This window comes from Neolamprologus brichardi, chromosome 16, assembly GCF_056152115.1.
Source record: "Neolamprologus brichardi isolate AB-2024 chromosome 16, ASM5615211v1, whole genome shotgun sequence".
Classification (NCBI taxonomy): Eukaryota; Metazoa; Chordata; class Actinopteri; order Cichliformes; family Cichlidae; genus Neolamprologus; species Neolamprologus brichardi.
In genome coordinates this window covers 25,699,617-25,822,406 of record NC_142119.1, presented here as the reverse complement: position 1 = coordinate 25,822,406, position 122,790 = coordinate 25,699,617, and the positions used below count along the sequence as shown (strand labels likewise).

At 38.1% G+C, this 122,790-nt stretch overlaps 6 protein-coding genes across 6 annotated transcripts; 2 read left to right on the top strand and 4 right to left on the bottom strand.

Annotated features, from left to right (window-relative positions):
• The first annotated feature begins 11,907 nt into the window (after nt 1-11,907).
• On the top strand, nt 11,908-16,766 carry tbr1b (T-box brain transcription factor 1b). The gene is made up of 6 exons (XM_087830160.1): nt 11,908-12,641; nt 12,937-13,091; nt 13,308-13,429; nt 13,724-13,882; nt 14,295-14,356; nt 15,219-16,766. The coding sequence occupies exons 1-6, from the start codon at nt 11,950-11,952 to the stop codon at nt 16,060-16,062; spliced, it is 2,034 nt and encodes a 677-aa protein (XP_087686286.1). The 5' UTR covers nt 11,908-11,949; the 3' UTR covers nt 16,063-16,766.
• A 3,032-nt stretch (nt 16,767-19,798) lies between these two features.
• Nucleotides 19,799-47,657, top strand: slc4a10b (solute carrier family 4 member 10b). Its single transcript, XM_087830072.1, has 26 exons — nt 19,799-19,846; nt 20,896-20,937; nt 25,055-25,136; nt 31,288-31,443; nt 31,556-31,694; nt 32,127-32,287; nt 32,435-32,620; nt 34,981-35,069; nt 36,496-36,653; nt 36,757-36,844; nt 37,388-37,534; nt 38,401-38,504; nt 39,215-39,389; nt 39,552-39,685; nt 39,863-40,108; nt 40,245-40,350; nt 40,692-40,853; nt 41,148-41,261; nt 42,659-42,820; nt 42,929-43,180; nt 43,389-43,457; nt 44,304-44,477; nt 45,133-45,252; nt 45,355-45,422; nt 45,512-45,612; nt 46,922-47,657. Exons 1-25 carry the CDS (start codon nt 19,799-19,801, stop codon nt 45,585-45,587), a joined length of 3,258 nt encoding a protein of 1,085 aa, XP_087686198.1. The 3' UTR covers nt 45,588-45,612; nt 46,922-47,657.
• Nucleotides 47,658-50,040: 2,383 nt separating this feature from the next.
• gcgb (glucagon b) lies at nt 50,041-51,563 on the bottom strand. The gene is made up of 4 exons (XM_006788531.3): nt 51,485-51,563; nt 51,272-51,377; nt 50,581-50,736; nt 50,041-50,323 (listed from the first exon to the last, which is right to left on the bottom strand). Exons 1-4 carry the CDS (start codon nt 51,561-51,563, stop codon nt 50,212-50,214), a joined length of 453 nt encoding a protein of 150 aa, XP_006788594.2. The 3' UTR covers nt 50,041-50,211.
• Nucleotides 51,564-52,128: 565 nt separating this feature from the next.
• Nucleotides 52,129-60,866, bottom strand: fap (fibroblast activation protein, alpha). The gene is made up of 26 exons (XM_006788530.3): nt 60,602-60,866; nt 60,316-60,400; nt 59,993-60,082; nt 59,787-59,881; nt 59,586-59,660; nt 59,376-59,428; nt 59,174-59,246; nt 58,893-59,016; nt 58,665-58,819; nt 58,423-58,520; nt 58,188-58,317; nt 58,064-58,102; nt 57,879-57,977; nt 57,708-57,778; nt 57,557-57,610; nt 57,340-57,464; nt 57,133-57,177; nt 56,217-56,315; nt 55,835-55,904; nt 55,558-55,752; nt 55,328-55,382; nt 55,137-55,236; nt 53,142-53,200; nt 52,986-53,058; nt 52,735-52,808; nt 52,129-52,537 (listed from the first exon to the last, which is right to left on the bottom strand). Exons 1-26 carry the CDS (start codon nt 60,602-60,604, stop codon nt 52,436-52,438), a joined length of 2,241 nt encoding a protein of 746 aa, XP_006788593.2. The 5' UTR covers nt 60,605-60,866; the 3' UTR covers nt 52,129-52,435.
• Nucleotides 60,867-61,424: 558 nt separating this feature from the next.
• On the bottom strand, nt 61,425-74,670 carry ifih1 (interferon induced with helicase C domain 1). Its single transcript, XM_006788529.3, has 17 exons — nt 74,100-74,670; nt 73,612-73,768; nt 71,344-71,475; nt 71,050-71,100; nt 69,810-69,860; nt 67,966-68,186; nt 67,224-67,434; nt 66,176-66,393; nt 65,643-65,744; nt 65,397-65,520; nt 65,083-65,298; nt 63,415-63,671; nt 63,181-63,330; nt 62,902-63,063; nt 62,627-62,820; nt 62,429-62,522; nt 61,425-62,027 (listed from the first exon to the last, which is right to left on the bottom strand). Exons 1-17 carry the CDS (start codon nt 74,532-74,534, stop codon nt 61,824-61,826), a joined length of 2,979 nt encoding a protein of 992 aa, XP_006788592.2. The 5' UTR covers nt 74,535-74,670; the 3' UTR covers nt 61,425-61,823.
• Nucleotides 74,671-76,677: 2,007 nt separating this feature from the next.
• On the bottom strand, nt 76,678-118,469 carry kcnh7b (potassium channel, voltage gated eag related subfamily H, member 7b). Its single transcript, XM_035906829.2, has 15 exons — nt 118,112-118,469; nt 117,545-117,775; nt 107,399-107,554; nt 101,179-101,619; nt 99,953-100,164; nt 96,318-96,743; nt 91,373-91,772; nt 90,920-91,120; nt 89,155-89,409; nt 86,917-87,131; nt 86,687-86,774; nt 86,365-86,526; nt 83,871-84,027; nt 80,539-80,719; nt 76,678-80,251 (listed from the first exon to the last, which is right to left on the bottom strand). The coding sequence occupies exons 1-15, from the start codon at nt 118,185-118,187 to the stop codon at nt 79,964-79,966; spliced, it is 3,489 nt and encodes a 1,162-aa protein (XP_035762722.2). The 5' UTR covers nt 118,188-118,469; the 3' UTR covers nt 76,678-79,963.
• Between the last annotated feature and the right edge of the window lie 4,321 nt (nt 118,470-122,790).

Sequence of the window (122,790 nt, the reverse complement as noted above, 5' to 3'; positions counted from 1 at the left end):
ATTTGTTATTGTCTTTTTTAAGCTATCTTACATCTATCCAAGTTGAAATAATTATACAATGAGTGTTTCACATGCATTTAAGAGTAATAGTAGTAGTAATAGTAATAGTAATAGTAATAGTAGGGAATATACTAGGCAGTTTAATGGCTATATTCATGCCAATGCCATTAAAAGTCTGAGTTATAGTTTGAGTGTTATGAAACTGTTATGAAATTAATGCACCACCTCTCTTGAGATGGATATAAGTTTAAAAATTCAAAAATCACTGTGTGAATATTTATTATATAACTAACTAACTAGATAACTGATTCTTCTGTGACCAATATTTAAAGAAGACCAGTCAGGTGCAAATGAGTGCAAAGGGAGATTTTCATTTGTGTTTTTTCAGTCATGTAGTAAAACTACTTTAATAAAAAAATAAATCAAAAATTGTAAAAATGTATTTTAATCAGCCTTTAAAAAGAAGAAGAAGTAAATATCTATGACATTTCCTTTTCTTCTAGTTTTGTTGTTACACTATATGTATATATACTATATGTAATATTTGACTCTAATATTACAAATCATGCATTCACACTTTAGCTCCTTATAGACATAACATTTGTTTATGTTTGGTTTCTGACATTAATTGATACAAAGCAATTAGTGTTGCAATACATTCAAACAACAATAATGATTAAAATATCTCAACTCTACAAAAGAAACATACCCTTTTCTTTATTAGTCATTAATTGGATTATAACAGCAATAGACAATAGAGCAAAGAGTCACCATTGCCCTAAATCATTATTTTCAACAATTACGCTTTTAAATATTTAAACAATGTTTATTAAATTGTGCAATTGCTAAGGAAATATAACACAAATGGAATAAATAGATTGTTAAAGGGTTTAATCAAATGGAAACAAAACAGAGAGATAGCAAGTGGATTAAGGTCACATGGCTAGAGTGCCCTCTTCACATCAATGTCATTTAGATAATTAACAACTTAGGAGAGAAGCATATTCAACTGTCTGTGCACTGGTCACCGTTGGCATGAGAGACTGCCAACTCTCATGGCGTTGTGAGCTGAGAGTATCACCTCACAGTTGTCTTGCCATGCGTTGGGCTCCTTGTGCTCCCTGTGCAGAAGTGGTGGAGCTGACTTTGTGTTCGATTAAATGTGTTGAAGCCATCGCTGCCTGTGCAAAGTCTCAGAACGGCCCCTCTCCATTGTGTTTGTTTCAGTGCTGGTCTGAGAGCCCTGATTTCTGGAGCAGAGATTTGGCAGTCACAGCAAGTGATGACAGAGGCAGTGGTGAGATCGCACCCGGAACCCCAAAGGAGGCTCACATTTCAGGCGGATGAGAGGTCCATTCAATACACAGAACACAAAAGCACTGATCAGTGGAGTTTGATGATGCTATTGTTCTGAAAACCTCACTGTTCAGCCACTACAGTAAAGACAACTTTTAATTTTTTTTTTATTTGGGGAGGGATGAAGTGTTGGATATTTGCAAACTTCTGAACTTTTTGAAGACATTTAGCTGCCAACTTGAAAAAAATTTTTTACAACTGAAAGTCTGGCTCTCAAGATGTCATCCTCCTGTTATTTTATTGTCCCCGTTAAATCAGTGTAGGTTGTTTTTCTTCTTGACACATGGGGGTGGGATTGAGCATGGGGATGTTTGCGGAATGGTAACTTGCAATTCAAGGGTTAAGGCAGCATGAAAGAATCCATTCTCGGTTTAATGACCTAGCCTTGCTGGGCGAGGACGACAGGGAACATGCTCTTGACTTGTACTGAATTTGCCAATTAACACCTCCAATAACAGGCTGCCTCTGAACATCACTAGTGTAGAGAAAGGAGGAGCAACTCTCATGCTTTGTTTTTCAGCCTCTGATCTCGTAATGATAAGGTCTGTGATTTCTTCATATGCAGAAAATTATTTTGCCTTATACACCATTTGGTTAAACCCATCATAGCAGAATTCTCTATTGTTCCAATAGCTCTGAGAGAAACCCTTAGTTCAAGAGCTGTGTTTTCACTAACTATCAGGCTGGCAAAGTTGGAAATATTTTATTTTTTCTCATGCTACTTGAATCCTTACGTAGTTATTGGGCATTCTATTTTTCGCACACAGCCATATGGCCATGTAGAGCTTCAGTTAGACACATGGCTGGTATCTAAGATACATCGTGCTTGATTAGCTTTTTCCCTTCTTATTGTTGAACATGAAAATACGAGACAACAGTGCTGTCCTTGATAGATGTATCAGGAAAAGATCTTTCCCTTCAAATAAGGTCCCCATTCTAGTCACCCCTCTGGTTTCACACATGCTTATCAGACTCCCAAACAACACCTAGTACAGGTGTGAATATCAAAATCCCCAGTGAAAATCACAGTAGATTCTCTCATGTGGTCTTCGGAGTCCTATTACATACAGCAGTGGCTATGCATCGGGGCCGGGATGCTGCTGGCTAACAGCAACTGCAAAAACACCTTTGGCTAAGTGTAAGGTGGACCTCCTTACACCAAATGTGCTTAATGACTAAAAGAAAAAAAAAAAATCCCACCACACTTATCTAATTGAAAAAAGGTGCCTAAGTGTACAGTAGCTGGTTGTTGCCCGGTACAATCACACCATAACACAGTTGTTTCGCAATTCATTAGCAGGTACTTTCACAATATACAATAATTGAAAGATGGCTGCATAATTGATAGCAGTTCACACCATAGGGAAAGTGAAGTGATCCATCTAATGATAGTAATAAAGTGTAGAAAGATGGGATGAAGATAATACCGCTTGAGGTGTGAGCTATGTACATTTGTGACGAGAAAGGCCTCGCACTGAGACTTTGTCAACATAACAGACACCAACACCGTGAAGATGTTAGTCATATTCATGCCATTAGCGCCGAAGAGATTCACAATGTACCTCCTTGAGGTTAGCAGATCATAGCTCTTATTTTCATTCTGACCACCTTTGTGTCGTGTGTAGAAGAATATGAACCTTGTAAGAGATGCTACTTACAAATCAATTCATTTATTCAGTGTTAAGAAACCATCTGGCTTGATCAGAACTGAAAGTCATCCTGGCAGGCCACTTTACTGACTGACACCTCATAGAATTAGTGGGAGGACGGCTTAATTTACCGTCTTCGCTCAGCTCAGACAACACGGTTTATCATCTTGCTGCATTCTAAGCTCAGATATGAACTGAAAAGTCCTCCGCAAGCTCCAGTTACCTTGAGTCTTTGTTACAGCAATGAACAGATTCAGCATATCTTGTTGTTTATTAGTCTTAGATAGTGAGATATAACACTTTTTGTGTTCTCTTTGTGGAAGCTGTGAAAATGGCACGCCATATGTAATACACTTGCTTGCTGTTGGTCTTGCCAATTCCCCCAAGATTGGTAATTCCTGTGCCAATGTTCGCACTCTCTCTTTGTCCTTGTGATTTGATTGAGCTTGTTGGATTGGATTGGTTTCTTTTGATGCTGTGTCTGGTGTTTAGTTGTTGATTTGATGTCACTTGCAGTCCGTTTAAAATAACCATTTGAACCAGAACATACGTGTTCGGTTGTACCTCCGAGCTACTGATAAAACGGAAATAATAATACTAAAAACATTTTTTTTTCCTGAATTGCACATAGTAAATAGGCGTCCAAAGCAAATAGGAAACAGATAAACCAAAATATAATCCTGTGATGTTTTTTTTTCCCTCTTCTAATTCTGCACAAAACAAATTGGCTGCATATTTTGTTCACACCTTGTGTAACTGGGGGATAGCAAGCGCAATCCTCCCTCGTCATACCTGTGACAACAACCTGCAAAGTGCTCCCAGTGCCCTAATCTGCAAGGTAGAGACCTGCTGCTGCTGCATGTAGATGTTGTTTTCTTTTTCCGTAGATTCTTGTCCCTGTGGTTTTTACATTTACACACCCACGAGAATCACACAAGGTAAAAGAGAATATGCGAGTGTCTCACAAGCTAACATTTTTTTTCCCTCAAAAACATGTTCACGTTCAGTAGAAAGCAATAAAGGCATACTGATGGTGTTTGATTTGGAAATGGCAGTCAGACCGTGATTTTAGCATCAACAGATGGCCAGTAGATTGGTTTAAATGAGTAACACCACTGCCTGCTTTAGAGTTGGCTCAAGTAGTAGAGTAGTGTACTACTGTCTTATCATATCTCCTTGTGTGAATGATGATGTCACCATGATAGATGCTACTCAAGTGGGATCAGACCTGCTCAGTGATGCCTGTAGAGACCAGCTCAGGGAGATCCCTGTCTGGCTGCATTATTCAACAATACTCCGTACCTCTCCCAGGGAAAAAAAAAAGCACTGCTGAATATTTGAAAAATGGATTTGATTTTTTATTTAAGTGTATAGATGTGGAAGGGAGAAGGGGGAAAAATAGAAATAGTGCCAGTCGGTGCAGCCTGGAAGGCCACCAAGGCAAATTGCCGAGTTTTTCTTACTGATCTACGGGACTTCTTGGCTGTATCACTTGGGGACGTTTTGGAAAAGTGCGCTACTTTGAGGGCCTTTTGACTGCAACTACGAGTTGACAGATCATTGATCATTTTAGTTTCACAAATATGTCTACTAGTTAGTTGAGAATTTCATATATCTGTTTTGTGGCTGTGCTCGTCGCACCTTGCAAAGCAGTTTTGAAGTCCTAAAATTCGAAAGCGAAAAAAGGCTCCTGGTCTCCCCTGGAATTCTGGGCTGTTTTGATAAATTGAATGAATCAATATTTCAGTTGTAACATAAGAAAGGAAATCTGCTCATTGATAACGTACCAGACATTGTGCCAGACAGTGATAGCCTATTTTCAAAACGGCAGCGTAAAGGAAAAAAAAAAAAAAAAAAAAACCCAACCAAAAAAAACCAACATGGCTGCAGAACCACTGCTCAGATCCTGACGAGCCAAGCTGAGTATTGATCCATCTGGCTCTGAAGACACTGTCATGTCACCTTTGCATTTAAGTGTTATCTTGTCAGCTTCAAATGATCTAGCTGTCAGATCTGGCGAAAGCTGGCCTGCGTGATGTTGCTTTGTCTCTAATGTCCAGCTGTTGCTGTGCCGGTCTGTGCCAGGAAAGAATATTTGAATCTTGTGTTTATTCTGTTTTTAAATGTTGATTTGCCTAATCTGCTCATATGCAACGACTTAGTCACGTCCTTATAATTTCCCAGGTTGTGTGTCTGTGCACCTGTGTCACCGTGCAACGTGCGTTTGTGTAATGCCATCAAATTCCACATAATGTGTGACAGTTGATTCTTACAGCCACCGTTTCATTCAGTTTCCATTTCCTTTCCTAGCGTCACCCATTCTCTCAGATAATTAAACAGACAACTTACAATGAATGTTATAAGAAGCTCCCTAGCAGCAAAAACTAAGTGTAAATTGCTTCAAAATTGATTCCCCTTTCCCCAGCAGATGTAACTAATAGTTAAAGGGTGGGAGCCTAGCTTCTTGGTGAAAGGGCACAAACCCTTTCAACCAAGGTGTGGTAACAGGGTGAAAATTTGAAAGTAAATTCCCTCACTGATAACGTATCCTACATCCCACTAATGATAACACACCCACTGTATTGTGCTCACAGCACTAATTTCCTTGTTTTCACTCACATACGCTGCAAATGTTTTTCCTCTGTTCTATGATTTATCTTTTCCTCCCCCCTCCTCATATATGAATCGGTGTTCAGTGTCCAATTTCTAATTTAGTCCCTGTGTAGTGGCTTAGTTTGCCGGTCATTTAAGGAGTGGATCAGTTCCTAAAAAGCTTTTGGAGATGCTGCAGGCCAGTGAGTGTGTTGGGCTGCTATAAAGGCAACAGTAGGACATCGGCCAGTAGTTCACACTTGTTGGAGCACACTGGTGAGGCTGTGAAGATGGATTTGGTCTTGATTATAAGGTACTGTTTGTATTTCTCATCTTTTAATCAGTGTGAAATATTCACGCTACATCCTTTTCTCTTCTCTACATACCATTGTTGCACCATGCAGTGATCTGCGGAGATGCAGGTGTATGGTGTAAACAACAAAAGGGAAAATCTAATTGATCACTACAGTTCTTTCTTTCTGAACATCGGCAAAGTTTGACAAGAAAGCCAACTGGTTTCCATGTGTTTGTTTGTGACAGCCTAGATGTGAGTGGTGGAGACATAAATCATGTCGGATTTATTTTTCCTCTCAACTTGGAACATAGTTCTCTTCCCCGTAGAATTCAGAACTGATCATTAACCTTTCCTTTAGTTCCTTCCCTTGCCTGGTCACATTTCCTCTTTATTTGGTTCCTGGCCCCATATGCCACTTTCCTATTTCCTGCCTGCAGACAGCAGGGAGTAGCTCTATTATCACCTTCCTAGAGCTGTCTTTGAATGTGAGAGGCAATTCCATTTCACTCAGCCATGGGGAGGAGGAGGAGGATGAGGAGGAGGAGGAGGAGGAGGAAGAAAAAAAAAAAAACACGCCATAGAGCACAGAGAAATTGGTTTAGGTTACTTCTCGTAGCTGAATGTAAGACTATTTTGCTTTTTCTTGTTGGATTTCTTAAATTTAGAGACCCTACCATGAAGAACCCACGGTGAATGTGCAGGGTTTTTGTTGTATAGTTTTAAATCAGAGCAAAGGTTAAGTGCCGGCTATCATGTCAGGTTATTGTGTGAACAATTTATCGTCAACTCCATTGAGAAGTCATCTTTTGAAATATTAACAATCCCGAAGCATTTATATTCCACTACTGTGAAGCTGTGCTAAAGATATCGAAGATGTCTCTAATGCTTTCACTCTCAAGTGTGTTCGCTACATTTTGCAGCATTTTACTCGAAGCCTGTGTTATTTTTGGGCTTCCCTAAGTCTTATTCCAGCTTTTATCTGTGCCTAGTTCTTTGGAATGGTAGGGCTCTTGACAATATTGCTCCTGGATAAATTAAACATGAGTTACGTAGAGTGATAATCTGTGGGCCTCTCTTTTCACACTGCATTCCCAATGAGCTGTGTGTTGGCCTGGTGTTGTTGCCTGTGATTTTAATGAAGATTATTCTTGTAACACGACAGTCGCCTGTTTGCTCCTAGTCCTCCCCAAATATTTTCTCTTCAAACCGAGAATTTTGCTTTCTTTCAAGTGATCTGTGCAACATTTGCGCTTTATTTTAAAAGTATTTATGTTGCGGGTCAAAATCACCAGTTTGTCACCGATGTAATTAAAATATTTAGGCACCAAATCACATACCTGGCTGTTGTTTTTGGATTAAACATTCCTCATCATGTCAGCGCACTTATCGATTAAACAATACACTGGCAGACACAGCTGTGACTGGGTAATTAGTAGGTATTTTCTTCCTGTCTAAGCAGAACTGTACTGTAAAAAGCCAAAGCTTAAGCTGGATTGAAGCCCTCTGTTTTCTTTTGTTCAAATGTAGGTTTATAGTGCTCGAAAAAACCTCAGAGTGTTCTCTGAGGAGCAAGTGCACACTTCATGGCATGGCCACTCTTAAGATGGAACTGCTGTTTTATAAATAATTTCAAAGTTACAAACATCAGCCTCACAATCACAGCGATTCAATGATATTCATTTGGCATAAGTCAGTTTCATTTCTCTGTGCTCTTCATCAGAAATGGCTTAAAAAGTAGAGTTAGTGTGAATTTTTTATGCCATGGGCTTAGTGGGGACAGTGGCCATGTTCTTCACTTGCAGACGTCTGACAGTGCATGGCAGCAGAAATAACAAAATGGTCACAAACCCCAACTGCACTCCCTGGGTCACACAGGCTCTTTAAAATTTAAAGAGACTAGCAGGAAACCAAACAGTTGATAACAGGTCAGTAGCAGGTGATAAAAGAAGTTTTGGTAGGGACATTGGCCCTTCCGCTAACTTTGTGTTTCCCGACATTAGACCCATGCAATTTGCTAAGCCAAATAATACACATCCGAGAGCATAAAGGAGCTGTAGGCATTACTCTCAGGGATTGCAGTACCCTGAGGAGTGCAGTGTTTCACAAGTGCTACTTTGCTGCAGAATTGGTATTAGACGAAATTCACACATTTATAATTAAGCATATTATTATGACATACTTTCTCCTGTATAGGTTTTGTAAAGGGGAAGCTCAGTTTATGAATCAGATTGTTATTTCAGTGGTGTGCCACACTGTCATTGTCCTGTGACACACACACGGAAAAGAAAGTAATAGATAAACAAATAAATAAATAAATAAATAAATAAATAAAAACTCATGCCAAAGACTGAAATATAGAAGTTAGGAAAAATTCACAAAAAATGTGTGCCTTTAAGAGATGAGTAAATGGTAAGTAACTGTGTGAGATGACATATTAATTGTCTGCCACATGGGACAGTTCATATTCTTATGACCTTGCAAAATATACATGTTAAATAATAAATCTGGATTAGTTGTTTGCAATAAAAAAATAAAATAAAACTGCAAATTAATAACTATAAATAAATACACTGTATTAAATAGTATTAAATTTAAGAAACTAGATAACATAGATTGAAGCTGAAGGAATAAACGGTGTAACCCAATAACAAAATGGGCATTTAAAATGGGAAATGCTGCTGCAGGATTTTAATAAGTTAGAACGATAGAAGGATATGTGCATTTGGTTTAAGGTGAAAAATCCCTATAGTGCAGTTCTGGTATGGTATTATTACTCCACACTGAACATCCTGATCACCTGTCCTGAGGTTAATTTGCTGTGAGCTTTGCGGTAAAGAATCGCGTTTGAGTCTGGTCTGACTGGGCGACCCTTAAAGGACATCAATAATGAGCAGGTGTAGGAGTGCACTTCTGCGTAGACGCGTGTCTCTGTGTGTCCAGGGAGGACGACTAATAAGGGTTTAAAAGCCACAACTGTCCACTCCGCCCCTTAGCAGGCCCCCCAGCTGTCTTTTCTGCCAGAAAGCACCCTGATTCCCTCTGACAGAGCAGATCACTGATGGCAAGAAACCACAGGGGGCAATAGTTATGTTAGCATAGCACAAAGCACCGCCACACTTGATCGGGTTAGTGGCGCTGGTTAATTACAGAGTTAAGGTAAATGCACGTTTCCTGGTTAAACAAACAAAGATAAACCCGCCAAAAAACCACAGTAAAAATAATAAACGAAGTCTTTGACTTTGATTTATTGATGGAAACTGCAACGTGACGTCTAGCAAACAACATATAAATAACTTAAAGTCCATCTTAAATGCATTCCCATGAAATTTTTAGTGCTGCTGTAATATAAGCCACTACCTGTCATGAATCCCAAATAACCTTGGCTCTATCCTCTTAGTTCATCCCAGTGTGCCTCATTCCTTATTACTGGCCTGACAAGGAAATGTTTACCCATCCGACAAGAGACAAGCCATTTCATAGTCAGAAAAAGCAATTTCACCTGACTGGAGTAGCACACTATGTCCCCATATCCTTGCTGGCTATAATTTTGTTGTCATTTTGTGTGCTGTGGTCATATCATTGAAGTGACAGTGCTGGGCATTAGGTAAAGTCCCTAAGCTGGTGCTCACTTTCAGGCTTTTTCTCTCCTTGTCATTCACATTGATTGGATTAGACCCAGGTGGCAAGCAGATTCTTTTGGCACAACAATAAAAAAAATGGTGATGTAGTGGCTGAAAAACACACAGATATTGTTTTTTTTATTTTGCTGAAATTAATATTGTTATGTGGAAAACATATGCTCTTTAGAATTAAATGGATATATATACTTCTTCTTCTTCTTCTTCTTCTTCTTCTTTTTTTTTTTTTTTAAATTTTTCAGAGTATTGAAGGCAGTTTGTGTTTGAGGGGTTTTTTTTGTCTTTGATTTATTTTATATGGGTGATATAATACAGATACAGCCGTTATAATATTATTTGAAAATTGAAAAGGCATAACTGCTGTTCACACTAGATTATGCTCAGCTGGTCAATGGAGGGTGTGTACAAGGCAGGGAGCCGAGATCCTAACCTGCTCTACATCTCCCTGAGGGACAATGCTGGCTATGGGCATGACAAATCAGCCCCCTCCTCTTTGGTTATGTCCACTAGCTAGCTGAGCCAATAAATAGATGACTTAATCTGATAAACAGGCAGTGCATTACCTAGGGAAACACAGAGTTGCTGCATGGGTGATTCAACAATTGGCTTGTTGAGGGGGGTGGGGGGGAAGAAAGGAAGCCCACTTTGCTTATTAAAGATCAGCGATGGAAGTGAACCATAATCCTGTAATGAGTAGAGCAGAGAGTGGCCTCTTTTCCTTGGGCACAGACAAGTCCGTGCTTGCATGTTTCACAGGAATAGATTGTTGGAACCAGTAACCTTTCTGTAATGACCCCTCTTGTTAGCTTCAGAAATTCATAGCTCTTCATTAGAGATACAAACTGGTGGCTGTGTTCACCAATGCAATGGGCCTTTATTGGTCATCTCTTTAGCTTCCACACAACACTGCAGTGTAACTAAACCAGAAGTTACTCAGTGAAGTAGAAATGATCAACTGAGGCAGTTAGTGATATTGTAATGGGTTCCTTGATAGTTAGTGGTGTTTCTTATTATCTATGAGAATCACCTGGTAATAATAATGCGATTAAACGGAAGTGTAAAAGTTGCCAGTGTTGAATCGATGCCTTTCGGGCAGAGGATAACCTTCACAATGACACACCGTGGCTCTGGTGAACAGTGAAGTGGAAAGTTTGAAATTCAGGACAATTTACAAAGGCCTCGCAATCATAGAGAGGACTGCGAGGAAATGTATATCAAACCACACCCTTTGAACAGCGGTAGTGTTAACTTGGTAATAACCTTGTTAGTAAGTTAAGCTGGGAGCCATGCTGCAGCTGCTCTCTTTGCACTGGGGACTGAGCCACTGTAACTTGCGGCTATCCTAACACTTAGTTCCATCTTCTCAATCAGGACTGATTTATTTTACTGCGCCGGGGGGCTTGGTGTATTTTCGAAGTGGTCTGATTAACAAGCATTTCTATTTTAGAGTTTATTTATTCTCTATCTGCTGTCGATATTCTCAAACTTACTGTCAGTTTTCTCAGAGACCTGCACCCTCCTGAGATCAAATTTATTCTGTCTTTAAATATATTTTCCGAGTAATTAGATTTTACAACTCGGACTTAATGTTTCTCCCATCTTCTTCGTACGCTTGCTTTCTCAAACGGACAAACATTAAATTAACGAAACTGCATAATGCTAATTTCTACTCAAAACTCCGAGTCCTACTTTGTGTCTCTCTGGCAGTGAGCTGTGTTTGGCACAGCAGCCCCTGTTACCAGTGCACGGGTTCATAACTTTAGTGCATAAAATATTTACCAGGACTGGGACTCATAAACACATCTTCAGTGGGACGCCATGATTTCACGCTATATCACAAACATTTTAAGGCATCAGATGCACCGCCTGTCATGGACTGTCATTTTTGGCGTGTTAATAATATATCTTGGTTTCTTCGGCAGACATACTTTGGCACTCATGGCACATAAATAGGTAAATAACGTGGATAAAGGTAAATAACGCCGCTGTCGTCACAGCTGACAGCAAAAACAATCTTCATAACTATGATATATATTTTTTCTATTTTTTGGTTTATTTTTTGTTTATTTCATATACTGCAAATAAAAAGAGTCTGTCTCCATATGTTTTATTCAAATATAGGCCCATGTCACACTATAAACAAATCACTTTGCTCATAGCGCTCTTCTTATCGTGCTAATTAAGAGCTGTCTAATTAAATTACAGCCCCGAGCTAACCAATCGCAGTACTTGTTTCATTAGCAAAGCAGCGAGAGTGATGGAAAGAAAATCCTTCCTGATTGCAGGATGGTGTCAATTGGCTAATTTGCTGCCTTCCGTACCTCAAGTCATCGTAAGGCGTTTCGTAGTGTTAGATTAGGAAAGGCGTGTGCAAAAGCTTGTGATATAGGTTGAGCTAATAGTAGCTTCCTATTGAGCTATGCAGGTCGAGAATTGCATCTCGCCGGCGAGTGATCTCTCCAAGAAATTTATGAATGTGGGCAGTGGCTTTTCGAGCTCCAATGGATCAGAGCTTTCGTTGCAGGACCATCCTATTATATCTGCAAGTGACAACCTGGAGAGAAGTTCACCTCTGAAAAAAAACTCCAGGGAGATGACGAATCAGTCAGAGGCAGACAATTTTCCCGACTCCAAGGACGCATCAGGGGACGTCCAGAGGGGCAAACTCTCTCCTGATCTTCAAGGAGTCTCTGACATCCGTCATAATTTCGATGGATCTGCAGGAGAAAGGTGCATCTTTTCTCCATCTACCCAGCCGCAGTCAGTCTCAGCAGCTCCCAGTGCCATGTTCCCTTACCCGAGCCAGCATGGACCAGCGCACCCGGCGTTTTCTATTGGAAGTCCCAGCCGATACATGGCACATCATCCGGTCATAACCAATGGAGCTTACAACAGCCTTTTAACCAACACTTCTCCTCAAGGCTACCCGACAGCGGGTTACCCTTATGCGCAACAGTATGGACACACATACCAAGGAGGTGCTTTTTACCAGTTCTCCTCAGCGCAAGCAGGACTGGTTCCGGGGAAAGCGCAGGTGTATCTGTGCAACAGGGCCCTGTGGCTGAAGTTTCACAGACACCAAACAGAGATGATCATCACAAAGCAAGGACGGTAAGTACGCGCACTCGCTTATTTTTTAGAGGCATGCAACAATATTCGATAATTGTTTGCGTTACTGGAACAGTTTTAGATCGAAGTTTAAATGGGCACGTATTAAGATCATTTAAGATTATTTCCCTGAAAAAACTAAAAAATAATAAAAGGGATAATGAACTTTGTATAACACCAAGGCAAGCTCATTAATAACAAACAAAGAAATAAAACAAAAACTAAATAAAGACGCAAAATGAAAAATTAGAAAAAAATAGAGACATTTTCTAAGCCTGTGTTTCTTTTTTCCCCACAGACGAATGTTTCCATTTTTAAGCTTCAACATTTCTGGCCTTGACCCAACTGCCCACTACAATATATTTGTGGATGTAATACTCGCCGATCCAAATCACTGGCGATTTCAAGGAGGAAAGTGGGTGCCTTGCGGAAAAGCAGACACGAATGTCATAGGTATCACATCTGCGCTTTGTAACGATTACATTTACTCGACAGTTTGATTTTGAGAACATGGTAAAAAAAAAAAAAAAGTGTTTTGTTTTGTTTTTATACCTATAACTAAAATATGTGGTAAAATTTGTGAATGAAAATTTGTGAGGAATTTGTTTCTGAATAGTGATATATATTTTTACTTCTTTTCTTTGCCTATTTTTTTCTTCTTTTTAATAGGCAATAGAGTTTACATGCACCCGGATTCGCCAAATACCGGTGCGCACTGGATGCGTCAAGAAATATCATTTGGAAAGCTAAAGCTCACAAACAACAAAGGTGCCTCCAACAACACGGGGCAGGTAACAATGTGATAAGAAATGTCTGAATGATATAAATATATATTTATATGTAATACGAGCTGGAAACTGAAATGTTTATTTTTTCTTTTTTATTCATCTCCTGATTATTATTTTTAGATGTGTCGTATTGCTTTCTCTGTGTCATTTAATTCGAAACAATAGTCGTGTGTGTCATTATAATGAACACGAAATATGAATACACAACGGTGCTAAATTAGTTTATTTTTCTTCTCAAATCATCTTTCCAAACTTTGAAATTCAAAGTCTGACAAACGTCTTTAATTGGATCTCCAGATGGTGGTTCTCCAGTCTCTCCACAAGTACCAGCCCAGGCTCCATGTGGTGGAAGTAAACGAGGATGGGACAGAAGACACCAACCAGCCAGGAAGAGTCCAGACTTTCACCTTCTCAGAAACGCAATTCATCGCTGTCACAGCTTACCAGAATACCGATGTAAGACCACTTAATATCTGACACAACACTGGAAATGTCACCAGACACCAATCGCACAGCAGCATTTATACTTTGAACATTAGCCCGTTGAAAGACGATTCAAAATGTCGGGAATTCTACAATATATATATATATATATATATATATATATATATATATATATATATATACTTAAAAAAACTCTCTAAACAAAGTAGAACAATAAAGTTTTAATACGAATACAATTTCTTTTAACCTAAATCTTAAAGCAAGACGCACACTGGGATTAATCATTTCCTGTTGACAAACACATTTTTGCTTAAAAACAAAGAACAAAATTAAACGAATTGTTAATATTATTTGCATTTATGCTGCACTGCGCTAAACGTCAGGAACACACCTTATGGATTCTTCTATGCATTTCCCCCCACAGATTACGCAACTGAAAATTGACCACAATCCGTTCGCTAAAGGATTTCGGGACAACTATGACACGTAAGATCGTCTCTCTTTCTCCTTCTTTCAAAAATATCTTCTTTGTATTTGGTTGTAATTTATGCGTGAGTGTCTGTGTGTGTGTGTGTGTGTGTGTGTGTGTGTGTGTATCTTTTTATGCTTCTGTAGTTTTAATTAGAAACTATAATAGCCACTTAGCTTGGGTTTTTTCTTTGCAAAAATGTAATTTATGTATTGATAATTCTGTTGAAAATTTGTTGTATTGCTTTTGAAGTTGGAAGGAGTTCGCATGATAAATAAAATATGTACTTTTACAGAGAAAATTAATTGAACATTGGATTAATAATAACATCTCTGACTGCAAATGAAGCAATGCGTTTTTTTTTTATCATAACACACACATATGCACTTGTTTGCGTGTAATAAATGTGCGCAATTGCGTCCAGAGCTCGTAACTGTACCGATTCATTGTATGTATGACAAGGTTCCTCCTTTATTTGATTCGAGCTTGTTTTTCATTGTAAATGAAATGCGTACTAATGAGTGACGAGAAAATGAAAATGAAAATCATACTCGAAACAACGGAAATAACTACACGATAACTGAGAAAGCAAGTCTGATCTATTTGACGACGTTTTCTTCGTACTGTGTAAGGCAGCCGGCGTATTTCGAGCTTGGATTTAGACTGGGATGGTTTTGCAGATGTTTTCGAACCCTACAGTTATCTCACCTTCAGAAAGAATAGTAATGGAAAAAAAACTTTCCTCATGTCTACTAAACTACTACATTACTGAAACAGAGAGGCCCCGTTGACCTTAATTTGTTTAATGTTCTGAGAACAGACTACAACACACTGTTTAGTTTCTGAATTGCTTCTCTGTTTTTCTCTCCATCTTTTCAGTGTCTACACAGGCTGCGACATTGACCGCCTAACTCCATCACCGGGTGACTCTCCGCGTTCACAGATCGTGCCGGGTGCGAGATATGCCATGCCTAGCTCTTTCCTGCAGGACCAATTTGTCAGCACTTATGCCAAATCTCGCTTTCACCCTGGCGTGGGGACTGGGCCTGGCACGGAGCGCAGCGTCCCACTCGGCAACAGCTTGCTATCCCCGCAGCAAACCGAGGAGCCCACTGTTGCCACCCCCCCGCAGCGATGGTTTGTCACCCCTGCCAACAACCGACTGGACTTTGCTGCCTCGGCATACGACGCTGCTGATTTTGCCGGTAACGCGGCCACCTTACTGTCCTACGCAGCGGCCGGAGTGAAGGCTCTTCCCCTGCCGACTGCAGGCTGCTCCAATCGGCCTCTTGGCTATTACGCAGACCCGTCTGGCTGGGGAGGACGCACGCCGCCGCAGTATTGTGGTGTAAATAGTAAATCCAGCTCGGTCTTTTCCTGCTGGCCTACTAACACCATCGGTGGCAGAACAGGCACTAGCTACCTGTCCGAGGAGGGAGACTCCATCACCACAGAGAGATCACCCATCGGCGGCTCGGAGGAGACCAAACCTAAAGACATGACGTCTGAGTCGAGCTGGATTGAGACGCCGTCCTCCATCAAATCCATCGATTCGAGCGATTCTGGTATCTTTGAACAGGCCAAGCGGAGAAGGATCTCACCTTCTGCAACACCGGTTTCAGAGACAGTGTCCCCGTTAAAGTCTGAGCTGCTGACACCGAGAGAGTGTGAGAAAAACTGCACAAAGGACATTGGTTATTACAGTTTTTATCCTCACAGTTAAAACGAAGCACAGCCTATCTATCTATCTATCTATCTATCTATCTATCTATCTATCTATCTATCTATCTATCTATCTATCTATCTATCTATCTATCTATCTATCTATCTATCTATCTATCTACAGGTTAATCAATAAAAAGTATAAAAGGACTGACATTCACAGTTAATGGCCAAAGTGTAAATTCTTCAACTACAGTTTTGCCATAATTCTGGCGCCTTGTTTCCACACTGTTAAGTCAGAAACCACTGTAATTATGAATATAATGTACATAATACTGAACATTTTGGTGATAGTGACTGAATGTACACAGAACAGATAAATGATTCAAAAGTAGTTGTTTAAAAAAAAAGAGAAAAGCGGAGCCTCTTCTGTTAAGTAGCCTACACTGTTAGAATTAAAGATATTGAGCATCTGTACATAAATAATGTTCTTGTGTAGCATATACTGGCACAATAATCCTTGTCAGTGACAAAACATATGTATTTTGTACTTTATCAAAGCAGTAGGCTACCAGAGGTTTAAATGACGTTACTGCTACATTCATAATACATGTGGTGAAAGAAATTATAAATGTTGATAATGTAGACTTAGGGTCTTTTATTTACGTATGTTTTATTTGTACTTAATTTAGCCGGTCATTTTTTTTTCATAGCCTCCATGCTATGCTGTTGTGAAATTCTTCGTATCTGCTGTAATGTGACTGAAACGTAATAAATGATGATATCATCAAGACATGTTTTATTTTATCACATCCAGTTCAAACAGAATGCGTTTGAAATATACGAAAGGGTTTATTATAATCTGCTATTTTCCACAAAGGCGTCATGTAGATCATCTTTCCAGAATTTCAAAGCGCAGTGCACCGTGAAGTATCTCGTCGCTGAGAGGGCTTCAAACAGTCAACGCAATTCTCGAATATTTAAATCTCACTGTGATCAGCCAGAACACCTACCAATTACATCAGGCTTTAGGTAGGCAGTCCTTTCCCTCATCGGCATTCCCTCCCCACGACGGAAGCCACAGGAAGCCTCCAAATATATTTATTTTCATCGTGTCCTCTTCTGGATCCATTGATCGGCTCGGGATATGATGAGACACGGCACAAACTTTACAGCCAAGTAACATGATAAAAAAAAAAGAATAATAAATTAAAATTAAATACAACGGAACAAAATGTGAGTCTTTGATTGGCGCTATAGACTTCATCGATATTCATTTGTTTCGTTGGCCTATTCATTTTCTGATTCAACAGTAAGAGTTGTTCCTACAACATTTGGTTGGATTCGTTTTGCAGCATGTTTGCCAAAGATTGTAGAGTGAAAACTTTTGTTGTTTTTTGGTCATAGTTTCAAACACTGAAAAACTGTGAGGTTGACAAATTCTCTGTTTGGCACCCAACGGAAATGACACGTTAAAAGAGTCTTGACTATATGTGAAAGTGTGCAGAGGAGCAGAAGACACCAAGAGAAAACAGAAGACAGGCAAACAGGCTTAATAATGAGGTAACATTTTTCTATTTATTGTTTTTTCCCCCCTCTAGCACAGTAGCACATCTTTCGTTAAATTCCCGTGTAAATGACCCACCCTCTATTCATGCTCTGCTTAATCATGGGATTTTATTGGAATTATTAAACATTGATATCCAGTTTATCAAATTTATATAAGAACAGATACTAATTAAAACGGATGCTGAACCAACTCAGTGTGCACTTAATTGGAATTTGTCTTGTGAAGGAGATGCTCACAGCTGTCAATATGAGATGTGGCATTTAGCTCCTCATACTGTCAGCTATAGGCCTTCCCTGGGATAAACAGCAGATGGCGATAACTGAATACAGGTTTTATAAGCAAACAACTCCTCCAATATGTGGTCCAGAGCTTTTAGGTCACAACAGAGGCAACAAAACCTGTAAGAAAACTCTCTCTTTTTTTCCTCTTCATTTTTTTCATTAAAAAAAAAAAGATTGATTCGTTATTTATGAGTTAAGTAAGGGCATCCTGTGAGTTTCCCCCTGGATTCAACTACACGTGGATGGTGATCTACACCAGATGGTGGTGCTTTACTGTTTTTTGTAGCTGTTAAAAGAACCCATGCTGTTCAAAAGACTCAAATGTTTTCTGCAAGCTCTGACAAACTTGACAAACAGTCTTGTAAACACTGGCCCCGAACACAAGCTGAAGAAAGTACAACAAAAATCACATGCAAACTGTATCTGTTGGCACTGGAGAAAACGCGCTCTCTGCGAAGGCCTGTTCATCTTCACATGTAGTCTACTTTAATACAAAGCAGCAGTTTTGTTTCTTTTAAATCATTTACTCTGTTGGAGGATGACCCACGGCTGAGATGACCCCGTCCTCTAAGAAGGGGTGGGGCATGATGGGTACTTTTATGCCAAAAAGCGATTTTCAGTATTTGCCAAAAAGTGATTGCTTGGGTTTAAACTGCTGTAAATGACTTATTGGCTTAAATATGTGAAATATATGTGAAATGTATCCCTCATGAATGATATCAAGCCAGCTTGAGCCACAAACAATATTTTTGTCGCAGTAGAAAGTGCAAATAGTCTTTTTTTTGGGCAAAGTGACTTTTACATATCCTTTATTTATCCAATTAAAAAGTGTCATGGACATTACAAATGTCTTTTTTCTAATTATTTTTTTACAGTAATTTGGCCAAGAAGGTAGCAGATATTGAAACAAATATGACATATTAAAAAAGAAGATTTTTCAAGTGACCAAAAAGGACTGGATTGGTTCTAACAGTAACACAACAGCACAAGTAATTTCTTTATTTTACATCTAACTCCTCTGTATGTGTTCACTAAAGTCTATTCGCCAATATAAGTAAAAACGAATATGAAAAAGCGGAGAAACATCGGAAATCCTTTTTTGGCACAACACCGGGCACAAAACCACAAGCCCCAATGGAAACGATCGTGTATCGTGTTTTTGTTGCTCTTCCACTTGTCCTAGCAGCATATGGACAAACATATTAAATTACAAAATAACATAACATCTTGTATTTATCAAGGTAGGACTTTAACCCGAGTGCCACCAATTTTAACAGACCTAAACAGACTCACAGCTTTTCCTTTTTCTTACGCACATTTCAGGATCCCCCAGAAGACACGTCTGCTTGTACAACGATCTCTCCGGCGAGAAGAAAAAGTAACTCACAAAATGTTAAATATAAATTATCATCAACGTTATTTTAAATATTTAAATTAACTTGCGACTAGTTTCAGTGTGTAGGCCTAAATCAGTTTCATGCCTGTTTTTTGGTCTTAAGTGAGATATTGTGTAGCGCATGGAGGAGGGGGCCAGACAGAGCTCAGAGTTCTGCTGTAGCCTAAAAATGAAGCTATTCGTATTTATCCATAAAGTACTGGAAGCCACACTGAAACAGGAATACGTAGCCTGATAATTGGGGACATAAACTGGAAACAAACTGGAGGGAAACAGTTTGATATCTGCTGATAATTGGTGTCTTTCCTCTGTGCCTGAAAAAAAAAGACAAAACATATTAAGAGTGACGCGTCCGCGTCAGCTGGCAGAGATGCGCGTGGTTTTTATGAACAGGCAGCGCGTCAGAGAAGCGCTAATCATCAGCGAGCTGCAGAGCGGCGATGATATAAACATGTGATAGTAGCTCAGTTACCGCTACACCTGACAGGATTACACGCACCGGAGGTCTCTGCTCCGTCTCTCTGATACGCTGCTCTGCTGAGAGAGGAACATGGATACTGCGGATCAGGGTGCTCAGATAGAGCCGCTGCTGCCATCGGTAAACAGAAACTGATGTCTTGGGACAAATATTTACTAATGTACATTAATATTTCAGGACTAGTGTCAAGTTTAGTGTGTGTACTGCGTGGAGTACTGGTAAAAAAAGACGTTGCTAAAAGAGGCAGAAAAAAAAAAGAAATCGGGAAGCAGATTCAAAACGTTTGGCTCTCAGATGGTTAAATAATTAAGTTAACTGTGGAGTTTTGAGCAGCTGTGGTTCACCTGCAGGGATCTACTGAAAGCACGCTGCCACTCCAATCAAGAGGAATGGCAGTATGTCAGCTCGTAATATTTTATTGAATCCATCCTTTTAGTGAGCCAAAATGTAACTTCATCTCCAGAGGCATGATGGTAAAATTTCTGAATTGAAACAGACATTGGGAGGCTTTCATTGCTACTCCTTTAAATTTCAGTATGATACTGTGTTAATTCAGTGATGCTGTAACATGCTATAACATTTTGCAAATGTAAGGTAAATCCCTGCTGTGACAGCTGTGTTGCTATTAATACATCATCATTCTGACAGAAGTGACTTTTTATCATCATATCATGTAAATATATTGTAACTTCCATCTTGTTAATGTAAAACCAGGCATAGCTACAATTTGCACTAATAAAAGCAGGTAGTCTTCACACATTCAAATTCTGCTTGAGCATGTCATTTGGAGAAGTCATCTCATAGAGGATGTTCACAGAGGGAGGAGGACCCGTGTTCATTGGTCTCTTCTGATCGTTTTAGTGAAGATTTGTTGTCATTATCTGCTGGCTGTTATTATGAAAACAGATTTTTCCATTTCTCTGAATGCTGGGAGTTGCGACCCTCTAATACGACTTTTAGAGCCAAATATAGATTTGGCTTTGAAACATAAGGTCACAACCTCACCTAAAAGTCACTCAGCAGTTAAGAATTGAACAGAACTTTCAGGTCATGCTCAGTGAGTTTTAAGAATTTAAGGACTGAGTTGAGCTTTTGGAAATGTTCAACTTTAAAAATTTGATTTGGTGTTTTATTAAATAAACTTTATTTGCAACTTTATGTCTTTTCAGGCTAGTTCTCCCATTGGATCCTCAGTTGGGCGAAGAAGTCTGGTGAGTTGTTCCTTGGGTTTTGCACCTTAGATGGATGCCGTTAGGGTGAACTTGCCAATAAAAGTTACATTAAAGCATTTGATTATCACTATATAAAATGTAAATGTAACAAGTGAAAGAAGATAGCAGGTTCATTCTTGGATCAGCAGAACACTCCAAGAGGATTGAGTGTAACACAATGACCTTGTGGTTTTACTTTATATACATACAAAGCAGAGAGGAGACACTATATAAACCTGCTGTGCAGCACCGATGATGTCACAGCGATAATCTCATGATGACAGAGTGGTGGCACTGTCGATAGATGCTCGATCACAAATTACAGTTGTTTGACACAGCAGAAGGGCATCAGCATTTATCAGACATGGTGTGAAGCTGGGCAGCAGGAGCTCAGCTTCTACACTGTCTTTCATTCAGTCACTACTGATTAAATAGCAGAGGACACTAAGGGAGAGCTCATGCAGTCTGAAAACAAACAGGCACCTTGGTTTTTCAACAATCAGGTAGGCTACAGCTCATGGTGCCAGGCATTTATGTTGATGATGTGAACTGTTTTATTGATGTGAAGTTTCTCTCTGCTGAAAACCCAAGTTTGCTGCATGTTTAACAGGGGAAAAAGTGTTTGGTTAGCGAAGAGATTTTTCAGTGTGTCCAGAATCAGTGGAAAAGCCCGATCAAAAACTGGCAAGTGCAAGATTTTTTGCAGCTGGGGGATGGATGCAGACCTAAAGTCTGCCAAAATAAGGGGTCAGAGCTGCAAAACACCTTACTTAGCAGCTTTGGTTAAAAAGTGATTTGGCGCTAATGTGTCCTCTTACAGGATGTTGAAGTTCGAAGCAGAAACATTTAAGGATTACAGTACATTTTGTGCCACATGAAAGCCTGTGCGGTTAATGATATCGCTGCCACTGATGGATTCAAAATTGCCACAGCCATCTGTAGGGATCAGATCCAAGTATGTGCCACATCCTGTGATATCACTTCAGCTGTGTGGTGTGCCAGCAGCCTTTAACATGATTTTACTGGGTGGATGCTGATCATTAGTCTTGAAAGTAGCTGTCTTTGTGCGTGCATTGGGTGTGGTTTCTTGAAAGTAATCAGACTACTATACAACATTGTAACTATTTTTGTTTTTTTTAATATTTGCATCTGTTCTTAAGAGCTAAATGCTTCAGGTGTAAAATGTGCTTATAGGAACCAGTCTGTTTATAACTGAAATTGAAGTGATAACAATAGTAATAATATGAATAATAATCTTTAGTTATATAGGACTTTTTAACCTTATTTTACAAGGTGCTTCACATAAGAAACAAAGCAAGCTCAAATAGCCACCTTTAAAACTTCAGATTGTCACATTGACACAGTATTTAGTGATCAGATCTTTTTCTCATGTGAGCCCAGCTTCCTTAAAAGGTGACAACAGTATATCAGTGATTTTTGTGTTTATAGTTTAACACCCTTTTTAGTCAGTAAACCCATTCAAACCACACAAAATAGAGGTTATAGACACATCATAGTGCTCTGCTTCAGTGTATACAATATTCCTACAATGAATAACATATATTGCCATTTATCATTAACATGATGCACATTAATACCATCTCACAGACTAATGTGGCTGGTGTTTTAGTAATAAATGCTGGCTTTTAATCTGAGCAGGATGTTGATCCGTAGCTGTGCATTTGTAGACAGATTAACAGCATCAGCCTCGTGGCTTGGCATGCCCATGTGGCACTGCAGCTGTAAACAGCAGTGCCCTTCATTATCGTAATGCTCCGACGGTCTACTGGAGGTTAAGATGGCTCATGGAAAAAGCTGGTATTAAGCTTTTAAGACAAAAATATTGACTGTGTAAATATTGGTGTTTTTTTTAAATCAAGAGATTCAAAGCATGTAAAGGTTCAATCTTTTGGTCAATACTGTGACAGGACTAAGAAACACCAACGTAGCAAAGTGCTTACTTCTGATAAGTCAGCATATTTAAATATCAGCTTCATTTAGAGATTTCCCAGACCCATGAAAGGCAGTGAAATTGTGGCATTCCTCATTATTTTATGTATAAATGTATTCTTTTTTTAGTGCTTCAATAAAAAAGAATTGCTTTAAAGAAACCTGTCTATTTAAAATTTAGTTTAATGTGTCTAAACCCACTGAATGAATAACCTGCAAAAAAAACCTTTGTGCTAAACTTTGGCCTTTATGCTTATAAACACAATAATTATTGAGTTTTTAGGGTGTTGTAGACTTCTGTTACCTGTTACACGGCTCTATTGATTCTGGTATTTTTGTTAAGATACCTTCTTGTTGTAGTTTCTGGATGAATGAGTTTGAGAAATGTAACAATCTTTTAATTGCAAATTCCTTTTTTTAAGATTCATTATAATACTTCACAGATTTGTGCATGTATTTAGTTTATTTGGCACATTGACACATGTCAGGAAATATGTGTACTGCCAACTTCCTGTACAAATCTGCATGAAGCACAGGGACCGAAATACCGTTTTATCTCTCCACCCACCATGAAGCTGGAGTGAGCGGGCTTTGTGTTTTGTTGTAGTCTGTGACCTCAGCCTACTCTACAGCAAACTTGCCCTTTCTGTCCTGTGCCTTGTTTATGTTGTACCATGGTTATGCATCCATCAGATGAGCACACAGAGTTCAGCTGTAAGTGTTCATGCTGTTGGTGTTCATCTGTGTAATCCTTCAGAGCTTTGAATTTTTTTATAAATCCAAATTCAAATAATATTTTTTAAAGAAAAGGTAAAAGCACTGGGTTTCTATCTGTTCTCAAATGACAAATAATGATTTCTGAAGGTTTTCTGAATCCCTTTTACCACCTCCTCACTTCCATTATCTTTCACAAGTATTACATAAGATTTCACACCACAGACTGCCGGTTTTCCCTGAGATCTGAATCTAATCATCTAAATCCATGTCCAGTATGAATGGTTTTAAACCTGCAGGTTTATAAGACAGGAGGATGTAGGAAATGCTCAGTCTTGAAAGGGTCTTAATATGCTTCTTTGTGTTTTCTTTCATAATTTTAATATTTAAATTGTTGCTAAGGTTTTTGCTCATATTAAAAGTTTGAAATAATAATGGATATTCAAATAATCACAGTGAGGTAAATTGTAGGGTTTCAGACTCCTCTAAATGCTCAGTTGCAGCATTTTCTGTCTACATTTAACTCTGTATGATGTCAGGAAGAGGCGATATTCCTAAAACAGTCATCTGAAGCACTCAGCTATGGCAGAAACATCCCCACCCATCTGCTGTTCAAGACTTAAATTTTCAAGTGGCAGCCAATTAAAAGAAAAGCCGGATTGAAGGGAAAGGTGAGGGAGAGTGTAGCTTGATTCAGAGGAGGAGGAACTGAGGGTCAACAGGGAACTATGTAAAGCTACTTTAGTAAGGTATAAGACTAAAAGTGTAATTGAGCATAATTTAATTTTTGAGCAGTCCTTAAGTTACCTAACCTCTTCATTTGTAATTGTTATTGCAGGACTCGGGGTTTGAACTTGTATCTAGTCATAAAACTGTTCTTGCTGCAATAAAAAAACAAACAAATATAATATCTTAACAAAGAGAGGGTAATTTATTTGGAATGTGCGACGTATTCTTATAAGACATTGAACAACGGATAAACTATGAACTGTAATGTGCTTAGTTAACATAAACAACCAGTTAGGAGGAATGCTTACTTGATCAAATTAAATCAAACAGTGATTCTCCCTTTGAACTCAGTTCCAAGTCACCACAAAGGAGACATCTTGAACAGAAGTAAAACTTTCTTTGTGGGTGGGTAAATTATTGTTCGCATTGTGAAAAGCTTTCTGTTTGGACTAAGATCATACTCTTTCCTTTCCAAGATAAAAAGTGCAATTAGTTTCCATGGCAGCTGCACCGTTCAGTTGGATAATGTGTTTGTTCATAATGTTCTGCAAGGGAGCACCAGGTCAACAAACATTTTATTTCATGCTATGTTGAGTCGGGATACGCCGGTATATTGCAGGATGATGTTTCTTCCAGTTGTTGGTGTAATACTGTATGAGCGTGCTTTAGAATGATGTTCATAATGCTGAATTTGTATTTGTGCATGCATTTGCGTGTCTAACAGAGAAATGACGATGAAGCGGTGGTGGACAGAGGAGGAACGCGGTCCGAGCAGAGAACCAACTTTGAGCAAGAAGATCTTGAAGGTACGTGGATGTACACAATGTGCTGGGAAATACTAAAAGTGTCAAAGAGTGAAAAGGCTTCTGCAGCTGAGACCGCCTACTCTGTCCTCCCAACTGCTGCTTTCCTCTTGACAGCTTTTTTACAGTTAAAAGATAAGAGCAGAGTGGGAGGCAGAAACTGTGGGTGAGCTGAGTTTGCATCAGAAATTTCACAATTGCCCAAAAACGCGGACAGTCGAAACAAAGACAAAAACTGTGAGATCTCTGGGCCACTAAAGGCCAGGAGCAAGCACCGTCTACATCTGCAGAAACAGATGATCAAAATGTTACAGATTCTCTTTTCTGTGAAAGTGAATTACAATTAGCAGGTTGGAGCTTAAAAATCTATTTTGTTTAGCACATTATCACCGTTATTTTTGACATATATATATTGGTAAACAGGGGTATTCTCTTTTATTTGTGTGTTTTATGTTAAAGCAGCACATACATACTTAATGTAGAAGTATTTTTTCAATATAGAAATAATAGTAAAAATAATTACTCTATTTCTTTAAATATACATTTCTATAAAACCAAAGTGGAATATAAAATCAAAAATAAACTGAACTGAAAAACAGTTTGATGTTACTGTAAAGTGCTTCAGAACAACAATATTCATAACAGAATAGCTTAATTAATTACTTGTGTTCTTCATATATGTAGCATCTAGGAATAGCTTCAACAGTCATTCCAGAGCACACTGTATATACATGCAACCCTGTGTTGTTCTGCAGTGAACTGAGTGGGCTGACTCGAGTACAAACACAGACTCTCTCTATCTCTTTCTCTCCTCTACTGTCTCGCTCTCCATGATTGCTGTTTTATACTTCCACGAGGAGATACAACATTTACTGAATTTACACTTATTTTCAGTGCTTATGCCTGACAATTTTCAGAAACATTTAAAAAAGGAACCTAAGTAAAATTGGTACCTAACTCTGGGGGTGAACCAATGTTGTGTCTACACATAATAGACAACTTAGTAAAGAACCAGTTTAAAATAGTATCTTTAGGCATTTTGCTACTACAGCCTGTCACAAAAACAAATCAGTTGTTTAAATTTCTTTAGTTGAATCTATAAAAAGTGCCAAAGATAACAAAGTTTAACATATAAAATAGTGTTTTTGTGCACCAAGAAGATGATTCCCCAAACGCTATAAAAGCTATAAAACATAAAAAACTTGGCATATCTTGGGATAGTGTGCAGTGTTTCTTTAAAAAATCTGAATAAACTGGAGAAATGGAAGACAACAGGGGGAGGCCTAAAAATGATCTAGAGCCGTATCTGGGAATCATGACCAAAAAATGCAGCAAAGACCGACAACAGACCTCAGAGACTGATCTGGCCTTTCTGTTGGTCCATTTAATGTTCAGAAGTGGTCTCACTGGAAGGGTATAGCTGTCACAAATCCATTCTTAAGGAAAAGAAACAGGCAGAAAAGACCAAGGAATGTTAAATTACACAAGAATTGGTCTTAAAATCAGTGTAACAGGTCTTGTGAATCTGAATTTTTGGTTCAAATCATCATTAGTATGTGCAGGGGAGGTCATAATAGGCATCTGTAAAACATGTTGAAGGCACTCTCAAAGTTTAGAGCTACATTTTCAGCCAGTTGAGTTGGGGATCTTGTTAAAAATACTGAAATTATAAATGCGGAAAAGTGCTGTCAAAGTCTGCATACTTTGATCCACTATGCAGCAACATCAGGAAAGCATCTGATTAACAGCATGAAAATGACCTCAAACGCACTGCCAGTACAGTAAAAGCATACCTGGACAGAAAAACACTGTGGAACACCATCAGCCATGGATTGGCCTCCCCACAGCCTGAACCTCAATATTGCTGAAGCAGTGTAGGATCATCTTGACAGAGAACAGAGCCAATGGCAATCAACATTGAAAGAAAAGCTTTGAAATGTCTGTTGAAATACTTCACACTTAAACACCTACATCTATGGAATAATCTACAACTACACTACACATCTGCACTGCTCAGACACATTTAAATCTTTTTAATTAATTAAATAATTAATTTTTTTTTTAGCATTTGTGACTTTATTGGATAGTGTAGCAGTGAAAATAGACAGAACACTGGGGAAAGACACACTACGAAGGGCCACAAGTCAGACATGACTCCCTGTGGCTGCACTCGGGACATATACAGTGGGATGCAAAAGTTTGGGCAACCTTGTTAATAGTCATTATTTTCCTGTATAAATCGTTGGTTGTTACAATAAAAAAAAAAAAGTCAGTTAAATATATCATATAGGAGACACACACAGTGATATTTGAGAAGTGAAATGAAGTTTATTGGATTTACAGAAAGTGTGCAATAATTATTTAAACAAAATCAGGCAGGTGCATAAATTTAGGCACTGTTGTCATTTTATTGATTCCAAAACCTTTAGAACTAATTATTGGAACTGAACTTGGCTTGGTAAGCTCAGTGACCCCTGACCTACATACACAGGTGAATCCAATAATGAGAAAGAGTATTTAAGGGGGTCAATTGTAAGTTTCCCTGCTCTTTTAATTTTCTCTGAAGAGTAGCAACATGGGGGTCTCAAAACAACTCTCAAATGACCTGAAGACAAAGATTGTTCACCATCATGGTTTAGGGGAAGGACACAGAAAGCTGTCTCAGAGATTTAAGCTCTGAGATCTGTTTCCACAGTTAGGAACATATTGAGAAAATGGAAGACCACAGGCTCAGTTCAAGTTAAGGCTCGAAGTGGCAGACCAAGAAAAATCTCTGATAGACCGAAGCGACGAATGGTGAGAACAGTCAGAGTCAACCCACAGACTAGCACCAAAGACCTAAAACATCATCTTGCAGCAGATGGAGTCACTGTGCATCGTTCAATCATTCGGCGCACTTTACACAAGGAGATGCTGTCTGCAGAGGAAGCCTTTTCTCCGCCCACAGCACAAACAGAGCCGCTTGAGGTATGCTAAAGCACATTTGGACAAGCCAGCTTTATTCTGGAATAAGGTGCTGTGGACTGATGAAACTAAAATTGAGTTATTTGGGCATAACAAGGGGTGTTATGCATGGAGGAAAAAGACCACAGCATTCCAAGAAAAACACCTGCTACCTACAGTAAAATATGGTGGTGGTTCCATCATGCTGTGGGGCTGTGTGGCCAGTGCAGGGACTGGGAATCTTGTCAAAGTTGAGGGACACATGGATTCCACTCAGTGTCAGCAGATTCTGGAGACCAATGTCCAGGAATCAGTGACAAAGCTGAAGCTGCGCTGGGGCTGGATCTTTCAACAAGACAACGACCCAAAACACTGCTCAAAATCCACTAAGGCATTCATGCAGAGGAACAAGTACAACGTTCTGGAACGGCCATCTCAGTCCCCAGACCTGAATATTACTGAAGATCTGTGGTGTGAGTTAAAGAGAGCTGTCCATGCTTGGAAGCCATCCAACCTAAATGAACTAGAGATGTTTTGTAAATAAGAATGGTCCAAAATACCTTCAACCACAATCCAGACTCTCATTGGAACCTACAGGAAGCGTTTAGAGGCTGTAATTTCTGCAAAAGGCGGATCTACCAAATATTTCTTCTTTTGTGGTGCCCAAATTTATGCACCTGCCTGATTTTGTTTAAACAATTATTGCACACTTTCTGTAAATCCAATAAACTTAGTTTCACTTCTCAAATATCACTGTGTGTCTCCTATATGATATATTTAACTGACATTTTTTAATGTAACAACCAATTTATACAGGAAAATAATGACTATTAACAAGGTTGCCCAAACTTTTGCATCCCACTGTAGCATGCAACCTGCTCACCCACTGAACTAAACTGGCACCCACATGTAAATCTTATTATTATTTTAATTTATTATCTTTTGCATATATTGGAATTCCCCAACTATTCACCAAAAGTGCTATATAAATACATTTGACCTACAGGTAGCCTGATGAACTATTTCTGAAGACTATTTAAATAAAATACAACAAAGGTGGCTGTAAAATGACTGAACTTCAAGCTTGTTAGAAACAAAATTCTGTTTTTGTTTTATATACTGTCCATTTATGGTTACATGGTACAATTTTCACAGCAAACTATAAAGAAAAGAGGTGTAGCTGTAAGCAGGACTGTACATATACTGTACAGTACAAACATTGGATTACTTTGAAATGTACTGTTGTAATTTTATCGCAAAATAAATGATGCAATATATTGCACCGTATGCTAAAATGGACCAGGTCACAATATTTATAGTCATCTGTATTTATCAGTGGAATTAATATGCATTTTACGTACCAGAGTCTTACAAATCCACCAACCAAAAAAGCTTTTTCATTAATTTATTACAGTTTTATTGTTTGTTTTTTAAAATGGTCATCATTATTATTATTATTATTATTATTATTATTATCATTATTATTATTATTATTATTATTATTATTATTATTATTATTATTATTTTAATGTAACCCTTGTTTCTTCTTCCTTTGTTTAACTAAGAAAATTGGCAACCTGGCAAATTGTTTCCATAATGAACATGTAGCTGAATAATCTTTGACAGTGTAGTTATAATTTTGATGCACATTTTCCCCCCTCAAATCTAAGAAGGGCTTATTATTACTTATATAATCCTGTCTAGTTTGAAATCTGATTATATAACCTGCTACCACTCAGGCTTGGTTAGCATTTAAAAGATAAAAAAGAAAGCAGACATGACTCAACAGTGAGGTATCACAAATTCACAGAGGGTCCAGTATCACCAGGTACTACCTCATGCTCCCTGTGTTCCCTGATAATTAACTGTAAATAACAAATATATAAACAAAATAATAATAACGACAGCCTAACATTTCTTTCAGTTTCAGTTATATAATTAATGCCATTTAAATAATTTTTAGTACTTTACTTTTTTTTTCTTTTTAATATTCTGGTAGTCAACCGGCTGTGTGCAGGCAGGAGAAGGACCCAAAAGCAAACTCTTGGAAACGGGGCTTAAACTCAAAATACAGCTTTATTTGCTGAGTGGGAAAAAGGCGATACACAACAATACAAAACTAAACCGGGAAATACTAATTCACACAGGAAACACAGCGAGAGTCACACAGCTATGAGGGGGGACACTGCACAGCACTGAGGGAGACTCTGACATAAATACACAGAAAGATAAAGAGGGACGTGGGAGCACACGGGGAACACAGCTGACACGAATAATCATAACGAGACAGGGGAAGCTATACTGAACAGAATGAACATGAAAACATGGGACCTTCACGATAAAACACGAAAGATGATGTGGGAGTGGAGGAGAGGCAGACGAGAGGGAGCGAGGGAACACGAGGGAGAGCACAGACGTGACGGGCTCACTCCAGAGGCGTAACATTTCACGCTGGTGACAAATCGTCAACATATTACGTTTTCGGCTACCCACCACGTTCCTAAATGACGACCTCGGAAAAATGAGGAAATATGAGAACCGTATGGACTCAATCTACACATGTTCGCTCTTTTTCTTCAAATCGCTTAGAAACACGTTATTTAACATCATTAAAGTCCTGGTTAACCTCAGGAAAAGGGTTATGGTTAGGGCTAGGGATAAGGTTAGGTTTAGGGCTGGAATACAGGGCTGGAACATCTATTACCGCGGAAGCGTCATTGCACTGGATTTCGGCCATAACCCGCCGCGTACCATAAGAACGCCGAAGGTCTCCTTTCACGTTCCTCAGGAACGCCGCGGGACGTGACAAAACGTCGGCATGTTACGCCTTGGGAGTGAGAACGGGCTGCGGAAACATGATGGAATAAAACACAATGAGGGGAAACAAAACACAAGGACTCACACAACTCAAAACATCAGACTGTAAACATGCTTTAAATTTAGACTATTTAGGATGGAAGCCACGAGTCGCCATTGGCCTTTTTGGTGCTTCATTTTTCATTTTTCAGGCTTGGAAGTTGCCCCTTGCTGACCCCGAGTTAATGCTCAGTGTGGTCTGGCTGCAGTAGCCATTACGTGATTACATCTTATCTGTCTGAGCCATGCGTTTGTATAAAATAAAAATACGCAGGATGAATGGATTAACACACAGAAGCAGCATTTAACCCAGGCAGAGTGAGTGTATTTTATCTTTAATCATGTTTGTCCCCAGGTCACAGGACTCTCTACATTGGGGTCCACGTCCCTTTGGGCAGTACCAGACACCGCAGCCATCGCCGGCACCGCCACCATGGAAACAAGTACAGCAGGAGGCGAAACAAGGAGCGAGTCCGCACCTTGGTGGAGGGTAGAGAGTCTCCGATTTATGGTACAGACATTATTGTTTTAAAGCAGCTAGTTATTACTTTGTAATAACCATAGGATCGTGGGCACAGTCAATCTCAGTTTGTACCAATTATTTGAATCCACTGCGTTTCTAGATACTCCGTCCCAGAGAGTGCAGTTCTTGCTGGGTGCAGAAGATGATGATGAGGAGCACATTCCTCATGATCTCTTCACGGAGATGGATGAGATCTGTGTGAGGGAAGGAGAGGATTCGGAGTGGAGGGAAAGTGCCAGGTACTGTCAACATGGACACATTATCTACAAGGTCCTTGCTGAAAGCTCTGATTAAAAATATCCACTTACACTGATGTTTTTGTGTTCACTAAATTAAGTAACTGCAATTCATAGCTGCAATTGTGGCGCATTTTTAAATTCATTTATGTCTGCAATGGTTGTTGATGTTAAGATGTCTTTTCCTGTATGTATCAAAGATTATGGATCTCTGTTGACATGGTAAATCTGACATGTTATTTAAAGAGATATACACTGAAGAAAAGCAGTAAAGAAGGAGACTAAAAAAGTACATTTTAGAGAGAAATATATGACTTATACGTGAGCAGAGAGGGACCTAGAATGAATAAGTGTTGTTACTGCAGCTAGAACAGATGGCCTGCCAGTTTGTGGTCTGTTGGCCTCTCCTGACAGGAACTCAAATTCCTGTTGCAGGTGGCTGAAGTTTGAGGAGGATGTTGAGGATGGAGGGGAACGATGGAGCAAGCCCTACGTAGCAACGCTGTCTCTTCACAGTTTGTTTGAGCTGCGCTGCTGCATTATCAACAGCACCGTGCTGCTCGATATGAGGGCAAGTACCATTGAAGAGATTGCAGGTAATAACTTGAATTCTGTTTTCAAGAAATTTTTCTTTTTTGGGAAATTTGTAACTATTTTCAATGTATAAATATGGGTTTTTAATCATTTGCTCAAGATTTAAGTGCAAGAAGCTGAATGCAGCAGCTTGTGTTTGTCTATCTTAGACATGGTCTTAGACCACCAGGAGTTGTACTCACCACTGGGAGATGAGCTCAGAAAGAAAGTGCGTGAAACACTACTGAAGCAGCACCATCACCAGAACCAGAAGAAGCTGGCTAATCGCCTGCCACTTGTACGCTCCATCGCTGACATTGGCCGGAAAACATCTGAGCTTCATCTGGATAAAAACGGTGAGAAAACCTGAGAGACTGTCTCCTATAAAATAACAGTCTAAAAAGAAAGAATCACTCTTTAGTTAAAGTGGTCACAACATGTTGCCTTATACCAACTGTTGGAAGTGTTCTAGTGTGTATAATTTGTGAATGCGCAATATGTGTATATGTCTTTAATACATATGGTCTTAACTTGTGCATATTTCCATCTTTTGCTCATTCCTCATTCTGTCCACAATCTGCCCACCCACCTGCCACAGCCCCACTCAAGTGAACAGGTGCTGGTTTATACACTATGCCCTTGCCCCTTTACTAGCTTTTACTCAAAAAACACATTGCAGAGAGGCTTCTTGTGATTTATGTTGGCAACTCTCGTGACTGGCAACTCAAAATAGATAATTTTGGTAGACAGAAACAGTTAAGTTAAAGAGAAGATTGAAAAGAAAATGTTTAATAGGCTGTATAAAAAAAATGTTAATATTGGTCTTCATGGTGCAAAAACTATTTGATTGAATTTTGGGCTGAATTTAGTAACTGGAAGCTCTATTTTCCACTATCTTTTCCAGCTACATTTTATAAGCTTAAGGTTTGCCAGAATCCCATATCACTAAATTAGTTACAGAACAAACCAAACTGTTTGTTCAAAGATTTTCTCATTTGAGGGTGTTCTTAGTGTTGTTTTATTTTAACAGGCTGTTTTAAAGCAACAATCTGAGATAAGCTCCACGTCAGGTATTGTGAGTGTATTAGACACTATAATTAGTGTTAATTTTTGACCCTGCTGTTTAATGAATACAGAAATTAGGCCAAACCTGTCAGGCAGCTTGGCAGTGATCACGTTGATGAGCATGGATTTTATTAGACAGCAACACTGCTGAAATTCATTTTTTAAATCAATAATTGCTCCAGAAAGTTGTACTTATCTCTGTGTGATCATCCTCGTTTGCCTTTATTTAATGAAATTAATCAGCTACTAAGTGCAGGTGACCACGGAGCGTAATGAAACCAGTTACAAAGCAACTCATTAATAGATATCCAACTGAACAATAAAACAGCAGTAATTCAGTTTTTAACAATTTATTGAATAATTAATATTTGCATTCAAATACTTCATCATTTAGTTTTGTTCAGTTTTTATGTTTTCAGTTAAAGTATAAACTCAGATGGTGGCCATCATTAGCTGTTCAGTTTTTTGTTAACATGTGGCAGCAACAGACATGATTGATATGTTGAAGTTCAAAACAAGCATCAGAATGAGAGAGAAAGACAATTTAAGTGACTTTGAATGTGACAATAATAAGATTGATACCAGATGGGCTGGTCTGAGTGTTTCTGAAGCTGCTGATGTACTGGGATTTTCCCACACAAATATCTAACGCGTTTACAGAGTGTGAAAGAGAGAAAATATCCATATCTTGTCTTCTTGTTGAGCTGCTCTGAGTTGCTCTGAAGGCAACAGTAAGTCAAATGATCACTTGTTACAACCAGGGTATGCAGAAGAGCATGTCTGAATACAAAAAATATGTCAGCCCTTGAAGCAGATAAACTGCAGCAGCAGAAAACCACATCGAGTGCCACTCCTGTTAACTAAAAACAGGAAAGCAGGGCCAGAATTTACACATACTCACCAAAATTAGACAATAGAAGACTGGAAAATGGTCTGCTATGAGGAGTTTGACCTCTGCTGCGACATACAGATGGCAGAGGGAGAATTTGACATTAACAATATGGAAGCATAGCTCCATCCTGCTTTTTATCACTGGTTCAAAAATCGCTGCTGGTGGTGGTGTAATGGTGTGGAGGATATTTTCTGGTTTTGACTTTATGCCCCCTGGTATCTGGTCATTGTTAAATGCCACAGACTACCTGAGTATTGTTACTGACTGTGTCCATTGTCTTTATGACATGGTGACGGTTGGTCACTATGTCACCAAGGAAAAAAAACTTAAGTTGGGTTCTTGAAGATGACACAGAGTTTATTGTACTCAAATGACCTCCACAGTCACTAATCACAATCCGACAGAGAACCTTTTTAAATGTGGTGGAACAGGAGAATCTCATCATGGATGGACAACAGTAACTGTGTGACAATATCATATCAAAATCAACCAAAATCTTGGCATAATATTACCAGCAATTTGTTGAAACTATGCCACAAATTGATACTGTACTGTAGTATTTAAGGCAAAATGGGATCCTGTCTAGTACTAGCAAGGTGTACCTAATGAAGAGGATGCAAATTGTTAGTTTCTGTTTTTACCCCCCCCCCCCCCCCCCCCCAAAAAAAAGACAAAAAAATGACAAAAAAATGACAGTTATAGATAAAATTATTTTATGTGTATTTTGAGCTAATTAAATATCTGGTCTGGACTGTTCAGGTCAGCTGGCCGCCTCCCAGTCTCAGTTAGCAGTTCAAGATGGAAAAGGGGATATCAGTAGAGATACCAGCTCTGTGGACTTCAGCAAGGTATGGTACACAACTTATACAGGTGCAGGCATAGTGTGTGTAGTATATGGACAAAAGCCTAAAAGGTATGTGTGTATATATATATATATATATATATATATATATATATATATATTGCTCTATGTATGCTATATACAATAAATTTATATAAAAAAATGCTAATTCTTCAAAATATTATACATTTTCATATGTAGACTACTCAACATATAAAGAAAAAAAGTGCATTAGTGTGCCAGTAATGTAATAAATGTATTTAATGCTTGAAATAGTAATTGCAAATAACAATGACAATAAAAATAACAATAAAAAGATACTTCTTGGAAATCCAGTGTGAATATAAGCATATACATAACACTATCAGATATGAGAAAAAGAGTGTGTCATACCAGACTCTGAGCAGACTATTACTTTATTGTGTGTCATTGTTGGCATAATGGAAAGGTCATCTAGTAAGGGATTAGGATTATAACCCTGTTAAGTATATAAAAAAGACTGTTACCACAGATAATAACCACAACCACACACAGCAATAACAGAAATAAAATCCTCACTGAAACCGTTTGCATAATGTTTATGAGTTTAGCCTGTTGTCTAGGTCAGTGAATTAACTGCTTCATGTGCTTTGCCTGGAGCACTGGGACAGTTATAAAATGTGCTGTGCTTTTATAATGGTTGAGATAAACAAACAAAAATCATTCACAGTAGAATTTTTCTTATAAAATAATACACATATGTTTTCCAACTGCAGGTTATAATTTACTTTAAATACAAAGAATAATTATTTTTCTAGTATAAAACTTCTAAAAATTCTCAATATTGCACTATTTTTGAAAGTCAACACATATAGAAATGGGAATTTGTTTGGTATCTGAATGGTTGCAGCACATGCATTACTGTGTATGTTGTGAATATTATTTGCGTTTGGCACTAGCAACTGCCCAGTAATACAGAAAAACAAAACAAAAAAACTAACTAACTAAAAATACAAACTACCAACAACAAAGGATAAAGCGACTGAAAGAGGACTATTTTTATCATCAGGAGCAGGTTTTATATGCTATTAGGCATCTTATTTGCTTGGAAATGAAAAATAACCTAGCCTTATGAGTTATTATGCAACAAATCAAAGTAATATTTGTTTTTTAACACTGTTTTGTAATGTTTCATTCACTCACCTGCAACTAATTTGACTGTTATGTCCTCTGACACATAAATCCTGGGCAATTTCAATGCATTTAATCTGATTGTCATTTAATATCTTACATTTGGGGCTTATTGTGAAGGTAAGGTGTAAAAGATAATTACTTAAATGCAAAAAATGCTATGTGGTGCCACTATTTAAACCATTCTTATTGTGAGACCTGTTTGGATGTTATGCTAACCATGAAGGATATTATGAAGCACTGTTCTTTGTGGCCTTTTTCAGATAGACATTCATTTCATGAAGAAGATCCCACCGGGAGCGGAGGCCTGTAATGTGTTAGTTGGCGAGCTGGAATTCCTGAACAAGCCAGTGGTGGCGTTTGTCCGCCTTTCGCCGGCGGTTCTGCTCAACGGACTGGCTGAAGTCCCGATTGCCACAAGGTCACTACAGTATGATGTGCCTACACTAGGTCGAGATCACAGAAAGAAGTCAGCCACATTTGATTTGACAAATCAAATTAAAATGATGTGATTTTGCCTCTAGGTTTCTATTCATTCTCCTGGGTCCCCTGGGTAGAGGGTCTCAGTATCATGAGATTGGGAGATCTATTGCAACACTGATGACAGATGAGGTAAGAATTCGCTAAGGGAGAAATATTACCAAGTTATCATTCTGAAGGGTTTATTTATTCATTACTATTTTGAAGAAGTGGGTAGATTGGTGTAAATGTCAGTCAGATGTCATACTCAGACTTTCTGCAGGCACTTTGCATAAATTCACAGCCCAGCAGAACTTACCAACTTTCAAAAGTGATGGAACATTTCTCAGCGTGAAGTACAGCTCAGAGCTTTAATGACATGCTCTTGGTGATTACTCAGCCCCTGTGCTCTCCTTTTCTGTCTGGATCTTATGCTGTCATCCACCATAACTGTGGAAAAGAGAAAGTCTGAACTTAATTACAAACACACTGTTTGGAATAAGCGTAAACGAGTCAGTTAAATTTAGTTTGTGCAGCACCTGTCAGGTAATCCAAAGGTGAAGCTGCTGTAAACCGTCCCTAAGTGTAAATCCTCTTTTAACAGATATAAAAAGTGATGGCTGTTGTTCAGAGAGTGTTGCATATACACTGCACCACACTGATATAGTGCATATAAACATATGTCTCTGCTTGCAGGTTTTCCATGATGTTGCCTATAAAGCTAAAGATCGAAATGATATAATAGCTGGTATCGATGAATTCCTTGATCAAGTGACAGTCCTGCCTCCTGGGGAATGGGACCCGTCTATACGGATAGAGCCACCAAAAAATGTACCTTCTCAGGTCAGTATGAATTTTATCAATCAGTTGATGATTTTTTAAATTTAGTCAAATTCAGGAACTCTTTAATATTTGATAAAACTGCGCCTCTGTAGTGAGAACAAGATTATTATTTCCACTGACAATACTTTCTATGCAGATCATTCCAAGAATCCATGGAAAACTGAGCCTTCATTCAATTATTATTTTATAAGTTACAGGCTCTCAAATTATACAGACTGGATCAAAAATTTTGCCTAAATTTTCTATCCTAAGTTCTTAATTACAGGAGAAATTCACATAGAAATTCCAGGGCTGGAAAACATATTCAAGCTCTGTTAAAAACTCCAAGAAAACCAATTTTACACTCGCTTAGAGTTTCTAAATATAAAGACAATATTGTTGTTTTTTCATAGTTGCTTATAGTTTTTAGATTTTCTGAAACAGTCACCATGTGATAGGTCTCTTTTTAGTCTAAAATTTGACACCAGGCCTATCCTGCCATTAGAAAACTATGGGATTTTAGGTTGGAGAAACTGAAGTCAAATAATTTTTGACTGAATGATCCATTTGGCATTATGGCTCTGTGCTGGGACATCCCCATCCATCCAGGAAGAACAGCTGCAAGACGCCAGCACAGATAGAGAGCAAGCATCAGTGACGACAGATATGACATTGATTAAGCCAGACAGAACAAGAAGGGTTTGCAGATGCACAGCCACTCTGAGCAGGTTAAAGCAGCTTAGATAGTGCACCATACATGAGATTTATCATTTGAATGTACAGAAGAGTATCACGTGAGGCATGAGCTGATTGTGTGCTGGGATTGACTTGAGCTTGACCTGCTTAAACTAATGCTATGCATCATTTGTGCCTTGTTTGTTAAACAGGAGAAAAGAAAGAAAAGTAACATTTTACCAAATGGATTAGTAGAGGGGGAAGAAGAAGAAGAGCACGATGCTCATGGCAGTCCAGAACTGCAGCGTACCGGGAAGTGAGTCACCTTGTGCTGAACATTGGGGGGTCAAGATCTCTGTCTAAATACATAAATAGATATGGGTAAATTTCCAGATGATTAAACATGCAACCATTTTGCTGGTAATACCTGAAATGAGTAAAGAAAATCAACAGCCTATTTATGCAAGATTATTCATAATCATAACCCCCCAAACCCCCATGGAAATTACGCCCCTATGAGTCACCCAGGAAGTTTTTTGTTTGTTTGTTTTGGGAACCGTGATCACCAGGAAGTTAAGATGTTCACTAAGCCACCTTATTAAACATAAATGTGCTGGAGATAATTTAGGATAATTCTACTAAGCGTCCAAAGATTCACACTACTTTATTTGGTGTGTTTTCTCCTCATGTGTTGTACACATAAAAGGAGTTTGAGGTTGAATCAGCTGTGCTTCTACAAAATGTAGACTGTGATGCTAATCGGCTATTCCTGGGGAAACTCGGTCTGCAGTTGCAGTGATGAAGTGGTTTCCATAGAAACATTCTATCTCCAGATCTCAGTTTTTGCAGAGAGACTTTATCCGTCATGGGGAACTATTACACTAAGCCAATAGCTGAGCACTGGGAAGGCAGTGAAAGGAAAACAAGTTAGGGGGAAAAAACTAGCTCATTGAAATTAATAAAACTGTCAAAACGAAAAGCTCAGAATGCTGACGCTAATATTTATTCATTTATTTATCTTCCCAGGTGGTTTGGCGGTCTCATTTTAGACATCAAACGCAAGGCCCCTCACTACCTGTCTGACTACACTGATGCTTTTAGCTTACAGTGTGTCGCCTCTTTCTTATTCCTCTACTGTGCCTGCATGTCCCCTGTCATCACCTTTGGAGGACTACTGGGCGAGGCAACAGAAGGACGCATAGTAAATCACCTGCCGTTTCCTCTAAATGTTCACGCTGTTCTGCAAAGACTAGCTTCACACTGTAGTAGAGTTTCACTAGACAATACTTGTAGTTCAACATCATGAATCCCTTTTCAGCATATATATCCATTAGTAATTTCTTTGTCCTTTCCCATCCCCCAGAGTGCAATTGAGTCACTGTTTGGAGCCTCACTGACTGGAATTGCCTATTCCCTGTTTGCCGGGCAGCCCCTTACCATTCTGGGGAGCACGGGGCCTGTGCTTGTTTTTGAAAAGATATTGTTCAAATTCTGCAAGTATGTTTTTCCTTGACAAATGTTGAATTGTGTTTTGTTACATTGTCTGACTTGAAAATGAATGTATTGGCCATGAATTGATCTCATGGACAAAAAGCATGCAGTTTTATTTTAATATTGATTTTCCTCTAATTCGCAATATTTCAAAGACAACTGTTCTTGTTAATCTCAACATAGGGAGTATGGCTTGTCCTATCTGTCACTGAGGACCTGTATCGGCCTGTGGACAGCTTTCCTCTGTATTCTGCTGGTGGCCACAGATGCCAGTTCCCTTGTTTGCTACATCACACGTTTTACAGAGGAAGCCTTTGCCTCACTCATCTGCATCATTTTCATCTACGAGGCCTTGGAGAAACTCGTCCACCTGGGGAAACACTATCCCTTTAACAAGAACAACAACCTGGAGAAACTCACCTTGTACTCGTAAGTGGACATTAATTCTCATAGCATGGTCTGTTTAAAGTAATGCAGGAATAATTATGAAGACCACTTCATAGCCATACAGTAAATCCATGATGACAGATTATTAACTTACCCAGATGCTCATGTGCTACCACAGATGTTCATGCGTTGAGCCTTCTGACCCCACCAATGGCACCCTGAAGTACTGGGAGATGAACAACATCACTGCTTCAGAAATCTATTGGGAAGCACTGGAGGCCAAGGTATTACTGAACCACTAAAAAGTATTAAAAAACAAAACAAAACCAAAAAGCAAAGTATGAACAAATCTGTTAGTTATGGTAGTTTTATATGCATATAAGACATATTTAAATACTTATTTACATGGGGACAAGTTTGAAAAGCATTTATTTAGGTTTTCCACCTTAAAGTGGCATCCTTTTCCAGATGGGAGAGATAGAGCAGATTAAGGGCATGTATGTTGGATTATATTGGATTACTCAAACTGCACTGCAAATCACTGTAAAAGCACATTTTGAAGGTTTTTTGTAGACATGGGAGTTCATAAACCCTGTAACAAATAGTTGTGCCCTGTTCTCTGCAGGGCTGTATTGAAAATCGTGGGGAGTTTGTGGGCAGTGCCTGTGGACCTCAAGGACCCTACGTTCCTGACGTTCTCTTCTGGTGTGTCATTCTCTTCTTTTCCACGGTCTTCATGTCAGCTTTCCTCAAGGAGTTCAAGTTCAGCAACTACTTTCCCACCAAGGTACTGTCCACAGTCTGTTATCAGTTACGATAGTGTATCAAGATTATGACTGAATCATCAAGAGAAAGGTACTAGTTGTCACTAACTTAGCATGTCTTTACTTTTGTAGCACAATGCAGTGGCACACTCTAGCGGTCATACTTAAGTATAGCATGATTAAAGGGCAGTAGTGACTCAATTGATTGGTTTCTATTAATTAGTATTAATGAAACCCATACATTTATGGATTGTTTTAAGTTGTTTTTTTTTTTTTTTAACAAACACCCCTCTATTTTTTTGGTTTGTTTTATTTAGGTCAGGTCCGTTATCAGTGACTTTGCTGTTTTCATCACTATCCTAACCATGGTCTTGGTTGACTATGCCCTAGGGGTCCCATCTCCAAAACTGAAAGTTCCCAGTGTGTTTAAGGTGAGCCAGAGTATACAATAAATTGTTCAGTTCAATCTTCAAAATGAAAGATTAAATATACACAAGTCTATCTCAAAACAGCACACACATACCCACACACACAAACCCAGTTTTGAAAATGTTTGGACACAGAATAAAACTATTTGCAAACCTCGTAAGCCCCTTATTTCATTAACAATAGAGAAAAGAAACACATCGATGTGTAAAGTGGGAAACACATCTCAAAAAAAAGTTGCAACGGGGGTGACAAAAGGCTTCAAGCGGTACTAAAGAAAAATGACTTGAAAAACAAAGAAAAAAAAAGCAATGTAGTCAGGCAGAGTTCACCATTCTCCAACAATGTTTCCCAACTTAAAATTTCAACATCTACAGTATAACACCATGAAAAGACTCCAGGAATATTGAAAAATCATGTCAAGGCTGAAAATCATTATTGTCTTAGGAAAACATGGACCTTGCATCCTGCAGACTAAAGAGGAGAGGGACCACCCAGCTTATTATCTGTGCTCATTTCCAAAAGCCTGCATTTCTGATACTGGTACAGGGGAACATTGGCACCTATGGAACTGGCAGCTTCCACCTGTGGAAAAGCACCATCAGTGGTGAAAAGTGTATACAGGTTTTGTAGCAACATATGTGCCTATCTAGAGGACATCTTTTTCAGGGAGGACATATCTCAGCAAAACAATGCTAAAGTGCGTACTGCGGGTATTACAACAGCATTGCTTCACAGTAGATGAGTCTGGGTGCTGAAAGAGCCTGTTTGCAATCCAGACCTTTCACCATCTGAAAACATTTGGAGCATGTAAACAAATGAAACAAACAAATAAGGAAGCAAAAACATGACAAAGAAGACCCAGGACTGATCTAGTCTGATCTAGCTCTACATCAGACTAGAATGGGGGAACAGTCATTTACCATAAAGTTCAGCAGCTGGTCTCCTCAGTTCCCAGATGTTTACTGATGTTAAAAGAAGAGGGGATCCTACACACTGATAAACATGGTCCTGTCCCAAGTTCAGAATGACCTAATATTTGCTTAGTTTAAACATTAGATATGTTTTTAATTTTCTATTGTGAATGAAATGTGGGTTTATGAGATTTGAAAATTATTCTGTTCTCTTTTTATTTGCATTTTACACTACATCCCAACTTTTTCAGAACTGGGTTTGCATATGTTGCTGCCCTTACTGGCCAGAAGAAGATACCCATCTATGGTGACTTTAAGGGATGGGGGAATGCACATCCCAATACACAGTGAATACACAATTTAAATAAACGAGGACAGAGAATGGAGATTATGACTCCCCATCACCTGCTATAAGAATTATTTTAAAATTACTCTTGACATGCTATTTTAGTGTAATCACCTAACCAAACGCAATCTTTTCTCATTAGCCAACAAGAGATGATAGAGGTTGGTTCATCACCCCACTGGGGCCTAACCCCTGGTGGACAGCAGTCATAACGGTGGTGCCAGCTATGCTTTGTACCATCCTTATCTTCATGGACCAGCAGATCACGGCTGTCATAATCAACAGAAAGGAACACAAACTCAAGGTACTTTCCTGCTTTCCTACAGACTGCAAATGAGTTGCATAATATCTTGCTGAACTGCATCAAAACAGCTTAACTTTAACTTTATTAACCGGTATCTCCCCTCTCTAGAAAGGCTGTGGATATCATCTAGATCTGTTCATGGTTGGGGTTATGCTAGGTGTTTGCTCTTTGATGGGGTTGCCATGGTTTGTAGCAGCCACCGTCCTCTCTATCACCCACGTCAACAGCCTGAAACTTGAATCCGAGTGCTCAGCTCCCGGGGAGCAGCCCAAGTTCCTTGGTATCAGAGAACAACGCTTTACCGGGCTTATGATCTTTGCTCTTATGGGGTGCTCGGTCTTCATGACATCAGTGCTCAAGGTGAGACGCTCGTTTGAACTCATTCTGCAGTTATGATCACAGTATTATTAATTGTGACTTGAGTTACAAAGATGCTTACTGTTTTATATTGGTATTTTCAACGCCTTAAAGCATTTGAAACATACACAGGTTTCTGTGTTTACACTTCATTTTTCCAAGTATCCCTCAGGAACTGTATGAAATATATTTCTCTATTGTTGATTTTCAGTTCATACCCATGCCTGTATTGTATGGAGTATTCCTTTATATGGGAGCATCTTCTCTCAGAGGCATTCAGGTAAAAGTTGTTGGAGTTTCACAGTAATATGTAATTTATTTGCTGAAATTATGCATGTGAGAAAATAACATGTGTTATTTTTCCTATAGGATAATCTGTGTAGGCTTTGCATTCTTGCTTAGCCATCATAGGGGATCGCCTCCATATTGTCTAGCTGCCCAGATAAGAAGAGCTAATTGGTCTCTAGCGTGTTCCCATCTTAAAATGATGGGAGCTCACTAAAATAGTGCTTATTTTCACTATTTTTAACAGTTGCCTTTTTAAACTTCTTTTCAGCGGTCTGACTTATTGTTGCTACACATTCACAGAGAAACTTTTCACTTGCCTTAGTGTTAGACTTTCTGCACAAGCTTGTCAGGAGTCTAGTCTGCTTGGCTTTTGACGCTTAAAAGGCGATTTATTTTTGGTTTATAAAAGCTTAGTTGTTTGACCTAAAAAAAATAAAGCAGTGTTATATCTATAGGTTGTTCATTACAAACTTATACTGCGCATCTAAACCTTACTCTGATTTTCTAAGTATAGGCTTTATAAACAGCTGATGCTCTCAGAAGCTCTCAAGAAGATTAATATAACCTTAAAGCTCCTTTATGGCAAAGGGGGAAATTGTATGTTTAATCAGGGTTAAAACAGCTGCCTATGGCCTCTGGGGTGATAAAAGCAGACTCAATCATACCTAAAATGGCTAACTTTAAAACCGAAATCATGAGATTGCATTGTAGACAGAGAGCGATTAATCTTAACCTTCCATGTGTTGTGATTTTATAGTAATAATGCTCACATTTGGACTATTTTTAATCAAGAAGTAAATAAGTGTAGTAAATAAGAATAATTACCTTTCCTTTACAGTTTTATGACCGTCTCAGATTGTTCGGTATGCCAGCCAAGCACCAGCCCGATTTCATCTACCTACGACATGTACCCCTGAGGAAGGTGCACCTCTTCACCATCATCCAGCTCAGCTGTTTGGTTCTTCTGTGGACCATCAAGACATCCAGGGCTGCCATTGTGTTTCCTATGATGGTCAGTTAACAGCGCATTTTCCTCACACTCAAATATATTGGTTGGGGCTTCAACCTTTAGGAAAACCAGAAGGGAAAAAGAGCGTGTGAAAGCATTGATGCACATGGTCGAAAATGATCTGTGATGATGTATCTGATATCCCTGTGTTGGTGTTGTTCCTGCACCATCATCATGAAACTGGTTTTCAGTTTCAGCATTGCTGTTAACCAGTCATGCTGTTGTGATGTTACAGTGTTGAAAAATTGAAGAAAAAAATGCATTTGTTTATATAAACCTCTCTCCTGGAACAAGCGTTCCAAGTTTTTTCTTTATTAATTTATCCAATATGACAAAAATACAGCAAATTTAAGTCACTCATGTCGGTTTGCATGTAATAGCTTTCAATAGCATTAGCTAACCTCTTGGCTAATGCTATTTAAAGCCCAGACAGGGACTGGTCAGTTTCATTGTTGATTCTGGACCAACACTATTATGATGACGTAGGAACACCAATACAAGGATATCAGATCATACATAAAAAATGCTGTATATGTTAAGTTTCTTACATACTTTGTTTCATATTAAAATAAATAGATCTAGCTCCTCAGCACAGTGTCCTTCCTTACTAAAATGGTTCCTTGAGTCATGTGTTTGTTCTTCTGTGGCACTTCTGTAGGTGTTGGCTTTGGTGTTTATCAGGAAACTGATGGACTGTGTCTTCACCAAAAGAGAGCTAAGCTGGTTGGATGACCTCATGCCAGAAAGCAAGAAGAAGAAACTAGAGGATGCTGAAGAGGTGTTTTTTTCCCTTCCTTTCTAAACAAATGGCAATACACTAATATTTTGTTACTATTTACATGGCTCTAAAATGAGTTGCTTTCATCTATTCAACCTTCAGGAGGACGAGGAGCAGAGTATATTGGCAGAAGATGACGGAGTAGAGCAAGTGCCATTAGAAGGGTATAAGTAAGTTTTAGGGGCAGCATTTAAATGCTTTTGTAAATGTTGATATTCATATGGACTATATAAGTGAATTTGTGTGTTGTATTTTTTAGAGGAATACCCATCATCAACATCACAGATGAAATGTCCAAAGGTTCTTTTGGAAATACTTGGAATGCCAGTGGTTGAGATACTTCAAAAAGAAAACAATATGGTAAGAATATTCGCATTGCATATTTGCAACATTTTCATACTTGTAAATCCAGTGCAGGAACTAGTTGTGCATCCACACACATACACAAATATATATATATATGCTATAATTATTATTTTAGCATGATGCCATGATACATTACATTGTATATGCCACATAGATGTTGGCACTCACGACAGTTTTCATGCAATTTCACCGAGATTGGTCCATTTGTTTAGGTGGACATGCATACATACAAAACTCATTAGAGCTAACAGTTAGTTTTGCATTGACTGTTTATTTTTTACACGTAGAAGAATATTTCTATACATGGCACAGTTTAGATGGTCAAAAGGAACAGGATGAAGTTTAGACTTAATGCTATGATCCCACTCCCCCTTTATAGTGACAGTGATGGCAATACTTTTTATTGTGAATTTTTATTCCAAATTCAAAAATTGAATAATTTATGTTTCAGGATTTTAAGATTTAATACAGTAATTTTGCAAAATATGTTCTCAGGCTTAAAAAAATAAAACAAAAAAAATTCTCACTCTAATATTTTATTGGGCTGCCTTTCTGGCATTGTTTCGATAAGCTCATGCAATTTTACAACATTTATTTCTGTCCAGAGTTGCATTAATTTCTCGCCAAGATCTCATATTGATGATGGAAGTCAGACCGCTGTGTAAAGTCTCCTCTGGCAAATCCCAAATGATTCTCAATGGTGTTAAGGTCTGGACTCTGTGGTGGCCGGTCCATGTGTGAAAATTATGTCTTAAGCTCCCTGAAACACTCTTTCACTCTGGTTGATGAATCCTGGCAGTGCCATCTTAGAATATGCCCATGCCATTGGGGAGTCCAGATAATTAGCTGACCTCACCTAGACCAGATCATAACAATGACCCACAGGCTTTTGTCGTGTACACTAGGCATGATGGGTGCATCACTTTATCCACTGGGGCTTTTATGCAAAAAGACCATCAAGTTAGAAATTTTTTGAGCCTTACATGATTGTAATATGAGCACACTGTGGGCAAAGCTGTCATCGCCAAAGAGAGCTGATGTTGGTTAGGTACAGTGTTTTTATTTATTTATTTTTGTTCTTGTAGCTCCATGAGACTAGTACCATTTATTTGATCATATTCAAAAGTCAGAAAGGCAATAGTTGAATGACCTCACTAACATTCAGATGGATAAATAACACCATGAGTCGGAGAAAAGGAATATGCAAAATCACTTTAGGTAAGCCGTCGATTTAAAGATGGTTATGTTTACATATTTACTACTTTTACACATTTTTATATCTTTTCTCTTTGGATTCTGATAGTTACACCGCTCTCAGCATTTCTCCACAAGTACAAATAAAAGCTGGAGAAGATGGAAGTCAGTGTGGACAGCATTACGACTCTTTGTCATTGTTTCGTCTGTGTTTTCAAACAAATCTACATTGTGTGTTTCATATCATCAATCCTTCAAGTTTAGTTTTGCAGATCTCTGTAAGTAAAAAAACTGCTTTATCTGATGTATCCCGGTTATTATGAACTAATAGAACCTGCTATCTAATTTTCTCTTGTTGTTAACATCTAACCCTATATACTGTTTGGATTTACTGAATGTAAACCACAGAAACATACATTTCTGCTGTTTTTGGAATAGGACCATTTTGAATTTTACGTAATGATTTTAATTCTGTGGAACCAAAACCAATAGCTCTTTGTACCAAAATGGTAATAATTTGTATGAGAAAATATTTAGCTATATTTATATTGTCATTTATTTTATGGTATTTATTTTATATTTGTTTTGTGTTTGCTACAAAATACATGGTAGTCTAACAAAGACGTGTGTGCGTGTGCATATTGTTTTTATTGTAAATGTAAACTATACTCAAAGTATCCTGTGTTTAATGGTTGTATAAAGTTATGAATCATGAATTTTAAAGGCATCTAGCCATCTACTGTTACATTTCAATGAAGAATTGAGGGTTATTCGATTTTTAAAATCAAATAATAGTTTTATGTATAACTTGTCAGTGTGCTACACTAAATAAATTTCTATAAGCATTCTTGTTTATCTTGTCAAAGTCAAACTTATGCTCAAATGAAATTTTTAAGGAGGTCAACAATTCTGTTTCTCTGTTTATCATTTTTGATTTAGCAAAACTTGATGCATTAAACACTGAATAACTGCAAAAGCTTTGAGTGCATTTTAGAATTTGAACATTCATAGCATTTTATAATAAGGCCGGTGACTAGAGTTTTCATTTTTCTAGATTTAAATAATTACTTAATTTAAGATTTAAATAAAATTTTATCTGTAATTAGAATGTAATTATATTTACCTACAACTATGGTAGATACACTAGAATTTAAATACCCTAGCAACCACAAATAAACCAGCAGTCTGAGATCCAACTGCTCTATTGGGGTGATTTAGTACCATGAGGTCTTTAAGATAAGATGGGGCCTGATCATTAAAGACCTTGTATGTCATGATAAGGATTTTAAATTTAAATTTGATTCTGGATTTAACAGTGAGCCAATCAAGAGAAGCCAATATGGAAAAAATATGCTCACTCTTTCTTCTAATCCCTGGAAGTCTTATATTGCATGTAGCTCATTTTGGCTGAATCTAGTCAGGCCCCATGAGCTAAGACTCAACCACAAGATGCTTGCTGAGCCTCTCCCCGAGACCTGGCTTCAGGGCTAAAGCCCGGCAACCTCAATCTAGGTGAGGTAACTTGGTCTGTTGTTGACATTTCCATAAAGGTTTTGTAAATTGCACCTAGTCTGGTTGTTCACCTAGGACCAGATTTATATATGCATGCATATAGTGGGTTGTACTTGTTGTATTTGTGGGCATATGCTAATATATTCTTGTGATGACTAATATTGTTATATATATCCTATATATCCTCCTGAGGACCAGTCTATTCATTTATGTCATCTGTAATGGACTTTATTTGGTCTGTGCCTTTTGACTTATTTGAGCTACCCTAGTAAGTCCTGATGTATTAAATACAGGACATCCTGGGCTTTCCATTGATGTCTCATGTGTTTGGGTGGCCTTTTTTAGAGGAAGGAAATCACCAAAAAAGTTCAATGGCAAAATTCTTTTTCCTCGGTTATAGGATATAGTGTACTAATAAAGCATATTATTAACACGTGAGGCAATATTATGGAATGAAATAACATGTCTGTTTACATACATATATAAAAATATAAACACATTTACACATATATTGATGTGTACTATACATGTATACAGGCACAAACATACACATATATCCATACACTCAAAAACGTATGTCAGAGGATCGATAGATAATATTAGTTTGCTGCACATAATGCTTTCATTTGAAATGCCAGTGGCAATTTTACTTATATAACACATTTGATCATTTGTGTTAAACAATGCATTTTATTGTATGCTAACACAACGCTCTTAACAATGAGCTTAACATAGAAGATAAAAACGTAAAAACCAGTGTAGGTTTTCAAGGATAGGGCAGAGATATCCAGTGTCAGTGATGCTGAAAACATTTGCCCATTTTTAACCTTGACAAATTTTGGCTCACAAGTAAACTGGAATGGGCTGAGGATTACTGTAATCAACAGATGGTTTGATGTGCTACAGATGACAGCTTAGAGAGGTGGCCTATCCCAAAGCGTGTCAAGCTGCTGGCTCATGCAAATTACTGTTTTGTCTCAGTGCCAGGAGGAACTCAAGAGTGTCGACCCAGTCATTTCTCCCAACGAGGTACTTATGTGATTGACGTGATTTTCTTTCATTTAGCATAACCATCCTTGGTGTGCAGTCTGAGCATTGCTTGAAAATCCTCCTCCAGTGAACAGCTGACAGGTGACATATCATCATTTTACCTGGTAAAAAATACCACAGCTTATTTCTCCCTCTGGAGTAACGTGTTCATTGATTTTTCTTCTACCTCCATAAACACAAGGATTAAGGGAAGGTGACAGTGGTGCAAACAATCAAATCACATTTTCTTTTAGCCAGTGACTATATCACTGGACCAAAATGTTATGTCGTGCTTATATGTAACTTATTTACTAGTCAGCGAATATTGATTCAAATGACCACACAACTTTTGTTCTGTTCTTGATGGCCAATAATGAGTGTATCTTTTGTCTATAGCATGATATTTATATATTCTCTGACTTCTAGACCTCATGCTAAGACTTGTTAAACCACCTCATTGGATTCAATTATTTAGAAAGGAAAGCCATGGATTGTACATATTTCTTTATTGAAAACTAAATGTATTTTTTTTCTGAATAATAAGAAAAAAGCATTAGACTATTGACAGATGTAATTAATAAACTTGAAGTTTAAACCAATAACGTGATTTTAAAAACGAAGAAAAAACGCTGAAATGTGAAAAAAATAAATCATGTCATGAACGCTTGATCAGACATCTGACACATATCTGACACATTTTAAAATTTCCTTTAACAATTTAAGGCCAACAGGGCTTCTTGTGAGGGCATTTAATATCTTACCAAGAAAAAAATCTAGTACAGACTGCAAAACATATAATGGCACAGAGTCAGTGAGAATGGTTGCATTATTTTGGGAAATGGCAAAAGCTGGATCTCTTCAATCTCTTCTCCCTCGGCCAGTCTTCAGCCAGGACACAAACTCCTTGGCTGCCTGGTCTTGCAGGTAGGAACTCACATCGCTGGTGTAAGTGCCGTCTGCATGGCGTCTCCTGTGTGAAGAAGTCACAATAGCTGTATATGTAACTGTGGTGCAACCGACCAAAAACCCCTAAATCCATATGGGTACATTGAACGTGACTTGGAATCATTTTGATTTAGGTTAAAATCACAAACGGAAACAAGAGAAGCAATCTACAGAACGAATGCAGTTATATTTAGACTTTAGACTGTCTTTTACAAATTTAAAGGCACAAACTTACAAATTTGTGTCTTTAGAAAAACAAAAAAACAAAAAACTGACACTCACCCATTCCTTTTTGAGTTCTTCAGCCACTGGACAAAGTCTTGTGCTCTTCTTGTCTCCAGGTATTTGCTGTAGTCGTTGGAAAATGTTCCCTCTGAATGTCTCTTCATGTTTTGGATCTCAGTGGGTTCGTTGAGGATGGAGTTTTCAGTCAATAGCCTAAAAAAGTGATGCATTATGAAAAATAAGTGAACAGAGCTAATGTACGCTCACCATTGCAATAGCCTGGAGTCCCCTGCTTCTTACAAGTTAACTCTTTATTCTTTATTCTGCATCATTCTTCTCATATGTCCATGACTACTCATATATACTTCATACTACTCAGAAATCTGGAGTTATATCAATCAACCAATCAATCAATCAATCAATCAATCAATAGACTGATCAACCGATCGATAGAACAATAGATCGATAGATCGATAGATATAGGTATATAATAACAATATAACATTGTTTAGCATTAAATTCAAGCAAAAAACATAAATTTATAATTATTTATTATTAATTAATAAGTGTGCTAATCAAATTTTGATTTAAATTACACTTTATAAATTACACGGGCTATCAACACTGTGGATCATTTTTTTTATTTTGCCAACAGCTGCTCCATTAATGCAGCACATGAGACTAATAGTAATACTACTACTACTACTAATGTCTGAGGCAGTGTAAAATGACTGAAAGTTGGTCTTACATAGAGTGTCGGTCTGTGTCCTGGTCAGGAACCTGCCAGCTGCTTTGAATGATGATGAGGAGCAGGAGTCCGGCTAAAGAATGAGCACTATTCATTGTTTGAGCCTCTGAAAAAATACAAAAAGAAATTTATGGAAAAAATGACGTTAAAAATCCATTCAATAAAATTTAACAAGATATTCTACATTTAGATAGCGCTGCAAAAATGTCTCACCTGTGGTTCTTTCTGCTGAGCGTTTGAGAGAGGGATGGCAGTTTTCTCTTCTTCTCTCTGGCTTCTTAAGCTGTTTCATGGTCCCCTCTTGATCTGCTGAGCGTTTATATAGGGGAGATGAGGAGCACTCTCCCAGGTGACTTCACCGTCACAGAAACCTTAGCATATCACCTGTTACTTTCAATCCATTAGTCAGCTTCCGCCTTGTTCCCCTGAATATATTTGACTTTGGGTTTTTAAAAAATAACAGCTGGGTGGTGAAATCTGTTGCTTTATTTAGTCCAAATCAAACACGATCTCTACCCTGACAAATAAATCCATGCCCATGTATGTGTTTGATTGAATTCAACTCAGCTGGCCATTTTGGATATATAATGTTTCCTATTATTCTTGTATATTTTTCACAATTTATATAATTTGTATAATAAAACTTAATTCAAAGCACACATTAATGTTATATATTGCTAGTACTGGGTGTTTTTATTTTAATCTTAATTTGCATGTTTGAACAGTAAGGAGATCAGTAATAATCTTTTGGCCCAAATAAAAGAACCATTTATGTAAAGAAAAGCAATGAATCAATTAAATGTTGAAAAAAGTTTATTTGAATATTCTTATAACACAAATGACTCCACTTTGCAACAAATCAGTGCAATGCATTGCAGTTAATGTATGCTATGATAATCACACATACACACGCACGCACACACATACATAAAATTTTTTAACCTACAAATGCATGATAGGACTTGTATCTTTGCATATCACATATTTTGCAAAAAATTCCACACAACATACAGATGCTCATTTAAATGAGCAATCTAACATTTGTTGCATTAGTTCAACCTGGTTTTCAGAATATTACAATTAAAAAAAGCACATTAAAAATGCATTAGACAAAGAAACTGTGGTAACAACTGTTGCCTACAAATGCTGTTACATCCTTCACATCTATTTGGGACTAAGGAGGCATTTCTGCAGAAAGTGACTCATGTGCCTGTATATATGATGATAGGCTGATCCACTGAGACTATGGTCCTTGTCGGTGTACCACTGAAAGCAATACCAGAATATGATTAGTGCATAGACTATAAGTCAATTCCAGATAACATCATGCACATTTTAAATCACACTTATTTTAGATTTAATTTTGCTTATAATAGACCATGTTTTTTTTTCCATTTGAAATCTTCATTACATCAACAACATCATTCCCAATATTAGCCTCACTTCCCTGAGCTAATATTTACCATCACCTCGAAGTCCACTTGCGCATCCACCAGAGCTTTGGAGATTTGTGCAGCCTGCTGGAAATGGACATTGTCTACGGGAAAGACAGAGCTTTTACTACGTGACTGAAAGCTCAAGTTTCTATCAAGGCAAACAGAGTATATTTGTGCATGGCTTACTGTGTTACCTGGAACGCCTCTGAGAAAACGGGCTACCACATGTTCAGGTCTTATCAGAAATAGAAATTACTGAAAGAAATAACAGAACGTACCATCCGCTGTGCCATGGACCAAGAGATATTGAACATTTTTGAAGTTCTTTGCTCTGGAGGTCACTGTGGAGTTCTAGAAAATAAAAGAATTAAAAACAGTCTCAAGGCAGAAATGTGCCTTTACTTCACCACACAGCTAATCTGAATGATATTTACTTTGTACGAGTCGGAATTCTCAGTTGGCTTGCCCATGTAGCGTTCAGTGTAAACTGCATCTGTGGAAGAAAACTCAGTTAACACCGCAAAAGCGGATACAATGGAAACACAAAAATAAATCATGCGTATTTAACATAGGAAGGGAAAAGTTTAGATTGAATGATTACAAGCTATAGGAAATCTTAAAGATGAACTCCATCAACTTTCAGGGCTGAATGTGTCAAAATTACTAGTGTAGAGTTACAAAGAGGTGTAATCACCAGCCTAGTTTTTATCTCTACATGAGGCCAGAAGCTCAGGGTTCAATAACAGCAATAAGGATGCACTGTGAGTAATGGAGGTTAACCACAGTTAGGGTTTGGCAAGAAAAACAACACATCTTTCTTATTCTGCTGAATGTACACTGAAATCAATTCAAATGCTGTTACTTTTTTTTGGACTTTACTGACTTTATATATTTTCACTCCAAATATTTCTTAAGATGATATTTCAGTCTTTAGGTGGGTCAGCTGAATAATCAGAATGATTGCTTTGCATACTGCATCATCTGGTGCATGATGGAGGATGTTGAGAAAGCACTATTCTACAAACATTTTCATTATGACTTCACTAAAGTCATAATGAAAACAAGATTTAGAATATTCAAGACTTTTGAGTAGCTTCGCAGTGAAAAAAAGGCAGTGACTCACTGCCCAAGCCAGCAATTTTGGATACAGCATCAAAATGCCCTTTCCTGCCTTCCCTGTACAAATAAGGCAGGTTCTTGTATTCACCACGAAAATATTAATCACACTGAAGATGTGGAGAAAAGTAATGGATCAAACATGACACTAACGCTGTTACAATACAGCTTATGTAAAGTGAAGGCTATACAAGAAAATAAGCAGCCTGTAAAATTACACTAACCAGCTACTTTGATAGTTACACGTGTTCAACTGCTCATCAACACAGACGCACAAATAGGCCAATCACTTGCGTTCAACCCAACCACATGCATTTAGGCATACAGACATTGTTAAGATGAGATGCTGATATTGATGGTAAATTAAAGTGACTTTGAACATGGCATGGTTGTTGATACCATACAGTCTTGTCTGAGTGTTTCAGAAACTGTTGATCTGCTGGGATTTCCCCATAAAGCCACCTCTAGGGTTTATAGAGCACTGTCTAAAAAAAGAAAATATCCAGTGAGCAGCAGTTTTTAGGGTAAAAAATGCCTTGTTGATGACAGAGATCTGATGAGAATCTGCTTTAAAATAGCCACTTGTTACAAGAAACATATACAGAAGTTTTGTCAGCTGAGAACAAGAAACTGCGGCTATAATTCACAAAGGCTCAACAAAAGTGGGCAACAGAAGAAAATGCTGCTTGGTCTTGTGTGAGTCATGATTAGTAGTTTGACATTCAGATGGTAGGGTCAGAATTTGACGCAGCATAGTTGGATCCTTCATTGTATCAACAGCTCAGGCGGTAGTGTAATGTGGTGGTAGTGTAATGTGGTGGAAATATTTTCTTGGCATACTTTGGGCCTCTTAGTACCAACTGGGCATCATTTAAATTCCACTGCCTGCCTGAGTATGGTTGGTGACCATGTTCACAGTGTACCCATCTTCTGATGGCTGCATCCAGCAGGATAAAGCATTATTTCAGCTGTTGTTAGCAATAGTTCTTTAAAAACTTAACTGAGTTCACTCAGATGCACTCCACAGTCACCAGATCTCAATCCAATAGAGCACCTTTGAGATGTGGTGGAACAGGAGATGCCAACAAATTGCATTATGGATGCCAACAATTTTGTAGCAGCTGTGTGAAGCTGTCCTATCAATACGGACCAAAATCTCTGAGGAATGTTTTCAGCACCTTGTTGAATCTTTGCCACAAAAAAGTGAGGCAGTTTTGAAAGCAAAAGGGAATCCAAGCTACTCTGGCAAGGTGTACCTAATGAAGTGGTGGGTGAGTATATATATTATAGGCTATGTATGCATGTTCACCCACCATAATAGTCCCACTTGGCTACTGGGGCTACTGCAATTCCACACTTAAAGAGTCCAGTTCCAGCACCCAAGGCCATTGAGGAAACATAACCACCATATGACTGAAGATCAGAACAGATTGCATTAGTAAGAACATGTAAAGTGATTATAAAGATAAAGAAAGAGGAAAAAGCAGGATAAAATACAGCTTACCCAGCCCCATATTGCTATTCTGCCTTCATCAATAAATCCCATGTCAATGAATTTCCTGTAACAGGGAGATCAGTTATTATCTGGGGCAAAACACATTTGTTAAACCAGACTACATCAGGCATTTATCTAGATGAAGACTTTTGTATGTATGTAAAAGATTAAATTTATTCATACAACAGCTAAAGAACAACACTCATCACAGAGGTGATTGAACGTTTAGACAGATCTACCTCACAGCAGCTATTTGATCTTCCACTTCAAATGTCCCTAGGCGTCTATAGATTGAGTGCATTATTTCATCCCCTTGGTAACCACTTCCCCTTCCATCAAAGCTGGCAATGATGATCTCATGTGAACTGGAGAGGTACGTGCCCCAGTTCAGCTTGAAGCGATAGTTCACACTCTGACTGCACGGACCACCATAACTACACAAGGAGAGCAACACTGTAAATTTACTTCTGTAAATGTTAGTGGTGTCACATGCAATTTGGAATATTGCTCACTCACACATCAATAAGAAGAGGATATTTTTTAGAATTCTTGAAATTGGGTGGTAACATCATTTCATACCAAAGATCTGTTGGCAAAAACACAGGAAATTGTGAAAGAAGATGAAAAACGATGTTTCACATACTAGGACGTCATTACAAAACATCTGGTCAACACATACAATGGCTGATATACTTACTGACTTACAATCATAAAACAGGCGATACAACCTTAGTTGTAATTCATCATTTTGTATGCTGAAAATGTTGCTGTTACTAAGAACCATCGTGTGTGCTCATGTGAAAAAGAGCACATTAGACATACATTCAAACACAAAGCAGATGATTTCCATATGGCTTCAACAGTTTCTGAGATGGATTTTTCAACATGCATTTCTCACCAAATCCTCCAATCTTTAAGGTGCCATGTTTCATTGTTGGCATTTGGAATTCAGACAAACTCTTTTTCAGGTCCTTATTGTCTTGAAGAACGGCAAGCTCTGAAAACAAATAAATAAATAAAGTAGCTGCAATGTTGTGTCCATAAAACAAACATGTGAATGTGTGTGTGAATGGGTGGATGACTGGGTGTGTAAAGCGCTTTGGGGTCCCTAGGCGGGACTAGTAAAAGCGCTATACAAATACAGGCCATTTACCATTTACCATTTACTCCCAGTTCTGGTCCCAAGCCTTGATAAATGGGAGGATTATGTCAGGAAGGGAATCCGGTGTAAAATCTGTGTCTAATCAAATATGTGGATCCATCTACTTCCATGAATCCTTGGGAAGTAAAAGAGCAGCCAAAAGTACTTGAACCTTGGCCACTGTATTCGATCTACTGGCTGTATGAAACCAAAACAGCACCTAGTGCTGGTTTACAAATTTATTGCACCCTAAAGTTAATGTGAAGTTACATATATGCTTTCAGTGGTACAACGTATCAAATCAAAGGGCTTTAAAAATGTTCTTTTCAGCTTTCAGCTATCAGCTTTTTCAGTACCAAATTAACTACTTTTTATAGAATGTTTTCAAATGCAGATAAAAACACAGAGATCTTAAATACTTAAAATCTGTCTGGACTATTAAAGCCTCGCTTTTACCTTGAGATCTGATCCCATATCAATTCCATTGGAAGCACAAAATATGAATGGCTTGTATGGACAGAAGGAATAACTACAGCAAGAAAATTCTGCTGGAATATTTACTGGGTTCTTCTTATTTGACCACCTTCAAAAACAGTAGCCTTATCCTTTAATAGTATACCATGTGAGTGCAATGAGTCATTTAACAATGTGTTTGGGTTATATGAATCTGCACCTGAGCCCTTGCTGTCCATGAGTGTGTACAGGGGGAATCCAGGTCCTGGTTAAAGAAAAAAACAAAACAGGATACACACAAATAGAAGTGGATTACACATCAAATTGTCTGCATGCCTTCAGCAAGGATTAGTGTTCACAGATGTTCACTACCCCAAATCGGTGAGTTATTGCTTACAGTAAGAGAAAATGTGAATGGGTAACTGACCGTAGCAGTCCATTCGGTAGTAAGAGGCGTCAAAGCTGAAGTAACCTGAGTTGTACTGACACCTGTCCTTATGCAGGTTGCAGGTGAGACACTGGGGGGCAGAAGGGCTGCTTCCAATCATAACCCTGATGAAAAAAACAGCACGTCACCTGTATAATTATTTACATATAGATTTTAACTGGTAAAAAAAAGAGGACAGGTGAGAATAATTCCTTACTTGTAGAGGTTTCTCTGTACAGGTATTCCTCCATGTTCATTACTAACAAAATATCTGTAGAAAGAAATTTCACACACCAGGTCTTTATATTCTTACTTACATTTTTAAGATTTATGCAGTTTTCCCATAAACGTATGGATTCATCACTCACATGGCATCTTTGGTTAATTTGCTTATGTAGATAACTTCCCACTTCCCAGAGGTAACAGGGGTTGCTTTGCCCTTAATTAAAGAGCTTCCTTTAGTAAGTCACTAAAATCTAAACACATGATTGATATGACTGTGCAACACATTCTGCATAAAGAAAACTGGCAACACTTACATCTTTCACATAATGAATGTGTTTGTAGCCATTAGTGTCACTCATCACTTTGTAGAAACTGAGCTTATCTTCAGCAAAGAAAAGAGGCAAGGGCACGTACTAAGGAAAAAACAAAGTAATACATTATAGTGATACATTAAAGTAAGGTTTTAAAGAACTATATCAGTAATCTTTTGGAAACTTACATGGCCCACCCATCCAGTCTTGCTTGTTTGCTCGAATTTCTATAGATAGTAAAGACATCAGTTGCAGATAATTAGCAGAGCATGGCCATCAAGATGATTTCCTCAGCAGAGAAGTCACAGCTACCTGTTTTTCTGTCCAGCGACTTCCATCAAAATCATAGATCTGTACAACCACATAATTCTGTCTTCTTGTGAGCCACTGCACTGCAACGCGTATATCTGTAACCCAGGTCACCGAGCACAAGATGTGATCACTGAGTAAACGCGACAGAAGGAGAAAAGGTTTTCACATAAGACAGACCATGAAGGCATCGCATTTTCCGGTAAATGATTACACATGTGCTAAATAATGTACAGACCCAGAAGAAACAGAAGCGGGCGCAAACACCTGTGTGCGGTGGGATGGGTTTGTGGTATCGACAACAAAAAGTTTCACCTCAGTAAGGGGTGATCCAGCCTATACAAATACAAATATAATATTTGTGATAAATAATTATATATAACAAGAGATCTGACAATTTTTGACAATTTAAAATGATAAATTGATATTGAAGGTTATATTTTGCTCATAATTCCATGTTTGAAAGTTATAGAATCCCACCTTTGGGTATGGAATGGCCACTGTCTGAGGATATTGCTCAGATCCATACCAAGAGAACTCCACTTTGTGAACTTCTGTATTATTAAACTCTGCATATGCCAAGAACTTTCCGGTTGAGGACCACCATACTGCTCCATTCGATGCAAACACCTCCTCTGAAATTATTGGAGAAAAATATTAACCCATACAGATGCACACTTTTGAAAAATAAATAATAATGTCACTAACCCTCATACACCCAGTCAGGGACACCGTTAAGGATCTCATTCTTTTTCCCATTGTGTGTCAGTTGCACAGCTTCATCAGCACTGACATTGGATTTGAAAAAAATGTTGAAGTCTGAAATGTAGGCCTGAAAAAAAGTGGATTTCAACCATAAACATACAGCTACACATTTATTGCAACAGAAATAAGCCACAAGTATTATAAATAAATATTTATTCAGATAAACCGAATTGCAACTTGCAACATTATTCACTGGAGACAAAAAGTACATGGTGAGCGCTTACATATTTGTTTCCGGTTGGTGCCCAGGTAAAGTACTGCACAACACGTGGAAGATTTGCAGGCGTGACAAAAGTTCTACGATGAAATATGAACACATATAGGCGTGATGGTAATGTACCAACTGATGAATAAATTTTTACTGATGATACATTTGGGGTGGGAACTAAAATTCATTAATAAAACTCACAAAAAACAGCTACTTACGAACTCTCCCTGTCATAGATCGAATATGAGGCATTGAATGAGTGTCTCCATTTCTGTAGGATTTTAACGACGCTTTCATTTGCAGGTTTTTCATTAACAGAATTATAGAAATAATAATAAATAAAAAAATAAAATAAAAAATAATGGTTTTTTTTCTTCAAAAATACAAATAAAGATAGAAACGTAACTAGGTGAAATTTAACACCTCACCTTTGTGTAGTTGCTTTCAAAGGCGATGTATTTATAATCACCTGACAGCAAATAATCTGTGGCTTCAACTTGGGCCTGAAATAAAAATGACTGCATGAACTTACGGATGTGTTGCAGAATTCAGCGTATACTAATATACATAGTATTTAACATGCGTGACAGTATATATTAGGAAAATATTTTAAAGTACAAATATATTACAAAGGTTGAATTGCTCAAATAAAGCGACTCCTCCTTTGTTTCAGCATTGTGGAGAAAGACATTCCCGTCTCTTTCTTTATGCAAATACTCCTTATCTGCAGGAACAAGGATAATAGATAAGCTTCCAAGAAGTTTGTATCGATGGTGGAGATTAATGCTACCAAAATCAGAAGGTATAGCAGAGGTTAAGTGACTGACTGTGATACCTGATATCCAATACAAATTGTAGGCTCTCCATTTAAAGGTGTCATTAAAGTAGTCATCAAGAGAAAAGGGTCTTTTGTTACCACCAGATTCTGAAATGATACACATGTGCTGCATTATTTATTTAACTTGCATGTAACGATACCAACACTCCAAAATATGGGACGACCATTTTTTGCGCATTTACAACTTCGTTGCTTGACTAAAGCAAACAAATAGGAAATGCGCAAACACAGAAAGAAGTCTGCTTTTGAAGTAGCATCTGTAGTTGCTTTTTGAAAAGAAAGAAAAGAAAAGCGACTCACGGGCCAAGGCTCTAACTTACTGTTGTAAATAACTGCTGGAATGGTTATTAACGTGATGACGACAGCCGCCCCTATCACCCCCCACATCACCTTGTTACTGCAGCCCTGCGAAAGGTGACACAAAAGTGGCAGCCTATAAAAATCCTCTGAAAGCACACAACAAGAAGCTGACGCTGCAGGCTCTCCTTTAGTAACTCATTAGTCCCACGGTGAGCTTCACACTGTCACAGTAAGTAGCCATGCTTTTACACAGATTTTCTTTGTCCCCCCCCCCCCCCCAGTACTGATGGCAAATCGATTACTGACCATGGTCCAGATGAAGTCGCCGTGAAGCTCTTGATTTTTAAAATATTCCTCAAAGGCAGCTGGCGTGAAGTTTACAGTCACTTCTTGGAACACGCAGCTTAGTTAACATAACCGTACGCTTGTAAAGGTAACTTTAAACTAATGCAGCCGCATGAGAAAACGGAGCTCCGTCCCGCTTTAGTCGAAGGTTTCCTTCTCTCCTCGCTGCATTTCTGAGACCAGTCGACAGAGATGCCTCCTCAAAGTCTGCTGCCCAACTTTGAAAGAGCGCACAAGTTGCTGGTATTAGGAAGTGGCTTTTTCACCATGGGCGTAAACTATTCACGCAACAAAACAGGACAACTGGAAAAGCAGGGTTTTTTTGTGTATCTACATCAATATACTTTAACCATGAAGTGTAAAAAAAATATTTACGTGACTTTTCACTTAGGGTACACAATGAAGTATTTTTTTTCAAATGTTGTTGATTTATTATTTAAATATGAGCATAAAGAGGAAAATGGGATAAAAATGAGAAGGGCAGTCAGTTTTGTAATACTTTTGGATCAAACAAGTTTCCTGCTTGTATATCCAGACAATGTGATCAAGCAGGTAATATATATGTTTGCGCAAACAAGCTTAAAAGAGGCTTTTAGGAATAGCAGTGCTGTCTCAATCGTAGTGACTCACTAACCTGTGGATTTAATGGAAAATCCACAGCACCTGTTTGTGTGCGTGTGTGACAGGTGGGCTCTGAGGGGCTATCACAGACTCGGTGACTCCCATCTCATGAGACAGCCAGAGTTTGAAAGGGAAAAAAAAAAAAAAAAAAAATAAATATATATATATATATATATACTTTATTTTCTTGCTTTGCTTTTCCAGTTCATTTAATACCAGTGACAAACCCTTACATAGAAAATTAATACACTGTAATCATGCATTATTTCAACAGTAAATCCCATCAAATGCGAACATAATTGAAGAGTAAAACCCTTATTCTGCAATTTTGCACATTTCACAATAATACTTTAACCATTAAAATGATGTAAAACATTCGCACTTTTTCTTTACGAACACGCTTCAGTCCCATCACCATTCATTTCTCCAGTTAACAAGTAAACATTCAAAGGAAACATAACATTCACTACTCTGATAAGGTTATTAATCCTGTGTCGGCCATACGGCAACACAATAGAAATCAAGGCTTTCTCGGTCGCTGGTTATTCTACGTGGTTTTAATTCACATTGTTTCGTCATCATCCGAGTTATCGGACATGGTCATGTTGATTGCATGTTCAGCGTAGTCGAAGGCAGAAAACTTGATGGGGACTTCATTCCACTTGGTGCATTTGCTAATCTTCTTTCCATTTAAATCCACCACAAAGTTTTTCACATCAAGGCAGGGGCACTCGATCCCCTTGTACATCATCATTGAACCCCATCTCTGTAACAGAATGCAACACAACATATAATGAGTATTTTATTCTGCTCAATGCAGGCCTAACCAAGACTAAATAAAGGCTTGCTTTTGTGCCCTTTTGTCCTGTAATCTAAATTTGTGGTGAAACGTGATCTCAAATTAAAGGGCTGCAGTCTTATGTCATATGACAGACTCACATTTCTCTTTGAAGAACTAGCTTTATTGGTTATGACTAAGAGTCATAAATGTCCTACTTTTTTCTAATTATGCTTAAGCATCAGGTATGTGCATATGCTGAACGACTCCTTGTTAATGCAGCAATGCTGTGTTTAGTTATCTACTAAATTGAACATTCTGAATAAGATTATCTTTTTAAGATTCACAAGAGAATTTCCAAGTAATTGAAAAACCTAAACTGAATCTACCTGTCCGCAGTTTTTACATGCAATGAAGCCGTTGGTCTCATAGTCGAGAAGACGCTCCTGAAGAGTAGTATTTTCTCTCTGAATGTAAAGTTTCCTGTAAAAAGATGCAGTAAAATTGATAATAATCACAGCACAACTACATGAGTGGAATACAGTTCAACACATACAAAAGGTTAAGAGCTGAATCGTAAACTGTACCTAAATTGTGGCGTCACATTGACTCTGTGCATGTTTTCGATGATCTGGATGTCGTCGCCCGTGCAGATTGGCTCGCTGCAGCTTCGGCAGCTAAACTTCACATTAGATGGGCTCTCGTTCTTTATGTCCTTCTGCTTCTTCTTCGTCATTCTTACTTTCTCTTCCATTATAGCCTGAATCTGAAACTCGGTGATCTGAACAAACAAACAAACAAAGTCTCAAAGCCATGTGGGTTTTCAGTTTAACAACGACTAAAAATTCTGAAGTAAACGTACTCTTTTTTCATAGGCTGCCTGATTTAAGGATTTAATTTTCTGAATGGCTTTGTTCATCATTTTCTTGCGGTATTCATTGACGCACTCCTTTTCAGCCACCCCGGAGTTCTTCACCTCGACCAGCGTGTAACTGCTGTCCTCGGCTCTTCCTCTGCCTTGGGCCTGAGAAAGGCAATTGTGAGTGAAGGGTAGGCAACCACGTTTGTTTTACACAGGCTAATATTCCTTCAATTACTGGGTATACCACATTCAATGCTCATTATTCAACTCATTACTGACCTGAATCATAGCGATCTCGTTTGTCACAAGGCCATATCGAATAACGAAATTGCAGGCTGGTATGTCCAAGCCTTCCTCAGCTACTGTGGTAGCAATCAGCAGGTTGACTTGACCGTTGCCAAATTTTTTCAACACATCCTTTTGCTCTGCCTGATTAAAACAGATTTATAAGAGAAGGTTAAGTGTAAGGCGCAAATAATTGTGCAGAAAAATTGAGAGAAATGTAGCACTCACCGAGGTCATTGGTTTAACAACACTCTGGTCTCCTCCTCCAATGACATATGCTGATTTCACTTCAATGTCAGCAAACTTGGTGTTTTCCTGTATCCACTGATTTAGAGCAATGGCACTGCGTCGTGTTTTGATGAAAATGATCCCTCTGGCTTCATCCCGAGAGCTGAACTCATGCAGAATTTTAGTTCTTAGTTTTGACAGGCTGTCATTTTCATACTCTGGATTCTTTGCTAGAGTCTCCAGCTCCTTCTTGTTGTCTGTTAGACACAGATTACAAAGAACTGAATGACATTTTTCTATTGCTGAAATCAAAGACATGGTATCTTTTTATGAGTTCGGGGGCGATCGTGGCTCAAGAGTTGGCAGTTCGTCTTGTGATTGGAAGGTTGCCAGTTTGAGCCCCGGTTCGGACAGTCTCGGTTGTTGTGTCCTTGGGCAAGACACTTCACCTACTGCCTACTGGTGTTGGCCAGAGGGGCCGATGGCGCAATATGGCAGCCTCGCTTCTGTCAGTCTACCCCAGGGCAGCTGTGGCTACAACCAGTGTGTGAATGGGAGAGTGTATAAATAGTGGTATTGTAAAGTGCTTTGAGGGTCTCGAAAAGTGCTATATTATTATTAAATATGAGGGTTTATAACTCTTCTGTGTTTTTCTGGTAAGTATAGCGGTAAGCAGGTTAGCTCATCTTTACAGACCAGGACCAGGACCAGAAATGTGGGAAGGGTTAAAATCTACCACAAAATTCACAGGTAGACTATAAATTTGTTTAAGTTGTGCCTGGTAGAAATCTGGCTTAATTGGCAAACCATGAAGGTTTGCAAAGGACCCTTTTAGGCTAGCTCCAAGGATATCTCCACATATTCCAGAAGTAAAATTGCTTATTTTATAGGCAGTAATACAGCCAGTACAAAAATAATTTTGGTCTCTACAGCTTCTTTGCCCTTGATGATGAAGGACACATTCATTTTTAGATATTGTTCTTAAAGGCTTAAACTTTACTGCATTATTAGGAAATCAGACACCAAAAGTGCAAAGAATCACTAAATGTTTATTGTTTTGATGAGTTCTTGAGCATGAGACAGACAGCCAATTTGAATAATAGCTTACTGTGTATTAATCATAATAAAAGACTGTTCAACAAGTCTGTGTATCAGTTTTTGTGTTTTAAATTGCAGTATTCTTGCACGCACATATTAACTAATATCTGTACAGTCTTTGAATGGATCTTGCTAACCAAGCTTGCATCCATTAGCTGATAGCTTTGTATTTTACGCTGTCGTTCAAATATCATCAAATCAGGATCTAAAGTCAAATGACAGCAGCTATGATGCCAAACTCAGTGTTTCAAAATGGTAGACTAATGACCATTGATGTTGCGTGTCTGTCTTTTATATACACATAATTTCTGTCTTTTTTGTTCTGAATGCTGGCAACCACTGCAGACTTCAAAATCCTTTTTGTTTTTCATTTGCATATGTTCATAGGTGGACCTCATTTTCCGTGGACAAGTCTTGTTTAGCTAGATCCCAGTTTCACATCTATTAGCTAATCTAAGCCAAACAATATCTTACCTCACATTTACCAAAAAAAAAAAGATTTTCCAAATCTCAGATTATAAAGTCAGCAACTACTTTTAATTTTTAGGCGAATGCTTAGTTTCACAATACCTTCAAACAGATTGAAGAGGAACCTCTCAGTATCTGTGATTTGTATCTTATGCTCCTCCTCCGGGGCAGTTTTTTTCTTCATCTCCTCGTTGTAGTATTTGTTCAGGAAACTGAAGGCATCTTGCATGCGAATCGTGTTGCTGAGATTCAGGCTCTCGCTGTACTGTCGGAGGTGCTCTGCACAAACTCGTACTTTCTGATTTTCATCTTTTGCAGCTAAAATGGATCGAGACAAGTACTTTTAGACGCTACACACCATGGGAGGTTGAACAAACGATAACTAGTGAAAGATGAGCGTAAAAATCTGTTTTCACCTTGTCGTTCTTTTTGAACAACCCACTGTTCGTAATTCTGAGAGCCGAGGTCACAGGTGGGGGTCAGCTCGGCATGGTTGTGAATGGCGGTCATAATTTTCTTGATTACATCACCAAAGGGATCCTAAAAAGGATATTTAGTTTCACACACATGTAATCCTGCATTAACATCAGCTGGAGTCCCTCATATGAATTAGAGTCAAAGAAAAGCTTAGCACAAAACCATGCCATGTTAAACAGGCATACCTCCCTCCTATCTTCAACAGAAACAATTATTTTTCTTTGCTCCTTTTTGAATTCCTCTTGGCTCCTTGTCATTATTCTGGAAGCATCCAAGTTTGCACAGATCTGTGAAAAAAATACAAAGATTTATGTTGTTAAAATTAATCCCACATCTTGATCTCATGATAGAGCGTATTTCTGCTTATTTTCTGCTGCAGTGGAAACTTTATGGCTGACTTGTGTGCATGGTCAGTGTGGAGCAGTGGAAAGAACTTGGCTGAATCAACAAGTTTCTCTATGACTTTAGCAGAAAAAACTGGAGCAGGATTTTGATTAAAAAAAGATGTTGTTCACTGTGACATGTGAGTTACTTGGTATGGACACAAAGAAGTGTGACTGATGGCTAGTTTTATTTCCCAGACTGTCAGATATATTAATCAGAAGCCTTAAAGACTATAGCTAACTTTAAATAATGACTAAATGTGCCAAGAATGAGTAGAGTAATACGCATGCAACACTTTTGTCCACACTGGTGAAGACGGAGAAACAGTATTTACACGCAGTATGTGCTCCTCGGCTTTTTCCATTTTCGTGGCTCCCCCAACTCCTGGAGAGGCAGTCAGGCCCAGGATCTGAGGGAGGGGCACAGGCTCCTTCTGCTCCTTTATGAGCCTTTTGTTCTTGTGTTTCTGCTTCAGGTATCGCATCATTATGTGGTTGTAGACGCCTCCCTTCTGAGTGTGGTGACACTCATCTATTATAATGAGTGTCAGGTCTATATGTGCAAAAGAGAAACACAGAAATGTTGCTTTGTTTCAAAAATAACATGCACGTGTCCCAATTTCTCGCTGCCACATTACTGCCAAGAAACAAAAGTGCTCAAATCTTAAACGACTGTAATTTTCTCGACCAGCAGAGCTAATTTTATCCCATTTATTTTGCTTGTTACGTAAACAGAGGTGATTTCCCTCACAGATGCCATCTCTCTCCCAAACCTACCCACACAAACCAGTACTTTTCTAGGAACCTTTGACACAGCAGTTTAAGCCACACAATAACATATGTTGGAAAACTGTCTACTTCAAAAAAAACCAAAAAACTTTATATAGTTTGGATTTTACAAAAGTGTAAGCAGGGTGAATTCTAATTATTCCCATGTACTAGTTTAAGCGATGCAATGCAAAATCCTCCCTGGAGGAAAAAGAGAATGGAGAGTGGCAGCTTGATGTATTTTGGGTGATAGAAGCTCTCATGTGAATTTGATGAGCCACACACTGATGGCTTGAACAGACGTGTGGCCTGGAAACCAGGAGGAAAAAAAAGTACACGCTTTCAGGCGTTTCAACAAACAGCATATGTTCCACTGAGGTGGCTATTCCACCTTGGACTTGTGAGTGCCAACAGGAGTAAGCAGCAGAGTCGGAAGACTTTGACAAGATGCTATCAGGGGAGATGCTGCTCTGTCCTTTGGGTGGCTTTCTATTCCAGAAGCTGTCAGAGTTTGAAGCTTAAGCCTGGATAGATTTTAGTGAAAGAGTGTGTTTTTTAAAAAAATATATAATGACAATTTATTTAATTTTGTGAAATTGTGTTGAAATATCATACCACTTAAGTTCACGCCCTCATCCTCTCCACTGTTAGCCCTCTCTAAGTAGTTTTCCAGAATCTGGGCAGTGCAGATGATGATGTCATTTTTCTTCACGATTTCTGTGAAAGAGATTTTGAGCTGGGAGTCTCCGCTGACTCGCTCCACTTTATATTTGTTCTTGAGAAAGGGCAGGAATTCTGCAGAGTAGTGCTGCTCAACAAGAGGAACCTGCAGGGCATCAGAGCACATGAAACTTTCATGAAGTCAGTGCCACAAAAGTCAAGAGATTTAACCGACAAAATTAGAAAAAGTCTTTACTGTTGTTTTTAGGATCAGAGAGCTCCTGATGATTTAAGTGTTTGTGCCAACATTAGTAAACCAGAACACATAAATATGTGCTAGACTGTTTGGTTAAGGCAGGGTCTCAAATTAGCTGTGCAGTAATTTAGGAGCTTCTGTTGATGTTGGTTTTTAGAGCAGAGAGAGTAAAAGCACCGGGTTATTGTTCTGCTCTTTTTCACAAATTAAGAATCAGAAACTGTGATGATTTTCAGTGGTGTTCACAATCTTTCTTTATTTCCCAATCTGTTTTCAAATGCAACCACATAGTTTTACAGCTGGAAAACCTATAACAGACCACATGAAGCATGTGCTAAAAAATAACAATGTTCAGGAGTGCTTAATGAGAAATGGGCAGAAGTAGGTTAGCATAATAGTGCAAACCCAGACGTATTCTATACCAGACAGACATTGTAGTACCTTGTTCACCAAGACGATCACTTTTCTTGGTTTCCCTTCAGCCTTCCTTCTGTCCAGATGTTCTTTGGTAATATAAACTGCAACTCTGGTTTTACCGCTTCCTGTGGGGAGACATACGATGATGTTTTTCCCCTCCAAGGCAGGTCCAGCGACTTCCATCTGATAATCTCGAAGAGTAATTTCTTTTTCTGGGCTTCTGGCAACTTCTAAGGCACTTCCATCTGCAAAGGAGAGCAGAGGTTCAGAATCACAAAACGTCTGTCTGTGTCAGCAACCCACAATTACAGACATGACCAACAGGAAATGTCTGCTTCTCTTTGTTTTTGTTCCTGGGTAAACAGAGAACATACACGTACACTGTACAGTACATCCATATCATGTAAGATGACCTAACTTTAAAACACTTCCAATAGTTAAACCACAAACAAAGGCACTGAGTAGAGCATGTAAATCATGTTTCAGTGTTACAAGAAAACATTGTGCACTATAAATGATGTCACTGAGAGGCACTACTTAATGCAAACCATACAACACTAGGACTTAAAAGCAAATGCTTCTCTATATATAGTGAGTGCTATTTGATATTTCACACCAGTCTACTAATCTAAAGGTGAAAGTGACAATAAAAAGGGAAGGGTTGAGGCAGACTAACATCAAGCACTATGTTTTCTTATATATGTTTTTATAATAATCAGATTACTTAGAGAGAGACATTACAAGTCATTGCTATTTGCCTTATTTCCTCTACAAGTACAATAGACTTACTATGATCCACTTAGACTCCAAGTTGCTGGCAGGCTGTTACTTATTTGCTCTGTCTAGGCAGGGGATAATACATGACTAAGACACCAGGAGCAATATGAATGTACCCCCTACTCTGCTCCCCTTTCCACTCAACTCTAAGTTCTTCTTCCCCCCAGTTAGAGTTTAAACCCGCCAAATCGTTTTTTTTTCTCTCAGTGCAGACAGTTTTTAATGACTTGGTATGCCAGAGGTTACAGTGTTGTTTCAAGCAATTTTATGCAAGCAAATGCAAGTCTGTAAAGATGAGAAAAAAGAGCTTTAACGATATTAATAAGTAAACAGTGGTCCATGTGGCCTCCTGAACTTCTGAGAGCAGTTCCCATAGAATTATTCAAGAAATAAACATAGAGCTGTTTTCAGATTCATTAGGACTGAGTATGAGCTCTGCTCATTTTAGAAAACATTTAAAAAAAACAATTCTGCTAGAGATTCGCCTTGCAGGAACAATCTTTCATGTAAACTACTCTGTTAAACCCATTTTCTTGCAGGCTGCAGACATATTTGGGGCCTTTCTACTACTGAAATAACCTGACTAAACTGCAAAAGAACTAATCTGATTCAACTCTTTTCTTCCTGCTTTGCTATTCAGGGTAGAGTATTCCAAGCAGAAATGCACTTCCATGCACATCCATCATATAAGCCAAACACTACAGAGCCACATGAATGTAACTTTTCCTTTACATTTCCTTATACTCCAGCATATGGTTTTCATTTGAACTGCTAGCTATGCGCTGTCCTCTTTGACCTCTGTGTAGTTCAACATGATGCACACATGGAACTTGTTTATTAGTGTGAAACTGGCAGGACAGAGTTAATGTTCCACTAATGTAACCACATGTTACAGCAACATTTTTCCTTTACCGTACTTCATGTTGCCTTTAGGTTACTCAGGATACTTTAGGGCAACTACAGCTGCACTGATCTTAGTTTGGTTATCGTGTATGACCTACTGAGGCAAAATAAAATATTTGTAATTACCAAAAACCCCTTTAAATACTTTAATTGCCTTAACAGGGTGAATAAAAGTGAATCCATCCCACCTGGCTGTGAGGGCTCCGAGTTGCTGGGCAGTTCACTGCTTGCATTTAAGTCTGAAAGGACATAAACCAAAGTTAAAAAAGTTGGTAGTTACAGTGTTAGCTGTAGTTTTAAGTGAGGAGCTACTGTTTTGTGCTGCTCTGTGTTTGCATCAGAGTTAATGATGAAGAGTTAGACTTATTTTGAGTAATTATGAACTAATCATTGCCTTTATACACGCACCGGCCTTTTTGTTAAGTACACCTTGCTAGTACACAGTTGGCCTCCTTTTGTCTTCAGAACTGACATAATTGGATTCAGTAAGATGCTGAAAACATTTCTCTGTGATTTTCCATAGTAACATGATGATCATGTGGTTGCTGCAGATTTGTTGGCTGCAAATCCACGATGTGATTGAAATGCCCCACTCCATCGCATCCTAAAGGCGCTCTATTGGATTGAGATCTTGTGACTGTGGAAGCCATTTGAGGACGATGAACTCATTGTCATGTTTAAGAAAAAAAATTGAGATGATTTGAGCGTTGTGACATACCACAGTATCTTGCTGGGAGCAACATGGGTACACTGTGGTCAAGAAGGGGTGGGATGGGATGCAGGCTGTGGCATTTAATCGATGCTCGTTGGTAGTAAGGGGCCCAAAGGGTGTCAAGAAAATATGCCCCAAACCATTATGCCACCAACACCAGCCTAAACCACTGGTACAGGGCAGGCCATGTGTGAGCCTGTGCAAACTGCAGTCTCAGTTTCCTGTTCTTATCTCACCGGAATGACATCCACCATGGTCTTCTGCTGCTGTGGCCCATGTGCTCAACAAGGAGTTACAGTGAGTTGCTGTTGCCTCCTATCAGCAGTCTGGCAAACAAGGTATTTTCTCCCAGAAAATTGCCACTTACTGGATATTTTTTTGTCTTTTTCTGGCCATTCTCTGTGAACCCTAGAGATGGTTGTATGGGAAATTCCCAGCACATCAGCAGATTCTGAAATAGTCAGAGCTGTCTGCATGGCAGGACAGAGTTAATGTTCCACTAATGTAACCACATGTTACAGCAACATTTTTCCTTTACCATACTTCATATTGCCTTTAGGTTACTCAGGATACTTTAGGGCAACTACAGCTGCACTGATCTTAGTTTGGTTATTATGCATGACCTACTGAGGCAAATAAAATATTTGTAATTACCAAAAACCCCTTTAAATACTTTAATTGCTTCAACAGGGTGAATAAAAGTGAATCCATCCCACCTGGCTGTGAGGGCTCTGAGTTGCTGGGCAGTTCATTGCCTGCATACAAGTCTGAAAGGACATAAACCAAAGTTAAAAAAATTGGTAGTTACCGTGTTAGCTGTAGTTTTAAGTAAACTGAATTTTGTTTGTATTCCTTCAACCTTTTCCATATTTCCATATACGCATTGAAAGTTTAAATTTCTAGCAAAGAAATGTTAGATATATTTTAGATTAATAGTAAGAATGACACGTGTGAGTGCACTTCCTCAGCTCTCCTTAATGCTGACATTAAACAGACATGCTCTGTGTAACCTGTGGCTTGATCCATAGGCTGTTCGTTCACGGTGATCTCCATGGATTCAGTGCCATCACAACTTTCAGCTGATGTTGGACTCTCCCCTGTAGCTATAGGTTTGTCTTTCAGTGATGGTTTCTTATCTGATCCTGAAAAATGAAAAAAAAAAGGAACATTTTATAAATGAGGAGTGACAATTTACCTGGTAACAATTTATAGTACAGTACATCAATATTTGCATAAACACAGATGTTTCACTTTACTTGAGTAGGTAAACAGTAATGGCAAACCAGTCCCTGAGTATTAAGGAATTACCTTACAACTATTAAATCTGACATTTCACTTTACTTAAACAGACAGAAAAATAGAAGGTACTGGTGAAAATACTGAGAAGAAAACAACTGATCAGAAATTAAATATGATGTTTTGTTTTGCTTTGTTAGTAATGGTAAAGTAAATTTGCAGTAAGAAGGAACTACTGAGTAATTACTTAGTATGATGCATGAGGCAACAGAAAAATAGTAACTAATGGTGAAGTAATTATTAATAAATGAGTAGCTATTGTTTTGTGCTGCTCTGTGTTTGCATCAGAGTTAATGATGAAGAGTTAGACTTATTCTGAGTAATTATGAACTAATCATTGCCTTTATACACGCACTGGCCTTTTTGTTAAGTACACCTTGCTAGTACACAGTTGGCCTCCTTTTGTCTTCAGAACTGACATAATTGGATTCAGTAAGATGCTGAAAACATTTCTCTGCGATTTTCCATAGTAACATGATGATCATGTGGTTGCTGCAGATTTGTTGGCTGCAAATCCACGATGTGATTGAAATGCCCCACTCCATCGCATCCTAAAGGCGCTCTATTGGATTGAGATCTTGTGACTGTGGAAGCCATTTGAGGACGATGAACTCATTGTTACGTTTAAGAAAAAAAATTGAGATGATTTGAGCGTTGTGACATACCACAGTATCCTGCTGGGAGCAACATGGGTACACTGTGGTCAAGAAGGGGTGGGATGGGATGCAGGCTGTGGCATCGATGCTCGTTGGTAGTAAGGGGCCCAAAGGGTGTCAAGAAAATATGCCCCAAACCATTATGCCACCAATACCAGCCTAAACCACTGGTACAGGGCAGGCTATGTGTGAGCCTGTGCAAACTGCAGTCTCAGTTTCCTGTTCTTATCTCACAGGAATGACATCCACCATGGTCTTCTGCTGCTGTGGCCCATGTGCTCAACAAGGAGTTACAGTGAGTTGCTGTTGCCTCCTATCAGCAGTCTGGAAAACAAAGTATATTCTCCCAGAAAGCTGCCACTTACTGGATATTTTTTTGTCTTTTTCTGGCCATTCTCTGTGAACCCTAGAGATGGTTGTATGGGAAATTCCCAGCAGATCAGCAGACTGTGAAATAGTCAGACCTGTCTGCCTGGCACTAACAGCTATGACACACTCAAAGCTATTGAGATTACTTTCCTCATTCTGATGCTCGTTTTGAAGCAGGTTATATTAACCATGTCATGAGCTGCTGCCATGTGACTGGCCAACACGATATTTGCATTAATGGGGAGTTAAACAGGTATACCTAATAAAGTGGCCAGTGAGCGTATATACTAATGCCTTCTAGAATGTTTTAAGTTAATAATGATTATCTTTTTCCATAAATATGGTTATTCCAGGATTATTTGAGGTTATTTGGATGACTGTTTAGTAAAACAATAACTTGTTATTTTCCTTTGTTACACTAGTCTACACCAAGAACATGGCTTTAAATCAGTGGTTCTTAACCTTGTTGGAGGTACCGAACCCCACCAGTTTCATATGCGCATTCACTGAACCCCACTTTAGTGAAAAATAAAATATGTTTTTTTTTTGTTCAAATTCAAGACATAGATATGTTTTTTACTGGTGCACAAAATGAGCCATGCATGTCATGGCGGAGGCTCTGCCGAACCCCTGAGACCGACTCACCGAACCCCTAGGGTTCGATCGAACCCAGGTTAAGAACCACTGCTTTAAATATAATAAAGACTAGAACTAAAACTCTCAATCATAATTAATCTTCCCAATTTTAATTTGTGGGATTGTTGCAAAGCAATGATCACAGTATATTTACTAATGCAGTTGGATTAAAGATACTGAATTCCCTCTGTAGTTGTAATCACTTATGTGCACATGTTTTATACAATCTGTCTATATCTCACCGCTGAGACTTCTGTGTCCCAAATTTCCCTGATAGTATTTGGTGTATTGGGTGTGTGTCTTCCAGCATAGTTCAGTTACCTTCGTTGCCAGTCAACTCATTATAGAGCACATGGTGTTCAGTGTCTTTAAGAACTTGAAGAAATGTTGAATACCATCCTGGTGGACATTTGACAATTCTTCTTAAAAGTTCCCTTGCGCCACTCCTGCGTCCCCTGTTGCCGATTTCAGCCGTAATCTAGATGATAAGTGTAATGAATAAAGTCAGTTTGCTAAGAAATCAGAGAAAGGCATTGCCACCAAAAGGATGAGCGGCCTACATTTGTCTGCCATCTAGTGGTCAAAGACAGAAAAGACATGTTTTGGGAAACAGTTGAAAGAAAAGGTAAATACTGAAGCTATACTGATACTTTCGAGGTTTTTCACACCAGTGAAATTAGTGTGAATACACACAGTGAACCTTTGACACCTGAATATTTTCTCTCTTACCACCAAAGCTCATGTGCTAAGCAGCATGCAAATAAAGCAGTAGTAGTTTTGAAAGGTTGGTTGCACTATAATGTACTTACTCTGTCGCGCTCATCTTCGGTGAGCAGTTTTTTACTGAAGCAGTGTGTACACACTTCTTCTGTAACCATGTCTGCAAGGCTGGGAATAAGTAAGTGAATAAGTCGGACACAGTTTTCATTCTCTGCCTCAGCTTCGGGAGTTGGGAGATTTAACTGCATGTAGTCAGCTGCGAATTTACAGCCCCCTCTATTCAGTGCGTCAACGAACGCAGCGAACCATCCGGGAGTATGTGGCTTATGAACTACTGCGTTAATAAGGGAGTCCGCAGCCGAAATATCACCATCGTTTCTGGCCTTCTGTCTGATCCGTTCCTTTTGCTCGTTTTCGATAAAGTGTATGAGATCCAGGACCCGATCCACCACAATAAGCTCCTTCAGCCTCGGCCTCAAGCAGTCGATCAGGCACTCGCGCATTTCGTCCGTTTCAGACTCCATCGATACTCACTTAACCGATAACAGATCACTAAACTGGCTCCTGCGTTGCCTAAAACTACATTCACAGCAAACGCGCTGATTCACGGTGCCTTTATCGAGGAAAATGGAGCTCTTTCACTTTCGTTTCTCCCAAACAGTCAACATTTAAAGCGGCCACTGGGTGTCACTAACGTACCACAGTAGTTCCAATAGATCAGAAAGTGACCTAAATTGACTTTTTGTAAATCGTTTATCGTACACAGTATTATTGTAACATTATTGTAGTGAATTTTCTGCATTGGCGACCATAGCAACACCTTTCTAGTGCTATTGCCTGGTAGGCCAAAATCTGACCTTATATAATTCAAACTTTGAAGCACAGTGACCAGAAAAGAAAGGAAAAACGAATATTTCAAAAGCGAAAACTTCCAAGCAACTCATCTCTACATCACGAGTTATTTTGGTCCATCACTGGTTTCTTTTCTCCACCCTCTAACTCTGTTATTGTTCTTTAATGTAGCGATAGAGCCAGCCAGTTATGCCAAAACGTGATCGTCTTGTTTGCCTATACTATGAAATATATGTCAAAAATATCGATATCAAGTTTTTTAAGGCAGAGAGAATATTTCTGCCACGAGGTAGAAGCTACAATCAGTTTTTGGCGAAACAACGTTTATATATCATTTATTTATCAATGTAAAACGCTCACTGACGTTAAAAATGCATTTTTAAGGAGAGACAAGGGGGTTACAGAAATGTTAACAAACATAACACAGTTACATTTAAATAATATTTCTATAAAGATATTTTAAGTGGTCAAAACGAATAGATGGATTACAATGTAGCATGCAAAAAAGCGCAGAAGTCTCCTAGGCAATATTCTTCAGGAATAGTTTTCCAGGCTTCATGAAGGACATTCACAACATTGATTCTTTGGATATTGGCCGCCTTTTGTTCTGTTCTCTGTCAAGATGATCCCACATTGCTTCAATAACGTTGAGGTCTGGGCTCTGAGGAAGCCAATCAAAGACTGATAGTGTTCCATTATGGGTTTTTTTCTACGCAGGTATGTTATTACTTTACTGGCTGTGTGTTGTGATGTTGAAAAATGAAGCCAACTAGATGTTTTCCAGATGATATTGCCTGGTAGGTCAAAATCTGACCTTACTTTTCTGTCTTCAAATTACATTAATTTTGACAAGATTTCCAACACCACTGGGTGAGGTGAAGGCCCAAGTCTTTGGGTCTTATACAGGTGTGTGTTGACACTCACTATTATACATATTGGGAATGATTTGTACCTAAACCAGTTGCCAAAAACCTCTGGTCCTGTTCTAATTTACCATACCTTTATCCTTTTCCTCTTCATAAAGAATAGCTTCTTGGCAGCCACCCATCTGATTCATGTCCTGTGTCAGATCTTTGCTTTTTTTCTTATTTACTTTAAAAAACTCACCCATCAAATGCTCATCGTTCATATGCTGTAGATAGTTTTTAGGCCTGGCTTCTTCTTTTATCCTCCACTTGTCGAGTTTCTTTAGATTTTTTTTTAAGAAGACACCAAACATCATGCAAAGGTGTGTCAAGTTTTCAGCTTTTAGCTCTGTGCAAATCACTTTCTTGGTGCAAAAACACTACTTTATGCCAAATTGTCTTATATAACTGTGTGTTATTGTACTTGATTGATTCTGAGGTCAGTGTTAAGTGACACACACACACACACACACACACACACACACACACACCAAAAACAAAACAAAACACATTCCTGTGAAAATGGTCAGCTACAAGGACTGAACTGAAAATGAATGAAAAAGCAGTCAATGTCCAAACTACTGGTCAAGATTGTTTTTTAAAAAAAGGAAAGTCATGGCTCCTAAGAGCAACAATATAAAGAAATGCAATGTAAGTTTGGCAGATGCTCATTAAAAACAAACAACTGCAACAAAGTATTTGACATGCTGTGAAATAATCACTCACCTTCCTCAAGGACCCACAATCCTCCTGGAACACTTCATAATTCATAGTATATGTTCTACTTTCAGTTATGTACACAGCAACTGTAAACACATATATGGACTGAATAACAGAAAGCCAGCGACACAACTCCAACTGTGCGTTTTTATTTATTGCTCCCACAGTTTCAAAACTAACATATGCACTACTGTATGTTCTATAGAATACTCAATGTAATTTATTCAGTAAAAAAAAACAAACAAAAAAAAATTCTGGCAATGGGATGTATTTATTTCCTACAAATGTCTAACAACAACAATTTTCATTGCCAACAGAAAAAAGAAAACTGTACAGGGACTATATAATTCATTATGTATGGTTATTTATACATAAAGATGCTGTCTTAGCATTTGGATTTGTCATATAGGCACAAGATACTCTCTGGGGTCTGTTTATGCACAAGTACTATGTGTCCTTGTGTCCCGCAGTGCCCCTTCCTCTTCTCCCCCAACACCTCATCCGAGTAAAGTATGCTGACATCATTTTATATTGTAATGTGCTACTTTGGGCTGACAGGCAGTGCAAAACGGTAAGTATATAGAGACTCAAAAAAATGCATGCTTTGTAGATCCATATGAAAATAAATAAATAACTACAAAACTAATAGCCCCATAGGCTGCAATAGTATATGTTATATTTCATAGGTAAGTTTTCCAAAACCCTTTAAATCTCAAATCATGATGCACTCATTTAAGTGGCCACTTTCACATTTTTCCCATACAACATAATGTTGACTTAAAAGGAACTCAGATTATTTCAGCTCGTGTGATCTCATATACTAAACCACGGTGTTAAAAAAACACATGACATAGTTCCCCATTTAGCCAACCAAAACAGGAAAAACATGCTGGTGGCTGTAAGCAACAACTACAATCAAATGCCACATGGCCCATAAGTGTTCTTTTGTTCTCCAACAAAGACTGATGGAGCTTATCAGACACTTCGGATGCAGGTGGCTGGCAGATGTGCGCGAGCTGGTCGTTATGGACCATGTTTACACGTGTGACTATTAAACTGGCTTGGGTAACAAAAAGAAAGGGGGGCTGTATTATTTCACCGTCGACTTGAAAAAAGTTGAACAAAATACGCGCTGTAATATCTAGCTATTAAGACCAAGACTGTTCCAACAATGTGTCACTTTTTTAATTCACAAAAATGAAAACATCTACGTTTTTTTAAATAACACATTCAAATTGCTGTTAATCTTAATATAATCAGGTATGCCCATCTTAATAGTCAGAGTTCCTTAAACACTTTTGAATAATTATATTGTAAGAGAAAAATGAGAAAGTAAGTTATAAGACACAAAACATTTGATATGATTTTTTTCTATTTTTTTTTTCTAAATGTAGAAATGTCTATATCATACTTCTCCAAACGGCGAAAAAAAAATCTCAAATCTGCATGTTATATTTTTCCAGATAAGTACGTATAGTGTATTCTGTTGGCTTAACATTGTACACCAGGTGCACATTAGTCATTGCAGTAATAAAGCACATTGTTTATAGAAGAAAACCATAGTCTTTTTTTTTGATACTGTACAGTATATTGCAGTGCAATTGTCCATAACCCCTGAGTCACACTTCAGAGAAGACAGGCATACAACATACATCAGAAAACTCTTATTTGTAATAATGCTGTATTACACTAATGGCTACAGAAGACTTATATTTCTTTCATATACAGACTCATTACTCCTAAAGCCTGGAATGTTTTTATGTGCCCACACAGACTTTACACTCTAAACGGGCTCTAACATTAATGACCAGGCTCATCCGTGACTGTTGCCTCATTTAAGATAATCTCCACTGTCCTCAGTGCCTCAGCGTCAGGTGCTAGGAACTGAATTCTGCAAATGGAGAAAGAAAAGCTGTGCCGTCATTTTTCTGTTGTGAAAAAGCCACCTCCTCACGTTTCTGGTGCTCACATGTTTTGATAGCAGTGCAGGTACCTATGACTCGCTCGCTTTGTTTCCAAGTCTCAGGTTGGACAGGTTAACTGCCTAAACAAACATGTCTGTATTCAGCTGCTGCCAGCCAGCCATGGTAACAGTAATGGGTTGGCTCCTTTCAGCGTTCACAATATTTTAGTTGAGGCTTTCATGTGTTCTTGTCTGCTGCTCTGAAGTATAGCAAGCAAGAATGATCACTTGCATTGAACTTTGGCAGAGAGTAATACAGTTGCGGCTCTCTGTTGACACCCAGCGTCTGGAGAGATAACCTTTCCCTCTTCAGACTACAGGCATGAAAGGATTGAAAAAAGGCTCGATGGGGTTGTTGGCAAATTCTTGTGTAAAGACTTTTAATTTGCTTGGCAGTGTGTGTTAGTCCTGGCTTTCTACAGCCTCTGCTCTCTGTGGATTCTGCACTTGAGTACTGGTAGTATGTTAGTTAGCTTAAAACTAGCACCTTATCCACCAGATGACCCACTTTTGTCACTTTTAAATGACTCACACCTATTGCTCATAAGATGTTATGAAATGCTAGTACAGTAAGTAGTCGTGGTGCCACCATCACCTTCAACTTGTTTTTTGAGAGTATGTTTTTTCCACAAGTTCCTCTATTTTTTGTATCTTTCTTAATACTTTCCACGAATGTTCATCATCCACAGACCCCTCACTGAGGAACAGCTGGCTGCTGTTATGCACCGCACCTCCCAGTGTTTTTGGCAATTCTGCTGCAGAACCTGGTGAGATATTGTATCCACTGTGGGGAGGTGGAGATGCCAGTCTTTCCCTGGTTTTGCAGCTACCAGCAGGAGGAACCCTATTTGTCTGATGACTGGAGCGTTAGTCACTGGGACCTGTCTACTGTCAGGTAGGTCAGTCGGCTCTTCTTGCTTACACTTGGAGCTAGTGTCACTATCCACACCTTCGATTTTACCCAAGCCACATAGCCCATGCTAGTGTGACCAACTGTGTGGGAACATAAAATGCTGCAATAGTGTGTCTGCAAAAAACACAAAGTCCGTTAACTAGAAAAGCATTTGCAAAACAGAAAATTGGCTGTGTATTTCTATCACAACCTAGTGGAGACCAGCATTCTTGCAGAGTAAGAAGAATTTAATTAAAAATGCTAAAATGCTGTCCTCATGGGTTAAATTGGTGCATCAAGAATAAGTGGGCATCACCATGTAAGTTTAAAGAGCAAAAATGAATGAGGATGATGATGATTATGGATTCAATCCTGTTTTGACAGAACTACTGTTAAAATATGTAACTATTGTTACATATTATACTGGCAGCTGCAGGAATAGTTTCTTAATTCCGTGTCAACCACGTAAAACAGTGTTTTGTCTTCATGCACAATGTAAGAACATCTCATTTCTAATACCAAGCCACAGATGACTGTGCCAGCATGCTGATAAAAGAAACTGCTACTTAGTAATTACAGCATTACAACCTCAATATTAGAATACCGTGCTGCAGAAAAGATTTATGGCCTTGGAGACTCTTGGTCTGAGGCAGGTTTATGGAGTCCAGTGGCATTGAGGTTGGAGTCTGAAGGTGACATGGAAGAAGAGGAAGCAGGGTTTTCAGGTGGAAGAAGGATCAGTGCTGACTGTTGGTGCCCTGTGGATGGTTGTTGATGCTGTTGTGCCTCTGTATGTCTCTGCACAAGAAATTCTTTAAGGCTGTCCTCAGTGGGTGCATTCACACGGGCAAAACTCAACACAGAGTCTTTAGATTCCTGAATGGTGCTCCCTAATTTTTGGTTGGGGGCCTAAAAAAACAGTTTTTGACAATAATAAGATCTTAGTTTCCTGTGCTGGGGTAAATAATCCCATTATATATATATATATACATTTAATATCCTGTTTCAGATGTGAAATTATATTTAGCCTTAAAACACAACTGTATTTGTAGAAAAACAAACAAACACATTTTTAGATGAGACATTTAGTTTAACAGTATGAAAAAGTGAAGGGAAAGGTCTCAATGTGTACATATGTGGAAAATAAATGCTCTATGTAAAATTATGTCTACCAACTAAAGTGATGGCATCCTTACTTGAGTTCCTGCAGAGCTAAAGAAATGGCTTGCATTCAGAGGAGCCGGCTGAACCTTCACTGCAGATCTGTGATAGTCTGGATTAGCAGTCACAGTGCTGTAGGCAGGCGGTCCCAGAGTTGGTTGCCTCTGCAGCAGCTGCAGGATGGCCTGCATATCAGATAACAGCTGAGATTCTAGCCTAAAAAAAAGGAGAGATGAGCAAAAACAGATAGATATACTGTATAATATTAGCAAAAGATAAGTAAGAAAAGAAAGAGTATTTACATAACTCGGACAGTGTGAACCTAACTGTGCGTGACAATGGCTGAAAGCACACTCAGATGTGCTTCACTGAGCACTAGATGGAGCCGTTGCTCTGCACAAAATTAAGAGACGGCAATGGTGTGGAAACATTTTGTCAAAGCAATAGATGAAAGACATTGCCCCTGCTAGGAGCGATAATGAGCTTTGTGTGGGACATGTGAATTCTGCATTTACTGTGCAAATAACTATTATACTCATCTGGTAAATCTAATTAAGTCTAGATTTGATCAAAGTTCTATATTTAGGACTTAAGGCAAAAAAACAAAAACAAAACCCAAACCCAACGTGTATTCCATCTAATGCACAAAGACACTGTCAACCTTTTTGTTTTCCTCATTTAATATGTTGTGGCTCATGAGACACTAAGTAAAAGCAGACGCACAGTATTTTTCAGCGTACCAAACAATATTTTTCTTGGCTATTTAAATAGATGTGTGAATGAGAAAAGCCACGCCAACATTTTTTTCCTGCCACATATGCTTTCAGACTAGTCAAAGCCACAAAAACACCAAAATGACAGAGAAGTGCTGCTCATCCTGCAGCCAGCCAGCATTAAAAAAACAAGGTCAGGTAAAGTGCAGTGGATAAAATGCCTTATTTGTGCTTAATAAAATGAGCTTGCCCAGTATTTCAGGCACCCTGATGCGATCTTTCGTTCTCTGTGATAATTCCAGCTAAAAATACCATCTGCTGTTCATTTGCGTGTCCATTTCAGGTGGCTGCTGACTGCAGGTGTGATTCTGAAACTACTGCCAAAGATGTGTTTCTTCATTCCAGGAATGCCAAAAATAAAATCTATTCATTTTAGGGAAAGTAAAGTACAACGTAGCTGCTAGAAATCAATCTCACCATTTTGTTTCTATCATTATAAATTGTTTCAGGCACATTTTTTTCTGACCGCTGCTTTGCCATATAAAGACTTTTGTACCAGGTCATTCTCAAGTTTGATTTGCGCCGGTCCTACAATGTTGCATCCTGCTTCCATTAGATCCAACCTCCCACTCCAAGTCCGACAACGGCTTCTGCCAGCTAGTTGCAGTCCTCCACCTACTCCTTCACATTTGGTGTAGCCTACTTTTAGCAGTGTGGGAGGTGACATCTTAAAAGAATAAAGCACTGCCTTATCATTTACTGAAATTAATAATAGCATTTATCTGAAAATGCAATGGTAAATAAGAATAGTGACAAATATACCTATGCTGTCGCCACAGAACATACCAGAAAATGCTCTAGAGAAGTCCAGTTGCAAAAGGCTACCCGAATATTTTTGTGCACAGTGAAAATCCATCATACTTTCAATATCCACTCAAATTAGACAATATAATTGATAGATAAATCCATTATTTATGTTTTTTAAGAACTACTATTAATGTTATATATGTAGACTTGAAGACAGTAGAAAAAATAACCACCAATTGAACAAACAGACAAATACATAACCACATAATGCCTCTAGATAAGGCTGCTTCTCTCCCAAATCAGTTTTACAGAATGTTTTGAAAAAAAGGAAAAGGCTCCATTTAAAGCCACCATGAGTCACAAGTGAAAATTTGTGACTTTTATGGCGTGCTCGGTTGCTGTAATGTCAGACGTTACATCAGCAGTAGCTATGGTTTACAAATGAGATTTAGATGTTGAATGGAGAAAGTGAGGGGAACAGAGAGGAGCCTTTACCCTGCACTTAAAACTGGAAAAAATATTCCACTCTGCTCCTTCTGAGTCATTTTAGGTGAAATGTTCACTCATATGACTCCATGCATTTTTAATGGGCAGACTGTTGAATCTACCAGTTCAACTGCTCGGTAACAAAAATAACTAATCAGCCAATTACACAGCAGCAACTCAATGCCTTTAATCCTGACATGGTCAGGTTGACCGGCTGAAGTTCAAACTGAGCATCAAGGTGGGGAAAAAAGGTGGTTTAAGGGACTTTGAACATGGTATGGTTGTTGGTGACAGATGGGCTGCTGGTATTTCAGAATTTCTACTAATCTACTGACATTTTCTCACACAACCATCTCTTTACAGAGACTGGTATGAAAAAGAGAAAATCTCCAGTGAGCAGCACTTCTCTAGATGGAAATGCCAGAGTTCAGAGGAGAATCGCCTGGCTGCTTTGAGCTGATAGGATGGCAACAGAGACTCAAATAACCACTCACTATAGCCAAGCTTTGCAAAAGAGTATCTCTGAATGAGAACCGTGTTGAACCTTGAAACAGATGAGTTACAAGAGCTGAAGACCAGACCATGTGCCATACCTGTCAGATAAGAACAGGAAACTGAAGCCTCAATTCACATAGGTTCTTCAAAATTTGACAACAGAAGATCAGAAAAACGTTGCTTGGTCTAACAAGTGTCAATTTCTGCAGCAACAACTGGATGGTTGGGTCAGAATTTGGCATAAACATGAAAGCATTGATCCATCCTGTGTTGTATAAATGTTTCAGCTTGCTGGTGGTGTAATGGTGTGGGAGATATGTGGAGCAACTGAGTGCTATCATGTCAACATAGGCCAAAAAAGACAACTGCACATCTCACTTCAGTAAAGGAATGCCCCTGGATAAATGTAAAAAATGTAATCCTATTTTCTTCAGAACAAGTAGAGTTCCAACTTTAACTTCAAAGTTAACCTAAACTTTTCACATTAAAATGAAAGGAGAGAAGTTTTAGCATAATTTACTTATGTAAATTTAGACAATAATCTAGAAATACTGTCCAAAACAGCAACTCTTTGCACCATCTGATAAAATGCTACACTGTTTTCAAACAGAGATGTGCTAAGCGCAACTATTAAGTTTAAATGAGAAGAGAAATTTCTGCAATTTCATGTTGCGCCACACGTGAGCTGTGTGGCTGAAATGGCAAACCATTGGTAAAAGAAAAAGGGTTAGTCAAAAAAAAAAAAAGAGAGAAAAAAAACAAGCACTGTTATTCACACTAGAAAAGTTCACATTTTGGGGTAATTCATAGTTTATGACAGCAAAGTGAAGCTCAACCATCTGCATGCTGACTCTAAAAATATGTACCTGTTTAAATGGTCCTGAAGCTGACCTAAGCGTTGTTCCACCTCTCCATATGTGATTTCACTGGCAGAATTATCATCCTCTCTCAGGTCCTGGAACTGCGCTGACTCATCCAGGTAGTCTGTAGGCTTCTTACAGGCCCATTTATCACAGCACAGATCTGGAGGACCAAACCAACATGCATGATTTACATCCTCACTTGTAGGTCAGAGCAACGTCATCACTAAACATTACTAAAATAGAATATAATTAATCTCTACAGCAAAGCTGTGTGTAGATCCTTTGTTGTAATTTATCACACTGCTATACCAGGAGAATTATTATATCAGTGTTTTCCAGTTGCAAACTAACCCTGTTGTTATCGCTGTTTGGCACATGGTAGTATTTAACCTGCTGTCTAGTGATATGTGTGGAGCCTCTTTTGTTGTTTTAAACAGAGGGCTGGTTAATTCTGTGATTAAGTTATCTCATTGAACAGACTGTGCAGGTGGCTTTGCACTAACACAATGAGTTGCATAGATTAGTTTAGAGTTTGGGCTGAGGGTGCACTGACAGTCGTTCTCTCGGTCCGACTTTGTATCTTGTAGAACCCCAGCTCCAAAACAGTTGGGATACTGGGTAAATTTTAACTGGGTAAATTTATTTTATTCACAATAAAATATAGAAAATCAGGTCATTTTAAATTTGATTATAGCACATATAAACAACAGCACATGGCCTATTGAATAATGCCATTATTTTTAAAAAAAAAAGAAAAGAAGAAGTCAAAATATAGAAATGGTGTGTGGAAAAAAGTATATCCCATGATTCAGCACTTTTATAGCAGCAATAACGTAAAGTAATTTGAAGTAATTGTTTTCTGTATGACCTTATCAGTCTCTCATATCATTGTGGGGGAATTTTGGCCCACTCTTCTTTACATCATTGCTTCAATTTGCTGAGCTTTGCAGGCATTTGTTTATACACAGCTCTCTTAAGGTCATATCAAAGCATTTCAATCAGGCCGAGGTCTGAACTTTGACTGGGCCATTACTGCACCTTGATTCTTTTCTTTTTCAGCCATTCTGTTGCAGATTTGCTGCTGTGCTTGGGATCATTGTCCTGTTACATGATTCAGTTTTGCCCAAACTTTAACTGTTGGACAGATGGGTCCACACTTGACTCTAGAATACTTTGGTATGCAGAGGAGTTTAAATGACTGCAAGACGCTCAGGTCCTGTGGCTGCAAAATAAGCCCAAATCCTCACCTTCCCACCCTTGCTTTGGCAGTTGGTAATACACTGTGTTTGGTTTTCACCAAATGTGGTGCTGTGCATTGTGATCTGGTTTAAATGATGGTTTGCTGTAATTTACAATTTTTCTGATTTACTAGTGTGTCCACTCCTGGAATGACTGGCAACTGTCTTGAATGTTTACCACTTATGAATAATCTTTGTCACTGTAGAATGATGGACCGAAAATATTTTGGAAATGGCTTTATTATCCCTTTCAGACTAATAAACTGCAGCAATTGGTTCTGAGACCACTGCTGATGTCTTCCCTCCTCAGTATTTTGTTAATGCACACCTGAATGCTCCAGCTGAGCAGTTGCTGCTTTTGGTCCCAAAGTCACGGCTGAAACCGAGCGTTCTCTGTTGCAGCGCCAATGCTTTGGAATAACCTTCCTCTCCATATTAGACAGGCTACATCAGTGCCAGTTTTTAAGTCTTTATTAAAAAACTATTTTTATTCTCTGGCTTTTAACTCTGTGGGTAACTGAATTTTTTTTTTTATTGCTATGTCTGGTTTTATTACTATGTGCATATTAGTATTGTACAGCACTTTGGTCTACCAGGTGTGTTTTTAAAGTGCTATATAAATAAATAAAATGATGATGATGATGATGAAATGAGCAAACTGTCAAAAGTTATTTTCTACAGAGATAACTTTCACGGGCTGATGATCAATAAATCATTGCCTTTGCCACCTGCACTTATAAAATTGTCTTCAAAAGAATATTAAATGTAGAATAATTTGTGGATGGAATCATATCAATAGTGATCTACAGCATGTAAGGCATTTGTCTGGATAGAAAAAAAAAATTAAGAACAACTGCAAGACCCTGCAGCTCTTCATATGCATGTCTGCAAGGGAGAATAATGCAGTCTTAAATCTATGATTTTTGAGACAGATGACATCCTGTCTCTTAGAATCATAATCAGCTGAGCAGCATTTTGGCAGAAGGCAACCTAAATATTTAAATTCACAAGTTTTTGCTCAAAGCAACTCTAGAAGCCTGGGAACATCCCAACACTCTCCACACAACCAGTCACCCTCTTAGAGTTGCTAATGCAGCGTCAAGGACGTTGTCCTTCAGTGTCTTCCCACCACTCACATTAGTGTTTGTCCTACAAATATTCATCACGATTTGCAACACTGCTTTGAAAGTTCTTGTCAAAAAAGCTACAATTTTATTCACCAGATATTTACAATTCACCTGTAAGACAAGATCTGTTACCTTCAAAAGGTGGTTTTCTGTCCAAGCTGTCTCTGACAATAACATCTGAGTCTAGGCCTGGAACTGTGAGTGAAGAGCGACCCAGAACTACTGAAGATCTCTTTAGGCACGAGTTAGACTCTCTCTCCCTTTGAACTTCTTTAACCATTTCTTTGCTTTCCCCTGTAAAATGGCAATCAGCAGGAGTCAGTGGAATAACACCATATCCCATAGAGGACAGACTTTTGCATATCGGAGCACCAATCCATGAATAATAACAAAGAAAAACAATTTGCAGCCACAAAGCATGCTTGACAAGGTTCTCCTGTATGTTTCTACTGACCTTTAGATAGATCTGCTGTGAAAGAGATTCTTCTTTTCACATTTTTATTGTCCTCACCATCTGAATCACTTTCTTTGACACTACAGGGCTGCAAAATTAAAATACTTCAATCAGAAAATGTGTCAGTTACCAAGAATAAACAAAAAAAAAAAACATAATTTAGGCAAATTACAATATGAATACTTGTTATCAAAACACCCATTAAACACATAGGTCCAAAAAGTTCTTACATTATCTGCCTTGGTGGAGTCATCTCTCAGGTTGAAAGTAAGCTCCAGGTTGTTGAAGAAGTGGTCTGCAAACTCCGGGTACATGTCTAGCACCTCCAGCAAATCTTCTCGCTGAATGGTGCTCAGGTCACAGTAACTCAGAGCCCGCACATCAGCGTTAGACTTTCCAGGCTTGGCATAGAGGTGGATCATTTCTCCAAATATGTCATTTTTACCTGGAGGCGACAAACACACAAACAACAGGTAATCTTGGCAGTTTTAGAGGGAAGATGTAAAAATGCTGACTTGAGCTACAGTGAGTTCCAAAAGAAGGCATGACGCAGGCATAAATCTCTGCTGCTAATACAATAGGAATTTATTTATCACTCTGATTTCACTAAGGGGCGCAGACGTGTTTTTGTGGATAATCAAAATCAGACAGCCTCTAATTTCTGTATAGATGGTCTCCCAGGGCCTGCACATCAGTTGTCTTTCTATCTTTGATCCATTATTTATGTTGAGGAGTAACTACTAACACACAGCAGCTTTGATGCGATGGGTAAAGGAGGGCTTGATTGCAATTGACACACTTTACTTGTGCACTTCAAAGGCAATTTTTGCACTGATTTTGGTTATCACATAATTAAGCCAGCTCTTCAGTGAACTTGCAAAAAGTGAAAAAACCAAAAAAAATCTACGGTAAGCTTAGCTTTTAATCTGGAGAATAAAAGAGCTTCCTTTGCAGAAATAAGGGCCCATTTTCCAAAGGACGAGAGGCCTGGTTTAAAGGGCATCATGAAAAATCCCTTTGTTGGTGTGGGGGGTTCACTAAATGCCAACAGTGTAAGCAGGGGTTCAGAAGAAAGAGATATGATATGCTGGCTGCCAGTGTGCCTTTCACAGCATGCACCGAACACCTTTCTGCCACAGAGGAAAGCCTCACACAGACTGGTGTGACTCTCCCCCGCACACAAACACAGAGCTCTCCCCACAACGATTGATTAGGATAAGAGATTAATTCCTCACCTGTAGAACAATGCTAATAGCCTTGCTGGAGTCATGATCATTACAAGAGAAAAATACTTTAACACCATGGGCTGACCATTGCCATGTTAGAGGTTGGCATAGTTCCCCATGTGAGAATATACTATGGTGATGGAGCATTATAATTATGCTTGAGTGGCTTTTCCACGATATTCACTAATAACACGTTTTGTGTGATGCAGCAACCTTTGCGAAGCTGAAACCTCATTCTTTCAGGTGCAGCTTTAGTGAGAATTAATCTCACGAATAATGAATAAAATCTAATCCAGGCCCGGTCTGGAGTGCATGAATGAAGTTTACCCATGAAGAAAAAGTAAATAGACATTTTTACAGTAATGGTATTTTAACATTGATGCATCAAGCTCAGTATCAATACATAAAGAATGAAAAATATAGCTTCAAATTTAGAGCTGCTAGTTGTTTTAGCCAAATCTGCTTTTTACTGACATTATTTTAATACTCTCTATTTTGCAGCTTTAACTCATTTCCCAGTGCTGTCAAAAAAGTGGCACCATTTTCACTGCGTTCTTTGAAACTGCCAGACAACCTTCCATGAGGCCACTTAATAGAAATGCCAGAGTGTCAAACCTGTCACACAAACACCCCAGAACTCTTACAGAAAATGAAATGTGAAAACCCACATGAAGGCACATTTTATTTTGAATGTTCTAATGCTAAATACGCCTAGGTCCAGAACATCTGTGCACATTGAATTCACATGTGGGTACTAGAATGTTTCTTGTACAGTATGTGCTTCCTCTCTGACTATATAAACAAAAAGTAAATCTTAAAGATCTTTTTACAAAATCAACAATAAGCTCTAAACAGTATGAGACTAAATTAGACCTGCCTAAAGTTTTAGTTAGCTTGGTGCTGACATTTAACACACAGTCAGCTGAGAGATCTAAATACAACAGGGAGGTGACATTGACTATTACAGTTCATCACATTTCCAGGTGGAGGCAGAGGATTTTATGTGTAGCAGAGACTGACATTATATGCACAAAACTCCTGATAGACATTGGCAAAATGTCAAACAGCACAAAAGAGTTTACTCTGGGTATAAAAAATTTCCACACAGGACTTAAATTTAAAAGCTCTTAATCAAAGGAGCACCTTCCACCCAACCTACTTATTGTAATTGAGACAAAATATCAAATGAACACTAGATGTTGGAACACATCAGTAAAATGATCAACAAGGGGTTGTATTTACCCAGGATAGCTACCACAATGTCATCTTTCAAGATCTCAATAGAACCACGCGACAGAAAATAGAGAGCAGTGAGCAAATCACCGCCGTGGACCAGAGTGTCTCCGGGAGGCACATGAGCAGAATTGAAGCGCATGGCCAAGGCCCTCAAGCATCCTTTGGTGGCTCCTTGAAAAGCTTTGCAGTTGTCCAGAAGATTTCTGTTGAGGTGAAGGCAGATATCTGCCTGTAGGCACTCGGGAAACCCTTTTAACACCTAAGATGCGGAGAAAAACAGTAAATAAAGTGCTCAAAACATTTGTTTGATATCCTTACAGAGATGTGTTTCAAAGATAATTGTGACCACATCATCAGATCAGTTTGTCAAGCTTTGTTCTCTCAGACACAAAAGCACACTAGTTAGAAAAAAAGCACTTTCAAAAGACCTTTGTATAGAGGTGGCCTCTAAACTTGTGAGTTTTTCAACAAAACAAAGCAGTCATGCACTTGAGGTGGGCTGACAAATACTAGTATTTTGCAAAGGATGGCACTAAAAGGATACTCTCCCCTGTTGATTTTAAGAATTAAATTAATAGCATAAACACAGGCATGCGAGGAAACGTGAAGTACATGCAGGCTTGAATGGATGCTGCCATTACAGAGAAGGAGAGCATAAGACATATGAAGATATTATGCATATTTTTCAAAAGAAATAGGCTGTCATGACATAATCTGAATAAACTAGACTATAAGCTGAACCGGTAACAAAGCAGATCAGAATCAAAAGTGTACTATGCGTTTGCATCTACACCTACTAATCTAGTGTAGTTATGCACTGAATTCATACTCTGATATATAGAATGTACTGAGTGAGTCCATCAAACACTACGTTTTACTAAAGCTGAGATACAACAGAAGCTGTGTTTTTAAAAAAATATGGTTGGTTTTTGCTTTATAGCTCTAAATCACTGAACAAGAATAATGTAAAGCAAACTTTAGACATTACAATAGTAGAGATGTGGTAGGTATTCAGAAAATTACCAGGAGCTAATTCAATGTAATGGTTCACAAAAAAATTAACATTTGCCTTTTTTTTCTTAAATAAAGGATTTATTTAACCATCATTTTCAAAAATGTACCTGGGAATAGACGTCTACTGGTAAACTTGTACTATTACAATCTCAAATGTGAAAAAAAAAAAAATCTTTGTATGTCTCTAAGTTTAACGTCTTCATTTTATTATATTACTTCCTTCCCCATCATCACAGTATCTGTTGGATTTCCTCACACATGTCCAATTAGCCAGTCGGTCACTTTGGTATACACAGCACCAGTTGTCTACCTCCCATTTATCAGAATGTTTTTGTATTATGCTGTTAATCTTCCAAGGCATTCCCTTCTTGCCTGTCCCCAGTTAGATTTATTTGCTACAATGCCTGACCTTCAGTGTCTGACCTTAACTTTGATTAGAGACTATCATGTTGAACTTCAGTCTACCTCCTGTGTCCTGCATCTGGGTCTTCTAACCCACACACTGTAGACAGCATAATGAGGTTCTTATTTTAAACAGTGATCAGACAGAAACCCATTTTAAAAATTTAAAGAAATTAAATATGTACCTCCTGCTCTTACCAATGAAGAGATGTTAATCCAATTGAAAAGCAGACAAGGGAGAGAAAAAAAGCTCTTTTAGTAGCATGTATTTATATTGTCATCAGTGCAATCACTTGTTTTGTTGGATATCCATATCCATTACAGGGACAGGTGGATGAGTGACTTCAGTTATTTACCGTATTCATATCAATGCCGTTAGTGTAGGTCCATGAGTGCTGGAAGTACTCTTCCAGCCTTTGCCTCAGAGGGTTGGGAATTTGATGAAAACGGATAAATTCCTTGACCCGTAACATTTGAGCATGATAGCGGGCCGTACCCGAGTAGAGCCTCTGGATGATGGCAGAAACATTTCCAAAAATACTGGCATACATCAGGGCTGAAATAAAAAAAAGCAATGAGTGAAGAGAGGGCACTGTTTTTACTACAGTCAGCATATTTACTGCTGTTACCCATGAAGACACAGGTAATTTGATAGAATGTCAACACATTCTGCTTAAAACATATACAATGTATTGTGAAGGACCTGGAAAAAAGATAGAGTTTCACTCAAAACCCATTCAAGTGATAACAAAAAGAATAAAATAATGGTAAATTGAAATACAACCTGAAAAGCATATGAAATACTCACAGCCAATCAGCATGACACATATGGAAAAGACTTTCTCCGAGTTGGTGTTGGGGGAAACATTTCCAAAGCCCACACTGGTCAGACTGCTGAATGTGAAGTAAAGTGCTGTGACATACTTGTCCTTGATAGAGGGACCAGAGTTAGGATCACTGTAGTTGTATCGCTTTCCAATTGACACGCCCAGATTGTCTAGCCAGCCAATCCTGTGTTCCAAGTAAGGCTTCTCCACATTGCCAATGGCATACCATATACAGGCTAACCAGTGGGCGATAAGGGCAAAGATGCACATGAGCAACATTAGGACAGCAGCTCCGTATTCAGAGTAGCGATCCAGCTTCCTGGCTACACGCACCAATCGCAGAAGCCTTGCTGTCTTCAGCAGGCCAATGAGAGTGGTAGTCTAAAACAAATATACAGTAAGGAAGATTATTAGTAATAGCAACAGTAGTTTGGATACCAGATCAACGGTTTTAGATATTGCTTCATCATGCTAAAAGATCTGACATGTTATCTACTACTTATCTACTAAACTTGTCTGCACGTGTATTTCCTTTATATTATCAAGAAGTCTAAAGCTGTGGCCAGTTTTACAGTCACTTCACAAACTAATGAGCTTCCTTAAAAGAAAAAACTGGATAAGACACCCCAGAGCTCTTTGGTCAAAGGCAAATTAAGTAAGGACACCAGCAGCCCACAGATAAATCTTCATTTGTTCAATCCTGAACACAGAGGCACACTCATTTAATGGGTCCCTGGGAGCTGTGTAGCTGCTATGTGTCAATAAGAAATGTGTTAACAACTGTAACTGCAATTCCTATTAAAAGGACCATTTGTTTACCTGACAATTACAGAAGAAAAAGTCCAACAAGAAACAATGACACTTCGTTCATAATCACTTCTTTATATCGTTTCCATTAGTTATCTAAAGGTAAATGAACAAAATTCCACATCATTCTTCTATAAACATTTCAGAATTTCTCTATCTTTTATCAAAATGTTGACAGTCATTGCAGCACAGGTTTACCATTGGTGTAATTTTGGAGGAAATGGGACCGCCACAGTAGTTTCTAACTGAAGGTTTAAACTTAAAAAGGGGTTCGATATCTCCCCATCACTGATTTATAATATTAACAAAAGTTTACTTTAAAATATTTTCTCACAAAGCAGATGAAAAAGGTAATATCTTGCATTTCTGCAAACTTCAAATACAGCAACTTCAGTTTCAATCTGGACACAAACACATTGCATGTGAATGTTATAGTAACCACTCATGGCAGTTTTGAGGTATTTTTGGTAGATTATGAACACTGAATGAAGGTAAGCTACAATATCTAATTATTGTATATATACAATAACTTATTGTACGCGATACGCTATACACTATAGCCATATTGTATGTGGCCATAGCGTAAAATAAATGACATTTATTTTTTTACATGCCAAATACTTTATGAGGAACAATAGCATGCACATTTGTTTTTAAAGTTTCTTAGCCCCAGATGCACGTATTTCATGTTAGCCAGAGATGGGCAGTAACAAAGTACACATACTTTGTTACTATACTTAAGTAGAATTTTTATGTATCTATAATACATACCTTTTAACAAAAATATATCTACTTTCTACTACTTCTACTACTACTTTAGACTTAAACCGTTTGAGGGGAGTTATTTCTTGTCACAGCATGTCTTCAAACACTAATTTGAATCTAAATGGAGGGAACAATAACATATATAACACAACCTTATTGGTGTATCCCCCACTTGTGCTTATCATACACAAAGAGTTACAACTAGGCGTTAAAGTCAGCCAGAAGCATTTTAGGTGCAGATATCTGTAAGTTGAAGTTACTGTTCTTCAGGATCTATTGCTACACAGCAAGCACAAAGCCAATCACTTCTTTCTTTTTTTGTTTTACATGGCAGCTAATTTCAAAAGCCACATTTCTAGCAGTTAAACAAATATATCGTACACGATGTTGCTGAAATTATGATTTTCATTTGTTTTTTAAAGGTTGCTTCATATACTAGTTGTTTTAAATCAGGCAACACTGGCTACTTAAAATAGTCAATTTTAAAACAATGCAGTATGTTGGACCAATGCAAAGCAGCTATAGTGTTCATGGTTAACATCAAGTGTAGCAGACAAATTTAAGGTGATGATGCTGATCAGATTCACTCATTGAATTCTGACTTTACGCTAGATTTATGCTGTCTGGGGGTGGGAAATCAGTCAGAGATAGATCATGTAACCCCAGCTTAAATCTTGTCAAATTGAGTTGGCTAAATCCACAAAGAGCAGCAGCACAGGTCAGTTCATCACAGCCTGTTCACAAAATCTACTGAAGCTCACAACAACAATTATTGTGACTTATTTGTGATTCTTTTCCCCACACTGCTCCACTATAAGTGATCTTAGGGTTCCCATACCAGTTGAATTCCACTTTAACCCTTGATTATCCTCATTTTCCTGTGTGGACACAAACTGCAATGAAGGCAACAACTGAAATAGAACTGAAATAAACCCTTCATTCCCTTATATTGGTATTATTTAATCATAATATTAATATGACATGAGCTTCAGTTAGTTTTGTGTATAGCAGCTGGTAGAGGAGCAGCTATTTTTTAATATAATACCTCTTTACTAGGGAGCCTCCACTTTTTTGCTGTTACTTGAGCAACAAAGTTGAATCACTACTTTGTGTACTTCTACGTAATGAATATGTCTACTTTTATCACCTCTGCTGTCAGCTATTTTATGATTGTTATTCTTGGCATGTACCAAAATGGTTTCTTGTGAAACACTTATGGGGCATTGGCTATGGGTTAACTAAATTTGTGTCTCTGTGGCCTGTATTTTTTTGAATTCCCATCATTCTTTTCTAACCAACACTAGGACAGAACCATTAATTTGCCTTAAAGTATTGTAGCAATTGGTGATCATTTTCTCATTCCCTTCCGTATGTCTACACTCTCTTGTTCAATCTCTCCAGTTAAGTCAAGAATTTCTTGGCTGTGCTTTAATTAAAAGTCTGAATGTCAGTCAGATTTAGGCAAGGTGTTTAAAGTCAGAAATAATATCACAGGGCCAGTTTTACACTCATAAATCTGAACAGAGATATATACAGAAAAGCCAACACACAAAAAGGGCAGCAAGAGAAAATCAGAGCATCACAGGTCCAGAAAGAAGGAAAAGAAGACTCAGGGAGAAATTTGAGCCTCATATTCAAGTATGATGTAAGGGTGAATGTAATGTTAATGTAAATATATAGGCAGCTCCACAAAGATTTTTTTTGAAGCTTAAAGCACTTAGATATTTTAAAATGATAGCCTGTGCTAATGGCTTGTCACACTGACTCAACATTTATTGTCGAAAACATTGCAAATCTATGCTACAGTTTAGTTTTTTATGTTTTATTTACTTACTTAAAACTCACTTTCCATTTACAAAGTCCCTTTCCCCCCTAAGTATGTTAGATCTTCATTAAATCTAAAGTCCTAAACTGATTTAAAATGTGAGGCTTATGTTTGCGTATAATTGCAGTGTGATGGTAAATGAACATTAGTCTCCTTCTCAACTGCTAACAGCGCCTGTTTTACTGATAGACGTGATTCATCCAAAAAGAAAAAAACAGACAACTGAAATGTAATCAAAGTGAACTGAATGAAATCACAGCATTAACTGTACCTTCACAGGTAGCTGGATTTTATGGTTACACAGGGCTACACAGCCTCATCGCTCTGTCATTCTGCTAATCTCTATCAGAAACAACATTTACAGGTTCAAGTCAGGACAAAGCAACCAAATTCACAATGAAACTGCTGGACACTGGACAGTAGTTTATATAATAAACGTAATAAAACATTCAGTTATTCATATTGCCCAGTTTTGCATGATAACTTTCCCAATATGTTCAATACTATGGTAAAACTAAGTTGTTTTTAAAGCAAACAGACACTGAAATCTATTTCACATATTTTTCCTACTCTAATCAAAAGGTTTACTTAAGCGATTGTAGGTTAAAACCGTCTTATTAAGCTGCTAAATTGAATGAGCCTTGTGAAAAACCATCTGCCACTGTCTCGGCTGGTTTTGTTTTCTGAATGAGAATGCTGCTGAGCGGGATTTTTCATGTTCAATCTGACATAAACATCAAGATGGAAAGCTATAAATAGAAGTCATGCAAGCACATGTCCTCACTGTATAACTCTATCTATCTATTTATAGAACACGAGACAATTGGTTTTTCATTTTTGGCAAAAGTGGAAGTTAAGTAAACATAGTCACATACTCGTAGTGAGGATGTGCTTTAGTTTCAAATCATGGTCTCGTTTTGCCGGCTCTGTTTTGTTTGTCACTGTCTGGTGAGTGAAACAGATGTCCATGTTCTTTTTGATTTGTTGTCATTTACTGAACTGACTCAGCAGCAGCCGCATTGATGGAAAAGATTATTATGGTTTACTGTATAATCAGGAGCTTTCCGGGTGTAATGGAGTGTCTACAAAGCACGATAAAGCCCTGAAGTGGATCCAGAGCCTTAGGGGACATATCCTACCAACAAACAAGCCAGCAGTCCTGGCAGCCAGCCTACCAATGGACATCTCACATCTGCATGTAAGCTGTGCACACAGCCCTGTTGGCCTGCTCCTCACATAAATGCATCATTGATTGCCATTTGGTAAGCCATTAATCCGTGTAAATGGATTCTAGAATGAGGACCATTCAAAAAAAGGGAAAAAAAGAAGAAAGAACGAAAGGAAAAAAACATGCAATTTAAAGTAATCTCTATGGAGCCAAAATATTCAGGCTTTAAGTAGTGGAACAGGGGCAAGTACAACAGTCCAAGCATCCCTGGGGTCATGTGCAGTAAAGCTCCCTGGGAGAAAAAAACAACTAGCTGAAAAAAAACTAAATACATGCACAAAATTAACAAAAGATTACATACCTCATCTGATCCTGAGCCAAATATTAGAAGATCAAAGGGAATTGCTGCCACCATGTCTATAAGGAACCATCCTTTAAAGTAATGGATTGCTATCTTGGCTGGGTGGCTGACCACTTCCTCGTTTTGGTTTACATAAGTTGTCCTGAAGTTTATGAGGATGTCAATGATGAACATGATGTCCACAATTAAATCTACTACATTGAGAGGGTTGCAGGAGTATCCGCATTCTCGTCTCTTCTGCTCCTCTTGGTCATTGAGAAGAAAAGCAGCTGAGTACGGAGTGAGGATCGCCGTGTAGATGACCAGCAGCAGGATCAGCCAGTCCCAGACGGCTTTGAATGGGCTGTAGTGAAGGATCGTGAATTTGTCAATGCGAGGTGTTTGGAGTTTGTACTCTGGCAGCACATCTGCTCCGAGGGACAGGACCTGCAGGAATGGTGAGAGAGGGTCAGAAGAGCTACAAAAATCACTTGATTACATCACTGCCAAATGCTATTTTGGGTCAACCTCTTAGAATAATTGATAATATTACAAGCTATACGTTTTAAGCTTATGTTGCTTTTTTGGTATAAAACAATATATTTTGAATCTATAATTTGATTAAAGACAGTTTCCCATTTTATATATCAAATCCACGGGTCATCAGTTCACAGACTCAGAAATGAATAGATAACAACTATGACACCCAATGTGTCCTCTACAGTCAAACCGAGTTAGTCAAAGATAGCCATTATGACAAGTGGATTGCCTCTGACCTGGCACTATAAACAAATGTTACTACCACTTGTTCTCCATTTGCAGGAGGTACATTGAATTACTCTCGGAAAAAGCACTTGATAGACTGAAGAAAAGTAAAGTCTGCTTACATTTTAACTGATAGATATGAATTTACTATGCAATGTGGTACCCAAATATTTGTTTTCATTTCCCCAGATGAATGAGTTCTGGTTAGATGGTAAATTATTCAATGTGGTCAGGAAAGCAAAGCCGTTCTCTGTTTCTGGCTTCACAATGCGCGACAGACTAGCATAAAGGGCTCTCTTATGGCAGAAAATGGTGTACGATTGAGGATGAGGGCAATGGGTCTTTCTATTCTTTTCAGCACATTCCCTTATCTTCAGCACATGAATTATAGATTTCCCCATGCTAGCAGTCAGGAAGCAGATGCAGCGTTCACATCTCTGCAGTGTCTTCAAACTCCAAACTAAAATCAGCAGGGAGGGAGAACATTTAATCACGATGATGGTTCTTTTTCATTTATAGATGAGAAAGCTGTGGTGAAAGAAGTTTAAATATAAGGTTTCTGAGCTTCTCTTTTGCTTGGTTACTGGGCCCAAAAGCCTTTTATAGTGTCCTACACAGAGTTCTTAATTTACTGAAATATCCCAAAACAACACACATTTTGTTATTTATCAGAATAACTGCAACATTATCCCTAAAGTATACTTTGTTTGGTAGTGTGCACCTGCATGCGAACAAAAATGTCTAATCAGCCAATCACACAGCAGCAGCTCAATACATTCAAGCATATAGACAAGGTCAAGATGCCATGCTGTATTCCAAACAAAGCATGAGAATTGGGAAGAAATGGGTTTTAAGTGATTCTGAACATGGCATTGTTGTTGGAGGCATACAGACTATTTCAGAATCTGCTTCTCTACTGGGATTTTCCCACACAACCATCTCTAGGGTTTACAGAGAATGGCTAGTAAAAGAGAATATATCCAATCCAGCAGTTGATGTGCAAAGGCCGAGATGAAAGGCCAGACTGATAGGCTGACAGAAAGACAGTAAATCAAATAACCATGTGTTTTTATCAAGGTATGTAGAAGAAGCACTTGGTATAAAAACAACAAAAACCATGGATCCACACTGCCTTGTATCACCATTTCAGGCTGGTGGTAATGGTCGCGTACCAGTTTGGGGGATATGTTCTCTTCAGCCTGCTAGAGTATTGTTGCTGACCCTGTCCATACCTTTATGACTACAGTGTACATATCTTTCAGTGGCTGCTTCTATCCATAAAATACACCATGCCACAATGCTCAGATCCTTTCAAACTGGTTTATTGAACATGAAAAACATGACTAGACTCAAATGGCTTCCACAGTCACCAGATTGTAATCCAAAAGAGCACCTTTGTGATGCTATCAAGTCAGGATAGACCAAAATCTATTCTGAAGGCAAAATGGGCGGGGGCATACTAGTAAGGTGTTCATAAAAAAGTGGCCACCAAGTAAACATTTTAGGTTTTTCCCCTCACTTAATTTTATGAAACATTGTTTTTTTTATTCGTTTAAAAATAAAACCGCAATGAATATTGACATGTCTAGCTAGTCCTAGAACCCCTGTTTGTTCAAGTGTTAAGAACATCCACTTGTGACTTGTAAACATAATGAATTAATAGGTTCTATAGGGAGTCAGTGAAATGTTCTTATTGTTGTTCTGAAACAGAAACAGATGTTTTTTCTCTGGCATTGCCACTAAGTTTGCTTCAAGATGACTTTAGGATCTCTCGGGACATGTACTGGTATCCTGGGTGGTTTAGGGCTCAGGTGAATATTCAACTTGAATAGTGATATTATAGCAAGAAGGAATGAGTCAAAAGAGCTATCAGAATAAATACACTTGTACTCTTGCCCTCTGCAACTGTGTCCATGGTTCCCACAGGTGCACTCCAAAGATGCACACATATACAGATGTAAGACTTGAAACAAAACACAGAATTGCAAAACTGGAACTTATCACCAGAATAACTGTAAACTAAAACAAAACATACATTTTTGTCTTAGACTTAGGGATTGAGACTCCTCTAACTCCCTTCACTTGTATTTTGACAGCAAGTTATTTGTCAAAATAGACAATAATAATGTTTTATTTTTCAGCTTATTGCACTAGATATTCAATAAAGTCATCGAATCATTGCAAATCAATACATAGAGTAAACCTACAAAATTAGCAGCATGTTTGTTTGCATGAAGAAAGTGTAGCTGGGCTGGAAAATAATTCCCAGCCTGAATAACTGTTTCAACTCCTGGCACTACTCCTCTATTTATGTGGATGGGCAGTAGCCATATGTTATCTCTGCAGCATGATAGACTGCCAGCTGTTTGTTAGCGTCTCCAAAAGTAAGGCTTGAATTGTTTTCATCTTTTGAGTCTATCTGACATCATGGAAAAAATGGGGAAGAGAAAACTACTGCAAAAATGATTTTGACCACTTTGGTATACACTTCTCTGGTTCACTGCCTCTCTATGTAAAAGTTTTGCTATCTCAGTGGAGTTGAGAAAAATTTAGATGATATTTACTTATTGGCATTGCGGCTGGTGCGATCTGATTGCAACATGATTTCTTCTTTAATATAATGAGCTGTCAGTGAATCATATCTCATCATCTTCATGGAGGCATCCAATTTCAGAACTACTTTTGAAATGATTAGTGCACTGGCAAGCTTCCCATCCGTCCCTCTCAGTAACGTTCTTTGAAATAGAGAACCAAGGATATGTGTGGAAAGGTGGATGGATGGATTTCTAAGAGTTGGACCCAGGTCAGAGAAATGGTAGCTGAGAGAGTTTTGCATGTCAAACAATAACAGATGCTTCAATGTAAAAATAAATTGGAATTTTCAGACTCACCTGTGTGACCTTTTCTGTTACATTGTGAGTTCTTTCTTTAACCTTTGGTGCTATGATGGGTTTCTCACTTGTTGGTGGAGAGTGGGTCTTCTTCTCTGTCCCCTCTGAGAAGTTGAGTGCAATCAGGGGGATCTTGTTGATAGTGCTATATTTGTTGATGTTTGAATCAGAGGTAGAGCCAAGAAGGCTGGACTTCACGTGGTTGAAAGGGCCTAGTGTTCAAGAGCAAATGGCAGCCACATTAGTATCCTTGGCAAGATGTAGAGGTTAACACAGTATTTGGTGGGTTTTTGTTGTTGTTGAATAAATATTAAGAAATGACCTGCTTCACCCTGATTAAACAAGCAGATTTTTAATCTCCTGTCCATTTTTAGCTATTATGGCAATATAACCATAATAAGCTGTACTGTAAATCTATTTCTAGCCAGAGAGAATACCAGCCTCACTTACTGTACATGCACATCACCATTGACTAATGTAATCTTACATCAACTGATAGTGGAAGAACTACTGGGAATTTAGTATTTTTTCACCCAAGAAAAAATGTGCTACAACACATCTAACGTGCTTTTAGAGCTGCGGTTGGCTGTGAATTAAAGCCTACTAGGAATCGGGGGGAAACTGATTTATTCATACACAAGCCTTTAAATTACACATGCCTAAAAAGCAACGTTTTCACCTTCTGTTTTTCTCATAGCTATACATGTGTCAACACACATGTCAACTCTGGGCTGGACAAAGCATATCTCTTTCTAAAATTATTTTCCAGGACAACAGAGAAGTACTGAGTAAAGACTAAGTGTGTCTGGCACCAAAAACAGTGTTGGTTTATGGCTTTTCATTTTTTTTAAAAAGAATTTTGCCTCACAATTTATGCTTGATACCCCACATGGATTTTAACAACAGCTAGTTTGCACAGCTATGTAGGTGCCATATAATATGAACACGGATTGAGACAAATTATTTAAAAGCAATGCTATTATCTACGATTTTACAGATGTTAAGATTACATTGTGACAAAATGATGACATCTGTCTCAATCATTAGTTTACAATCATTTCAGTGCAGTAAGCCCATATAACCTATTGATATATTGGTCAGACTTTACTTATCATAATAGAGTTAAAACATGAGCGGCCAATCATAAGGTGTTGGGTGGGCCAATATATTAATACAACATAACACAGACAGAAGCTACAAGTTATAGAGCGTAGTGTAGCACATACCTTCATTTGTATGGCGATCCCTGAATAAGTTTTTTGAATTGGAACTATAGCCTTCAATTTCATGAACGGATGAGGCCCTTCTCATGCTGCTGATGCTGCCTCTGGGGAAGGTATTTGACAGGGAGGTAGAGGACTGGTGTGGCTCCGAATGGTACAGTTTGTCCCAGGGGAGTTTAGGGGATGAATGGTCAAGTGGTTCAGGACCGATGCTAGCCTGGGAGGAGTGGTGGCTTGAGCCTATGAGGGCATGTGTGTCATTGGCCTCAATGGGACTGCAAATGCTCTTGGTGGGTGATGGGAAACTCTCCAGGGCCACTGAATCCTCATCCTCTTTGGGCAAGTCCACCATCACAGCATCTGGGTCCTCTTGCGGAAGAGATTGCTTGTTGGTATTCATCAGGCTCAAAGCAGCCTGGCGGAAACGGAAGAATCTACTCCTCCCTAAAAATAGAAAGGACATTGAGAGAAGACCTCAATTTACAACACAGTAATATGTATATCTATAAATATATTTAATAGCCCCAGGAGCATGTCTGATATTGTTTTCCATTGTGAGTTTTCTATTGTGTATGTGTCATCATTGACTGATTGCTGTAGTGCTGGTGAATTTTTTTGTGTTCCTTATGTGTTCTAGTCCTTAATGTGTAATAAACCTTTATTTTGGTTGGTTGATTTATATATGAACCTTCCAGAATATAATAAACAGGTTTCTTTTTGTTGCAAATATCTGTCTTTGTGTCCTGCACTCATCTCCTAAGTCCCCAGTACTGCAGCAGTCTGTTGTTGTTATTTGGTGCAGCCTGCATATCTTTGAAGGATTACAGTCGAATACATCTATCCATTGTGCCTAAGGACAATGGTATTTTACTCTAATGGTTTCAATTGAATTAGGTATAGTGAAACAAAGTAACATTATCCATAGTTTATTCTGTTTTGTTGTATTGTTAATATTCACATAACATGCATTCTATGAAAACTGTCTCCTTGAATGGTTTTTGATATCTTGGTATCTTTCCACTCCAGTCTCTACATACAAATGACAAATTATCTTTATAACATTTATAAATGTCTGTAAAAACAAACAAACAAGACCAAAAAAAAGAAGTAAATTTACTATTCTTTGAATTAGATTTTAACTTGAGTCTTTCCTTTGGTGCATAAATGCTAGTATGAAAGAAAGATGAATGAATGAATAAAAAACTTTTCAAGCTTTAAAAAGAGAAACAGTAAAAATAACAATTCTTTGTTTAATCACAGAGTGAATCTCATTACAACAAAATTCAGTAACAGTGAAATTAGGGGGCTGTTTCATAAGCACAAAAATCAAGGACAGCTACACACATCAGTCTTAAGGACATGCCTGTACTCATTCAGTAGGCTTCATCAGTTCTATTGATTTAGGCAGTTTCCAAACCTTTTAAACTGACTGTACTGACTTTACTCACTTTGATGTCACACGACATTAAGTAAGGTCACAGTATTAATAAAGTTATCATAGGGGTCTAGTATAGTGTGTTGTTAAGGAGTGTTATATTATATAGGCTGAAAATGTTTACCACAATGATGTTGCAAATTACAGACAACATATGATGCAGTTCACCTTCCTCAATTTTTATTTTTATGGATGCTCCATGTCCCCAGTCTCGAATTGGACTGCAGATCATTGTTGTTGTGCTAATGTTTGCTTTGGTTATTAGGTTGGAAAGATCCTACTCACTTCCTTTGACACGCTATCCTTTTATAGACTATCTGTGATGTTACATTAAATTTCTACTCCTCCGGCCCGTGTGCTGTGCTGGATATATTTTTTACTATATTGACAAAAGCTTTTTAAAGCTTTTATGAAAAATGATTAAAGGACTGGGTCTATAAAAAAATGTCTTATCACTTATCAGCCAGGCACTATCCATTGCCTTTAAGTAGAAATAATGAAAAGCCGGTTTGCAAAATCAATCAAAGACATACCCATATGGCATATTTACATGCCTTATTGTTGGATAAATGCATAAAAAGATGATTTTGTAGGCTGGACTTTTTTACATGTCTTGAAATGCTGTATAGTTATTTATCTGACATTAAACTTTTCATTTAGTCCCTAAATACAGTAAGCTTGACTTCATAAACAATCATAAATATATTAGTACTGTAAAGATCACAATTTGTAGATATCAAAAAGGATATCTACAAACTGTGTAAGTCTAGCATATCGTATCATATCAAGTGTATTCAGTATTCATTAATTAGTTGTTGTGAAATCAAAATGATACAATTCTTTTATAGGTTTTTATTAGTGCATAAATGCTGACATCATAATAAGATAAAGCACTTTAGGGGCTTAATGTGTACCTGTGTGCAAAGTTAGATTGCTTATCTTCTGAATATGTAGGAGGAATTCTCAGACAGACAGTGTATTATATTATTGTGTATCATAGTAAGAGGATTTTTTAAAAAAAATAATATTTTAGCATATTTATGACACTATGATGGTGTGGCTTACAAGGACATGCCTATGTGTATAGTTGAGCTGTATTCATTTGGCAGCATGCACAACATTTCAAGAGATGTTTTTTAGTTGGTTCTCTTCTTTAAATTTGCACCTTCTCTCATTTGCTGCGTTCCTCTCACTGAATCTGCCACACCTGCTCCAGCTAACCATGTCAAGGTTTGATGGCCATAAAAAAGAACAAATTTTTTTCAGAAAATTACAGCTACCAATTTAAAACTGTTTTTAAAGGAAAAAATAAAAGAAATGTAACCTACTAAAGCAAGTGGTATTAATTTGAAACAATTGAAAATATAGCCTATATGATTTAAAAGGTAATTACCAAAATGATGATTTATTAAGACACTTAAATCTATCTTTGTGGATTAAAGGTCTTTTAGAATTAGAATTACCTTGCCTTGCCTTTCTAGTATTATGCCTTGGATGCAAATGTAAACGTGCAAAAGGCTACATCAAAGACTAATGACCTCAAATAAAAGTCCAGTGTCCTTTAGACATATAGTATGAGATTGACATTTGGATTAAAGCAACATTGGCAGTCATATTAGCAAAGTACTGGACTGTTGTTGGTTGAAAAAAATCTGGCTGAGCCTGGATTTATGTTTGATTTTCCAGGACTCTACGCTATGTTCGAGAGCTGTGGCCAATATTCCAGAGAATAACACTGCAGTTACAAGAGGCCAACATCAGACTCATTCCCAGAGTGCAGATATGAGCAAGCATGAACATTTAGAATTGAGTTAAAAGTTCATAGATTCAGAGTTTCAGAAAAAAGCTCATAAAGTCTCTATTTTCAGAAGTCGTAAAAATGACTGTATTCATAGAGTACTATAATAACCGATTTTTTGTTAAGTCGCTGACTGAAAACACAATTTCCATTTTATGCAGCAAGAGTCTGGTTTGCATAACCCAGTATAAGTGTGCCACCTCTGGCTTTAGGCCTTAACAGTTGAATTTAGTGGAGGATACCTTTTAGATAGCAGCTTGAGGTGAGAGGGATTACTCTCTGCCAAGCTCCGTACTGTACTAGTTGACACCTGCTGGCCTATAACCAGCTGTCAGCAACAGATGATAATTAACACCCCTGTATAACGAAAATCACCTTTCAGAGACTGTTATATTAAATCACAGGAATAGGCATGGTGGAAATTTTCTCCGAGGCTCTTTCTATTTTGAAATCAGTGACGTTATTTCTCAGCCAATGGTACGTGTCTGCCACTGCGCTTTAAATGCCCGATAACCTAAAACTAATTTCATCAGTAAGCATTTCTTTTTTTCTATCTTCTATACTTATGACGTAAATCTTATTAAATACATTTAGAGAAATAATACTTTTAGCAATATCTGCACATAATACATTCCAATAGCCAGCAGATTCAGTTCAAAAATGATTAGCATCAGTTTTTAAAACTCATTTTAACCAAGCAACTAGAATAAAATTACACTTTAATGCACTGCCATTACTTAAGAGCCGCTCAAAGAAAAAAATAAATAATACTACGGTCATATATAAAGTGAAAGTGTGCATGAAGTCAAGAGTCATTGTCTCTGACTCTCCTAATCTTATGTCACATCATATGTTTATCTGTTTAATTTACCCATGGGTTTCCTCTGCTGAAGCACAGTCACAAGCAATCAAGTCTGACTAACAATACTGGCAACAAACAAAAGAGACATACACACGTGCACATGCACACTTAAATACACACAGCACAGCACAAGATGAATGTCAGTGCTCTGGAGGACTACATCCTGAGCGAATAGCCTAACTCAGGTCAAGAGAAAAGATGCTGAGTGCTTCCAAACAGAGAAGAGCAGGAAGGTTTCACTGACATTAACACCTCTAGAAATACACCAAAAAAAGAGAGGTGTGCTATATGCTGCTCTCCCCCAGGGTGTAAAATGGATATATTTAAACATTTTTAACAAGATTACGTTATGTAAGTCGACCATTTCCTCTTTGCATGCAGATGGTATATTTAATTGCTGTTGGTGTAAACTATATTACACTGGCAAACTAAATAATGCACCATTTTTAGAACAATAAAAGCCAGCAATATGTTTAGAAGTTACACAGTGCATGAAAAGGAACACAGTACTAAATTAGAGCCTACCAAATGTGGAGGGATATTTTAGTTTTAGCCATCTGCTCTGGTATTGACATGCTTTAAAGAAGCGAGGAAGGTTTTGTTTTGTGAATGGTGTTATTACATGATAAATGCAATGCATAAATGAACAGTCATGCATATTTATGAAAAAAAAAATCTTCTTTTGTCTTCTTTTGTTAACTGAGTTTGGGTTCTGATTTTTTAAAAAGATATTCGATTGGTTGAAGCTTGTTTTGTTTGCTTGCTGAATTTCTAGATTCTTCTTTTCGTTCACTTATAATTCTTGTCAATTCTTGTCAATTTCTTCATTCTCCACCTGCCTCCCATCTTCTCTCAGCATTTAGCCTGTGTATATTCAGACTTCTCTTTCCTTTGTCCTTTGTCAAACCATCTGTTTTCTCCCCCTAATGTAGCTCTTTGTCTTGCTTCAGTGTTTTCCTGGATTACTCCCCCATTACTCCCTTCTGGACTTTATTGATCGAACTTTGCTGTCAACCAAATAAAAAAAGGGTCCCTTATTATTTGCCTCTCCACATCGCCGACTGATAGACAGAAAAAAAATTAAGATGGAATTTCTAGTGTTAAAAAAAATCATGGCAGCAAAGACATAAAAAGAAATAGAACTTAGTTATATAGCTGCTGTTATATTTATTAAACTCTTTTTCTCTTTTGACCTTGTAGTATATGAGCACAATCCCTGCATTGCCACATACACACGAAGTATCTCAATCGTCATCACATGCAGTGAGAGGACTAATGAGATTAATCTGACTGATTAACACCTTGCATGTATGTCTGTCAGTAGTCAACCAAAAGCATTAGCAGGATCACCTGTGTGACAATACTAACCTCAAGTGACATCCAAATGAATTCAAAACTCCTCAAGTTCAAAATACAAAACAGACTGTAAATAAAAACCTTTCAAAACATCAAAATATTGTATCATTCATATACCATATATGCCATATAGGAATCAGAATGTATTAAAATACCCAACGGGTAACATAAGTCAATGAATGGAATAAATGTAATAACAAGTAGTATCTAGTAATGTTCATTTTCATAGGAAATATTTACTTAGTATGATGTAAAAAAATTCTATTTGTGATTTGTGTATACTCTTAATGGACTATGGCTGATAATATGATGTTTTAATGAAGCACACAGTTTGTATTAAGAGCCTACTGTTGTTTTACTCTGAACTTCAACAGTTTTGAACTTACCTGGATGTCACTTCAAACACTCAACATTACTGACACACATACACAAGGTGTTCATTTTTCAGATTAATCATACAGTTCCCTGATTGGATGTTGGAATGACTAAGGAATTTCCCATGTGTGCATGCTTGTTTAGTCCATATGTTGCTCGTATACCTGATGAAGGTCAGATGGACTGAAATAAGAAAGTAAGAAAACATGCAAGAGTTCTTGATTTTTTTTTAAAACCTTTATCCTGCAATGCACCAGTTACTCATTCAGGTATGCAGAAAGTTTGTCACAGATGTTTGTATGGCAGCAAAGTTAAACAGCTCCACAGTATTTGTTAGATACTGGGAGGTATGTCATGCTATATCACTAATTATTCCAGTAGTATTTAACATACTTACTTTGATCAGACTTTGTAGGGGATGTTGGGCTTATCTTCTCTGTGGAGTTGTCACTTCCCTCATCCACAACATACTCAAAATTTAGGATAAACATCATCACCACGCCCTCTTCATTCTTCACTGGGATTATATGAGTGTTACACTGAAAGTCAGACCCTGAAAGAGAAACAAAGAATCAGTGTCAGAGAGTTGAACATACAACGTGCCAGTTAAAAGTCCTTGTGAGAGACGTTTACCAACATGTAGTATCACAATCAGATGGGCCAGTGTAAAAGCTATTATTTATTTCCATTTAAAAGAACTGTAAAAATGACTTACGACACCTCTGGAAAAACAGAGAAGACGTTAATATTAAAAGTCAATGGCTATATGCCAGAATAGATGAAATAGATGAGATAAAATAAAAAACATCCAGAGGTCAGATTGGTTCATGTCTGTGTGTTGTTGTTCTTATGCATATATTGCATACATATTTTAATGAGAAATATATTACATAAAATAACTAAGTTTCAAAACCATGGCTGAGACAGCACAATTTAGTGTAACAGATCAAACAAGCAAGACAGATTACAGCCAATTTAAGAAACTGCAGTGTGCACATAGAAATAATCACTAAAAATATCCGTTGTGAGGCAGCGGAGCAGAAAATCCAGCGAGATCACAATTTCTCAACTGCACTGGTTAAAGCTGCGTTAGCAAAATCTACTCTTGCTTGTGGGCATAAGTGCTCACCAATAAAACTCTCTACCCACTGGACTTGAAGCAATAACACAACAGCTACTTACAGTCGGGGGACATATAGTATCAGTGGCCTTTTCTGGTATGAGGAAAATCTTTCGTGAAAATGTTTGCTCTGAAACTACTCCAGTTATTATTACATTCTAAAAATAGTAAAAAAAAAAAAAAAAGCCCCATTTGAACCTTTTTCAAAAAAAAAAAAAAAAATTAACACGTGTAGATATATTTATCATTTTGAACTGAGCTATAAAATCAAATTGTTTCATAGTAAAATTGCACCTTTGTCTCTCTGTGTGGATCTGTCCGTCATTTTGTCTGTCTGTTTGTGTTGTGCTCATACTCACAGAGGACACATATTACCAGTGTTCGCTGCAATTTCCTCAGGGCTCACAGACACCCTGCCAGCAGCATTCATTAGCAGTAGACTTGCTGTCTGACTAAATATAACAAGCTTGGTCTGTCTCTACATGCCACAGTTCTCTTGGACAGATTTCAGCATCAGAAATCCCAGAAGTGATGATAATGTAATCTAAATGAAATGGAAAACATTGAAAATGCACCAGCTGGTGTTAGAGAATAGTGGAATTCAGTGTTTCACAGGTACTGAGTGAATTAATGGAGTAAACGGAACAAAACACTGTTACATATGTGATGTGTTACTAAGAGCAGAAGGTGTGCTGTATGCAATCTCATCTCCTGTAAAGGCTTCCTGGTCATGTTACGTTATAAAGTCGAAAGTGGCGCTTAGAGAGCAGGGCAACCTCGAGTCCTTGCCCAATTTAAATCCCCTGTTCATAAAAAGCACTTTTCCTGCATTTCCCAGAAATCCTTCACCTAATTCTGCATTGTCCTTTCTGTAAAAGGGAGCACTTTGGTATTGACTTTGATTTAACACTGTTCATTTGTTCAGAGAGGGAAAGTAAGGGGATGAGAGTTATTCAGAACTGATTGTCTGATAAACAGAATAAGTGTAAAAATTGTGAGCTTACAGGATACAAAAACAGTGCAACAAAGTTCACCAGTAAGAAGAAAGGTGGGAAAACTGTAATCACAGTTCTGATGTGTGTTATGGACGTAAAAAAAAACAACGTTTTTGTTAAGACTCACTTTTAATTATACACAGATCAAGTATGTAGACCAGTTTGTCCAGTAAAAAGATCCACCCTGGTACAGAGCAGGTGAGTATAAGATAAAGAATATGTAAGGTAGAGTGTAGACTGTTAGTTGTAGTTATTTCAAGATATATCCTAGACAAAGAACAAGGGACAAAGACTTAAGTGGTTTATTAGCATGGACGAATAAAAAAATATGGCCAAGACTTCCTCATTCCTCTTCCTTACTTGAACAGATGTGGATACCATCCTTGCTCTATTGCTCAGCCGTGAATAGACTTCTGTAAATTTTACTTTAAATTTTCATTTAATTTGACAGCTCTAGTAGAGATTAACAGGAAAGAAGACCGAGGAAAGAGAGAAGAGGAACGAAATGGTCAGTTTTCACCCATGTGCTATGTGCCTGAACTATTTAGCCATCAGGTCACCCAGTTAATTTAATCTCTGTCTGTCTGTGTGATTATGTGTTTTTTTTGTCCGCGAACTCTTCCTAGATAATCAAATAAACAAAATTGGCATAAAGGATACATCCAAGGATTTTTATCTATATCAAACATTATGGCATCGTCATATTGCCTAGCAACCACTCACCGACAGCCCAAAATGACCCATTTTAAGCATTTGTGCGCTGACAATACCTTCTGTCATTATTTTACAACAATAATATCTAATTATATTCACAAAAGCTGAATTATACATGTCGAGCAACCACCTCGTAATGGGTTAAGGGAAGATGCTGCCAGTAACTATGTGAAATTGATATACAGTGCTGCAATGAAAACTTCCTTGCGATTACTTTGATCACTATAGCAGATTGGCACAGTTAGTGATAGTTTGCATGGAAGACTACCCCCTTGGTAAGTACTTGGCCAATGTTTGCAGAAAAAGCATCAAGACGACTACAACTGCTAATTGTTAATGTGCTAATGTACAAAGCAATTGCAATGAATGTTTTTGGTGTAGCCGCCTACTTTATTTCACCTAGCAACAGATAATACCCTCTACCAACCACTTGCAAACACTGAATACACCCGAGCTTCCCAGGGGTTTGCCCATTGGTGTCTAGGCCTGTGTGACTGAGGCTAAACATTACCAATTTTTGGCATATGAACACTAACTACCTTTCTTTCTTTCTTTTAAAATTTTCTTATTGTGATAAGCATATCAGTTTGCCAACAGCATGAACAAGGAAAACTACTAGCATGCACTAGTATAAATAAATAAATAAACAAACACCATATGGCTTGCATGGTTAAAAACACATTGTGTTCATTCTGTTAGGCAAATGTATATTTACATTATCGCTAATTAACAGAAGAGTGATGTAACTGCATAACTAACCAGCAAAAAAAAAAATTAAATGCTAAGCTTAAATGCTGTAAAATCTAGCCTGAATAATAGGAATAACTAAATATTTATATTAGTAGTAGTTACTACTAATAGCTGATAATGGAAATAGTGGTGTAGTCAGTCAGCAGTTTCAGAGAAGGCTCCGTGATCAGCCAGGATGAAACTGTGAATTCAGCAAAAAATATGTCTGGGCTGGGCTTTACCTGACCAGATGGGAAACAATAGTCATGTTTAAAGGCTAAGCCATGGGGGTCCCTTCTCATCTGGTCTCCTGCTGAATGTCACCTTTACCAAAACGGATGAAAGCAAAGCTTCTTCTAACTCTTGAGTTGAATCAGCACGGACAGTGTGTTACTAAGTTTAATCTCATAATATGCTCCTATTCACATTTTCATTTTAATTGTTTTGGAACCAAACAAAGGACACAGGGCTTCTTCCTGTTAAACAACAAGCGTATTCAGTCAGAAGAACAGGGAGAACAGGGAGTTCTTGTTTCTCTGACCAAAAAAACCCCGATGGCAGTGTGCTATGTGATCAGTTGAGTTATTTGTTACCAGAAAAAGCAAAAGTGTTATTCACAGTTTAAGTCTACTGAAGGTATTTTAGTAAACATTACTGCACAAATCTGAATTAACTGTAATTGAAATTAGTTATAATTTATTCGTAACTAACTGTTACTGTTAAATCATAAATCAATTTAGCAGTTTATTATCTTATCACCAAATTAATATTCTAGAATATCCAACATGTAAATTAAGTGGGGACTTAGACAATAGCGGACCTCAATCAAATCTTTTTATCTGAGGGTGTGTGCCTGTTATTTAAATGTTACAGTAAATGCAAGCCATAAAATATGTGAATAAAAATGAAATTCAGATGAAAAGATCCCATTATATGTGACACCACCCCCTGCTGGGTAACAAATTGCCTTGGCAGACATCACTTCACAGCTGAAGTATCATTAGAATAAAACTGCCAGACAATTTTTATGAAGCTATGATATTTTTCAAACTCATCAAGAAAGGTTTTCAGATTTCTAATTTAACCTATTTACAAGCATTTATGTTTGGATCACAGAGTAAGGAGAGAGTGAAAGGACATAACAGAAAAAACAGTATTAATATATAACAGTAGAGTAAGAAGCACAATGACATTAAAAATAAGGTGTACTGAGTATCAAAGCTGTGCGAGCTCCATCAAGTCTTACCGACGTATATGTTTTTATACTTTTCTATTGTCGTGTCTTGGATTAGCATTTTTGCCTTTAGATGCAATCAGGCGACACTTAAAAATGAGATTATTTCAAGCAGCTGCAACTTTTATCAATCAAATGAAGAATGCATATAGTGCACAAAGTATACATTGCATAAACAAATGCGACAAGTCAGAAACAAAACTGAGGTTTAACACAAAATGAAATTCGTAAAGCCCCTGAGCTGAACATGTCTGCAAATAGTTCAGAGCAAACACTTTTGCTTTAATAATTAAATAATAAAGTGACTGCCTTGTAAAAGCTATAGCCCTTCTGAAAAAAAGAATCCATTCTTTCAAACGGATTTTGTTAAACTCTATTAGGAGAATCAATAAAATATTATCTTTTTGTCTGTTTACTGATGTTTTATGCAATTAAGGCCTGAGCTTTTACAGGTCCACTCAAGGACAGCCAGAGACTTTTCAATGTGTTTTTATGTTTTGTTCACTGTGGTCCTGAATCTGAATCCTCACCTCATTCTCGCTCCCAATTTCAACTCCAAGGCCTTTTTTGTTCCAGCCGCTCTGAATTTTGGTTGTGTTCACTCTTCTCTCAACCCAGGCTCCATGTCCCTGACCCTGCACCTCTAAAGATTACTGCCACCACCATGCTTTGCTGGGGGAATAGTATTAGCCAGATGAGAGAAAGCCCTAGTTTTCACCAGACAAACTGCTTGCAGTTCTGACTAAATAATTCGATTTTTAGACTTCCACAGTTCTTTAAAAGCAATTTTTTGCAAAAGCCAAGAAGCCTCTCATAGATTTTCCTTCTGTCTATCTCTATGTCCTGATTTATGGACTGCTGCCAAAGGGTTGTGCTGCAGGTTTTGTTCTCTCTGCAGAGAGCTTCTGAAGCTTTCTTCAAAATACTGGTGGTACATTCTCTTACCAAAGACCAACTTGCTCGATTACTCAATTTGCCCAAATGACCAGCACTATGAAAGGCCCTTTCATTTTCACATTTAATTCATTTCACAATTATTTTGTGCCTCGGAACACTCAAAGCTTTAGAAATTATGAAGGATGCAAACAAGTAAGGGTTTGCACCCTTAATGACCCATGGTAGCCATGGCAACTGGTTAGCACTGGGACAAGGAAAGCCAATATGTGTGTGTGTGTTGTGTGTGTTTGTGCAGCCAAGAGTAGATGCACCCTCATGCTCAGCAGACCTCCTGAATAAAGTCGTGGTTAAGCCCTGCCCTTATGTTTGCCTCACCAAATGTTATCATGGCAGTGTGCAGAGTGTCTCATGACTTAATCTTTTCCAATAGTTATGTGTAAATGATAATTAAAGGGAATTGAATGCATATGACTGCAACTTGTCCTGCAGCAAAGGTTCTAAACACATTGATAAAAACATCCACTTTGACATTACTCAGTCAAAACACGTGGGAAAGAATGCCAATTTGAGTCAGTTAATGAAACTAGTGTATGCAGCCATCCACAGCATATCTACTGATATCAGTATTACATGACTAGAATGCCACTGTAACTCTAAAATACATTACACATTTTGCTCAATATCGAAAGAATAAACAAGAAAGCTCCAGATGTTTAAGCGTGCCATCTGCGTCCCTGGAAATTGTTAATGTCTGTAAAACTTGGAGTACTCTAGGTGTTAAAAATTGTGAATGTGTCATGCTGCTCAAAAGCTGTGGAAATACTTGAATTTTAACTTTTTTGGTTAATTTTTATATCACACAATGTACGTCAGTAAAGACTTTTAGTGTTGATGGAATAATAAGGGTGTTTTATTACTTCTATATATATTTAGTCCATTTTCATGCATTTTTTTTTTTACTGAATGTGCATTCATTTTGAGATCTTTATATAAACTGTTTTCCCTGTGAGCCAAGAGACACTATTTACACCTGCTTGAAAGACTGGACACTGTATTAAGACTAGCTCCCTATACATGATGGAAATTTCATTACTGTAGATTCTGTTTCCATCATCAATTATTAAAACATTGCTGCTTAATCAAGTGATCCTTTCAACACAATCGGAATGATAAGCAACAAAGAAAAAAAAGCTGTGGTGCAACTTTAAGATGTCTTAAAGACGCATAAATGCACATAGCTGTGTTCATACACAGTAGTGTTTCTTAAGGCTTCATATTCTTCTATGTAAGTTGATCTGCTTTGGGAAGAAGCATGAGTAACATTGTTGAATGCAGATTTTTCTGTTTGTATCCTTCAACCATGTACTACACAACTGTATTGTAGCTTTTAAACACAGCCCCACAACTACTAGTGAGTCTTGTATAATAAAATCTGACATGTTCCTCTTTTAGGGCTATTCTGCTTATGCCAATATACAACATTACTGGGGCATAGCCCATCAGGACTGGTGTATGTAGAGAGAAGCCATGCAAGCTAGCCCTTTGTTTACAGTCCTTAGACCCTGAGGCAATATCTCGCCTCAATGAGAGTGCTGTAAGCTACATAGACTGGCCTAATTTCATCTTCAATCAGTGTCTTCAGAGCCATCAGGGATAACTAGCAGCTCCAGCACACACTGTACTGTATTTATATTTATTAGTTGGTGAGATTTTGCTTCGTGATCTTTTAATTATGTTTAATTTGGTACAGATGTTGACAGGTTAAATGAACTGAAGGGTATATAATGTAGGTTAACGTACGGTAGCTAATTAGGAGAAAAATACAGATGGTATAGAGAGGAACATTGGATTTCACACTCCACTACAAGAATCTCATGACATTAAAAATAGTCCATGATTTACTACTCCTATCTAATGCAAATTTTGTTAGGGTTATGTCAGTAACTATCACTATCAATTTCCAGTTATTAATTAAGCTTATCTCGATTTGTTGAGTTTGAAAGGAACTCGTGCTACAGCATGTTTTAACAAACATTTTACCGGACTTGAAATCATCTGCTTGCACGGGCTGAATATAACCAGATGCAGAAAACCTTATCTGCTTCACCTCATACTACGAGACACCAAAGAAGGCTTGCGTGATGAAAAATGGATGTGCTATTTTAGAGAGTAGTCATCCAAGTGTCTCGCAGCACACCTTATGTACTGTAGGCACTCCCTGTCCCCTCACTCCCCTGCCACTAAACCCTCAGCAGGGGTACATGGCCCTGCAGTCCCCTTGGTGGAGTGCCACCTATGAAACTCTGCACCCAAGCATACCACATGTCCCACATCATTCAGCATGGTTAGCTAAGCTGCTGCTGTTATGTCGCCATTATCCATTTAACTTCTCTCTGCTCCATGGTGTCAGCTTCCTTTTGTTAATACTCATTCAGGTACAAAGTATTATTACACCCTGTGGAATAGGATAGCTCTACAAAGCCTTCAGGGGAAAGCATTTATCTCATTGATTATGTATCATAGCTGGTGTAACACAGCACATGTGGTATCTCTTCTAACAGCACGTCATGCTTCTTCACATAGAGGGAAGCACAAAAATTAGAAGCAAATGGTCTGGTGCAAAAGGCCTTTGCTGTGCTCCCATGGTTGCTATTGTTCCCCTACTTTTAATTTCTAAGCATTCACATAAGCTGCTTAACTTTTGCTTTTTAAGTGAAAAGAGAAATAAAGCTTTGTTGCTCCTGATGTCGCACAGCTTCCTCAAATCCAAACCTTACTTTCTTACCGCAGTTATTGGTGGAAGGGGAAAACAAACTACTCCTGCCTCACTTCAGTTCCTTCAACCTCTGGCATTTTAGGCACACATTAAAAATCAACCAATACTTGGAGAAAAATATGCATGAAGAGGGGGAGAAACAGAACATTGGTAACCTGCCTATGCTAAGGCTGGTTTATTTCATCATTTGTGATGTACAGTGTGTGCTCGGGCTTTAATACAAAGGATTAACTGATTTGCATTAGGACTGATAACTTCAAATGCAGTTTGGAGACATGAAATGCAACCACTTTCTGCCCATCAACTCCAATTTGTCAGCTGTCTTGAATCAATAGGGCTATTTCTCTCAAGGATGGCATGAATCTTTTATTCCCTTAAAGCAGGCGAATGGTGTCCTCCATACCCGTGTAATGCATCTACTCTGAAAGCTGCTCATTCCCAGTCACTGCACTGTCAGCCCTGACATCTTTATTCATGAGCACACATGCAAACTATAAATTCCTCTGAGGAGTATTAAGAGTTATGTTTTGGATTCGTAATGCACACTAGGGAGGATTGTGATAGGACTGGGACTAACGATTACGTTGGAAGGTTTTCAGACTCTCATCCACAATGCTTAAGCATTTCATGCTCACGACTTTTAGAACAGAGTGTAGAACATGCATGCAATATGGGAAGATGGGAACCTAAATGAAGTTTCTTTAAAATCCTGTTTGCCATACACCAAGCACTTCCAGTCAGACCCTAGAGTTTGGTGTGAAATTGTCTTGCAGGTTTCTGCAACAATCTATTTAACAGTGCAGCAGCTGGATCGTGATTAGCAAAAAAACCAAAACATGCCTGATGGTTGCCGATGGAAGATTAAGCATGTATCCATGGCACAGAATCTAATTAAACTCATGATTAAAAATTAGGCTCCTAGGATTAAATAAAATATTAACACTTTTTTTCTATTTTAGAATCCACATATATAAAACTGCTGTTTGCTCATGATTTAAAGTGATCAAATGCTAAAGAATATTAGTGCAAAGCAACAATGTCTCACCAGAAGACGTCTCACATGGCACAAACACAGGTGCTAAATGAAAACAATAAAGCATGATCAAAATGTGCAGCTCCACAAGAGTAGTACCTTTGGGATTAACTGTGTACAGATATGTCACGCTGACCATACAAAAAAAAAAAGCCTCATGTGAGAGCATGGCAGGAGGTGGTCAATCTGCGGATTTATGCCACTGAGTGGTAACGTCGTATTAAATCTCTCTGACTCAGGATTGCTGTCTCTCAGTACACCATTCATAACAGGACTGGCCAAAAATGAATGACAAAAGTCTACCGCTTAAGGGAGAGCATTTTCACTGCAAGCAAATCTGTACAGCAATTTTATAGGTCAATGGACTGATCCACTGTCTACTGAAACAACTGAAAACCTTTGGTACAAACCACCGCATCAATAAACGCACCATAGAGATTCAAACACACAATCAGTGTATTTTACTATATTTGAAATTTGTAAAGTAGACAAAGAATTTACTGCAAGGTAAGGTTCAAAAGACAAAACATAAAGTTTACAGCTGCTGATGTCAAAGACCTGTATCCTTCAAATTCACCTCTGTAGTTTATGTTCTTCTCATGCAGAGCTGCTTTGTGTAGTGCATTATTTGAGATGTAAGACTAACAATATTACAGAAACACTGTTTTTATTTGAAAAAAAAACAATAAACACAATCCAATAAGATTAAAAAAACAACATTCCTGTTGTATTATATGATCAGAATATTTTTTTGTTTCTCGTAAGAACACGTTTCATAAATCTCTAATAACCATCATCTAGTTATTTTTTGCAGAACACATGAAATAACACCAGCATAAACTTACAGGAAGATCTAATTTTAGACTAGACTAGCCTTGCTGTTTTCCTCTGTCTGAGGTACTGTTGACATACACCTCTGGTTGGTTAGTGACCAACTGACTGACACAACATGAAATGAGGAGATCTCCAGGTGCTCTCCAGACAGCTCTCAGCTTACGGGTATGCTGTGCCAGCCCCCTTCTGTTTTACCAGATCGGTTACTTACCATCCTTGCGGTAGTATGTGATCTCCACCTTGCGCTCCTCAGACCCAAACACTGCCTGTGTCACTTGGTTGATGGCCTCTTTGTCAGTGAGGTCACCATGGAGGAAGTCACATGTGCATGGCTTCTGCATGATGTCTGGTCTTGAGAAGCCTGTCATCTCACAGAAGCCATCATTGCAGTAGATGATTGCACAGTTCTCCACCCTGGCGTTAGCTATCACAAATTTCCGGTCTGTATGAAAGAGGGGAACAAATATATACGATCTGATGTGATCTCAGTGTAAACCCAGGCTCACATATAATAACAGTCAGCAATCAAGTGAAGTGCCTGGCAACTACTAAACAAACCGAGTCTATATAATAATAATAACAATAACAATAATAATAATAATAATAAAAAACAAGAATCTAACATTTCAGTTTTATCCTTTTCTTTAAGAAATATCTTAACATAAAGTTACACACACACACACACACACGTATATACATATCTTATTCTGTCAATAACGTTTACTTTGTGCTATTTCTTTATCTGGTAGCAGAATTTGTACATCAACAAAATACTTACTCTGTCCCTCGAATTTCCGAATTATTATTCCAAGGAATGTGTTCTGTGGTGCAACGTGACCTCTTCTTATAGGCATATTTAGACAAAGAATATCCCGCGATCTTCAGTAAAAAGTGCCTCCACAGTAAATCCCCAAGTTGCAAAGGTTGGCTGTTTGTGGGGTTTCTTTTACCAAATTCGCTACACGCAAACACTCTACTTTAAATTACCTTTCTACTTTACCGTAGAGTTATTTATCCCGCTTGTATAACTGAGCATCTAAATGGCTCATCTCCGAAACGCGCGGAATCGGGGAGGATTGCTTGAGTTAGGTTTAGTTCGCAAAGCATTTCGCGTTGAGGTTGGGTGCGATCCTGACGTCCTCTGTCGCGGTGTGTTGAGAGCACACAACGGCCAGTGGTTAATATGCCAAGGGGAATGACGTTGCTCTCAGGGGGCTTAGCCCGCGTATGGATAAGTCCCAGCCTTGCGGAGCAACAATGAGCATTGCTGGAATACACTACAGTATGTGCTTACAATATACTGCCTTGTGTGTATGGGTGCGTGTGTGTTTGTGGTTGAGGGGGAGGGGGGTCCACATAATGACAGGAGACTTTTTTAGTGGAGGGTGATAGTTAACAGCAGTTTGATAGAAATTGAAACGCACACATATTAACACTGGCAACTGGCATGCTGTTTTGAACTCTTAAATAACCGTTTATACATGTTTGATACTCTAGACTGCTGTAATGTTTGCTGTTCAACATCTACTTAGCGCTTTTTTCCACTTCACCGATTTGAATATGTAAGCTAACTCAGCGACCGCTGATTAATGAATTAATGTTCCTTAGCATTCGCAAATATTTCAAAAAGAGTCTAACCGCTTGGGAAATATGCTTATGTGCTTTCTTGAGCAGCCTACTAATTAACATATATCATTACTTTTTATAACACATGCGACATTTTAACCCGAGGCTATCTACTGTACTGTCTCATCACCCTAACCCCCACCGCTGGTAGGGGAATTATGCTAAATATGGCTACAGCTAGGCAACTCCTTACAGTGAATGGGCAGATATTAGTGTGGATTCTATCTTAATCATCGAGTCCTTAGTGAAAAAACAAACAAAGACTTATTTCTATTACTGGAGAACTGTTTTTCTTTGAATGAGGAGAATTGGCATTCATGATATCTGGTGGTCTCCTAGAATCCACCCAACAAACAAACAAGCAAACATATAATTTTGCAGACAAAATGCGCTTACCTTATTAATGTGTAAAATATTATACAGTAGGCAATGCTGATTATGTAAAACTTCAACAGTTACACAAAACCACATGTGCACCATGTTATACAGAAACACCATGTACCATGAGCTTAAATATTTCATACAAGCACACAAAAATCTATCAAAAGTCATATAATTAGATTTGATATATTACCATACAGCGTTTCTTATATTTTTTACATTTTCTTGGGTTAGTGGGTCTGTGCAAGCTGCATTTGACTGACCTCCCTGACTCTTCTGTTAGTTTTCTTGTACCATATGGATCAACTGCAGCTTGAGTAGATTCATATAGCTTGAGCAACTGGAAAAAATAATCCTATAGGTATACTAAGCCCTTACGAATCACTTTGGACATCTGTCCATTGCGTTGAAAAGACTAATAGATTCAAGTGATGGTGAAAATACAGGGCGAGAGGCAGGGTACACTCTGGACAGGTTGCCAATGCTCATACATCCACAGTCCACTGAGAATAGCCAATTAAGCTAACATGCAAGCACCACACAGAAAAGACCTTGCTGACCAAGACATTCAATCCCCATATCTTTTTGCTGTGTGACAGCTGTTTTTCCTAACTTTCTCCTTCAAAATTCTATTTTAGTGAAAAAGCAGTGACATGAGCTCAAGAAACATTTACAGTGGCCTGCACATGAATGTAAACCCAGAATCTAGACAACTTTTCAGCTTGTCTGCACTCAGTTTATGCCATAAACCGAGTGACTGAGTTTGTAGGCTTCTGCTTGCCTTGACAAAAGAGGATATGTGAGTGTAAAGTACTTTTTATTTTGTTTATTTTACTTTAATGAGACTATGTCCTTAAACTTACATACAAAACAAGTCTTTTGTGAATTTGTTTCATTTGTGAAACATTGTCAAAATGAGGAAAATCCTTTCTCATTTTGAGCAATGTTAAAAAAGTTGGTCACTATTTTTAGGGATTGCTGTTATTTCTTATTTTTCAGAATGTTCCAAACCCATGATTCAAAGTGTTTTTCAGTGGTTTTCCTTTAGTTCCTCCCAAAAAATCCAGAATGAAATTTTAAACTCTTTTCTTTACATACAAATCCTTTAATCAGCATCTCATCTTAAAAATCACCATATTATCTCAATAGAGAACGTTGCTCTCAGACACCACTTTTTAAAGCTTATGCAGACACATTCCTCTGTGGAACTAGCTCTGATATTGTAATTTTCTAGGTAAACACAGAATTTGCTTTCAAAATCAGTATTAAAACCTTCCTGTAGCTATGCTGCTGTAAGCTGACACTGCTGGATAACTTCCCACGATGCACTGAGCATCTATCTTCTACTTTATTCTTTTTTTGCTGTCTATGCATTTATATGCCACTATATCATGTCATTATCATTGTGCCTTCTCTCCCCTATAGCTTTTTTCTCTCTCCCCGTACCTTTCTGCAGGTACCTCAGGCTCTGTGGCTGCATGCTCCTGATTTGCAGTTACTTGTCTCTCCAGCCTGCCTGGTGTTTATTGTTACTGTATATAGCATTTCACTTTAATATGCTCTCTTTTTCTATCCTAGCTTACCCTTCAGCCCAACCAGTCAAGGAAAATTCAGTAAAAGGACTAGATGTTACAATCCCTGATAACCCCTGAGTCGTGTATGGTCTTCATCAGTCAATATAATGTGCAAATTGGATGTTATTGTAAAATCTAATATAAAATATTTAAATTTCTGTATTACACTTTATATAATTATACAGAAATGTGCTTATTAAGTACTACTTAATACTACTTAATAGCATTTAGTATGCTGTATATATCTTGTGACACATTTTATGCTGGGGACGTATTTCACAGGTATTTTTAAAATATGCTGATTGGACAGTTATATATAATTTTTTTTCTTTTACCTTTATTTTTTTACCCTTTTAGTTATGTATACGTGTGTATGTATGTATGTGTATGTATGTGTATGTATGTATGTATGTATGTATGTGTATATGCGTGTATATCTATATCTATATCTATATATATATATCTATGTATATATATATATATATATATATATATATGACAAGCAAACCAAGCATAAAACATAAAAAGCTAACAAACATAAAAAAACTGTCCAGAAAAGTTGAGCACAGATTAGCAGTAGGTGCCTTTAACTGAGGTGCTGTCCATGGTGCTGTAGTTTCAGTACCACTGCCTGCATGCGAACATGACATGGAGCATAATGATGTGCTATTGTTTCCTTGCAGTTTCTTTCTCTTTCTTTCTGTCTCACTCAGTCACTCGCTCCCTTAAGCTTTGGCAATTCTACACAAACAACAACCAGGTGGTTAAAAAAATGTATGCATAATGCAAAACCTCACTTACAGTCTTGAAACATCTGTCCCAGTATTTCAGCTTGACTTCTTCAAACAGCTGGCCAATTGTGAGTGAGAGAACATAATGAATAACTTCACATGACATGATCACATTCACAGATCATACATGGTGTACTTCATCACTGTCAGTGAGGACTTAAATATTTATACCTGTTTATTTCAATTCCAGCGAGCATGCAATTACCTGCTTTGTGGTTTATGCGCCTATTTAATCTTTTTCATCACAATATTATCATATTCCAGTTTAGTATTTACAGTGCCTTTGAACCTTGTCTGGTGTGTTATTTTGTTGCTTTGCACTGTACTTCTTGAGAGCCTGTGCCAAGCTGCAGGTGTGTCTTAAGATGAAAACACTCCTGTTCTTTTGCCCTACATTATGAGGATTGGGGCAAACACGTGTGGAAGTATCTGCTTTTTTGTTTTGAACTGTTCTGGAACAAGAGTTTACTTTAGAAGTTAGCTTAGAAAGCATTTTTTGACTTTGAAGGTACAGTAACATGCACAATATAATCCCCCCCCCCCCCCCCCCCCCCCCCCCCCCACCACCACCACCTCCCGTACCCATAAATGGAGACCTCTTCAGGCCAGAGTGCCTTGTGTGGTGTATTTTATCAGATCACTGTTGCATTAAGCCAGTCTGAAACTCGTATCCATTACTCACAACAAGAAACAGAGCCGAACCTTTCAAAGGAAAGCCATAACTCACTAACAATTAAATTGTTTGTTTTTTTTAAAAAAGCTTTGCATTTTGGGAAGAAAGTTAATTTGATTAAGTGTCCAATGCATGGCTTGACACAGTGGTTGAAACCATTGCTTACATTGGTATGACCAATGTAGAAATATCGTTGTTATGTGTATTTCACTTCTATGAACACAACTAATTAATACTGGCATATATGCTGACTTGTAAAAGCAAAGGGTAGCAATGCGTGCATGATTGTGTGGTATTAGCCGAGAGCTGCACACAAGGAAAATAACGTTCCCGTGCCATGACGAGCTGTGTGCCTTGGTTCTGTCGCATACTACTACTTCAGCATGCTTGTTCACCTCACAATACATCTGCA

Excerpts from the sequence above, each read along its gene's own strand:
- tbr1b (XM_087830160.1), top strand. The coding sequence starts at position 11,950 with ATGCAGGTCGAGAATTGCATCTCGCCGGCGAGTGATCTCTCCAAGAAA. Across the intron at positions 13,092-13,307 it reads AGCAGACACGAATGTCATAG|GCAATAGAGTTTACATGCAC; the intron begins GTATCACATCTG and ends TCTTTTTAATAG. Across the intron at positions 13,430-13,723 it reads CCTCCAACAACACGGGGCAG|ATGGTGGTTCTCCAGTCTCT; the intron begins GTAACAATGTGA and ends TTGGATCTCCAG.
- slc4a10b (XM_087830072.1), top strand. The coding sequence starts at position 19,799 with ATGGATACTGCGGATCAGGGTGCTCAGATAGAGCCGCTGCTGCCATCG. Across the intron at positions 42,821-42,928 it reads GAAAGGAACACAAACTCAAG|AAAGGCTGTGGATATCATCT; the intron begins GTACTTTCCTGC and ends TCCCCTCTCTAG. Across the intron at positions 44,478-45,132 it reads CCATTGTGTTTCCTATGATG|GTGTTGGCTTTGGTGTTTAT; the intron begins GTCAGTTAACAG and ends GCACTTCTGTAG.
- gcgb (XM_006788531.3), bottom strand. The coding sequence starts at position 51,563 with ATGAAACAGCTTAAGAAGCCAGAGAGAAGAAGAGAAAACTGCCATCCC. Across the intron at positions 51,378-51,484 it reads CTCAGCAGAAAGAACCACAG|AGGCTCAAACAATGAATAGT; the intron begins GTGAGACATTTT and ends GTATTTTTTCAG. Across the intron at positions 50,737-51,271 it reads GACACAGACCGACACTCTAT|GCTATTGACTGAAAACTCCA; the intron begins GTAAGACCAACT and ends TCACTTTTTTAG.
- fap (XM_006788530.3), bottom strand. Across the intron at positions 59,661-59,786 it reads ATTTGAGCAATTCAACCTTT|GCCCAAGTTGAAGCCACAGA; the intron begins GTAATATATTTG and ends TTTTTATTTCAG. Across the intron at positions 57,465-57,556 it reads GTACAGAGAAACCTCTACAA|GGTTATGATTGGAAGCAGCC; the intron begins GTAAGGAATTAT and ends TTTTTTCATCAG.
- ifih1 (XM_006788529.3), bottom strand. The coding sequence starts at position 74,534 with ATGGAGTCTGAAACGGACGAAATGCGCGAGTGCCTGATCGACTGCTTG. Across the intron at positions 71,476-73,611 it reads TGAGTTGACTGGCAACGAAG|GATCAGATAAGAAACCATCA; the intron begins GTAACTGAACTA and ends TTCATTTTTCAG. Across the intron at positions 69,861-71,049 it reads CTCAGAGCCCTCACAGCCAG|ACTTAAATGCAAGCAGTGAA; the intron begins GTGGGATGGATT and ends ATGTCCTTTCAG.
- kcnh7b (XM_035906829.2), bottom strand. The coding sequence starts at position 118,187 with ATGCCTATAAGAAGAGGTCACGTTGCACCACAGAACACATTCCTTGGA. Across the intron at positions 84,028-86,364 it reads CAGAAAACCACCTTTTGAAG|ATCTGTGCTGTGATAAATGG; the intron begins GTAACAGATCTT and ends TTGGTCCTCCAG. Across the intron at positions 80,720-83,870 it reads CTTCAGGACCATTTAAACAG|GCTAGAATCTCAGCTGTTAT; the intron begins GTACATATTTTT and ends CCTTTTTTTTAG.